The 144,179-nt window shown below is 38.3% G+C and overlaps 4 protein-coding genes and 1 long non-coding RNA gene across 8 annotated transcripts in view; 2 read left to right on the forward strand and 3 right to left on the reverse strand.

The window, feature by feature from the left end:
* Positions 1 to 239: 239 nt before the first annotated feature.
* Positions 240 to 71,355, reverse strand: LOC100696415 (inactive phospholipase D5). 2 transcript variants are annotated; one of them, XM_003438443.5, is made up of 11 exons: positions 70,989 to 71,355; positions 70,473 to 70,690; positions 26,263 to 26,399; positions 15,258 to 15,444; positions 11,513 to 11,612; positions 11,140 to 11,267; positions 9,120 to 9,317; positions 8,321 to 8,457; positions 8,006 to 8,171; positions 7,821 to 7,911; positions 240 to 3,960 (listed from the first exon to the last, which is right to left on the reverse strand). In XM_003438443.5, exons 2-11 carry the CDS (start codon positions 70,641 to 70,643, stop codon positions 3,413 to 3,415), a joined length of 1,863 nt encoding a protein of 620 aa, XP_003438491.1. In that variant the 5' UTR covers positions 70,644 to 70,690; positions 70,989 to 71,355; the 3' UTR covers positions 240 to 3,412. The 2 variants fall into 2 exon arrangements, with proteins under 2 accessions (XP_003438491.1, XP_005474408.1); XM_005474351.4 differs by lacking the exons at positions 70,473 to 70,690; positions 70,989 to 71,355 and adding an exon at positions 56,952 to 58,544.
* An 8,254-nt stretch (positions 71,356 to 79,609) lies between these two features.
* On the forward strand, positions 79,610 to 83,870 carry LOC109204839 (SLC35A4 upstream open reading frame protein). Its single transcript, XM_019366899.2, has 3 exons — positions 79,610 to 79,764; positions 81,128 to 81,226; positions 81,407 to 83,870. The coding sequence occupies exons 1-3, from the start codon at positions 79,750 to 79,752 to the stop codon at positions 81,602 to 81,604; spliced, it is 312 nt and encodes a 103-aa protein (XP_019222444.1). The 5' UTR covers positions 79,610 to 79,749; the 3' UTR covers positions 81,605 to 83,870.
* On the reverse strand, positions 83,677 to 87,870 carry cd74b (CD74 molecule, major histocompatibility complex, class II invariant chain b). 2 transcript variants are annotated; one of them, XM_005474350.3, is made up of 8 exons: positions 87,727 to 87,870; positions 87,429 to 87,532; positions 86,074 to 86,243; positions 85,717 to 85,781; positions 85,397 to 85,427; positions 84,965 to 85,174; positions 84,523 to 84,573; positions 83,677 to 84,284 (listed from the first exon to the last, which is right to left on the reverse strand). In XM_005474350.3, exons 1-7 carry the CDS (start codon positions 87,856 to 87,858, stop codon positions 84,530 to 84,532), a joined length of 756 nt encoding a protein of 251 aa, XP_005474407.2. In that variant the 5' UTR covers positions 87,859 to 87,870; the 3' UTR covers positions 83,677 to 84,284; positions 84,523 to 84,529. The 2 variants fall into 2 exon arrangements, with proteins under 2 accessions (XP_005474407.2, XP_003438357.1); XM_003438309.5 differs by having other exon boundaries at positions 83,827 to 84,284; positions 87,663 to 87,797.
* Positions 87,871 to 95,321: 7,451 nt separating this feature from the next.
* LOC112841959 (uncharacterized) lies at positions 95,322 to 96,658 on the reverse strand. Its single transcript, XR_003213468.1, has 3 exons — positions 96,534 to 96,658; positions 95,746 to 95,907; positions 95,322 to 95,424 (listed from the first exon to the last, which is right to left on the reverse strand). It is a non-coding gene; the product is annotated as an uncharacterized LOC112841959 (long non-coding RNA).
* Positions 96,659 to 103,619: 6,961 nt separating this feature from the next.
* srbd1 (S1 RNA binding domain 1) overlaps positions 103,620 to 144,179 on the forward strand; it is a 53,268-nt gene continuing 12,708 nt past the window's right edge. For both annotated transcript variants that reach the window (XR_002064392.2, XM_005474349.4), the window contains exons 1-16: positions 103,620 to 103,778; positions 104,133 to 104,197; positions 105,236 to 105,638; positions 105,910 to 106,149; positions 106,693 to 106,859; positions 107,575 to 107,692; positions 107,832 to 107,970; positions 108,164 to 108,260; positions 108,355 to 108,544; positions 116,544 to 116,647; positions 117,568 to 117,675; positions 117,837 to 117,994; positions 119,279 to 119,369; positions 119,572 to 119,679; positions 133,483 to 133,574; positions 135,889 to 135,971. Coding sequence is in view for 1 of the 2 variants with exons in the window: in XM_005474349.4 (XP_005474406.2) it covers positions 103,635 to 103,778; positions 104,133 to 104,197; positions 105,236 to 105,638; positions 105,910 to 106,149; positions 106,693 to 106,859; positions 107,575 to 107,692; positions 107,832 to 107,970; positions 108,164 to 108,260; positions 108,355 to 108,544; positions 116,544 to 116,647; positions 117,568 to 117,675; positions 117,837 to 117,994; positions 119,279 to 119,369; positions 119,572 to 119,679; positions 133,483 to 133,574; positions 135,889 to 135,971 (2,307 nt within the window). In the remaining variant the exon portion in view is untranslated. The remainder of the gene's footprint in view (positions 103,779 to 104,132; positions 104,198 to 105,235; positions 105,639 to 105,909; positions 106,150 to 106,692; positions 106,860 to 107,574; positions 107,693 to 107,831; positions 107,971 to 108,163; positions 108,261 to 108,354; positions 108,545 to 116,543; positions 116,648 to 117,567; positions 117,676 to 117,836; positions 117,995 to 119,278; positions 119,370 to 119,571; positions 119,680 to 133,482; positions 133,575 to 135,888; positions 135,972 to 144,179) is intronic.

The raw sequence follows: 144,179 nt of genomic DNA on the forward strand, positions 1-144,179 counted from the left end.
GGTAAATATGATAGTAATTATTAAATATGATTATGATGATTATTGTTATTAGCCATCCTGTAGTAAGGCTTCTTTGATTGTCATTCAGGTTACACAGGGCCTTGTATCGCTGCACATTCATGTAACCTGAATGTGCAGCGATGTACTAAGGATTAACTTCTGAGGTAAGCCATCTTACTTAAGGAAAACCAGATCACTAAACAGACACACATACACACACAAACACACAGAGAAACATAAGATGCTTATTTTTTATTAATAGTAAAAATCAAGTGATCACATAATTTAGTAGTGTGCATTGACAAGGATATTCAATAAATATACATTCCTTCTGTATCTTTAAAGGTACAAGATTTCATTATTAGCATCATCTCAAGAAAGGCTCATAGCTACTGTGCACAGTTCATAAAGGCAAGGCATGCAAGCAGCAGTCATGCCGAAAAAACATACTAAAGGTAGGCAACATTAAAAAGCTTTACAGGGAGTATTTGAAATGTATCTCTCGGTAATAGTGCTTTGTTTTGCTAAAATAAGCAGTTTTGCCCTTCTGTGTGCAAGAAAAATATGATCTGTTACAGAGTTTTCACTGAAAAATGAAACTTTTGCTGGAGCAATGGACAGGCAGACAACACATAATTCAGAAACATTCCAGTTTTTGTTTTTTTTTTCCATTTTGCTCTGACTCTGTAAGTTGCACGTAGCATATTGTAAACCACTTAAATCTTGGCATCTGTGTACTCTGTACTGTGTACAGAGCTGAAATAATCCCCACTGTAACTGGAAAAAGATTTGTTTTCCAAGAACAGAATAGTTAAAAACCACAAAAACCATAAAAACCTGGGCAGAATGCAGTATCAGCGTTCCCGCCCTCCCCATATGACAATCATAGATAATAGCAGCGTATAGTAGTGAATCTGACTCCAGGTCAGCTGGCAGATAAGCATTACAGTGTGGTGACACAGTGCTTTACATATAGATATTATTATTGTCATATTCTCAAAGTCTACTCACTTGATATGGAGAAGTTATGCTACAAATGAAAAACGACTGCGTTTGTCATTTAAGGATACTTTTATGAAGTAACTATTATAGATAGACAAGTGGCTGTGTCTTGCACGGGAAGGTATAAGTTCTTAGGGTACACGTAAGTAGTAAAAAAAGTTTTTTGCTTTTCAGAATAAAATAATTTTTTAAATGATATTATTCTTGTTTATAGTTTATACATTCTGGTGTGAAAGAATAGCTCTCAGGATAGTGTCAGTTAAGTGTTATCTGATAAAACACACATTCTCATGGAATTGCCTGTTGTGCATGTTACACATGCATAAAATCAGCAGATGTGAACCAACATGTTGCCTGATCAAGGCAGAATTTTTCATTTAACATTTAATAGCAACTTTTAAGTGAAAGCAAGTAACTTGCCTCGTGACATCCACTAGATGGCAGCAGCTACCCAAGTTTCAACTGACTCGATGTTGGCCAACAAACATTTGAAATCCTAAGCACTTGAAATGAAGACAACTGGACTTCCTTTTGATCCATGTGCCAATTTCAAAAAAGGTCCAGCTGCCTTCACGTAACATGCTTAGGACTACCACGGCGTGGATGACTGAGAACCTCGACAGACATTAGTTTTTCAAATGGTACACAGCCTGAAAAATAACCAAACCCCAGATATTGTTTTAGGGAAGGAACTAATGTTTGGTTTTCATTACTGATTAAATTGATAATATCTTTATTAGTTGGTTCAAGAAACGTCACCTCATATATTAATGATAGAAAATAACTGTTTATAATCAATACATTATCAGAATACTTGTCAATTAATTCTCTCATGAAATCAGAAGTAACACTGATGACATGTGCGCGCTGTCATGTTAAAGCACCCCATACCAACATATATATACATTTTAGAGAAAGACATCCCTATGAGTTTCTCTCTGGTGTTGTTTTTGACTTTACTCAGTTAATGGCTTTGAAAGTTGGAAAAAAAACCCTTCTGTATTATTATAAATCCAACAAGAATCATTTCTAAAAACACTTGTAGCAAAGAGTGTGTAAACATGCAATCATTCGAAATGCAAATAAATGCTGCTTCAAGCTTTCAGTCAAGTATAAACTAAAGATGCTAGATTTGTAGCTCTATCTCCACAAGATAAAGGGAATATATATTCTGTCACAGGCATGACATTACAGGCCAACATGTCCTTGAGGTTAAAATACAGCAACTGCCTCTGTCAAGCTCTGTTAAAAATTCATTGTATTGATTTGGTTGACAGCAGAGACCCTCTGGCCCCTTTAGTCTTAATGCTACTTCAGTATTTGTTCAATAAGTCACAATGCTGGGTTTGAAAGGATACTATAGATATCCATGCAATCCACCTCCAATCCCAGGATTTGTTTATGGTTATCGATAATGATAATTATCTTTTAAGACCCTTCTGGATCATTAGCTCCCCCTCCTTCCTTCCACCATAAAAGACCATAGCTTGCTTTATTGAAAGTAGTGGCTGATGGAGGATGCTAAGCCATCAAATGCATCATCTAATTCAGTCATGCAGTAGAACAATGCACCCACATTTATACTTCTGGAAATGGAAATAAAACATGGTAGAGATGGTTTGAGCAAGCCCTTAAAAGGCCCACTTCATCAGCTTTTTTTTCTAAAACAACTAATGCTTACAATTAGAGATCAATACATTATTTGGCAGGGCCACATGAAGCTGTTTGTTTCTAGGAAGCCGATTAAACTTTTATTTTAGTCTCTGCTTAATTGTTGTTTTTAAGAATTTTGCAATTTAAATAATGTTCTGGTGTGAGTGAATACTATGGGAGAAGCACAAACCTGTTTACTTTAGGCTAACATATTCAGGACCGTTGAGAGTGCAGAGGCAATTAGAGATCCGCAACAGCTTAAGGTGTGTGGTAACCTGTGCGTGCTGAATACTGAATGCCAGATGTAGCTACTGTGGCTACATATGCTGATGTGCCTCCTGTCTGTTCACATGCAGCTGTTATCCCTCCTTTTAAAAGGTGATTAATTATGAATGTTAGCTTAAGTGACATACAATATTTAGGCAATCAGTGCAATTTATTTCCTTTCCTGGGAGATCTAAACAAGGACAAAAAAAGATTATATAAGTTGTAAGGTTGTAAAATATTATTAGCCTATTAATCAGTATTCTAAACCAAAATGATTTGGTTTCATTTGTAAAGAATCAGAAGTGCCAGCCTGCTGTGGACCATTTACTTTCCTTCCTGAGTTCTTGCTTTTATCAAGTCCTGCAAACCAGATACCTAAATTTGAAAAGTTTCTTTCTACAAAATCACAATAATAAACTGCTACAAAGACCCAGTGTTGGAAGTCCATTGCCACTGGAGGAAAGAAGTTCTTCAAACATGATTTTTGTGGTCACACAAATCCATTGGCGATCTCTCTGCCACCACTGCTCTCAGCGGACTGACCGGGTAGTTCCATTGGATTGTCGGCGTTACCTTTTATTTCTACCTGTTTTTGGTCAAAGCGACTCATTTTCATTTGGCCCCTCTCTTGGTAGTTGTCCATAACTGGCACTAACCCACTAGCAGTGCCTTGTCGAGTAAGTTTGCTCAGTCTGTCGTTACGGTGCCTTGTTTCGTCCGGTGTCTGTCCAGCAACTTTGTGATGATTTCTTGGTAGTGTAGATCCTTTATTATGCTGCCCTTTCCGAATAGGCAGTGGTCCATCGTGTAGCTGGCTGGGTTTGAGTAACACAATTGGTTTGATCTGGTGCTTGTTGCAAACCAGGAATTTATTAGCCTGCAGGGGGATGGTGTACTGTGAAAACCAGTCCCGCTCAAACGCTGCCTGTAACTGCTCCACGACGGTGAAGTTCCTGTCGTCGATATCTTCTAGCTTACTGATCACAAGGCCTGCTCCTGCATTAAAGGTAAACTCTTCCCCCTCCCAGTCAAGATTACCTGTCAGGAAATAGACCACAGTGAGAAACAGAAATGACATCACAGTTTTGGGTAACTTGTAGATGGAACTGAAGAACTGAAAAGCATCTGAGCTTATAGACTGAAGTATAGAAGTGGAAATTGTACCGTTGAACTCATTTGCAACCAAACAGTGATGATTAATATAACTTATGGGTTTTAGGTCTGTATATTCAACCTGCATTCTCTTCACTTTCCAGCAGGGGGAGTCTCCTTGAGTGGGGTGATATGTGACAGGATAGCAGCATGAGGGTAAGGTAAAGGAAGGTTTACATGGCAATAGTGAGAACTGCTATAGTTTGAAGAGAGTGGCACAAGCAAAAAGGCAGGAGGCAAAAGATTAGAAATGAGTACATCACCTAGACAAAAAAATTAGACACTTCCCTGAATACAGACGAACTGTACAAAAAGGGGCAAAGTCGCCTCTTTTTTGTTAAGAAAACTAAGATCTCTCTGCATCTTTAGTAAACTGCTGCAGATGTTCTCTGCCACCAGTCTGTGGTGGCAAGTGTGCTGTTCTGTGCTGCAGCCTGCTGGTGAGGCAGCATCAGGAACAAGGATGCAAGAAGGCAGGAAAGCTGGCTCTGTTATTGGAGCCAGACTGGACATGCTGAAGGAGGTGGAGGAAGGATACACGAAAGATGTTAGAAGCCATCCTGAACAACTCTGATCACCTACATTATAAAATCTTTATGGAGCAAAAAAATGTCCATCAGGCTTTTCAGTTCTTATACAAATAGCAGATGAGCTATGTCAGACATATGAATTTCCCTCCTGGATCAAAAAAGTTATTCTTATTTTTATATTTATCAGAGGGAAGTTAGGGAGGCAAGGTTGAGATGATTTGTATAGTGCAGAAGAGTGATAGTGAATATAGTAGAGAAAGGATGCTGAAGATGGAGCTGCCAGGCGGGAGGAAAAGAGGAAGACCACAAAGGAGGTTCATGGATCTGGTGAAGGAGGACATGCAGAGGGTTGGAGCGATAGAAGAGGATGGTAGGGATAGGGTGAGATGGCGGCAGATGATCTGCTGTGGTGACGCCTAAAGGGAGCAGCTCAAAGAAAAGGTTGTTCAAGTTGTAACGTGTGATCCGGTAGTAAGTAGAACAGGCAGCAAAGCAGGATAATCTTGGCTAAGTTTGGTTTCAAATAACCAGTATGGTGATGGCCAAAACACTCAAGTCGAGCGTTCAAAACAGGACTACCGAAATCAATATTGTTGATGATACAGTGGCTACATTAGGTTTTTATATTCAGTCGATGGGTGCCACAGACTTTCCTGACTTGGATGCTCACTGTCTGGTTATTGTTTTCCATATAAATGGATCAACATCCAGATTTTGGAGATGATTTAGCTGAATTTCAGAGACTGGACCACATGCCTCAAACACTGTTCATACATCTAATAATTAATAATAGCATACTTGCACCGTACGTACATTTGCTCTAGTATTGTGCAACACCCTCCCTCCTGCCTCTAGCAAAGGTATCAGGTGGATTTGCCAGGGCCAGGAGCTGCAGCTGATCCTCAGCGAGGCTTTTCCCAAATCACAGCCTCTGGCCTAGCTTGTTGCTTCATTATCACTTAATTATTCTAATTAGGGCCCGAGCACAAAAGTGCGAAGGCCCTATTGTATCTGCTCTGTTTCTTCTTCTTCTTCTTCTTCTTCTTCTTCTTCTTATTATTATTTCGGCAAATGAATCGGCCTTTTGAGGGCCTAAACATGCTCGAAAACTCATGAAATTTTGCACACGCGTCAGGTCTGGTGAAAATTTACGTATTTTAATGTCCGTAGACATGTCCAGGGAAAATTGGCTCAGTAGCGCCACCTAGAAAAATGAGAAACGCGAGCCCCCGAGATGGGTATGACCTACATGTATAAAACTCGGAACACATATCTAACGTTCGGAGACGCACATAAAAGTCTATTATGGCCATGTCCTAAACCCAACAGGAAGTCCGCCATTTGGAAGTGAAGGTGACATTTTGGCTCTAATTTTGCCATTTCCATGCCTCGAACTTTTGCGAACTCCTCATTGGAATTTCATCGTACAAGCTTCATATTTGGTCAGTGTCAACTACACACCTGGGCCATGTTAAATTGCGGAGCTTTTGAGTTTTCGGGTTACTGTGAGGCCGTGGCGCCACGGCGAATTTCGATGACTCGCCATGAAAATCTTATTGCCTCTCGTTCTGTCATACATTGTCCGACCTTGACCAAAGTGGACACATATGATAAGGCTCCACCCCTGAACATATTTCAACTGCCATATTTGACACCAGGGACAGCGCCACCTAGTGGGAACAGGAAATGTCATGTTTTACACTTTGGGGTACAGTATTGTAATGGGTGACATCTGCAGCCTCAAATTTCTCCAGGAAAGCCTTAAGGAGTTGGTCTTGGGTTACAGAGAAAACTGTGAGTTTTCGCTGAAGGGTGTGACCCCAGCAGCATGGCGAACATTGAGGTCTCGCCATGAAGAAACAAATTAGTGTAACTCAATGAAATCCAATGTGATCAGTACCAGATTTTACAGGGATGATGTCAGACCCGCCCTGAACAGATTGATATGCCCATTGTCAGGAATACGTAGAGCGCCACCTAGTGGCACCAGGAAATGTCATGTCTTTCATTTTGTTGTACTGATTTTCACAGGTTCATCGTGGCCACCTCAAAAGCGGTGAATATCACCATCAGTCCCTCTTGATGCTTCAGTGAGAAAATTGTGACTATAAACTGAACGGCGCACCCTGGTGGCAGCGCAGTTCACCATGAAAGATGAAGTGGCTTTTGAGGGGCTTGAAAAGTTTAAAAAGTCTTGAAATTTGGCGCACACCTCTAATGTGATGAGGGATTTCGTTTTATATGTTCATTTTCCTTGAAGAGCGCAAAATGGCTCCACAGCGCCCCCTACAAAATTTCAAAACAACAGCCCCTGCTCTGTGTTTTATGTATGAGTTTGAAACCTGGCAAGCTTATTGGAGATATCAAGATGTACAAAAAAGTCTCTTGGAGCAATATCCCAAATCCAACAGGAAGTCAGCCATTTTAAAATTAATGTGTAAATTTGGCGACATTTTCCCCTCTTTTCAGGCCTCATACTTTGACGAACTCCTCCAAGGGATTTCATTAGATTTACGCGATCTCCTGTGTGTGGAATCTAAAGACCTTTGTGATGTTAAATTGCGAAGCTTTTTACGTTCAGGGAAACGGGGTGGTCATGGCGGCATGTGGAGTTTCAATCACTCGCCAAAAAGCAGTAACCTGCTGTCGCTCAAAAACACAATGTCCAATCTCTCCCAAAGGTCGCAGGCGTGATGAGACTCGAGCTCGGAAATGTTTGTTATGCCATTTGTCAGTAATGGTTAGAGCGCCACCTAGTGGGACGACTATAATAATGGTTGAATGAGATGAAATTTTAGCTGGTGGTTAAATGCATGAATTCCATCAATGTGACATCAGATCGGAAGCGCTGGTTTTAGGTGTTGGGCTTGGCTCGACGCGCCGGGGGTGCGAGGGCCCTCATATCGCTGCTTGCAGCTTTAATTTGTATTTGGGGTTGTTATCCTGGCTAGTAATAAAGTTGATGAAGCAGACATATAATTAACCTCTGAACATCTGATTATAGTGTTTTTGACCTTAGTGTGCCAGTTCAGTCATTTCCCCTTGTATCTTTTGTTCATCTGTGTTAGGCAAATTTCCTCATCATATTGATCTTTTATTCTCACTGTGAGAAAGAAAACAAAAGAGGAAGTATTCCTCTAGGTCCACTAAAAATAATTCTACATAAAGTGAGCAGACATATAGGCCACAGTCATAAAGTCTAGTCGATGAGCTCACCTAAATAAATGGCTCTGTCTGTAACCATAAACCTGTTGTGGTTTATTCCTTCGAGACTGACGTCCCTCTGGCCCCTGGGGTTGAAGAATTTCTGCACACACGTACACACACATGCAATTATGCAGTGAGCTTTGATAAAGAGTATCTGTAGAGATGAAAATAGTGCATATTAGCCCTGAACTTACAGCTTCTAGTGAGCAGTTGGCCTGCTCCATGCACAGACTCCTCAGGGACCAGACGAAGTTGAAAGTTAGCGGATGAGTCTTTTCTGAGCAACTTATCAGCAGACGGACTCGTACATTCCTCAGGATCAGAGCCTCTCTTATAAGGCTGTCGATACGCGACCAGTACCTTGGCACAGATACAAATACACGCAGAATTGGGCATGCAGCAGGTCCGGCACATACGCAGTTTAAACACTTGAATCAAAGCAAGAAGCACTCAAGCCACTGGTGATAAATGCCTGCCAAGTCACTGTGCGGCAGCAAATTTGCTCTAACCTGCTGGTGTTTCTGCCCATGAGGGGCAGGTAATCAGTGATGGAGATATATATGAAATGGTTGGCGTCTTGGATGACCCTGGCAATAGCTTCCAGATCACTGCTGCGATGTTTGGGAATGAAAACATCCGGTGAGCTCTGTCAACAGAGAATTAGGGAATGTTGGTGTTGCATACTCCTCTTTAAAGATGCACACAACAGTGATCACAAGAGCATTGTGCAAACAGATAATTATTACCACAGGAATCTTAGTAAACTACAGAGTTACCACTGTGAACTGTTAGAATCATAATAACTGACTGAGCCTTCCTTGTTATTATCATTGTAAATAAGCATCATGGTTTCTCGTTGTGTGAATAAGTGAGGATTAGAGTTTCAGTTTTAACTTCTTGCTGACAGGCACTGTCCCCTATGAATGATTTACTCAGAGTGTGTGCTTGAGTGTGCTTTTTGTGTTCATTTTAATATTACTGAAATGGACAGCTTAGCCTAATCAACATTTTTTTTCTGCTGGATCACCATTACTCTTGTCCAAGAAGATAAGGACACTGAAAGACACAGCATCCTGCAGAGGACTCTATGAAAAATTTACCTTCCCTCTCCTAAGCTGTCGCCACCACTGCAGGTGGCTTTTACACTAATGTGCACTGCACGCACTTATATTTATGTCTAATTTTAGCAAATGTGTATAGTAATTTACCAAAAGTTGGGGTTTTGGACTCTAAAAACTGTGTGTTTGCTACATTAGCCAATGAATTGAATCATTTATAATGCAAACTAATACTTTAAATGTTACTTACAGAAACATAGGCCAACGCTTTTGTGCCATTGATTGTGAGATTCAGTGGCGTGTCTCTGTTGGATACAGCAAATAGGCGCTTGGACCAGAAGGAGGGAATAAAGTCTTTATACTGGAGACCCCAGTAGAGACTGAACACTTTGTGGAGGTCCAGAGCCAGACAGCTGCAGTTGTAAACCAACACACCCAGCTCCTTCCTCTAAAAAACAAACAAAAAATAAACAAACACATTTTGTAGAGCAAAACAAGAATTGAAGCCGGCAGCATTTACGTAATTAAAGATGTATATCTTCATTTTTGACTTTAGTTATTTGAATCAGCCTTTGCCGATCATCTCCATCAACATTTACCTGCCAACTAATATTAACCTGTTTTTACTGTTTTAACATTTTTATGCATTCATCTACCTACACACCCATATTTCTCTGAAATTTCCACGTTAGGCCATATTGTCCGCATGCCTAATTCAATTCCAAGCCTTAGTCTATCCTGACAAAAACAGCAGGGAATGTAAATATGCTGCAGTGAGCCTTTCTGTTCCTGATCTTCATTCTTTGCTCTCAGTACCATTTCAAAGTGGCACTCGTCATTTTTTTGATTCTCACCGTGCATTTCTTGGAATCACCTTTTCTTTCTGTCTTTCTACACAACCCAGCAGTGTTCACATGAGCAAAGCATTTCCAATAAATTCTTCTCTTGCAGCTCATGTAGTTACTAAAATCTTGCCATTCTCTTTTTAAAAAAACGCAAATATGTGCACTCCTCAACAGACTAAAAATCTAGTCCATAACCTGACTATTTTCATAGATATCTACAGAAATAAGGAAGGAAAAGAACAATGTCAGTCTGTTTGTTTTGTGGTCTAATTTAAATACAATGTAACATCAATATAAGCCTGGCTGAGGAAGCATAAAAACATGCTGAACTAACAAATACTTTTGAATAGTTACCTTGTGCTTCTTGCAGTTCATCTTCCTAAATTAAGGCCCTCACTAACAAACGGTCTCACACTTTAATGAGCTGTCTACCTTTGAACAAGAGATGAAAGATTCTGGATTCTCTATTTTTGGACGCCATCTCCTGCGCTCACAAAAACATGTACACAGATATAAACTGACTATGTGCTAACTATTGTTTAATATGAACACTAAATGAATATCAGAAAATCTTAGCATGTCACCTCACGTTAAAATTTACGCCTTATCCCCCCTGATGTACAACGAGCAGACACTCTGTTAGGTACACTTTGCTAGTAACACTTGGACCCACAGAAACATCTACACAGATATAGTTGAACCCCCTTTTGCCTTCAACAGTTGCTTTAGTTCTTTGTGGCACAGATTCAGCAAGACTGTGGAAGGATTCTTCATTCCTCTTATTCTATATCGACATCACAGAGCGGCTCGAACTTCAGCAGGTTGTCTTGATCTTATCTACATGCCTAAATGCACTGGGTAGCTGCCTTGTGATTGGCTGATTACATATTTGCGGTAACAAACATTTAAGAAAGTGTACATAATGAAATGCCTGGTGAGTGTATATACAGTACTTACAAAATGTTTTAGGTGTTTAAGTTCTAACCTAAGAGTTGTCACACTAAATATTGGTATGATTGAGTATTTCTTTCTAATTCCTGCATTGAGGCAACTGGTGGTGTGAGTCAATGCAATATAAATAAAATTGAACAGAATGAATTTGTGTAAACTATTTGTGTATTCATTAAAAAACATTCTAACTTCCCTCTTGGTGCCTATAATATTTGCACAGCACTGTACAAATACATTAAATATGAATATTCTTGTTTCACCAATAATGCTGTTTTTAAGCGATACTGGCTCATACCTTGCGAAGTGTAAAGTTCGATCCAGTAGATCATTATGAGAACCTTACATTAACAATACCAAATTTCGATAATTTGTGTTACCATCCTGCCTCAGAAATCACAGAGGTAAAATTTGGTTGATTTTCCTCCAAAGTCTCTGTAAGTATTTCTGTGTGTGGTGTATGTATGGTGGCAGTACGGTGGCCAGAGATCTCCAGTCCATGCTGGCACTGCCGATGTAGAAATGTTTCCTGTCGACCACCCAGAAGGAGGAGTGAAGGTTGCCTTTGGTCAGAGCTGCCATGTTAATATAGTGAACCTCAGCATCTAGAAATGGAGAGAAAAGGGAGTTACATGTGAGACATGGAGGAGGATAAAGACAAATCTGGCCAAATCTGGCAAAAAGCATACCAATAAACACAGGCGATTGGAAAGATGGTGAGAGACTGAAAGACTGAAAACATGACCAGGGGGAGCAAAGGGCTGAACAGTCAGATCGAAACACACCATAACATCTTATGTGTTATGTCATAACATATAAAGCAATGAAAGTAAGAGCTAGGTGTGATTACTGAGTTTGCTGAGCTCAGTTGAGTTAGCTATTCCAGATGAGATCTTCAGCTGAATTCCTCTTGCTTTCAGTCCCTGCAGGCTGGACAGCAGAGCCCTGCCCTAAGGGAAACAAACCAGCAAAGCAAGGCTGTTAGATGAAATCCATGCAGTATAATCAGATAGACAGAGTTCAGACTAAGTGCTTACATCTTTTACATTCAAGTACTATCATAAGTGATAAATGTGCTATTTTTGTCCCATTCGTTTTTTTCAAAGCACTCGTCTGCAGACAGCTACTGTAATCTCTATTTTTCTTTTGAAGTCTTATTTAGAAAAATATTTATATGTCTCTTATGGTTTTCCAGTGATGACTACCTCTGATCACTGTAACTATCCAAAAACACGTAACCCTCTGTGCATATTTAGAAGCACAAATTTTACAAACCCACAAACGATGTATACTAAGTTACTGCTGTAACACAAAATAAACAGCAACCTGTTTGACATAGTTTACATGCATTCATCTCATGTCATTTAGAAACAAGCAAACTAACAATGTCTTTCACTTGATATGAAGATTAATTTCCAGTTTCATTACGTTTTCCTTCATAAAACCGACCTGAAATCCACCCAGAGTACAAGATACTGTGATGACTCCTTTCATTAAGTGATACAAGGAAAATTACCCTTCATTAGTTTCTCTTTAGTGATCACTGAACACACATTACAGGACACAAATGAAGACAAGGAGGATTTTAAATAAGAGCTAAAAGCTACAGTTGAGATGCAAATTTGGTCAATTTGGCTCCATTTCAACACCCAGATCCTGACACTGGGGAAGTTGTTATTTCACGATGTACTAAAACTGTGTTTTACAATTTAAATGAGACATATTTGATTTTACACTTTAAGTCCTGTTAATGCATTACATCGAGTACTGCTCAGGCTTTAAAAACAACATTATAACACCTATGGCTTCAGAGGATTATTTTCTTTTCAAGTCTTTTCAATGGTGTCTTTATCAGTTTGAGTTTGGGAAGTTCACATTTTTACTAGAAAATGTATGTTCCACATCACACTATATGGACAAAATTATTGGGCCACACCTCTCAATCTTTGAATTCAGGTCTTCTCAGAAATGCAGTGTGCCTTAGAAACATTCTTAAAAATGGGTTTATTCTAAAGAGCTCACTGAATTCAAGTATGATACTGATAATGATAATAGGGTGCTACAATTGCAACAAATCAGTCTGTGAAATTTCTTCTCTGCCATATAATTTGCAATCAACTGTAAGTGATATTGTGGAGTATATAAGTGGAAGTATTTAGGAACAACACAGCAGAGCCATAAAATGGGACACTAAGTAAAGTTAAATCGGTGGTGTGTAGGGTTTAAAAGTCACCAGTGCTCTGCTGACTCAATAACTGCAGAGTTCCTAACCTACTTTGGCATTAACATCAGCACAAAAACTGTGCACCGGGAGCTTCATGGCATGGGCTCTGATGGCCGAGTAGCTCTTGTAATGGGTAAGCGATCTCGTACCACTATACTGATACAGAGATTTAAAGATGTATGCAAACCCCATGCAAATTTTTGGACTGTGTGAGTATTTGGAGAGAATATTCAAACTCCACACAGAAAGGCCTCTGCTGGCTGGTGGATTTGAAACCAGGACCTTTTTGCTGTTGTTAGCAACACTGCTAACCACCACCCCACAGGGTTGGAGAAATAAGTGATTCTATGGTTATCTGTGTCAGCCCTGCAACAGACATGTCCAAATGCAACCCCCAACCACAACCTCGAATTGGATAAGGGGAAGAAAATGAATGGATGGATCTTAAAAATCTATTTCTTTTGACTTAACTTTATTTCTGGGATTTAGTGGATTGTAGATAGACAGGAAATATGTACTAATATAATAAAATGGACCAGACAGACACGAGACAAACCAAGGATCCAGGTACAGAATGCTTTCTAGCTCAAAATCTATAAGCTATTGGGTCCCACTCTGTTTGTAGGACTGACAGATATTCTTTTCAGTGACGGTTCATCAATACCCACACTGTGTCTCCAGGATTATTAGCTTTATGTCTATTGTAGCCACACAGATGTTCACAATTTGAAGAAGAACAGAGCAAAGTGCAGAGCACTTCCACCTGCATGCAGTGAAGCGTTCCTTTTTACAGAACATTATATTTTAAATTTCATGTCAAATTTTTAATTTAACATGTTGTAAAATTTTTAGGTTGGTGCAGACTGAAAGAGCATTAGCTCCTCTCTGGCCTGAGGGGAATGAAAGGTGCAATTAGTTTCTGACCATCAGCCTCAGGGTTTCATTAATTCTGACATATTCAATTTTTTATAAACAGTGTGACCCATGAACCATGTATTTTGCCAGGCTGTACACACACACACACACACACACACACACACACACACACACACACACACACACACACTAACCAAATGCTCTGGGCAGTGGTCAATAACATTCATCCAGTCCAATATGAATGTGCAATTAGAGGTCTTACTCCACTTTTGTGGTAATTTATATCTACTTCACATTTCAGCAGGAAATACTGTACTTTTTCATGTTTTAATTTACTGTTTTACTTGTAAATGTTTATCAAACACACTTCCTGTAACAGTCCAAACACATGGCTGATGCTAGGTTAAGTGGTGATTCTAAATTAGATGTTTGCCTGTGTGTGTCAGCCCTGTGATGGACTGGTACTCCCACCTCTCACCCACTGTCAGTGGGGAGAAGTTCTAGCCTTCTGAAACATGGTTAGGAACATGGATGGATGGATATTGCATAAAGCTACACTTCCAGTTTAATAGGATGATTTACAGAACAGAGCATCAGAGCAGCTGAAATTTTTGTTTTTAGCACCGACTGCATAAACACAGAGTGACTCCAGGAGTAATGGGAGCTGGATAAAAAGCAAAATAACATCAGTAACATTTCTGAAAGATGCACAAACATAGATTAAAGCCCATAAATTTAAATAAATGTTGCACAGAGAACAAATACAATGTTTAATAATAAAGATATATTCTGTCATGACCCCTACAAAACAGAAGTTTCTTGGTTGACACCCTTTACGTGTTATGTTTAAGACATTTTGTTAATCTATCAGTAAGCACAATCTCTTTAATCAAAATGATTAATATATTTTTAATGCTAAAATATAATTATTGTTGTTATACTTGAATATCAAATTCACTGTTTTACAAAAAGCACAGAAAAATATTTAAAAACATTTTTTTGTAATCATCTTGTTTTCTGAACAGGATTTTTTTTCTGTAAATTTTTTTTCTGTAAATGTGTCCAGTAAATGTATTTAGCAATGCAAGTGTTTAAAGGGCTGAACAGTCAAATTATTCAGTAACCCACAAGATTCTAAACAGAGTCATCTGCTTAAATTTAAAAATGTAAAAAACGACTGAGTACATGTAATGTAGTTAAAATAAGCTCGCTGATCAACTCTTATAAGCATAAAATCTGATGTTATCACATTTTGGAAAACATATAATTTACAGTAACATTTTTCTCTGTGTAAATGTCCTTTTACTTATGAGGTTTAAATTCAGGATCTTGATTTTATTGAACCTTTAATGTTTTTAAGGAACCAACTTTGTCTTTCACCAGTTTATACAGACTAACACAGAGAAAAAGAGAGAGAGAGAGAAAATGTCACAGGCATAAAATGTAAATACTACTCTTGCAGAATTAAATCCCTGTTGACTTGCTCTATTTTTACCTGTCTTCCAGCAGGCTGGAAACTGGATTCATTATCAGAGGAGTTAAGGAGCCACTGCGGGGAAACTATCTCTACGACCCGGATAGCTTGGTTCAGTAGGTTGTACAGCCCTATGGAGAGGGGGAGGTGGGATGTGCTGTTGTTTAAGAAGGAAATGTCTTCTGGGATGTTCTCCACGAGCACGACTCTGTGAAATGGAAAGAAAAACATACATATTTAAGTAGGAACTGCTTAATAACAGATGCACAAAGTCACAAAAGCATCATTTGGATGGTCACAGAGCCCTGTTAATGGGGAAATGGAGGTGAAATTAATGTGGGGATTATGCTCTTTCACAAAGCAATTATGGGTGCACATCAATGGGAGATCTTGTGGTAGTGAAATAAGGTTATACTCGTTCTCCGTGACAAATTAGCTTACTTCAGCCTTCTTCCTCTCTCTGGATCGTTAGCTTAATGAGAGAAAGATTTTGAGACTACACAGGCCCCTTAGATTCTATTAAGCTTCATTAAATTGTGTACAGGTTGCCTCTGGCAGGGGTTGAGAATAATTGAAGGCTGATATGCAGAGTTGTCAGTTATGTAGATTCAATTACAGCTAGTCAGGGAAAAATGACATTTTTTGCTTTATTGTCAGTGGTTTCTATTACACACTACTCCCTATGTGGTCACATGGTGCATTTAATGTAAAGATCAGCAGTCTGGGGTTAGACTGCATACTATAGCTACAGCAAACAGAATATAATGATATCACGTACAGAGGCAATTCATCCTTTAAATGATCTGATTAAGTGGCGCCAGGTTATTTCCTTTTCTGGTAAACCCTTAGCACAAAGTTGAATGATGGGGAAAATGTTCTCTGTGGTTGTGTTTTTCTTTTGTATATATCATCCAGTGACTCAGCAGTTGTCATTTTCAGATATCCTGATAAAAATAATAAAGGCATTAGCACTGGAGTAAACAGACTGAATTAGCTGTGGCAGCCAGGCCTAGATCTGCAGCCACTCAGAACCAAGCCATTACCAAGCTCCACTACTTTCTCTCTGCGTTTCTGTAAAGGCAGACATCGATTTATGACAATTGGATTTCAAAAGAGGGAAATACAAAGAGGGGGAGCGGCTATTTTCCTCGAGGGTAAACAGCTTAGCTATCAATTCGGCTGCACCTAGGTTGATTAAGTCTATGAAATAAATGTTGTCCAGGAAGCTAGCAGAACCACTTCTGCACAGGACCTTTAGGCACTTAAGTGAGAAAATGGATTAAAGTAAGAATTTGTAAGGTAAATATACTGTTGATTACTTTGGTGGTTTATCCAGGGGGGTGATTAAATGCAGGAAATTACAGGAAGTCAATAACCGTAGAGGCCAGGACCAGGGTTCAAACTGCTGACACAGCAGCTGAGAAACAATTCCTCTACTGTCCAAGGCACCAATGCCAATAATGTTATTTTTATGAGTGCCTCCCTTCACTGTGCAAACAGAAAAGTGTAAAATAACATGATAAAAGCTCATATGACATATAGTGTATCCTGAAAAGTGCTCTGCACTTGTTTTAAAAACATTTAAAACAAGTGCAGAGCTTTATCTCTATTCCCTCATGAAAAGGTTGATGAAAGGAAAAGATTAACACTAATGCAACATTTATTGATTCATTTTATTTTGGGCAAGATAAGAAAAATTCTTCCTTTTTTTGTTTAACTGTTTTATTTTAGCCTAATTATTGCACTTCTATCCACTAATGCTGCAAAGCCAGTTTTGCTTTGCTGCCTTTTGACAAACAACCCACATTTTTGCAAGTTTTTAATACCAGTTGTTATGTAGTGTTACTATGTGGTGCATGTGCCAATCATTGGTAAATTTCTTATGGTAGCCTTTCCCAGAGCAACTGTGAGTGGTTGGGTCTGGCAGTTTTGTATCGCCTTGATGTTACAAGCTTTTCATCACAGCTACCAGTCTTTTTTGAGTGGAAATGCATGAAATCGGCTGTAGATTGGGTGCTGGCACTGGTGGAACAGAGTTATTAGAGCGGAGGAGAATGGTTTAAAATAGAATACAGTGACTTGAAAAGAATGTGTGATAATAAAGGTTGCTGTTTTTTTATTACACAAAAAAAACATTTGAATAAGCTTTACAATAAAGGTCAAACGGAATATTAAGTATAAATCAGCTTATCAATATTACTAAGATGATGTAAATAATATATTGTAATGATGTAATGATGCTGTTATATAGTACACGACTCTGCAGTGATTTCTCAGTATCTAAAACGTTGCATTTCATTAGAGTAACACTTTATTATTGACATGCAAAGTTTTTGTAGCATTGTTTGTATTGCATATTGTATAGAATTACAAAATGAAAAGCTATTCACTTTTTCAAATTATTTCTACTAACCAACAATTAGTGCAGAAAAACAAACTGATTAGTATACAGAGACCTACTTTGAGTACCTGAAGCTAAGTCGCCACTTTCACTCTTACCTGTATTTGTGTAAATGAATCAAATTCATGCCAAATACCTATTAAATGGTTAAAAAAAAGGAGGTGTGGGGTTTAGAGGTAGGCTATATTTAGAGATGGATATGTTTTAACTGTGGAAATATATATTTTTAAAATTAGTTCGTTTATAGGCTACACATTTTTAAAACTGTAGAATGTAAAGAATCACTAACAGCAATATTAAATAAGAGACAGCTATTGCTCTTTTCCATATTTATATTCATCTGGTTTTATTTTGGACTGTAGCAGATAAAGTTAATTATTGTTTCCCTGTCCATTCGAGATCGTATGTTCTGTTAAAGCCTAATTTAACCTTTTTGTTTTTCAAATGTCTGCCTGCATGTAGCGTAGTCAGAACACAGGGTTAGCAAAAAAGTGACAGCTTGGGAGCTGGACTCAAGGGCATGCTGGTGGGAGTATGAGCTGCAGGTGATAATGTAGTGGCATCACACCAAGAGGCCAGTTTGCAGTTCACAGCTTGAAAATGTATCTCTGGCTAAAATAAAGCAAAGTCAGGGTTTTGGAAAGTTGACAGTGGTCAAACTAGGATTTGTTCCCTCGACATGCTGATATCGCCACATGGAGAAAAACTGTTAATGTTTAATAAAGCGGAGCAATACCAGTGGCGCTTGATTTTCTTCTGAGGGACTTGATTCGATGTGTATTCTGTGCTCTGCCATTCACAGAGCTCGAGGACTCGACACTGAGAGTGAGTGAACTGGAAAAGGCACAAAGAAACAAATATAGGGAACTGTGATTAAATTATAGAGCGTTGCACCTCGCAGTGTATGTAGAGTATCCCTCTTTGTCCTAAACTGACAGCAAAAACTAGGACAGCTGCAGTAAACACCTCACAATGAGGAAAACAAAGATGGATGGAAAACAGATTGAAGAAGAACAGGGGTAATCTCATTCTGAAAGGAATCCTCTCAGTCCGCTTTAATGGCTGTGAGATATGATGAATAGTAACTCTGACCAGTTTAAACAACGAGACAGGATTTGGTATTAAAAGAGAGGGAAGCAGAGAGGCAGCGGTTGTGTCTTCCGGCAGAGGATTCATTGATTTATGCAGTCTGTGTTGTCCACGGCTGGTTCCCTCCTTTGTTACCCATCTGTGCACTTGTGAGTGTGATTCAGCTCAAGCAGCCAATACCTAAGTGGTGTAAACTTCACAGTGTGTGTGTGCATACACGAGGCAGTGACACAGAAAGAAGAACGAGGGTGTCTGAATGTATAATCTCACACTCTGAATGATAATGGATTTCCAGTTTCAGTGCTGTAAGCGAGAGCAGTTAGATCACTAAAACGTATTCTCTTAAAATTATGCTCTCCCTCCTGATGTTTTGCTCCACAAGGGCTGAACATAAGAACACATTTCACACCGTTACAGGGCTGCCAGAGCTGAGACTGGCATCTTTACATGTTAAAGATACAGCACAGTAAAAGTGGATAAATCGTACGTCGGCATAATCTATGTAATAAAATCTGTTACATGCAAATGCTTTTATCAGCGTGCGCCTGCTGATCCACACCTATAGTAAGAGCATGTTGATAAACCTCAGTGTGCCCGAGTCATTCCTGACATCCGATATAAATTATCTACCCTCTCACGAGCTGCCCTGAGCAGTGGGTGCACAGCAGCGAGGACATTAATATGGGCATCACAGAAGCTGCTGCTGCTGCTCTGCTCCCTGCATGATGTTCATTTTATTTTCACCAGGTACAACCAAAGCGCTCCTGTCACAGTAAACACAGCTAGGATGTTTATTTAAATTTACAGTGCTCCCTTCCTGATTTCTTAGTTTTTTTGTCACACTAACAAGTTTACATGTCAATGTTTTTCTAATATTATACAAGATAAGCCAAGTAAATACAAAATACCCTTTTGAAATGATGAATTACTTTATTAAAGGAAAAAAGTTATCCAAACCTGCTTCTACCCCCGTGTGATAAAGTAATTGTCCCCCTTGTTAAATCATGAATTAACTGTGATTAATCCCATTTTTTGGAAAACAGAGTTCAATTTCATTAACCACACACAGGCTGGATTACAGCCAGACCTGGGGACGCTTTGCTGCTTCAGGACCTGAATGATTTGTTTGACTGATGGATGAATTTTGTTCTCTACCAGAAAATCCTGAAGGACATTTTTGGGCCATTAGTTTGTGCCCTGAAGCTCAAGCTCACTTGGTTTATGCAGCAGGACAATGATCCAAAACATACCAGTAAATCCATCCCTGAATGGCTCAAAAAATTAAAAAAACAAAACAAAATGAAGATTTTGGAATGGCCTAGTCAAAGTCTGGGATGAAATCATATTGACTTGCTTTGGTGTGACCTTAAACAGACTATTCATACTCAAAAACCCTGCAGTGTGGATGAATTAAAACAATTCTGCAAAGAGGAGTGAGCTAAATGTTCTTGGCAGAGATGTGAAAGACTCTTTGCCAGTTATTGCAAAAACGTGGTGGCACAACCAGTTATTAGGTTCGGGGCAATTACTTTAATTTTTTACACAGGGCTAAAAAGGTTTGGATAGACTTTAAATGATAAATAATCATTTAAAAACTGCATTTTGAATTTATTTGTGGTATATTTGTCTAATATTAACATTTGTTTGATGACCTGAAACATATAAGTGTGATAAATATGCAAAAAATAAAAAGACAAACAAAGGAAATGCTTTTTCATACACAAAATGATCTGGACTGATTGCCAGTTTGCTCATAGTGATGAGTCTTATCAGTACTACCTACCTTTATTTTATACCTGTGTGTTTCAGATACTGGTTGCTGATTGGTTCTGGTAATTATTTAATTAGTCCAGCCTTTCATTTTTGGGGACGAGGGTCTATTTAAGGTTTTTGATGTCTGATAATCCATTTGTGCTGAGCGCTGCATTCAAAACGTAATCTGGTTTGAACTGAAAAAGGTTATCATTCAGTTTTCACTCAATTAAGCCACACAACACAAACTGCCTCTTATATTGTTATATACTAAATAGCAACACCAATTAAATACAAGTTGCCTGCTTGCTAGTGTTTAACTGATAAGACTATGCAATGATAAAGTGGACATGAAACTGGAAGCTCTTTATTCTGGTGTATAATTGAATTAAAATGGTATTTATAGGGATGCTAATGACTTTGGTAAATAGTATAGTATTTCTATCTTGCTGCTCTACGTCTCTTTTGCGTGGTTCACTCCATCCTCTTCCAGCTTTGCCCAGAGGGAAATCTGAAGTGTTTTAATGGTTTGGGTCATGTCAGGAATTGTCAGCAGGTAACAATAAATTGCTCCCCTATATTTTTTTACCTCAAACTAGTAAATCAGTGACCCACAAACCCTGAGTGTTCCTTTCTGTGCTGACTTGATAGCTACGTTTACCATCATGTTACGATCTGCTGGTTTTAATGTTATTTTGGGGAGCACTTTATGACAAGTCAAATCTGTGATTTGTAGACAACTCAACCTACTGCCTGAGACCCAGCTGCCAAGATGCCTCCAGTGAGTGTAACATGGTAGACTAATGTGCCTGTGTTAATTCAGCTCCATATTATTGTGTGAAGTTGCACTGGGTTGGGAGTGGTTGTGTGTGTGTGTCACATTTTTGGTGAGCCAATGGCTGGAATGGGGTTGGACTAATTAGAGGCAGGTGTACTTGATTGCACTGATACACTGGTCTACTTATAGCCCACACTACAAACATGGCTGTGTCATTTTGTCTCTCTGTGCAGGTATGTAATGTGATGAAATTGGATATGTTTGGGATGGATGGGTTTTGTGCTATGAATTCTATAGTGAATGTGTCATTTTGTCTCTCTGTGCAGGCCAGGGCCTATTATATGCCACAGCCTAAAGGCAGCAGAGTTGCAGAGGCTGGAGTGACCACTGGCTATCTACTTGCAGGGTGGTGGGTCTTAGAGGACAACTGCTAACCCTGTTGAAGTCAACATGTGGAGTGCAACTGACAGTGTGGCATAGCTGGCTCTGGCCTTGGGACTGTGTGTTTTTACTTGATTCATAAATGGGACACGGGACTGTTTTATCTTTTATCTTTTGATTATTTGTCAATAAATTATCTTTTAGAATTTTATTGACTGTCATCTTTTTGCCCACGGCTGAGACGGTTGGTCAGACCTAGAATCTTTTTTTTGGGGTGTGTTACATGAGCTTTCCTTTGTTTTCCTGACATAAACAATCACAGTAGCCAATCTGATCCAATCAAAAATGGATATATATATCCATATATAATGGCATGATACCTGCCATTGTTTCAAATTGTTACTCGCAGTTTTTCTGTGCACAGAAAGTACACACTATTTAACTTTCCCAAAATCCCAAATAACTTTTTGGACAGCGGCTACTTTAGAGGCAGTTGCATTGAGATATAGAAACTAGCAGACTTGAAAGACTTCATGCTAAAACCAAGACTTTGTGGACTTGATGTCGCTTGAGCTCTGTTAAATTTTAAGGGAGCATGCCAATTCTCAAATTCATTAAATCAGCTTATTTAAGAAGTTAGACATGGACTTTAAAAAGAAATTAAAACTGAGCGGACTCCATTTAGTAATAAATTTTAAATTTATTTTTTATTTATATTTATAAATTTTTAACTATTTACTAAAGCAGTTTGCAATATATGAACTTTAAACGTGGACTATATTATGTACGACTCCTTTACACACCATGATGCTCCATTTAATCTGTCTTCATGGTGACCCTTTTTAATCTTTGTCTGTTCAAGGCTTCATATTTCAGAGAGGTTTGAAATATGAAGCCAGTGTGGAAATGCCGAAAGTTACACTTATTCACATGGCTGCTTAAGGCTGATCTCAAAGTGAGTCAGTCCCCACAAAATGGCACGTTTTGAAAACTGTGTTTGTAGTAAGGTACAAAATGTTTTTGGCCTCTATGGGTAGTTTCTATCTTCATACCAACTTTAGTACAGATGATTTTGATTTTGTGCATTGCATTTATAGTACAGTTTATGGCTAACCAAGCCTGCGAGCCTTAGCTAAAAAAGTGTTAGTCCTCTCCTCAAACCAATGGGCGATGCCATGTTGTTAGATCCATCTATCATATTCAGATTATCTATGATATCTGAAACAGTCCGATTTTAGGGATGAGGCAAGCGTGCTTCTTCAAGCGTACTTTCTTCATTTCCACAGTAGCTGATGGATCGATACTAACCTCCTTATTAGCTGTCTTACATGAAGCAATTATAGATGTACACCAGGGATGGATCAGACCCGCATTTGGATGCGACGAGATGAGAGGAAAATTAATGCTCCCACTTTGTTCCAACAACCAAGCAACACACATGCACATTGTTGTATACCTAAGAGGCTTCAAGCTTCAGTGCAGTTGTAGATTACACTGTTTATCATCGGAAGAGGTAGTATAAATCAAATTAATTATGTGTTTGATTATACTGCTAGGAAAACATGAAGCAACTATCTGCGTCAGCGAGGACACAGAGTGGCAGCAACTCCCATCTCATCCCATCCTGTTCCTTGGATGCAAGAATTAGCATCATTCATTATGGAGGCCAAAGCAGATTAAAAGGAAATCTACATGACAAAACAAACAGCTGACAAGTCAAAATTACAACATCACAAATAAAAGCTGCTGACATGTTATTTGGAAGCTCAAAGGGGGTTTTTAGTTAAAGGAGAGTAATGGCTACACAGCATCGAGGTTGACTGGCTCTGTTCGATTGTTCAGTAGTTTCATTTTTTAAGTTAATCACTAGATCGTTTTCAGAGTGTGAACCTTCCATATAAGAAATGCCAGTATGAGCCGTAGATGCATTTGCTTTGATGAATTCGCTTTAGAAATGTAAAGGGCTTGCATGAGCAAGTCTCACCGCTACCCCATTACAAATGTGTCAATCTCACAGTAATTTATCACGTTTCAGACCTTGCATTGGGACTTGCTTTGGGCAAATCGCTTTATGAAATCATTAATTACATCTTGTAGTCCTTTAAAATGATGCATGTCACAGTCAAAACGTCATCGCTAAGCTCATGCAAAGTAAATAACAGTGCACGCGTAGAAGTCTGACAGCACACATTTCTGGAATTTGCCTGCCAAGCAAACAACATCTGTTCGTGTCTCACTGATTCAAACTCCAAGTCTACCCTGATAACTTTTTCTTTTTCTCCCTCCATCCGGATCACCGTCCCTCAATCATTGCCCTGGCCATGTTTTATCTCTCATTCTACCCACTAGCTTTAGGGGTCCTTCAGAGGAGAAGGGGAGTCCAATTTGTCTTTACAAGTTGGGACTACACTTTCAGCCTCGAGTGGAAGAGATAGATGCCCGATAGAGTTCTCTAAAGGCTTGTTAATAGCTGATTGGAGCAAGAGGAGGGAGAGAGTAAATGGACACAGACTTAACGAGAGAAGAAGGAAGTAATTCAAGGCTGAATGTTAAATTGAATAATAAGAGTCTAATGGAGAGGAACCAGTAGGAAGTGGCGAGCAGGAGAACAGGACTGCTGTATCAGCTGAATGCCTGCTGATCAGCCATTTTTACTCTGGACTACAAGGATGTGCTGCAGTGGCTTTTACACTTTTTTTTGGTCTGGGGATCTATAACCTTAAAACTTGGAACAGACTGTAGAAACTTGCTAAAGTCTGGTTTAAATTAACTTTAGGAACAGCCTGGTCATCATTTCACACCTGTGGGGGAGTGAATAGACATTTGTTATGTTCTAGTGCTTTAGGCAACAGTCAACTCACTTATAATGCAAACAATTCCAGACAGTTGGTTATTACAGTTGCCAAGGCCCAGACAAGCAAAAGAGAAGCCACTTAACTCACGTCAACCAAAGTCTCAAAAGATATTCATTTCTTTGTAAATGCTTCGCTCCTCCGTTGTACTTAACTGCTTCTTCTTATATCTCGCGTGTCTACTTGCATCTAAACATCTCATTGGTCTCTATTTTTGAATGACTTATATATTTGAGTCTGAGCTTCTGTTTGGGTTTTGATTTCCAGGTGTTTGGAGGTTTGATTTCTGTGGTTTTTGGGGTCCTGGTTTTGGTTTTTTCACATTTTATTCCATTTATTTATTAGTTTGATTTCCCGTGCCATCTTGGATGATTTCATTCCGGTTCTATTAGTAGCTGAAGTTCCTTCACTCATCCCCCCTCTGTTTCTTCTTTGGTCTTGTCTTTTTTGTCTTCATGAGTCTTCTTGAACCCATGTTCAGTAATTTTCCTTGTCTCCTACTTGTTAAGTGTCAGTTATTTCCATCTGCTGCTGGGCTGGTAATATCAGCCTAGAATGCCACAGGGATTTTTATTTTATGTATTCTTTTTGGGCAGCATGGTGGTTAGCACTGTTGCCTCACAGCACGAAGGTCCTGAGTTCAATTCCACCATCAGGCCGAGGTCTTTCTGTGTGGAGTTTGCATGTTCTCCCCGTGTTTGCGTGGGTTCTCCCCGGGTACTCCGGCTTCCTCCCACAGTCCAAAGACATGCAGTTAGTGGGGATAGGTTAACTGACATCAGAAAATAAGCTCAGTGAGAAATAAACAAAAATGCCACATTTACATTTTTTGATGATTATCATAAGTAGTTTTAATTGATTTAATTTGACCTCCACCACTAAACTTCTGTGTTTGGCACGATGCTTTGAATAGCCTGGATTAAGTCCTTGACTTCTGTTGTCTCGTTTAGTTACTTGTTACCAAATATCATAAAAACTTCAAAGTTTAGGAGAGCGGCATTTACTTTTGTGTTTTGTTGCAGATGCTTGTTTGGTTTTTTTTAATCTTTCTGAAGCTTGTGTAAATACAGAGCTCGTTTCAGGCGTCCAATCAAAAGCCCATAAGAACCCCAACCCCAAAAACCTGTTGACTTTGTGATGAGGGAATCACATGTGAAAAATGCTGCGTCATTTCAGGGCTGTAGGACTTGCTGCAGCAGCCCTGTTTTGCGAGCCTTTATTCCTGATTTGTGAGCTCACTGTAGATCCCGTGACCTTACAATGCTGTCAACAGTGCACATACTGAATTTTAAAACATAAATAAACTTCCCGACCATGATATCTACCCGTGCTGATGCAGCACAGGTAGATATCAGTGGAAACATTGGAAACTGATGTAACTTTTAAATTCTGTAAATCAATTTATTATCAATTTAAACCAATATTTCCAACGTATGTGACTAATGGGAAATGTAATACAATAGAACAAGCACAATGAGAAGTACAGGTGAAAGGAAAAAATGCTTGAAGGTCTTATGAAAAAAAGTCAAAAGGGTCAAAAATGTCATAATTATGAAAAACTACTGATATAATTAACAACATAAAATAATGCAGTGTTTCTCAGCCTGATTTTGTTTTAGTTTCTCCAACTTTTCAGACCTCTTGCAAATAATTTCCTTGCAATTCTAATAAAGAAAAAAAAAATCAGCTTTAGCTTTTAACTTGTGATGAGGCAGAAAGTTTGGAAGCCACTGGGTCTTCTACAGCTGTGTGTTTACAGTTCAGCAGTGTCACCTGCAATCCTTGCTACAGTTCTCCTCCGTGATCCCGTCCTCGTCTTCACCCCAGATGTCCACAGCAGAGAAAATCAGGGCCACCAATACAGCAAAGCAGCACACCAAGGCAAAGATCACAATGCACTTCTGCTGAGACTGCAAGAAAGAAAAAACACAACAACACTTACATTATAAAGGCGCATTTTCTGCTCTTCATCGCTACTGCAGAAACACAGCCAAAGTTCTTCAACCTTGGCTCCTGTTAGTCGTCTGGCTGACAGAAGTGATTTAATGCCCAGCTCAGCGGGTCACTGGATGATAGAGGAGAATTGAACACCAACATGTAGGAAGTATGACCTCGCAAGTTCTGACTTTCATATAATCCAGAAACAGGAATGAGAAGAAAAGAACAAAAAGTATAGAAAGAGGTGGTTTTGTTTCTCTCACTGTGTCTAATTTTTATTTATTTTTGGTAATATTTATGGTCTGATGAACTTCAACATCCCATATAGCTCAGAAGAAAATAAAGGTCATCTGAACTGTGCAACATGGAAATATGAAGTTTGACATCAAAGAATCTGTTTTGCTTGTTAATATTAATCAGCCCTTTGGAGAAATCACAAAGCCAAAATGTAATTTTGTCCCATGCATTGGTGACCAATTACAGTGTGAAAGGAAATGCAATATCTCTACCTCATCAGCCAAACAGCCCCTCTGGGTGCAAATCTACTCTGAAAAAAGAACACTATCCATTATTGTTGACAGGAGGAGGGAAAGTTTCTTACTAAGAATATTTCCTAGGGGATTTGTCGACCTTTGAAAGACCCGGCAGTAGCAAATAACTGCACAGTTTTCTGTTTAGCTCCTAAAGATAAACACACCAGAAATGGGATAAAATATATAAATAATTATAACCAGATTTGTTCCATTTGCTGTTGTTTAAACAAAAGATCTAAAATTGCATGACCCCCAGGAAGTAGAGGAAATTACATGGTACCAGCTCAGAGATCATGGTAAATGTATCTTGTATTTTGTGTCTTTATAAGCCACAAAGCATATGATTTTTGTTTAATTCAACACATTTTCACAGCATCATATTAAATACTATGCTACCTCTGCATTTAACATGCAGTGAAAGCCAAGACGACTTAGACGTGTGTGGTTCTGGTGATTATGATGGATCTATAGAAGAAAACTTTTTATGCCAACTATTGCACAAGCTTAAAAAATGATAATAGAAAAGACCTTTAACACCATTTCAGACCAGTGAAATGAAATTAAATATGATGGAGATGTAAAATACAATCGTTGTAATCAACATACTATATTCTATTTTCTATATTGGCTCAAAAGTTCCTACATCACGCTTCATTTCCTGTCTTCTTAAGCAACTTGCATATGCATAGTCATGTGAAAGATGTTTCCAGAGCAAGCTTGTGAAAAACTAAGTATATCCCATCATTCACTTTAGCAGTAATAACTTAAAGTAATTATTTTCTGTATGACTGTTTCATTCTCTCACATTGTTGTGGAGGAATTCTGGCCCATTCGTCTTTACAGCGCGGCTTTAGTTCATTTAAATATGCGGGCAATCCTTTAAACAGAACTCTCTCAAGGTCCCAACAGGACATTTGAATCCTATTGAGGTCATTGTCTGTTTTATAGCACGATTTTGGTCATTTAAAAAAAACTGCTAAAGGTGGTTCAAGTTTCTTTTTTCTCCTCAAAAAAAAAAAAAAAAACTAAACAAAAAAGCAAATGCATAACAACTGTGCTGTGGATTTTAGCCAAACGATGCTAGAGAGAAGAGGTCCCGGGAAACCCTCAAAACAAGCCATACTTGTTCATTCTTTTTCTAAATGTATTTTTATAAACGTTAACATTTAAGATGCCAATTGAGGCTTGTAGAGTCTGAGCTCTTGGCTTTCTGCAATTTCTCTGATCATTGCACGGTCTGAGCTTTGGGTGAATTTACTGGGATGTTCATCCCTGGGAAGATGGTGTTAACACACACCTGAATGGTTCAGACCAACAACCTGCCTAAACTTTTGCCTCTATAAGCAAACCTCCAGCAACGACCTGCGCTGCTGATAATCAGTTAATTAAGTGCAAATGATTAGCACCACCGCTGCTGTTTAGCCCCTTATTTCCTATAGAAATAACAGGGGTGCACTTATTTATATCTATGCTACTTACCCTGTATAGATTCCTATAAAAACTTGACTTGACTGTAGACATCTAGAGTTAAATATGTAATCATGTGGCTAGTGGGCATACTGTACATGTTTCCATATTCTTATAGTGTGTAAATCTGTAAAAGTTTTAGTGATATTGAAAAAAATAATTCACGATAGAAAAATGAAATATAGAACTGTATTGATTTTTGCTTGAAATCGTATTACACTGCTCTACTAGTCAGTGAAGAAAATTTATTCAAATATTTATATCAGTATGTTAAAGATTTTAATCAACTTTACAACCACCAAGCAGTAAATGAGAACATTATGTTTCTACTGTAGTCTCAAGGTGCCCTGATAATGGGCTGTTGATGTAGAGAAGATCTGACCCATTTACAGGGAACTGCCATAGTTATTTGTAAAATAATAATAAATGCATCCTGATTCCCAGAAACCAGCCAGAAGAGCCAAAACTAATTACCCTTGAACACTAGCACAGCAGATCAGTAGCACAGTCAGCTAAACTCTCTGTCTCCAAAGAGAAATGTCATATCACAGACCATCAACCTCTGCGAGCCACACAAACACATAGCTTTGGTTGCTGTAGTGTGTTTATTGTAGCTAGAGAGATGGATGCCCACAGGTCCTCAATGTGGGAATTAAATTAATCTTTGAGCCAGTCAATGGAGCATTCCCAGAGAAGCAAAGACACACTAGCTGGATATTCAGCTTCACACTCTCATGCTCACACAACTATCTGTCTGCGCTGATGTCTGGCATAGGAATGGCGTTTTCCACTGGTGGATGAGATATTACACTGTACATGTTCCATTTAAACCATAATGCAATCAGTTTACATCTTAGACTGACTGGACAAAGAAGATGAAGCAACAGCATACTCAGCACAGACCAACAGGGTAAGTGGAGATTAACTTAACTGCTGAACCTCCAATCACATGTGATTGGTTGTTTGTGCCTGATAGCAGTGATATGAAAAGGTCACGTTAGTGCACACTAGGGACCATGTTACCTGGCACTGCAGCACAGCTAGAAGTCAATGCTCCTTAAATCATAGGAAGTAGCAGCATTAGCTAGACAAATAAAGAAAACTTTAATGCAATCATCAAAAAATATGAACAAAATAATTGCTAGCTGCAGGTAGACGTTTTAACATAAGAGTATGAATACCTAACTTGGATTTTTGAAGGGTTATTAATTTGCATATAGCCTTTAATATTTTTAATATTTATGTCAAAAACTGGCCACAGCAAACAAGACCTCAGACCTCCTTCTCTCCAGCCATGTCCTCCAGCTTATCCAGGGCAATGCTGAGGGGTTCCCAGGCCACACAGTCGAGAGATATAATCTCTCCACTTATGTTGTGGGTCACTGGGGCCTCCTCTCAGTAGGACATGCCCAGAACATCCCACCCAGGAAGCATCCTAGTCAAAGTGCCGAGCAACTTCAACTGGCTCCTTTCAATGTAGAGAAGTAGTGGTTTTATTCTGGGTCATTCTCAAATGACTGGACTCTTCACCTTATCTCTAAGGAAGAAGTCAGCCACCCTTTGGAGAAAGCTCATTTCCACTGCTTATGTCCTTGGTCTTGTTCTTTCGGTTACTACCCAAAGCTTGTGACCATAGGTACATTGAGCGGTAATTCAACAGCTTTGCTTTTCAGACTGGTACAGCGTCCACATCACTGCAGCTGTGGCTGCAAACCAGCTATAAAGACATTAAAGACAGACTTGGCCCCAGGTGCTACACGTGCTGCTGATTGATACCCATCATAGATCTGCAACAAAATAGCAAGCTGAGAGGGAGGCAGGGTACAGACACTACTCAAGGTAGCAATGTCTGGTAATCCAATCCTGGTGGAATATGGAAAGATTTTTATGGTTCCCATTTAATCCCCAATTTTCCCTCCAAAATAAGTGCATGCATTTTACTCCTTAGACTTCCCCTACACATAATATGCTTAATTTCGTTAATGTAATAGGGGGCAACAATTGTTGCCGGTGGGATTACAGCTGATGATAAAAACACTGTTCTATACTTCCCACATTGCCGTTTCACTGAAAACTGAACGCTGACACTGCCAGTATCATCTCTAAAGCAATAACTCTAAACAGACAAATCCTACAAAAAAACATTTCCAGCTTAAATATACAGACTTTTTTTCTGTCATCACTTTCAAGAAGCTTTTTGGCTGTTTACAGTAATGGTTTTTGTGGCATAAAAATTCCAATCTTATACCAGAAGCAAAGATGGCCTTGAGTGACTGAGGGGAAAAAAAATCATAAATAAGATGATTTAATGAAATTGCTCGCTGGATGTTTTAAAAGGCTCCCCTGAGTCCATCTAAAAAAGCCTGTGCAAGGTGGATGGCGCGGTGCCAGACTACACACAAAAACAAACACACTACACCTCATACTGTCTCCTTGCCTGCTTTTTTGAATGCACAAACACACATGCAGACACAGAAGTAAAGGCCAGAGAAGGTGGATGTTTATAAGTGCAGATCAGAGGCAGATGTTTTAAACAAAACTGCCTGTCCCTTCCCCCTGCAACTATCTGCCAAAGCTCTTCTTAGTTGTTTAAAGTTTGCCCTTTTCCATCTTTTGAAAAACTGACTTATTCTAGTCATCTTATAACCTTTAAAAACTCTGCTGTAAAAAAAAGTTTTACTAAAGTGTGGGGGTTATCTAAAGTAGACACTATCTTTCTTAAGTCCTACTTTTTTTGTACTGCAATGTCACACTATAGTATGCTGAAGAAAAGCAGAAAGACGCTAGAAATATGCAGCAAGCTGACAGTTTGTGAAGGCATATGATCCCTGCAGCTTTGGAAGCACATTTAAGGAAATCTTAAAGTGCGCCTACAGAGAAGCAGAATGAGTTTCTCCACAGTACAGCCAGAGTAAAGTGTGAGGGGCCCAATTATCCTCTTAGGACTGTTTCCTTGTTGTCAAGGGAAGGGGACAGGAAGGAGCTATGTGGCTTAGAGGGGAAGATAAGTTTACATCATACAAACATTGCAACAGAAATATGGGAAAGCTATCAACAACAAATCCTGGTATAATTTGTCTAATGAGCGCTTGGAGTGCCGCAGATGTCGTGGGGATGTTAGGAGGGAGAAGTCAAAGCTCATCACAAGCCTGCAGACATGGTATTTCAAAGGATGTGCAGTTATGTTTTTATCCACTTCGATTCAGTTTTATTTATATGGCATCAGTTGACAAGGTGAAGACCCTGCAATCCTAGAGAGAGAACCCCGATGATCTGAGACATCTATGGTGACCAGCTGGGAGCAGCACAGAGAGAAAACAAAACAGGATCAAACACAAACTACTGGAAAAAAGTATGCAAAATGAATGACATGCAGTAGTGGCTTATAAGCACATGGGAAATGAAATGGGGAGAGAAGTGCTGCATGCATCATGAAAAATCCTGCAGCAGTCTGAGCCTATAGCAGCAGAACTAAGAGATGGATGGTTCTGGGCCACCTGATTCAGCCCCAACTATATACTTTACCCAAAAGGATAGTTTTAAGCGTAATTTTTAAAGTAGTGAAGGTGTCTTAACTGAAATTAGAGCTGCACAGGAGGAGGCCTGACAGCTGGGGGTCTGCATCTCATTCTACTTTCGGAAACTTTAAGACACGATGGGGCCTGTTATTCAAGACTTTCTGTCGCTTGGTAGGTGAATAAGAAAACCACTAGACTGTGGAGCCAATAATAAGTGACAAAATATAAAATTTAAAAATATGTAATTTTTTTGTGGAGCGAAATGATGACAAGTGTCCACTGCAGCCATTGTCTGTGCTTCTCGTGCAGTTCTTAGATTTTCTCTTTCCTCTTCAAGATAACTTTTAAAGCAATCCGCAGCTGATGCAGAGTGTGTCTTTGAGGCCTATGCATTGGTTAAATTCCCACAATCCTCTAAAGTGTCTGACTTTAAGTTCATGATGGAGGTCCTGATGAGAACCTCTGAGTCCAGTACATGTGAATGAGTCCACATATACTAGACTTTCAGTTTATTCAGCATAGCCATACATTTTAACATGCCAAGCCGCTTGAAATACAAATGTGAGAAAATACCATTTTAGTACTATTGCATATTCATAATGGTCGTCTAACTCCCCAAAACAATAAACAAACAAACAAACACTGACACTACAGTCTCTGTACCATCTAGACATATTTTTGGGTACTCTTCCATCACTCTAACACTGTTTTCTCCACATTACACCATAATGGATGAATCCAGTAATCACATTTGTGATGAAACAACTGTCTTAAGTGGGGAAAAAAGCTGTTGTGCTTCAGGCTCATGCCTCAGGCAAAAGCAGATGGTTCACACAGCTGCTGGAAATTTAATAACTTCACATGCTAACAGTATTCACGCAATATACAAACAACTCTCACTATTGTTTTTTTTTTTAACCTTTTTTTTTGTATTTTTTGCTGATAGAAAACAATTCATGAATTGTTAAAAACTGTTTATTATTTTGTGGCTTAACTGTGTTAGACGTCACAATGTGACCATTGTCATCGTGCTGTGATAGAGGAAGAAGGTCTGCATATATTTCCCTGTAGTATGAAATATTATTGCAAATTATTTGCATATATATGTTATACTTACAAACAAAAATCAATTATTTAATGTTCTAACATTTAAATTCGTTTGACTTCATGCTTAAAAAGCCAGCATTTTGTAACCTGTAAGCTAAACTTGTAGTTCAGTGTTTCAGAAGGGAGGCCTGAGATTTTGCAATTTTTTATTTACCTTATTTTCACTTTTTTTTCTCTCAAAATTTCATAAGTACAGGAGAAAGCCACTAAAAACTGCAACCAAATCAGTTTTACACCCACACACAGAGTCTTCAAAAATTGCATGTCTGATAGGCCACCAATCAAACAAGTTATGTCATATGAAAAGTCTAAGCTTTACCTACATTTTTATCAGGCTCACCTTCAGGCAGCGATTCCTTCTGTACCAAAATATTTTTTTTAATATAGTCATATTAATTTTTCTGCCAGCCCTTCAGACTTCATAAATATAGGTGAAAGCCATATGAAATTTCAGTGCTGAAAAACACATTTAAGCTTTTATATTCAATTATACAACCACTCTGCGAGTCAACATCTAAAACCAAAATCTTTTTTTTCTTCTGAAAGGGTTTTTTTTCTATAACCAATTTTGAGTATCAATCTAATGGGATATAACAGTATATATATATATATATATAGGGTTAGGGTGGGGGTCTAATAGATTTATTAATAACTGTATATGAAATGACCCTTTAAATAATTTCTTGTATCCTGTGTTTACCACTAGTCTGAAATCTACTTTAAATGTCTTTGTCTGTAATTATTTCTCTGTCTTGCAAAATGTTCAAATAAATAAAACAGTAGCAATAACAAAAAAAATAACCTGACTATCCCTGAAATGTGAATCCAGGATCAACATTTCTGCACACAAACACGTAGTCAGCAGCTTTATGTGTTTGTGTGACGATGTGTGTATTATGTACAGTGGCTTTTGAATGCCAGAGGTGCACAGGGACTGACTGTAAAGAAAAAATAATATCAGACGGTGTACCGCCATGCTCTCCAAGTAAGTGCTGAGAAGGCAACTTTTTATTATGAGTGTGTGTTTCTGTGTGTGTCTTGGAGCTTTGAGCAAAATGCTGGGAATGTAGTTCATTTCCAGTCACCTATGTGCTTCCTCTCTCTTTTACTTGACTTCTTTTTTTGGCTCTGTGTGTTGAGATAAGTCAGGTTATCACTCTAGTTGTGTAAAGTCTGACTTGGTATCTTTTTCTGTGCTGTCAGCTCTATTTTGGGCTCTGTTTCTCTTCCTTCTTTTCAGTGATTTCATCTATCTTTAACTTTATCTTTCCAATTATCAGGGGGGGGAAAAGAAGCAAGAGAAAAAACAGTGACATTTTCTTGTTGAGCTAAAAGAGAAAATTTGACAGATTTAAATGTGCTTTCTGATGGAGAGTTAGATGAGGAGGACAGCATCACCAGCGACGAAGGCTGGTTGGCACTCATTTATTCTACAGGCAACTAAAAGGGTATGGTCATAAAAATCTAATATCAAATTGCTTGCCTACTTGACCTTATCACACCCGTTTATGGAAAGCACACGAGTGCTGAGGCGAGGGTTTGAGCACACTCACTCACACATACAGACCACCCATACAAACTGTTATTTGGTCAAAATATCCATAAACCTGGATTAATGTGTATACATTCTCTGTTTCTGGTGTGAATGAAAAGCTTTTATTACTTACATTTGTTATTTCACTCTTAACATTTTACTCTATAACAGCTGTTTTGTAGGACTGCTGGCACAACACAAAACAACTTTACCTAAATCTTTCATTTGGCGCTGGTTGGAGTATTTTAAATTACTGCATGACAGAAAAGATAACACAAAAGAGAAGGTGTGCCAAACATCCCGGCTCTCCCCTACTCATGCTTATCTTTATTTAAATGCAACACTGTCATGGAGCTTGGTGTCTGTTGTATTTGTCTTATTTGTTTTTCTGTTAGCCTTCTCATGTCTCATTTATAGTCATTTCTTTCTTTATTTTAGTAATTGCTTTTCCTTGTGTACCTTCTGCCTCCTCATGTCTCTGAGTTTTATTCCTCTTGTGTTTTTGCTTTTTGGTTAAACTTAATTTCTGTACTTTTTTTTTTACACACTTAAAAGTTAAAGTAACTTATTAATTCAAACCAATTTTACTGAATAGCGCCGTATCACAACAACAGTTACCTCAAGGCACTTCATATTGTAGGGTAGCGCCTACAATAATACGTACAGAGAAAAATCTAACAATTATATGACCCCCTATGAGCCAGCGCTTTGGCGACAGTGGGGAGGAAAAACTCCCTTTTAATAGGAAGAAACCTCAGGCAGAACCAGGCTCAAGGAGGCTGGACTCTTACCAAGTAACTGTCTGTAACAGAATATACTAATACATGGCCATACTTATTTCTTTGTCAAATACCTATTTTTCTGGTGAGTCGGGGAGTGCTGGTGATTCTAACTGTACTCTCGACTCTTCCGCAAAGTGCTGCTTGCATTTATTAGCAGATAATCCATCTGTCTGTGCTGCAATTTGGTCAGTATATGAATGAATTCTGTTCAGAGGCAACGCTGGATGATTTTATGCTTCACTTTTAGGAAGCTGTCTGTCTTCATGAGTGCAATAAGTCTTTTTACTGGTCTGTGAGCAATCCATCGCTTTATGAGATGATGGAAATTTATCAAAGCTGAAAAAACACCTTCTGAAGCAATGCTCAAAGTCATTAACTTCGACAAGTAAGCTTTCTGTGTAAGAACAGTGGAAATATTTACACATTTAGAAAAATATTCAGGTTCAAATTGAATGACTGAGCAACAGACAGGAGATGTGCTGATGTTTTACTGATGTTGCTTTTGAAAGGCTGAGCATGAACATAGAAGACAGACATAGAAAGGAATGCAAACTGACAAGGCAGTGACAGCTGAAATGGACTTTGGTGCACAATATGATAAGCATTTCTGAAAGTCCGTATGCACACTCCTCTAACATGCATTCATAGAGTTCCTTAATAAACAAACAAATATAACGCGAGTGTGAGACAAGAAGCAATTTAACAGACTATTTGTGATGAGCAACGCAGCATAATGTAAGGAATAGTTTACTAAAAGCTACATTTCAAAACTAAAATGTGTATTCCCTCTAACAGGGATTGCAGCAGACACAGTTAAAAGGTTAGCTGAAAGGCATGTCTTAGGCAAGCCTTGTGGTAATTTCTTTAAACAGTTTTCAGGAAGAGTTCTGCGGGCTTCTTAGAGACATTCAAAGCTCTATTTTGGATGCTGGCTGCCTTTGTTCTGTTCTGTGTCAAGTTGATCCAACACTACTTCAGTGATGTTCGGTTTGGGCTCTGAGAGGCCAATCCATGACTGATAGTGCTCCATTGTGTGTTTTTTCTAATCAGGCATGCTTTTATTGCACTGGCAGTGTGTTTGGCATTATTATAATACTGAAAAATGAAGGTGTTGTCGGGGAAATTATTTCCAGATGGTGGATGAAAATCTGATACTGGTACTTTTCTGCATTCATAATTGCATCAGTTGTGACCAGATTCCCAACAACACTGATTTAAATACATCCCCAAACCATGACAGAACTAATGGCTGTAGACACTCACAGTTGTACCGCTCGCCTGATCTCATCTGTACAGACTGAAGATGATTTGAACAAATAATTTTAAATTTAGTTCATCACTCCACAAGTTCTGCTGCCAGTGACTTGACTTTCAGATACTGTTCATCTGCTGTAGCTGTTTTTAGGATTTTCTTTCGTTGTGCTCTACTTGTCCAGTTTCCTAAAAGAACACATTGCACAGGATGCCGAAAAATGACACGTTTTGGCTAATAGCTCTCTGGGAATCACCTTGTTGGTGCTTGAAATTTTTTTTATGTTATCTTTGGAATGTTTTTATAGATTCAAGAAATTGTAAGTGGCAAACTATGCCTTTGTAAAAGGCTGCTAGTAAAAAATGCCTTGTTACAACATAAAATAATTTTTTTGCAAATTCAAGTGTGGACAAAATACTGGTTTATCCTTTGAGTTAAGGGTCTTTTTATGCTTTTTACACTCAAAAAAACTTTCCTCTGAAAATAGTCTGGTACAAAGAGCGGATTGAAAATGAGTGTACAAAGCAGCCAATGTCCATAGAACATTTTTGATAGTTCTTCAGAAAACCTGGAGAATTTCTGCTCAAGACCATTTTAAAAATGGGAAGAAAGTCTGGCTCCTTGCAAGCAAAATATAAAGAAAGTTTGGGTGACTCAAGGCTATTGCAATGTACTAATAGAGATCTGTGATTAGCATGACTGCCCCAAGCTGTCAGTGAACTGAAAATGTGTCTATCTGGATAAAATCCACTGGCTTATACAGATCCATTCATGGTCAGTTTCTGTCTGTTGCGTGTGGTAAAAGGTGTTAAGGTAGACAACTAGCAGTTTTCTTGGTGAATTTAAACACCTTTTTGTTGTTACTTTATTGTGTGTAGTTAATACGTCCTTGGAGCTCTTTGTCAGCTAAGATTATTTAATATTAGACTGTACTTTATTGTATTTTTCCTTTAGCAAGACACTGAGGAAAAGGTCAGAGAAGCAACACAATTAATCAGATTTTCTGTCAAAAAAACGAGTGCTTTCCTTCAATCCTGCTGCCACAGTTTTTCACCTCTGAGCTGTTGCCTGTTCCTGCCTTATGGAAAGTGACATCAAGTGCTCCTCTCTTGGGAGACTTGAGTGCTGTTAGAGACTGTCTGCTCTGGTCCCTGGAGTGAACCAAGACCTCAAAGTGTTCGGCCAGCTGGATGGGTAGTGAAACAGTTCTGCCTTTAGTGAAGTACATCCACAGAAGCTTTCTAAAGATGTTATTTCATAACGATAGAGTTTATGAAGCTCTCTCGTTGTCTAGGTGTTTGAATAAGAGAAATGCACCAGGCCATGCTGTGCAAAGTTGGAAACAGTTTTAAAGAACTAACCATAAAGCCAGAGCAGGAAATATCTTCAAGAGCACAGAGTAAATTGAGTTAACTTTGAATTAAAGAGTGCAGTAGCCGGTTGGCTGAGAGCCTTTTTTCCATCTCTGTTCAATTTAAAAAAGGAGTGATCGCCTCAGCTTGACACCTTTAGTCAAATAAAAGAAAGCAATGGATGACCAGATTCTTGGCTCTTGTTCTGTAATGGCTGGAAGACCAGGGGCTACATGTCTTTGAAGATTTTCCACTATCACTCTGTTTGACTGCTCTGTCAAGTCTTGTGCATGTATGGATTTTCTCTCATTCGTGTTAATGTCTGTGGAGCAGGAACTCTTCTTAGAAACACTTCTAGCTTTAATGAATTTAACTGGTGAGACGTAAGCCATACATATGCAGTCATATGCAAAGGTTTTGGACACTTAAGATGTTTACATTTTTTTCCACACCACACAATAAAAGGAGGACATCATCGGCACTGAAGTCATTTTGCATTTTGACAGTGATCCCAAACAAACAGCCACTGTCTTAAAGAGTTATTATTTTACAAGAGTCCTGCAACAGATAATGTGCCCCACAGATGATGAAGCAGTAGAAGCCTTATATCAGATGATATTTGGACCGATCTGCCTACAAGAATCCTAAAAAAATACCTGTAAGCGCATCTGTGTTGTTTAAATGTGTGGCCATTAAATTCTTATTTGACTGTAAGATGTTATTTTGCCTGTAGACCGTTGTTTTTAAAAGAAGAGCCTATTCCAGCTGACAACAGGCAAAAAAGGTGGTGTAAATCCTGGACACACTGACGGTCCATTACAGGCCAAACACAGAGAGACAACCACACACTCTTACATCAACACCTTCAGCCGGTTTTGTGTCTTCAATTAATCTGGCAAGAAGATGCTTCTACTGTGAGAGAAAACTGGAGCACCTGGAGGAAATCCACATACTGTAGATGCACGAGAGGATACAACTCAACACAGTGAGGTCTCAGCCAACTAGAAGCCTGTACTATGAAGCAGGATTTGGTGCTTAAATAACAACTTTAAAACTTGCTTTTTTGACCCTATAGCTACAATGAATTTTATATTTTCTATGAGCCTTCATATAGCAATAATATCTTAAGCTTTGGGCTTATTGTAGTTACATAACATTTGCAAATAAGTTTACTTTTATTTTATTAGTTCACAGTTTTATTTATAAAAGCCTCTGTAAGCTGCCCTCTTAATCATAAGGGATTGCCACAGCAGATGGAACCACATATTTGATTTGGCATAGACCTTTTACACAAGTTCCTGAAAAAACCCACTCAGGGATTTGTGCCTCTTCCTGGTCTCAAACTAGACTTAGTAGAATTTATTGGGTTAGGCAAACATGTTAACCACTACACTATTTTTTTCCTTTACATTTAAACATCTCCTGCAGCTGTTAGGTGGTGCTATTTATTTTTGGTACAGCTTATCCATTTTTGTTGTTTATCATTGAAACAACTAAAATAATGCACAAAACTTTAATTCACATCCAAAATAAACCAAACATACAAAATCACAAGACATAACCAAACAAAAATGAAGAAAAAAAAGAGAAATATTGCTAAAATATATTTGTTTTTAAACTAAAATGGTGTAAGGTAAGGTACAAACATCACAGACTGATTCTGCAATTGGAGCAAAGGGGTTTTTGGTTCTGTTACACACTTTTGATGTTTTGTACCTGAAGCCTTAAGGAAGCAGTTAAAATTCTCTATGCCACGCGTGTTTCTAGCTCTCCACAATAGCTCGGGCCTTTCCCAAAACTTGCTGCTCATATACAGCAAGTTACAGTGACTGTGGGAGACCTATTACATTGTTGGCTACCCTCACAACATGTTCAAGTTTATACAGTCCCTGTTTTAACATTGCCAAACCAGGCAATAGTGGAAAATGTTAAAACTGATTCAAGAACAGACTTCTAAAAAACAAAACAAGACATCATTCTATTATAACTTGCTCTATTTTGTTCTTTCTCTGTGCTGCTCTGCTGCTAGTACATCTGTCTATGTTTGTGATGGGATATGTGCTGTCACTGCTCCACTTTCAACTGAACATCATCATAATTAAATGGGAATCTCTGAGTTGATAACCATTTACATGCGACTACTTAGCCAAGTAAGAAGAAGATCATGAATGATTATGAAACTTATGCATTCAGTTCAGAGGGGAAGATCACTCATTTGCCTGCTGTCCATTGCTCTAGTCCAATCATTTTCACACCTGCATTCTCTGAGCCAATCGGCCTCCATTCTGTGTTCTTTAAAGCAGAAACCCATCCAAGCCTCCATCTTCATCTTCAGTGTCTAAACTACGGTGGACTGGTCCTAATTCCTATCACCACTGGGATTCCGTTCTGTCATGCTGGGTCATCAGTCTAATAGCTTCATTGAATTCTGTGTCTCAGTTCTTCCACACGATCTCTCCTTATTGAAATGTTGCAGTTGCTTCTTAGTACTGGCAGTACAGGTTCAAACCCCAAACCGTCTTGTTGTAAGATGATAGTGGTAACCGCTATACCACTGTACCCCATTTTAGTACATAAATCTTTTGTGTAATCTTATTAAAGTTATTTCATGTCAACAAGAAAGAAAAAAAGCTGCTGAACCTCTGAGGTACTGTAATAAGAAAAACACACATAATTTACTGTTACACTGGAAATGCCATTGCTCTTTTGAAGTCTTGTTTTTGGCTACCCTGAGTTGCAAACATGATGCATTCATAATGTTCATCCAAACAGCTTGACATTTTGGGAAGTATGCTTAGTTGCTTTCCTGCTGAGAGTTACATGTGATGATCAATATCACTCTGTGTCTGTGCACTCAGGACCATTAGTTTTGGTTAGGGGAAGGAGAAAAGTGAGATGAAACTGCTAGGCTGGCTCTGTCAAACTCACAGTAACGGGAACAACAATAATAACAGAGCTGTGGGGATTGTAAAGACCACAACATATGAGTCACGCATCAAATGCTCTGCATTTGTTATGATAATCACTCGATGTCGCATCATTGTGCCTCTGTTACTGCGCTGCCTTGCTATATGGTAATTACAAACTGTGTCATGCTATGTTGCCGCTTTATGATCCTGCCAGCTCAGATGTGACTAAAAATCACTGTGGTGCACCCAAGAGTCCAGATGGCCTTATGCACATAAAAATGGATGATGGGATTTTTATTTCTTTTACTCTTACAGGTTTTTGGCAGGAGATGCATGTTTTGGTCAATGGCCTATGGTGTCTTTTAAATACATCTTTAGTAAATAAATACTAGAATAAACATATCATTGCACCATTATTTTCCTTTATCTGTCTTTCTGCCTCCGTACAGGTGCACATATTCATTTTTGTTTTTGGTTGTGATAACAGTAAGAGCGCCTGGCTTAATGCCAACTTATGTCTCTTTCACTTTCAGCCTGAATCCATCATTGGGGCCAATCAATAGAAGAGGAACATCATCCATCTTTAAGGCAGGTACACGCACAGGACAAGAGTATGATCTGGAATACAAAGTGGGCAGAGCAACAGTTAAATTTCACCTTAATACTTCAGCTAAAGCAACAGGGTCACAATTCTCAAATCTAATTTTCTACTCTAACGGAATGAAGAACTGCTTGAAGAATTTATAATGTGAAGAATAGCTGTGATTTGTAGCAACAGTATTTAAAGGCTAAGCAATAGAGGCATATTTGGCCCATTTCTGGCAGAAAAATGGCCATGTTGTTCCTTTCTTCCATTTGGTTTGCAGTTGCATTTGTTTCATTAAAGCACAAAAAATATTTTAATGAAACATAAAGTAGTTTAATGAAACAAATGCATTAAAGTACACCCATTAAAGTACAGTTATAAATCTATGAGGGCAATTATACTTCAGTAATGTATTTCCTCTTTGTTCTGAATAAGAAGTCGTAATGAAACCACTGTTGTACACTCAGCTGCTGCTCAGTGCTACCATGAACCACATAAATGAACTCATTATGCATTTTACATGCACTGAAAGCTGGACCCATATGGAAAAGATATATATAAATCTTATAAAGTTTGTATCTGTTCAAATACTGTTTTTGAAATCTGTTCAGAAATCTGTTTAAAATACATTTCTTGCACGCAGCAATGAATTTTGTTCGCTCAAATTAATTTTCTCCTCAAAATGCAACACTTGTACTTATTATTTACATGCGTTCAGAATAGAGGCACAAAAAAAACACCATATAACAACAGTCTTTAAATGGGAACTGAGGAGACCAGCTGCTGGAGTTTGGTCTTCTTTGTCATATTTTTCATGATGTGCCAAATGTTTTCAGGTAGTGGAAGGTAAATTTGTTTGCCAGGAGTTTGTTCCTTCTGCCTAAAAATACCCATGTACGCATATAGGAGTGTCTATGCTTTAAAAGTGTCCAAGTAAAGGGATTTTGACAGTAGTATGAGTCTCATCTAGTTCATCTATGACCATTTTTATGTACCATTTTTAGTTACTTTTTACTTTGTTTTTGTTCAGTGTTTTTTGTCACATAAACTAGCTAACCCAAACCTTCTTTAGGAAAAGCTTATGTTTGGGGTTTAATGGAATCACTTCACGTATTATATTTTTTTAGGTTAACTGAGTGTATTTCATTTAATCTAAAATTGAAAACGTCAGACACACTTTACATGCACTTCACACAGCAGCTAGAGGTTGTTTAACTACCATATATAAATATAGACTGTAGTAATTAGAGTTTCATTTATTTTTATTCCTCACTCTGTAGAAGAGACTGGGAATCATGCTTTAATGCATAAGATAACATCTGACTTAAATTCTGCTGAACAAAATGCATGAATTACTGAATTAACATTTAGTAGTTAAATAATAATCTTTTTTCAGCTTCAACTTTTCCTGCTGTTATCTTTGGTTACACCAGTTTCTCCTTTCTTTATAACTTCTCTCACATAGAGCAGAGCAGACACGATGCTCCTCATTAACGAGTTGTGGTTAACACGATGTCATTCATCACATGTTATTCTGAGAGCAATAAAAATGTACAAACAAGTGTCAAATCTGATATAAAACACAGGGAATTAGGGAACATAGGGAAACTTGGTAACACTTTTTAACACGACCCACGAATAATGCGCAAATACCCTGTACTTATGTGCATTTTGCAGGCAGCTTATCACGTTTTTGCAAGGAACGATGGAACAATTACACTGTAAGCACCCTGTACTTTATGAAATGCGAACCATATTATGGCGTCACCAGCAAGACCCACGAAACAATGAAACATTTACACTGTAGCACAAGTAGGGTAGGACAAGTACCCTGCAATTACATGTAATTTTGTGTAACAAGTTTCATACGGGAAACAATAAAATAATAACATCAAATTAAATTAAGCAATTTTAAGAACTGGATTATTTCATGGTAAATACTGGAAAACAAACAATATTTCCTCATCTTACATCTTATGTATCCTGTACTTTCACCTTAGTCACTCCAATGACACAACCCGCGCCCCAAAAAGTACAGTGTACTTACAATATACTTGTTTCATTGTTTTTTGCAAAAACCTGACTTGTTACCTGCAAATTGCACGTAAGTACAGGGTAATTGCATCTTAGTCACTCCATAATATGACCCGTGCCCCAGAAAGTACAGGGTATTTGTGCCTTATTCACCGGTCGTGTTACAAAGTGTTACCAGAAACCTAAATGGAAAGTTTTGTTTTTGTCAACTCACTGAAGAACAGTTAAGTGAAAAACTATTGGAAACATACAAAGAAACGCTGTTAGCTCAATCTTTCTGGCCCTTTGCTGTTACAGTAGCTTCCTCTGTTCTATGTTTGCACTTCTTCTAGAAACTGGTATACAGATGGTGAGACATGGTGTGGTAACATTGGAGAGAGAATTATCCTGAAGCCACGCAGGTCAGTCTCGGATCACTATCTGAATGGGATTGGTTCAAAAAGCAGCTTGCATTGATAGCAACTTGTTTATTTTCTGATGGATGAAAATTACTAGTTTTCTGTGTGATTCTTTTAGCAGAACCTTTCAAAAGATCCCTTAAACTACAATAACGTATTAAATGTGTAATTTTCTGAACATATTGCACAAATTGCACAGAGAAAAAACTAACAAAAAAAATTCTGTAGCCTGTATACACTGATTCAATTTCTGTGGGGTGACAATAAAAAAGGCAGATGCTTGCAAAGCTCCTGAGACACATGAAGTGTCTTATCCCATTTTTTCATGTCACTTTGTGTTCCCTGATTTAATTTCTATGACAAACGACTTTATAAGTACACAAAACTATTCATCAGTCGCTCTAAATTGAATTGCTTCTGTTTCAGTTTGCAACACTGGAGCAAGGCCATCCATCACTTCTAAAGAAAGTCTGGGAATGAAAGGAGCTAGAGGTAGACAGTCCCAGCAGCTCCATTCTTCCCCAGATTTACTCTGACAGTCTTGAACCTTCATACCTACACTCGGTAAAAAATCTCATCAATTCCCGCTCAGCTGGGAACTGTGGTGCTATTTCTCAATTTGCTTGTTCTATCTCTCTATTTCAACCTTCATTCCTGGATCTAGTCCTTGATTCCTTGTTAAGGTTGAAGGTTAGCACATTTTGTTGTTCCGATCCATCATCCAGTTTAATCCTCAGTGTCACGTCTTCAGATGCTGTGCACTTTGTATAAAAAAAGGTTTTTTTGAAGAAAAACATCTTTTATGGTTTCATTTGGAGCACACAGATTGCAGAATGTATCCATGCTGACAGTTTGAACCTGAGAGTACATGTTGTGTGAGGGGATGAAATACAACAGCAACTGTGACTGATGCAGCTTTCTGTCCTTAAAACACTAAAACGGACTGGTTTCTGCACCTTCTGCTACTGGTTGGATCTGTCTAAGCCTTGGGAATGGTGGATGGTAAACCCTTCACCAGTCCTGAGTGGTGGGTAGGTTTTAAACTCTTTGTTGGCCTAGTTATAACTTACATTTATCTACATTCATCTGTTTGTGCCAAATTTACAAAAGTCGTCATGGAAAATGCAAATAAATTCTTTTTGGTCTTCAGAGTCCTACACTGCAGAGAAAAGTTTAAGACCAAACTATGTCTTGAATATGCATCTATATGCATCATCTTTTAAAGGTCAGGCAGGTGAGGCAACGCAGTCTGTCTCTCTCTGAGCAAAGCTTTCAGGGGACCTCTTCCTTGACCTTTTCTTAACAGACAGAGGTCATTCTCAATCTCTGATAACAAAAGTCAGCATTGGCCTTGAAGCTGACCTGCAAATGATGATGTACACTTCTAAACTTCTGTCTTTGTGCATCTTTGTATAAGCTGTAGAAGACAGAGAAATCATTTTGATTCACAGAGAAGAAGAAACATGGCAAGGAAGGACTTGAAGATGCAAAGTGTTATATACTGTTACAATTCATATAGTCTGTTTGCAGTATTTGTTTTTGCCTGGACTAATAAGAGGTTATCACATTTAAAGATTTCGCATCTGCCACAATCATGCACTCAATCTACTTTCACTCACACTTTCCCTTCATGCCTCCTTTTCTTGCAAAGTGCCTGTGTCCACTCATCCCACCTGTGTTATCAAAATCAATAAGTCATTCACAGTCCTGTTAAAATGACATAAGAACCCTGCTGACCATGATGAGACTTGAGTCCACTGTTAACCCACCCACTCAGTGCTCTATCTGTTCATTTAATCAGCTGTTATCCAGTCAGCTGGGAGCACTTGGTTGTTTAGCACAGACTGTAAGGACTGTATGCTTTTGCTGGTTCAGCAGAAAGTGCTGGGACTTTATCATCTTTGTTTCTTCTTACTGTTCACTGTACAACTTAATTATATTGAAAGAGCGTGCACTTTTGTTCATCTCTTTGTATTTCAAATAGATGGGAAGAAATGTGCTAAATCTGGTAAACCAAAAACATACATAGTAGCATAATTTCATCCTTGTTTCATTATATTTCTTGTTCTAGTCTGATTGTTGATATCAGGAATTTTCTTAATTTCTTAATTTCTCTGGTTTTGTTTTGAAGTGTGTGTGGTGGGGGTGTGTGTGGTGGGGGTGGCGGTCATGATGGGAGGAGGGGTGATTTAAGGCAGAAACAAGTCGTGAACGAAACAATGGCTATTCTTTCTAATGTGATGTGGCAATTTGTGGCAAACTCATTAGTAAACAGATGTTCATTTTAGACTCCCAGCAGTCACAAAGCAACATTAAATCCAGTAATCACTGTCTTCTTTCATTTGAACCTTTTCTAACCTGAACTTAAACACATTATGAATCTCTGCAAAGCCAAAAGAAGCTGCAGTCAGACAATAATTCTCAGTTCTGAATCTTCTGTATGACTTGTTTTCATCTGGACTTCTTGTGTTGTCTGTAAATCTGGTGATGCCTTGATATTTGATATTTAATGATTTATACATATGGTAATTGTTGAAGGTGTAACTGTCGAATTCATAGTTTTTTGAATTTATAAATAACCACAACGTTGCTTTCTAAGTCATTTTTGCAAATGTGCAGTTCAATGGATTCAGTCCAACCCAATGCAAGACAGTTTCCACTCAGCGCCTGAATGTGAATCAAACTGCATTGTGTTATACCATATTTATAAGTTGTACTATTAGCTTTCTGCAGAGTAGACTCTCCAGCATAGCTGCTCCACCATACTCTCTTACAGTGTTTAATAAGAAAACCCCTTTGAATAATTGATATTCTATTTACTTTTAACACCATTTTATTACCCACATGTCTTATTATTCCTCTTACATTTGCATTACAATTACTGTCCAGAAAGAAAGACACTGCCCTCATTGCCTCCTTCTCACACACAGACACACACAAGAACTTCTAAACATAAGCAATCCACATAATCACACTTGCAATAAGCTGCTGCTGCTGTAGCAATACAAGCGATATACTGTACGTTTTTATTGACTATAGTACTAAAGCTACCACGATGGTGCTCTCATCTTACTAAAAAGCAGATGTTTTGCATACCACTGCATTTTTCTCCACATTTCCGACCATCCGACCGGCATTTCCTGACTGTGCTATCCCCTGCATATCTTTAATAGCAAATGTATCCTATTGCCACTGGTCATACCACCGCACTTCACTGTTTGTGCGAGTGTTTGTGACTCCATGTGTCTGTGGTGGAATCAGCAGGATGTTAAATTACACTGGCTCAGCTGGTGTATACAGACACAGAGAATGGTTTATGACTGCCCATACACACACATATCCACTGAAGCACTCACATGCTTTGTGCACCAAAGTGTTTCATTAAAGCTCTGCCAGTAGAGCTGCTTGGGCACGATCCCCTGACAAGTCACAGGCCTAGGCTAAATTACAACGATGGCAGGGAACAAAGAGGGAGCACTGAAAGAGTGAGTTTCTTGAATTGATTCACAATAAGGGCTCATCTCTCTGTGCACTCTTTCAAAAAAAAAAAATCATCTGGACCTTTGAGCTTTAGAAATGGGATAGCAGCCAAACAATGAGCAAAGTAATATCATGTTTGAACTTTTAGGAAATGATAAGATTATTAAAGCTGAAGACAAACCTTTTTTTCTGTGATAACATAAACTTTTCATGCAAAGTTATCCACAAATTACACATGGATCAAATTAGCCATTAAACTCTGTTGATTGAACTCAATTCAGGGCTGCAACTTTTTTTTTCTTCCTAGCTTGAGTAAGGTGATCACCTTGGGAACAGAGAGATGATCTGCCCCACAAAAGGGGCTTGGGTGCAATATCTGCAGTGCACCATGACCTTTTTCAGAGATTTGTAACGACCACAACTTTTCTCAGTGCACAAAACCTTAGAGTGTGGCACTATTTGCATTTGGGCTCTGAGTGCTTGTGTCAGTGTATTTGTAATTATAATAAATGAATAAGTAGCAGCTCTGTGACAAAGTGTCATTTAACAGGAACAACACGTGTGAGCGTTTATTGGTCTCTGGTGTGAGTGGATTATATGTCTGAGTGTCCGTGCTATGCTGTCAGACCATCAGTTCTGTGAGTGTGACTGTCCATAGCATTTAATTTAGATATAAATAGCTTAGCTCAGGGTTTGACAAGTAGAGGCAGTGTAAATCTTCGGGAAATTAAGCTAAGTAAATATGATGTGAAGAGTTTGTGTGGGTGTGTTAAAGGACAGAGATGTTTGGCTCCTTAGTTAATTAGTCTTTAATTACTTTTAATAACAGAAATGTTTTATTTATCAAGTCATCATCGCTGTTTAGTTCTACAGATGACTTGGTATTGAACCTTCTCTCCACACTTACAGGATGTCTGCAGGAATCACAATTTAGCGTAATTTTTTAGTCCATAAAGAAATATCTCAGCAAAAAAAAGAATTTTTATTTCTAGTTAAAGCTGGCTCCAAATCAACTTTAATGATTTAATGTCTCCTACAAGGTGTCCTACAGGAAAAATACCAAATTTAACAGCAGACATAATCAGGTTTTTGACTTTGTAGTTAATTTATCTCTTCATAACAACTTTTAAAGGGGAAGAGGTATTTCAGTAAGGCGGTTGATGACACAGGTGGCTAGGCTAGGTGGCTAGGCACCATATATGCTAATTCAAGTCATTAATAGGATCTCTTGACCATAATTGTGTTGCAACATTTTTAATGTAATTATGTCTTGCTTTGAGGTTAATTATACTGCTAACATATCCAAGAAGTCTGTAATCTAGTTTTAGAATCATCCATACACTTTATAGATGCACTAAGCTAGCTCACGAGCATTAGCAGAAATAATTCTCCACCTTAATGTCTAAATATGTCTGATGCCCAAAATGATTCACTCATGGAGAACATAGTTAATTCCTATTACCAAAACGAAACAAAAAAGGTATTTGGACACTACTCAGGTGAGGGTTTTTGGTGCATTATCTCACAATTACGTGGTGACAAATTTTGTTGAAATAAATTAATCGTGACAAAAATCTTTAGGATAAAAAATGTAGAAGAACCTACTTTCAGCTGCTTTCCATATCAATAAATGGACCCATAAATGCTATCTTGATAAGATGCTATGTTTTTCCTTTTGTTGCCTTACTTTGGTAGTAGCCATCCATCATATGGGATATAATATTACAAATAATATAGCAATAATAGCAAAAAGATTAATTAACAGTTGTAGTCCTCTGTTTATCAATTAATTTCAGACACAGTCATGGTCACTTCTTGCTTTAAAAAAACAAGATGGTGATGGCCATGAAGCTAAAGTTGAGAGTAGTACACAGATCAACACGTGAAACCACTGTGGCTACATGTATCTCTTTTATGAGTCTATTATTAAATTACAAGGACAATTTTTTCCAACTGTTCCTGATTTCCAGAGAATGAATTCTGATAACTTGTGTGATCACCCGCCTTCTTGTATAGTATCACACTTCTTATCACACAGGATTGGCTAAACCATCATTAGATCTTATAGTCCTTGTCCTTACACAAACATATTAGTTTGTTAACTTTTTGGCTTCTTAAATATGTTTGGGTACTCCAGTGAGAAACATGGATAAAATTGCCATTGCTGCCTGTCTATCTTATGATGTAGATGACTCTGTGGTGTTTGACACTAATTCTTTTGCCTGCCAGTATTTTACTTGGAGCAAAGTTTGTGACAGCAATTTTATTATACGTATGGCCTTGACAGTCTCCCAGCCTTCTCCGCCTCCGGCCTTCGATCCCTCTTGCAAGCCCCAGGGATGCTGATGCTCACAGTAATGAGCCAACACACCAAGAAGTTTAGTGGCAGATTTAACTCCAGAACAGGGAGCTAACTTTAAAATCACTGAGTCTACACTTTTTTTTTTCACTGTTAATAACACTGTCACAATAAACCGTACCTACTGTACATCATCTGCACTCCTGCTGTGGCCTATTCAGATCTGGCCATTTGATCATGTTGAGTTAAACCGCTCTTATCTCTTGCACATGAAGGTAATGGTTATGATTCTGATCATTTTCTTTTTTACATCAGGTGAGCAAGATGATTGAAACTAGAGCTAGATGGTGCTAAATGATGAACACTAGTTGACTGGAGGTGGTGGTAAGTCACTTTTTTCCTACCTGTATATTTCTGTCTATATATGGATACTATACGTTCAATGACTACTTTATTTCGTACACTTCATTCTACACCTATTGAACAACACAAGACTGGAAAATGTTGATTTATGCTGCAATATTTGAATAATAGGGTCTTCCAGGAGAGAGACTGACAGCTACACTCACAGCTTCAGCCAATTTAGAATAACCATTTAACCCTCCATGCCTGTCTTTGGACTGTGGGAGGATTATTTTGAGAAAACTCCAGTACATGGAGAAAAATGGAAATTATACACAGAAAAGCCCCTGCTAGTCAGTACATTTGAACCCAGCAATAATACTTAGGGACACTGAAAGGTGTGATTAGCAATTTTTTGAGATTAGAATATAATATAAAGAATATTTTACTTATGAATATACATTGAATAGTGTGTATTTAAATATTTCGGCAAACTAATGAATTATTTCTTAATGAATTCATTCACTTAGGGCACCGGTTTGTGGAAGCTCCCATGTTTCCCCGCCACCTCGAACATGGTGCTTTTTGTCTAATTGCATTTTATGTGTGTGGCTAGAGACTGGCCGCATACTTTGTATGCCAAAGGTTGAGGAGAAGGGAACTCTTAGGCATTTGCCTGCTGTGCAAGCAAATTTTCATCTGTTTCTAAACTTTCTGACCCAAGATATGAAGGCTCATACCTGTGTAGTATCATCTGACAAGGGGTCCCTTTTAACAAAGAAGCGAATAAGCAACGCAAAGAGACCAAAACAACCAGCATCTTGATAAACAGTCATCCTTTTCCTCTTCACCTCAAGCCTCATCTCCTGAACTGAAGTCAGGGCTCTAACACATGAAATTGTGCATTGACATGCTTATTTATTCCTGATATTATCGCAGTTACTTATTGCAAGCAGAGTAGACATGAAGACCTCCAATCTCCGAACAGCTGACAAACAGCTGGCTAAACAACAACATGTGGTTTTAAGCTAACATTATGCAACTACTGTCAGGTTCAAGTATCCTAAAAATAATACTTTCCCTCATATAAACAGTTTAGGTTAGGGGTTAGGGGTCTTGAATCTGGAATTTATATGCTTATGCTTCTTCCTGCTCCTTTTTGAACATGAAAGTTATTTGTAGTTTTGGTTGCTCATTTTCCTTTTGTTTTGCAACATGTCAACATGTTCAAAATAAAGATTCAATCAATCAATCAATCAGTCAATCAATCAATCAATCAATTTTGAATTTCATTCTAAAATCATATGAGAGTTTATTCACTATGCATCAATCCAACAGTGTTATATCAACTTCAACTAAAGTTTCACTAGCTCTGGGTAGCAGTAGCTAAGAGGGGCTAATATAAGTTTTAATAGTAGCTTACAGACAGGTTCATAGCAACTAACAGAGGCAATGGCAGAAAACAAAGGCTAGCAGTAGCTAACAGAGGCTAACAGTGGCTAGCATCAGCTAATAGCAGCTAAAAGAGGCTAAGAGCAACAAAAAATAGCAGCACAGAATGCACAGAAAGCAGAATAACGGCACTGAAAAGAGACTTCCTCAAACACTCACTTGACTGTAACTTTAACTTCATCATGCTAATGCCACATTCATTTTTCTCTTTTTATCATTTGAGGAAAAAAGCAAGTTAGACCCATTAAAGACTTAAAAAACTCCAGATGCTTAGCTAGGTGCACGAAAAGAATACATCTTCTGTAACATATTGATCGTCCCTCTGCAGGCTGTGTCACCCTTAGTTGACTGAAGTGAAGTAGTGACAGGAACTTAATGAGAACTAATGCAGACTGACTGTGTCACCTGTGAAATAGATGAGCTTCCACAACGGGACTGTTTTAGACAAATCAAGGACAAAGTGCAGGTAGTGACTGCATGTAGGAGCAGTGAATAAACACACAAAATGCTGTTGTATTATTACTTTAGTGAAAATTAATCTGGATTACACTTGCCTCTAAGCTATGTAACGAATTAATACTGTAACAATGTACCAATTTATAAAAACAGCAGGGCGCAGAAATGTAAATATATGAAACAAAGAGTCAGCATCCTCTCCTCTCCTCCAGGTTCATTCATTATTAATGGTTTGTTAAATCTCATTTTCTCTTTCTCTCTGACAAGATCTTGTAATGTTCTAAGAGGTGTTATATGATTTGCCTTGTTAAACCCTTGTTAGTGCAGTGTTAGTGATGAATGATGTGTCAATCGGAATCAGTGGAGGGCAGAAGTGAGGGGACCTGATGTTGTCAACCCACAAGGCCAAGACCATGAATTTGGTCATTCTCCTCTGATTACCACACATACCACCAACCCTTCAGAACAACCTTGAATCTGAAATAAATTAAAGTGGGTGCAACACTGTAAACTTGTGCAGAGCCAGCTGTAGTTTTAAAGGGGATTCAGTAGGTAGAGCTACACAGGCCATCTCCTCAATAATGTGGTCTAGTGTAGATCATGCTTTATATCAGTGCATTACTGTTAGATAGCAATCCACCGTTTCATACACAACTAAATAAAAGTCTTTCAACTCCTAGGGGAAATGACTGACACAAAACAGAGGATTAAAATCTTCTTACAGATAAGTCACAGACAGCTTTCAACTCTATACAACTAAAATCCATCTTTCTGTACCAGAGATGGTGCAAACAAGGTTACTGAATATATCAATATGATATTTCAAAATGTAGCTTTTAAAACAGATTTTAAAAAACCCTTTGAAATGGCAAAGGCTAAAAAATTGTTTGAATAATGCAACCCTCCCAAAAAACATAACAAAAACAAATAAATAATCAAATCAAATCTCATTTGATTTGAAATAAATTAGATCTTATGCAGAAAAAAGAAATATAATATTTAAAATCAGAACGAGATCGTGGATAGAGAAGCAGAAATGGGCTGGCCTCTCCCTTAGAGATAGGGTGAGAATTTCGGCCATCCGGGAGGGGCTTAGAGTAGAGTCGCTGCTCCTCCACATCGAAAGGAGCCAGTTGAGGTGGTTTGGCCATCTGACAAGGATGCCTCCTGGGTGCCCCCTGGGTGAGGTGTCCCGGGCATGTCCCACGGGGGGGAGGCCCTGGGGCAGACCCAGGACACGCTCGAGAGATTATATCTCTCGGCTGGCCTAGGAACACCTTGGTGTTCCCCTGGACAAGCTGGAGGAGGTGGCTGGGGAGAATTAGGTCTGGGCTTCTCTGCTTAGGCTGCTGCCCCCATGACCCGGACCCAAATAAGCAAAAGAAGATGGATGGATATTTAAAATGACTAAAAGCACAGTTTAGCCTAAAAGGAAAAAAAATAAACCCAACCACAAAAAGATTTTTTGTCAAATATGAACAATGTCAACACAAAAATGGCATACTTTAGACAAAACTGACCACAGAAAAAAAAAAAAAGAAAAATCTTTATACTTTATACTTTATCTTTATACTTCAATACACTAGTATTGAAGTATAAAAATAAGTCATGCAGGTCTGGCTACTGAAGAAACTGACGCTAAATTACACTTAAAAAATGCTTAAGAATGAACAATGAAGACACCGCAAACTGTAGCTCTAAAGGCATCTCCTGCAGTTTTATTTCTCAGCTTTTTATTCTTTTTCTTCCATCCGCGATTATATAATCAACTAAGCGTACTCAGTATGCAGGTAGCAACCTCAGGGCTGTCCTAAGGTGACATCTGCAGAAGAGACATTATATTAGAACGAGATTCATTAATCTATTCACGCGTGTTCTCCACACTTACTCCTCTACAATACTAAACGTGTTCATTATCCCAATTAACTGTAACAGAATAACCACTCTGAGAGTGCATAGTGCTAAATATGTGACATTAATTCAGTAACAGAAAATGCTTGAAGCATTATGAGAGCCTGACCAGATGATATAATATTTTCTAACAAAGAAACATTTACAGTACGAACTGCTTTATTCTATCTTTTTAACAATTAGAACAAAATAACTAAGAAAAGATCATTTTCCAATTTCTTATCTTTTTTCTTTCTTGAGGTAACCATGGTTTTGAACTGAACTCACTGACACCGAGGATACTGCAGCATGAGGACAGAGAAGCAAGGCTACAACAGTCCAAATAAGGATGCTCGTCATATATTGACTATGACAGAAATTACAGATAGATGTACTAAATGCATAAATAGCATAACTATGTTGTTTCGTTATCCCAATAATGCATACAGCATTTCTAGACTGAAGCCTACCCCACTTTCTTTTACACAGTTCTTCCAGAAAAACCCTTCTTTATGTAGAGTGAGTATTAATCTGACTTTTTAGTATTAATGTGCACCTTGTTAGCTAGATCTACCACTGACTGCTTCTCACTGACAATCGCAACATGTATTGCCAGAGAGGGGAAGACTCCACGCAGGCAAAATGCAGTAAATCAGACCGCTTTAATCCTGAAGTGCGACTAATCAAACCTCTAAACTTTAATGGACACATTCTTCTTCACAAAAAGAGATCAGGCCAGACTGACCTGTCTTCGTAGAGATATCACTCACAGATAAATCACTGGCTGTTCTGTTTTGGCTAAAATTCAGAAGCTAGTAGTTCGGTTGCCATGGATACCAGTTCAGGTGTTTTGGGGCTCTACTGTCTGTTGGTGCTTTGTACACCATGATCTGATGGCTTCTGGGTCTGTTTGTATGAGTCCTTGTGATTGTGTGTCTGTGTATCCAGCATATTGATGCTGTCTGTGAGCAGAATTAATTTTTTTTTCTTTTCATGGCGCATTTATTCCTGTAATCATATTTTCCTCTTCTCTTCTCTTCTCTTCTCTTCTCTTCTCTTCTCTTCTCTTCTCTTCTCTTCTCATTTCCAGCCCTCACATACTTTTTCCCCCCCGCCTGACTGACGAACTCCCTCCTTTGCCATCACCACCTCCCTTCTTCTTCTTCTTCCTATTCCCCATAGATATACAGAGTGTAGTAGGCCAGACTTGGCCAGTCCAATTTGGCCCAGCAGCCCACTTGTCAGCCTGTGCTATGTGTACCCAGGCTGAAAGACTGATGGTACCAGGAGACAAAGAGAAACAGAGATTGAGAGGAAGGATCAGGGACATAGAGTGCTGGTATAGAACATTCCTATAAAGATCCTGGGAGAATTTATAGTTGTCAAAGGTTCACACACACTATATAAAATTTCAGTAAACCACAAAAAGAGGACAGCCTGATATCTGTATGGGTCTGAGTCATGCTCTGTGCGCTAATCAGTGAATCATGGCCAGTGAGAGCTGGCCAGCAGTTCACGGTGAGGTAAGCCTGGACAAGATTAGTCTGGCTGTCCTCCTCCAGCATTCTTTGATTTTATTTGCACCGTGACGAAATCTGCTTTGTAATTCAAACTTGTGTATTCAGTAAACAGGATATCTTGATGTTTACGGAACAGTGTTATTATGTATCAGAGTTTCTATTGGATGCTTTACCTGCTGACTTTTGTTGGAGAGTCATTGATTACTTTAATGGCTACCCATAACTGAGGTCTGAGACATAATAAAAGATAACTTTATTGTACACTAAATGCTAACAATCTAAAAAAAAAAATTAAAAAACAAACATTAACAAACATTTTTATGTTAATGCATGTTAAAAAAGGAAATATTCAGAAGAACAACTGTCTGCCAGCATTTACTGTAAGCCTGTTAATAATAAATTAAGTATGCCCCGCAATATTGACTTCCCATAAAAAATAATTGTAAATCGCTACATTTGTAGCCAGTATTTTAATCTGAATTCATAAACATTCCATTAGCAATATTTTCTAATACATAGATGTCATGAGTCATAATGAGTCATAATGAGTCATAATTCATACGAAATTAATATGCAGATCAAAAAACATTCATCGGCACTGAGTAATGTTGTTGTGTGTGTGTTTATTATTAGTTTATGTGCCAAGCAATACAATTGTGAATGTAGTCCTGTAGCTTTGTAACTGTAGCTAAATGAGGGCTAATCTTATCCCCAAAAAAAGACATCAATTACTTTCTGTGATTCTGATTAGGCATAAGAGAAAAAATATACAGGATTAAACCTTTTTTCCCCCCACATTTTATTGTTTTTACTGCATCGTCACCATTCACTCAGTATGAATGCACCTACTAAAGCCCACCTTGTTACCTCAAAATCTCAAGTGTTTGAAAAGAAGGCAACAGGACTTCTTTATATTTCTGAACCCAAAGACTACCGTAACATGGATGACTGGGAACGTACACAGACTTGCCTCAAAATATAATAAGATTCGTATAAAGAGAAATGCAGAAAAAAACATTGAGTTTATGGATAAAGTAATGAAGGGCACTTATAAACCCATTTTCCACTGATTGCCAAAAACAGCAATGAATAAAATAGTCACAAGACCAAGTCAATACAGCACCTTGTATCTAGGTCTAAGTGTGAATGAGTATGCACAGTGCCAAAGCATGGATGACTTCACATTACATGCAATATTTCAAGATATTTTTTGACCTACTTCCTATAAACAAAGATCAGAGAAGAGTATAAAGTAAAGGCAAAGTACAATATCCCACAGCACCACTATCCTTGAGGGCTACACACTATATTCAAGACTTGATCTTCACACTCTGAGTAAAAAAAAAACAAAACACAGAAAAAAACCCCCAACACTTGAAGCCAAAGAACAGTCAGAACACTTGACAGTAACAAAGAGACATATGACTTTCTCATACAGCACACAGGTTGCACCAGATAGATAGATAGATAGATAGATAGACAGATAGATAGATAGATAGATAGATAGATAGATAGATAGATAGATAGATAGATAGATAGATAGATAGATAGATAGATCCACTCACTCACTCACTCCTGCTTAGATTAAACAAATTTTATAGTAGAGAGCCCACCTTCATGATGCATCCCTCTGTTTGTTAGTCCACTCTGAAACACATGTGTTCTTCCGGATGTGCGAGATGAAAGAGACAGAAGGAATATGTGTCCGTGTGTGAGCTGCAAAGTCCGCTGCCTTCTCTGGTCCCCGGGAGTCACAGGGGAGGAGAGTCCATCCCTCTCGGCAGAGAAAATGTATGTGTTGGTGTTTGTAAGTGCACGTGCATATGTGTGTGAAAGAGAGTGAAAGAGAGGGAAAGAGAGGGAAAGCGCTGCTCCTCCTATCCTCTCCTACAACTGCATGAATGAAAACATAAAAGGACACACCTCTATCTGTCTATCTATATATAGATCTATCTATCTGTTGAACTATCTGTCTTCTAGCTTCCTTCTTCACTTTTCTTTCTCTATCCTTTCCTCCTCTCATCTCACCATATCGCATGTTCGCTCACCTCCTTCTCACTCTCCCTCTCCCTCCCCTGTGCTGTCTCACCACCCTCTCTCTCTCTAATAGAAAGCTCAAATTTCTCCACTCTCCCATACAGACCCACAAAACAGGGAGGGAATAGAGAATAAATAGATGTTCAGACTCTCCTCTCTTTTCACTGTACATCCACTTGCCTCTCCTGCTTATATCGTCTCACCTTACCCTGCATTATTGCGATAGTGAGCTCCTCCACTCTTTCTTTGCCGTAATTAATCAGATTTTTCAGGTCTATTGGTTTTAATACTAATCCAGTTTGTTCAGATGTTAAAACAGAAATGCAATACATGATGGAATTGCAGAGGCACAGCATGAAACAAAGTGCAGGCAGTGAGCCTAGTGAAACACAGCCAATGCTACTGAATTGCATTGATTCAAGACATCTCAGTGCAGTTTAGTTCACTGACAGCAAGCAGAGATATGACAAAGTAATGCTATTTTACACTTCTTAGTATGCAACAGCAATACATCGGCAGCGCATTGAAATGCAGAGCAGATCCTGTTCGGATGCAGGGTATAGATAGTAAATCTTTTAAAGTCTGTCTGCCCTGCAGCTGTGTGCTGACAGAGAAGAACCAACAGGGGGTACTAGTACGCTTCTTAAGTTGGCGATCATCGCAGTGCAGTAGGCATAGGAAAATAAGAGACAAAGAGAAACAGGGCTTCGTGATTAGAACTAAATAGTAGATCAACTATCAGACAATTTCTGTCTCCCCATATAGATGGAGGATTAGACAATAAATAGATGATCAGGCTCTCCTCCTCTCCTTCCTTTCCTGCTTATCCCCTTTTAGTAACAGCTCACATTTCTGGGATTTCCTGCGATAGATGGGAGTATATATTTTAAGGTCTAGAATCTATCAGGCATCAATTGTTAAACTTACCATAGACTGAAATTTTGAAAAACAAGCAAACGGCCAAACAGTCAGAAGATCTGTGAAACCATTTTTAAAACAATGAGAACAGACTAGCAGAGAATGCAGCAGAAAACACTAAAGTCAATGGACCATTTTTCTTTGTTAAAGCCCTTACAAATACATTACCTTTATGTCTTTTATGGTCCACCTGCAGCTAGCTATCCGATAGAACAGCTTTACTGCCCATAAACAAACACTGTTACAGTATCCTGTAACACTGTTACAGTATCCAGGCAATTTTCACCAGTCTTATGCAAGGCTACAATGATGATCGTTAGCTGAAACTCACAAAAGCTTAAAATCCCTATTATTAGACATATTCTTGATTATTTAAATAGAAGATGACAAGACTTAAGAGTCATATAAAGAAGTAAATACAACCCAAATCCCAACAGTATCTTAAGCAGCAGAGAGTATGCAGAGATTAAAATTTGTTGGAGTTACTATGTCCAACCATCTGACATGGACCTTCAGACCTTTGACGGACAAGCAATATTTATTCCTTTTTGATCAAGTGCCTACAAGGGTGATAAAAACCATATCATTCACTACAGTCATTCAAGACTCTTTCTGTTCAAGTGTAGTATTTCAAGCACATCTCCCCCAGGGACTGGTGCTGAATTTCTACAGAACCATCCTCACAAACATGATCATGACGCGGTACTAAAGCTGCTGAAGCAGCCAAGCGGAAGGACCTACACCGTGTGGTGAAGACTGCATACTAAAGGAGCTCCCACAACTGGAAGATGTCTACACCAATCTTCTGAGGAAGAAGACCAGCAGCATCATTTCAGACACGTCACACCCCTGTTACCCTCTGTTTCAACTTTTGCCATCAGGCTGATGATACAGATTAATACAATACTCACGCAAACAGACTAAAGAACAGCTTTTCCCCCCACACAACCACCCATATGTTATAATAACTTGCACTGACAATAGCTCTTCAACACTACAATTGCACCCCATATAATCACTCATTCAGGAGCATCCATCCATCAATCCATTCTCTTCTGCTTCTACCCCAGCTGCCACAGGGTTGAAGCAGGGTATAGGAAAGGCTGCCAGTCTGCTGCAGGGCTAACGCAGACAATGATTCGCATTCACATTCACATCTGTGGGCATTTTAGTAATACCAGTTAACCTAAGCCCACGAACTACATACCTTTGGACTGTAGGAGCAATCCAGATTACCCAGAGGGAACCCACTCAGTCACAGTCCACACAGAGAGACACCCACTCACACTCATGTTCACACCATGTTCAATATTCATGTTGCCTCAAAAGGTATTTGCATAATAAAGTCACTTTTATAAGATTCCTTGCCTTAAGTATAAAAACAGTACAATGACCCGAATGACAGCAAGTGTAACATCACTCCAGATGAATGTCTTTTTTAAAATTATTTTTACCAGGAGAAAATCAATTAAGTACTTGCTTGTGACTAGTCAGCCTACAGTGTAACTGTAGCACATATAAAGAGGTAGAAGCTTTATTTGCACAAGCCTTGAACTCTTTTAAAAACACTAAAGGAGGTGCTGTTAGTTTCCTGCTTCCTGTCCTCTGTATCCAGGCAGCCCTCTTGACTAAACCAAAAATAAGTGTTTCTCGGAGGAAATGACTGAAAACTTGTTTGACGTAAACGCTCAGTTTGAACCACTTATGAAAGAGTGAGAATGTGCAATTATAGTTGGTAAATTATTGTTTAATTTAGGATAATTGCTGTTTAAATTCCTTAAATAGCTTGTTTAAATACAGAGAAACCACTGAAGTGCAACCGATCTCAGATATAAAGCATTGACCTCATCTGTCCTTCTGCAGGATAAAGGATGCATGTGCTGGTTGGAAGCTCTAAGAGATAATCTGTAGTTGATCAGTTTTTCAAATGTTTCAATAGTACTGTATAACAGTAGCTTTACTTGCCTCTAAAATGTCTCTTTGTGTCTTTGTGTTCCACAGCAGGAACATATTAGGGGGCCATCACAGCAGCAAAGCACACCTGAAACAATATTCTAACAACACAATATTTATAGAAATGCTGATCCGTGTTCCATTAAATACATTCTGATAGTTTCAGGATCTGTCAGTTTTTCTTCACGCGCAAAAATAATTGGAGCATCTGTCACAAGCATCACTGATGCAGTATCAGCACTCAGCGGTGCCATCCATCAGCTGAAGTTGGTGTGTTTTCGTGTTTTGGATGCACTGCAGAACTGTGAGTTTCAAGCTGACTTGGCACTGCGCACAACAAAAAAAACAAGGGAGACTTTGTTTGGCCTTGTCTTAGATTGACAGTTTTATGTCGGATTCAGGTCATTTCACATCCAGCCTTCCGGTATCAGCTCCAGATTTCCTTTGCCACACTTCATGAAGAGGTCAAGCTGCGTCTCTCTTGTTAGTGTCAGCTGGCGCAACGTGTACTAGCTGACAACATGATGCCGCCTGCGTGTGCAGCAAATAATGCAAGAGGAAGATGCTGCATTGGTTTTATCACTCACTACTCTCCTATATATTGCTGGTATATCACAGCTGCACACTGATATGAAATTCCATGTAAACATAATACTCAAGTAGTGCAATTAGATCTGGCACTGTCCCACAAATTAGGAACACATGACAGAAATTCCAGCAGGGGGCAGTCAGTTTACAGCAAATCAGAAATAAGGATCAACACGAATTTCATCAACAAAAGAACATGAATTGCCACGACTACACGACTTTAATGCAACTTCAATGCACAGTTTCATTCATCATCATTAATAAAGCACATCTAACAGCTTTGCTTACGCTAGTCATTTTTTTCTTTATACTTTGTTTAATAAAACTTGAAACTACTGAGGCAATAAATGTACCTGAAAAGAAATACTTAATGCATGGATCTTTCTATGCATCTTTGCAAGCTATTAGAAGCTGCTTCCATCATTTATATGCAGTCTGTGTTTTTAAAAGTTATAGATGTGGCCATAGACAGTTCATCTCTCTTATGCACATTAATGTGTGGTTGTATTATTTTGATTGATTAATTATTAAAAAGTGTGTAAAGCCCTAAAAACACCAACTTTTTAAAAGATTTGTTACATTAATATAAACAGTAGCTTACTGTATTTGTTGCAGGTAACATAACAATTTAAATAACACACAGCTCCAAGTGGGACTGGATTTTAAAAAATGAAGATATATAGCCTGAGGAGGTTTGAAAACTCAAAGAATTATCAAGAAGGTAAATAACGCACAGACCTAATGCACTCCATACATTCATGTATATGTTTTGAACAAATTTGCAGGGTTGCAGATATATATTTACCATAGTTTTGATGAGAAGAAAAGTTCTAAAGCTGGAATATAACATGAGCAGCAGTTCTGTTACTCCAACACTAAGAGTCTCTTTATTATCAGTGTAGTCAAAGCAAGCATCCAATAAACTAATCCCTTCTAGCATATACAAAGATATTGCACTTGAGTAGTTTCATGAGCTGTAACCACTCTTATCTCTGCTCTGCTGTATTGAAATTTCCCGAAGCGTGAGAGTTTACTGAGCCTCCGGCATTTGAACTATAAGAGCTATGAAGTGTTTGCCAGTGAAATTAAACAGAAAACATTTCTAGAAATCAGTGGAGTCGAGAGGGATAAAAAGAGCATCAAATTAGATTATGAAATGTCAACATGAAAGCTTTCTTTTTAATCTCCATTGTGAGCTACAACAGACCAGCAGAGCTTCTCTCTTAAGAGATCTAGAGATGATAGCACAAAGGTTTCATAGAAGGCTTAAATCCTTCTGGACGTTTAAGATAATGTGGATTTCACAATTCAGTGAGGGCTCTGTACTCATGTAACACTTTCACAGCTGAAATAATTTAGCTTCGTGGTACAGAAACAGAGTCTAATGAGTTTCAGCTAATTGCCTAATTAGTTCAATTCATGAAAAAGCATGATTATGGCTTCCAGTGGATTTTCCCCATTACTCTGTCTCGGCAGGTGGTTTGTGAGGGGGTAGTAGAGATTCTTTCCATCTTTAAAAATCTGGGGAAAAAAATCAATTATACAGCCTTTTTTTTCCAATGATAAGGAATGCTATTGATTTACTTATTTACTCATTTAGTCAGTCACTTCCCCTTCAAAGATATGCACTTCATTGTCTGTGCCAAGGGCAGTTTGTCAAACAAAGAATAACAACAGGCAAAGACCTCAAAAGACCTCTTCTGACTTTGAAGACAGCAAAATCTTTTTTTATGATGTCCCTGACTGCACTATCACATTATTCAAGGCTTGAATTGACTTGACAGTAAATCCTAAATATATAACATAAATCAGTATAAATACTGAAGGGCTTTTTGCAGTATTACAAAGTTGGGAAAAAAATATCATGTATTAAAAATTTTGATGTAATGTGTATTTATTAACTGATTATATTTTAAAGCAATCTGAGCCAATTTTGTGATTAAAGAGAAAGAGGAAACACGCTCCCCCTGAGATGTCATAAAACAAAGAGAAAAAAAGGAAAGAAAATAAAAAGCCAGTTAAACTAAAGGAGATTTAAAGCTCACATGTAGAAAACTGACAGCCAGCATGCCTCAAACTGTCAGGTCCTGAAGAGACGTTCAACTAATTAGAATTGAAACAGATGGTATTCATTATCATGGTGCAGTATATAGATCACACACCTGGAAACTGACAGTCTGATGCGTGCTGTGGGCCAAAACGTTATAGCTCCAATCCTCTGAATTAAAAATCTACATCAATTTACACAATGAAGTTTTCATATTAGGTGATAGCTCCCCCTACTGTTCCTGTAGTCTACAAACTGTGCAAGCACTCGCAGCATCACTAAGGATCAAACATCACTAAGGTTTGGAAAAGAAATCAACAGCAAATACAGAAGTCATGTGATTCAAAGAGAAAAGCAAATAAGCATCCAACCAAAAAGCAGTCAAAGTAAACTAAATAAACAAGGCAGGACTATACAACAGAATAGTGAATTAAGGGTATACGTGTGTGAGTGTATAAATGTGTGTGTGTATGTGTACCAAGCCAGATTTGTGTTAATTCAACCACCTATGAAAGAGTGAGAATGAGCAATTATTGGTAGTAAATTATTGTTTTAATTTGGTTTACATACCTTAAATAGCTTGTTTAAATACAGAGAAACCACTGAAATACAACCAGCCATCAACACAACCAAAGTAAACAAGGAATGCTACCCATTTAGGAAAATAAATATCTAGCTCCCAGAAACACCTACTTTATAATGTAGAAGTGATTAACATGCATGTTATCTGACAAATCAAACATGTGGATCTACCCACTGTGGTGACCTCTTGTGCATATAGGAGCAGCTGAAAGTAGCTTTAATTGAAGTTCTTTCAAGGTTTGTTATGGTAGCGAGTTTAATTATGGACTATATAGAACTATGTTTGTGTAGATTATGTTTATACAGTAGTTGCAGCCTTGTACAGTTTAGCTGTAAACAGGCAAGAGGTAAACTTTAATTAAGCATGAAGCCTCCACACAAGGTCAAGTTGATGCTGAAGTGAAATCAGGATGAACTCGTGCCAAGCTGTTAAAAAGGAGCCAAGAACCCCGAGCATCAATTTTAATTGGTACTGGGTATTGAACACAGTGAAGAGTGTTGGTGATTGATGATAGTAAGCTTCTGGCCAAAGGTATCTACACACTGACTATAAAGTTTGAATACACTTACAACAACAACTCTCACAGATATAAAGGCATCTGTCTTCTTGCCCTCATTTCTGATGATCTTTAGGTAGGAAAATAATCCCAATGTAAATCTTCCTTAACTTTGATCAGCGCTTGCAGCAGTTTAAATGTGTTGTCTTTTATTTCACTGTCTTCTCTTTGCTGTTTATCTTCCATCCACTACAGTATTCTGCCTGTAATCAAACACCTTTAATCAACTGGTCAACATTTTTACTTACAATGTAATGTGGCTGCTTGACAGGGGAAAGTGGATTGGTGAATTTCTTTTTTTTTTGTTTAAGAGTAAACAATTAGACTAGAACATCTTACAGAAAGATCAAAGCCTTCGAGCAGCATTATGAAGAGGCTGCTTTGTGGCTGAATTTAACCGCAAAGAAACAGTTTCAGCACAAACTTCAAGATGAGTCTTTTCCCCTGCTGTCAGATAAAACTCACCAATTAAAAATAAAAGGAATCCAGAATTCTGAAAACATGTCCATCTCTAACTGAAAAACTAAGGTCTTGCTGCTTTGAAGGCAGAGACAATTGCCCGAGGTCATCACCAAGTAATGGGGATGAACGCATGAGACAACAGCATTAACGAGGCTGCACTTTCTCCACGGAGAGCAACCTTTTATCTGAGGGTGGTTAAGGATTGAAAGTGATGACAAGAAATCTTTTAGGATCGCCTAAAGGAAGCAGATGTGCTCCTGAGTCCTAATGATTCAATACTGTGTTTTTGTGAATGTATTTATGTCTGTTACATAAATTGCTGACAGTTTCTAAAGCACGCTTTTTGTTTAAAAAGAAGGTGCTGTAGAATTTTGAAAGATCTGGAGTCCCATTCACCTCCATTAGGGTTGGATGATATGGTGCCACAGAATATAACACAAGGAGATATTTGTCAGCTATTAGACCACATGCCATTTTCTCTACATCAGTGTCTTCCAGAGTTTTAATGTCAGGCCTTCCTTTTAAGCACTTAACTTGACTGATTGTAAACAAAGGGAAAAAAGGACTCAAGGCTTTCCTGCATCACTAATAAAGATAGTAAAGAGTAAGACAGGCATCATCATATTTCTCTTAGGACACCTGCATGTGAAACAGGATTGTTATTACAATTTTAATCATTGCTATTTGGCAGTATGGCCCTGTTGTGGGACCTCGATGCCCTGTGTGGAATACCTAAAGACAGCAACGCACCATTACTGAACAGTAGAAAATGACAACAGACATTGATTGGGTCAGAAATAGCATGAAACAGAAGAGCTGGCGTGGAGGGTGGGTTGCAAAGCAGCTTGCAGAAGCAGCAGCATAAATATAAGAGGTTTCCCAACAGGACGCAGGGACTTCCAGGTGAGCTTGATTCTGTGGCCTGCTTGAACTAACATTATGCTCAGTTTTATGCACCAAGATTATTATTTCTTTCAAATTAATCACATTTTTTAAAAAGTTAATTATCCTCATTTGATGACCACAGGTTTAGTGTCTCTGCATTTAGTATCTGAAATGTATATAAACAGTTCCACCTTGCAAGGCAATGGAAATAATAGGTTTTACTCTGGTTTCCTTCAAGTGCTTAAAATAAATGTATTAGAACACCTTTCTTAAGAACAAGAAAATACAAATGTTTTAAAAATGAGTCAAAACATCTTTAACTAAAAGACTAAACTTAAAATTACATTTTAAAATAACAAAATTACATAAATTAAAAATTACTGAATTCTCATTTTTATACTCAAATTTGAGCCTGGACTCTCAAAGAAGTCAGATCAAGCATGAGTTTTAACTATTAAAACTATTTTTTTTCTGTTAGTGACATGCAAGTAAGTGTAATTTGGCATCTTAATAAACAAATGAAATAAAAATGTAAAAGTGATTTTTGGTAATTAAAAATATTGCTGATTTAGAACAGCTGTGGCAGATCCTTACACTGAGTGGTGGTCTAATAAATTAGTTAAGCAGTATAAATGTTTCACATATATAACTTTATTTATTATGTATTAAATCCGGAGGTTTATCATAAATAATCATAAGTTGTTATTCACTTCATAGACAGCTTCTCAAATTGATTTCCACAAATTTTCACACGGCTAAAAATATTTCTACTTTGTCACTACATCTACATTTCCCACTCCAGGGTGAACTTGTGTTATAGATGGACGTGTCAAAACCTGAGTGTAATCTTCCTACCCCTCATTCTTCAGCCGATTCACAGCATCATTCATCACTTCCAGATAAAAAAGTTCATCATAAGATATAATGTCTAATAATATTTCATACTTTGACTAATGTGCACTGAGAAATCAATCCGACTTTCTTATTCATTTGAGGCAAATAAATATTTTCCCTGAGTTTCATCATCTTCACTCGCCCAGCCCACAAAAATAGCAGATGAGAGGGATAGGAAAAAAAGAAAGAAAGAAACATAATAATGTCACAATCTGCAGGCAGCAGACCGTGTGGACCCAAATGCAGACAACGGCAGGAATGAACTTTAACAAAAGGCGAGCCATTTATTCAGGCTGATTGTCAAAACAGAACGAAATAAGAAAACCAAAATGAATGAGGAACTAATCATGAAAACCTAAACTGGGAAAACACAAGGAAGCCTGGAAAACTAGGAACATGGAAACACAGGGGTAGGTGGAGGAGGCAAAGGACGGAGGAAAACTGAGACAATATAGACACTGAGGGATGATCAGGGAAGTGGAAACACATGGGAACACAGCAGGAACAAATTTCCACATAACGAGACGAGGAAAGCAAAACTGAACACAATGCACATGAGACAAGTAGCACCCATACCAAGACTCAGACAAGGACATGTAAGCTTGACACCAGGATGGGGATAAACAAACATGAGAGCACATGACAGACAGGGGAGACAAGGAGGAAACACAAAGAAGAACATGGGAACGAATAGCTAAGGGAGACAGAACACAGAGACATGACTGGGATACGAAAGAGAAGGCGAGAGACACAGAGAGTAACAAACATGGAAACATGGCAGACCTAACGTGGACAACGCTAAGGACAAAACATAAAGGTGAGTGTAAGAACACAGGAGAACACTAAAGAACGAAACCCAGAGACTAGACTAAGAGAAGAGAAAAATAAACTGATGACCCTACACTGACTAAACAAGAAAACCCAACATAATAACATCCAGAAATCAGCTTAATACTCAAACTCAAAATGAATTTAACAAGATTCAAAAGTCCAAAACACAGAACACTGGGTCACTGATTAAGAATCATGACAAATAAACTTACATAAGAGGCTAGAAGTCCCCGAGGCCCCATATAGTTTGACCAATAATACCACAGATATGGGTCTATACATCAGCGCTGCCACTATGAAATTGAAAATGCAATCAGCGTGTGGAGCCAGCTGTACTTTCAGCTGCCAGTTCTTAAAATTCCTCCGGGAGGTTTGGCTATCTTTCATTCACAGTTAGCCTCCTGCCCTGGCTCTCAGCTGCTGATTCATCTTCTTTAAGACTGTCTTATGAGCACACAGTGAACACAGAAGATCCAGTAACTGCCTTAAGAGAAACTTTAAATGGCATTTCACCTCCCTAGGTGCAGTGATGTGCACCTGAAACCAGATAGATGAATGAGTGTGACTACAAGATGCAGAACAGCCACACCTGTTTACTACAACAAGAAACAAAAAAGATATTTTTCAACCACTTAGTCTATGATTCTGACCTCTTGTATGAAATTCTTTGTACTCATGTAAAAATGCATGTAGGCAATAAACAAACAATAGAGGATCCACAAAGCAGAAGGCTGGATACAGCACCAACATGCACCTTCTTCAGCTGATCATCATTCAGATTATTTGCTGGATGATTTGTTTATTTGCATGATTTTATGTTGGAAATTAAACTACATCAGGATAGGAAGCAAAAGTATCTCCACTGTGTACTATATCAAGACCCCATCTTTAGTAATGTACTCTTTAAACTTGCATAATTTAATGAAAGCAACCACAGTAAACTCATCTGTTACAAAATCAATGACTCAGCACAGATAAGAGGAAAAGAGAAGTGTAAGAGAAAACACATATGCATAGCTACCGAGTAATAACTAAGAGCAAGCTGATACGCTTGGATGAGCAGCAAAATATGTTCAATGAATTGCATGAGATTGGTCAAATAAGGACAGAAGATGATGTTTAATCCAAATGCAGCACTATCATGCTTTCAAAACGTAGCAAGGAATGAAATTTCACCATACATACTGAACTGATCCATCTCTCTGTTAGCTGCTCTAATAGTAATCCTTCCCCTTGTGATCAAAATGAATTTTCTTGGTTGTTCTTTATTGATTCAAGCATCATGATCAATTTTTAATGAATCAATGAGGAATGATAAACAGTCTTGTTATTCACTGGTACTGTTTTGAGGACAGGGTTGTGCCAAAATGTTCACAGATTTCACAGTATTTGCATATGTTTTAAGTGGATTTTTGGACAAGTTCCAAGTTACAAAGTGACCAGGTGAAAACATGAGGCTGTAATCAGTCTCCGATTTCTTAGATTGATGACTTCACTTGGAATGAGTAAAAAACCTTCTTGGAGTTTGAAAATATGCTGAAGATGTGACTTGAATCACATCGCTGTGACTGGCACTCCGTGTCCCTAAGGCTCTCAGTATCCAACTTCTTATCTCTCCTTGAACTTACACCACATTTGTCATTGCTGTCAGCAGGAAAACTCTTGCTCTTAAATGTATAGTCAAGCTCCATCAGTTAAACAAAATCTCATTATAAAACAATAATGGGTTTGTTCTCGACTCGAATGAGAAATCATATCTGTCAAATGTTGCCAACACATCGTGTACATTAGATGTAGCTAGAAAGACACAGACTTAATGTTATGCAATTACAGAAAAAAAAATCACTGTACACTGTAAAGTTTGCTTTTGTCCTTCAAGCTATAATTTGCTTTGAATAATGCATAGAGTGAATGAGTGTGTGTTTATCTGCATGTCTGCTCGGTAGTGTATTAAAATGCAAAATGTCTTTTCTGTTTTCAGGCTTGACGGCCAACTTGCTGGCCTCTGAGTGCTTTTGTGTGTGCTCTGCCGGCCTGTAAAAACAGACTTACAGTATGCATGTGCATGTATCTGTGTGATTCAGTGCCTCTGTAGATGTGTGTGGGTGTGCAGAAAGGGGACAGGCTGCTTCATCATTCTAGTTAGTTATGCAGACAGACTTAGCAGCAGTTCTCTGGACGTGGCACTGTTCCCCTGCAGCATCAAATATTCAGCTCACACACCTCTTCCATTCCTTTCCTTGACGCTAAATCTCTACACCTGGAAGGCCTTCACAGAATGTTGATTCAGTTTACGTCGGAGCAGCGAGTCTCCTGAGGATGTTTCTAATAGAAACTCAATTCTAATAGAAAACAAAAGTAACTGTTGAACATCACAAAGGTATAAAAGAAAAGCGTTGCTGGATATAAAGCAAAATTCAACTTATTCCTTCACTTACAACACAAAATCTCCCTCAGCATGCAAAATTTAGAAACGTAAGTTGATGTGTTATACAAGCAGTAGTTTACAGTTGAGGTTGCTCAGCAGATTCATTAATGTTAGACCTTTTTCTGTACTCATTTTTACAAGCATATGTGGGCTATAAGGATACATTTTAGATGTAGATCATTGTAACCTACAGTACTGAAAGAGGGCATGGTTAACAAAAAAAGAAGTTACTCAACACAGTTTAAATGTGACATGACAAATATTTTATGAACATACAGCAGCTCTATATGTGTTTTCATTATGAACATTTCCTTATAATAAACAATCAATTTTCCCTCTGCTTATTGTGCTTAACTTAAATTCCTTTTGTTGCTAATAACAAAAAACAAAGTAATTAATTTAATTTAGATTTCTATTAATCAGACATAAGCAGCTGCACTTATCAAAATAATTAAATTTCCATCAATAAATTAATTATTTAGATTTTCAGCTTTGCATTGTATCCTGAATTTTGTCTCTGCATTATGGCTACCAAACAGTCCACTGTCTCAACATTTTATTTTAAATTTATATAAATGTATATTTTTCTGTCCAGTCCTTCCACAGAAGCCTCTTCTTGTTAACACTCCAGGCCACACCCTGTAATCTGGGTGTGCATTCATAGGAAACAGTCAAACATTATCATAATTTAGTGACACCACCCTCATTTTATCAGTCTGTAATAGTTGAACACCAAAAGACATTCATGTGGTAACACATTTCTTCTCCATTTTATCCCATTTTTGAAATTACATGTTCTGAAAAGCTTAACCAAGGGTCAGAGGGTGAGAACATGTCCCAGTGGATATGAAAAATACAACATGTTTTTAACTATTTAACTATTAAATTCTACTTAAGACTTCACTCTTCTTTCAGCTATGTCTAATACCTTATCTCCAGTATCAGAACTTACATGCTCCAGTTTATCCCTCCTGCGAAGCCAGACGCTGGCTGAGTAGTCCTGCTGCTGCACGGCTGTTATTATGGAGCTGGCTGGAATCCCGGTGACTGGATAGCCAAAACCTAACCCCTGACCCTTTGTGTCCTGGCCACCTACTATCCCGCGTGTCCCTCGTAACTCCATGGCTGGTTGGTTGGTTGGGCAACTGGTTCAGTGGTCTTCCACTCCTGCTAAAAAAAAATCAATTAGCTTGTTGATCCTCAGCCAATAGGTTAAAACAACTCTTCATCCAGCTGCATCCTGTACACTCAAATTTTAACTCAATTTGCACATGCTGAAAAATAAATACACTTATTTATCTGCAATTATAAAAATGTGTTTTTTTTTCTTCCAAAGTGATTTGCTATAAATATTCAGCTCTGGTGGATCCTCTTCTGTCAATGTCTGTAATGACTTAAACACAAAATCCCAATTTGAAGCTTTGCATTCCTCAAAATAATCAACAAACAGCTTTCATTCTCACCATACCTCTCTGGTTATAAAATGAGAGTGTCCCTGTCTTCAACACTTTTTGCAAATGTCCACAGGCTGCAAGAAATCCTCTTTCCAGTGCTTCTCCTTCTCATGATAATGCAGAGATCTTCAATATTTGCTGAGCTGGGTTAGACTGGGTTTAGGCTCTGCCCTCAGCAGACGAGGGACTCTGACAACACTGATCAGGACTTCCACCGATTCAGGCATCCCCCGCGTGAGAGCGTGAGTGTGAGGAACAGAGAAGGGAGGGGAAGAGGAGGGGTTGAAAAGCACACAGAAAGAGGTAGAAAGAGAGGGGATGGACAGAGTTGAGGTGAGGCTGATTCATAGTCATAGAGGGAGGAAAGACCCCTCTGTAAAGCATACGCTGTTATCAATAGACTCTGACAACAGGAGGAACAGACACATCTGTGTTTATCCAATAAACATTATTCAGCCTTTTTCTTAATCTTAAACCTCTTTTTATCCCTTCAATCCTTTCTCTTTCCACTTCTTTGGGTAATTCCCTCACACTATGAAATATCAGTGTTTTCTTCTTTTAACCTGTCAGCTCTCTCCCCTTGTGTCACACTCTTTTGCTGCCTAAACCTCCAGTTCTGCATTGTCTTTCTTCATTTTCTTCCCACCGCACACACTTGAGTATTGACAGGTTTTTATCAGTTGTTTATCTTTCCCCTGATTCATGACACATGTACCTGTGACTGCACTCAAACATGCAGACATATGCACACACATCCCCCTTGGTGCATCACAGCAGAGTGGTGCAGTGAGGCTGCAGTAACTCTCTTTCCTTACCTTTGGTTGTGTCATTGTGCCAGAGAAGCAACAGAGCTTAAAAACTTTAATTGGCATCTGGGAAAACTCATGCATACTGTACTGACACACACACAGACACACACAATCGGTTCTACTTCCAGTTGGAGAATATTGCACTCACTTGTATTAATTTCCTTTCAGTTATTCCTACGTGCTAGTATTGAACCCCTAAATCTATACTATATTCATATAATTTATAGATGTCTTCACCCTAAAATTTAATGAGCTGCAATACAGAAACTTGCTTTCTTGTTCCAAAAAAGGGGAGGCAGGTCCCCATAATATAAGCAATGCAAGTTCTGTCTCACACACCATCTACACATTGAAGTGATTAGTGGTGGATAGCCAGAGCGCTTTGCTTCACTGAAATGAAAACAGTTCATTTTAATTGCATGCACTGACTTCCATTACTGTGGTTAGAGTTAATGCTGGGAGTCTGCCAAAGAATGACAACGCATGCATTCTGTGCTTATTATACGAAAATATGATTGGGGTGCCACTTAAAAATAAATAATAAAATAGGGAGAAATATATGAGGCTGTGAGGGTATTCAGATTTTTTTTATTTTGTGCATGGGAGGAATTCAGGGTGCTGTCAAAGAAAATGTTTACTGGTTTAGTCTAGATTTAATACTATTTCTTAGTCAGAGCCAGAGATTGTATAAAAGATGGATTCTGCCACCATGAAGTCACCCATTAGGTTTTTGACTCCATATTTTTTTAAACCTTTGGGCCCTATTATGTTGGTTATTTGTAAGAGGGCGGAGTGCTAAGTTATCAACTAACTACCAATTCTGCTAAAAAGTGCTAACTCACAGACTAAAACACTAGAATTTCACACACTAAAACAATTAGTTCATGCTAATACATTTTTGTTTATATAGCACCAAATCACAACAACAGCTCCAAAAATTTTTTATAGTAAGCTAAAGTGTAAGAGAGACAACCCCAACAAACAGAGGCTTTTCATGAGCGAGCACTTGGCAACAGTGGAAAGGAAGAACTCCCTTTCAACAGGAAAAAACTTCCTGCACAAACAGGCTCAGGGAAGGACAGCCATCTGCCTTGACTGGTGGAGGGTGAAAGGAAAGAGAAAAAAGAAAAGGAAAGCTTAGAAAGAAAGGTCAAAAAACAAACTCTAGGATGGAGAAGACAAAATTTAATGTCATGCATTTGTGATTTTTAATATATACACATGGAGGGGAAAGATGGGAGTGGAGCAAAAAATGCTCAGTGTATCATGGTATGTTCCCCAGCAGCCTAATACTATTGCAGAACAACTAGTAGATGATTCAGGGTCTCCTGGATCCAGCTCTAATTTTAATCTTTCTCAGAAATGAAAGTTTTAAGCCTAGTCTTAAAAAAGAAGATTTCTGTCTCATGAATCCAAACTAGGAGCTGGTTCCACAGGAGATGGACCTGATAGCTGCAGCCTGGCTCTCATTCAACTTTTAGAAACTCTAGGAACCACAAGTAAGCCTGCAGTCTGAGAGTTAAGTGTTCTATTGGGACAATATGGTATAACGATAAGATGTGCTTTCAAGACATCGTATGTGATGAGAAGAAATTTAAATTCTTGATTTAACAGGGAGCCAATTCAGAGAAGCTAATAATGAATTGCAATACTCCAGCCTCAACATAAAGAAATGCAGGACAGGAAGTTTCTAATTTTCTTTCTAGGATATTTATAAATATTGTGCAGATGGCAGAGAGCAGTCCTACATATGTGTTTAATGTGTCCATTGAAGCACATATGTGCTGATCGACAGCTCAAAGTGTACCAGATTAAACACTACATTTTTTAAATTTTTAGCACAGAGTACAATAACTTGAGGTTTGTCCAAATTTAGGAGAAGAAAGTTATAGGCCAGGCCTGTTTTGAAGACATGCCTGTATGTACTGTCGTCTGGCTTAATAGACAAATGTAGCCGAGTACTATCTGAATATCAGTTCATTTTTTTGCGATGTCTTCTAATAATATTGGATAAGAAAAGAAAGTATTGGTCACAGCACAGAGCCATTTGGATGAATAAACTGGAATCTATTAAATCTAAAGTGTGTGAATGTGTGTGTGAATGGGTGGATGACTGGATGTGTAAAGCGCTTTGGGGTCCTTAGGGACTAGTAAAGGCGCTATACAAATACAGGCCATTTATTAAATCTATCAGACAGATACGACTCAAACCAGCGCAGAGCATTTAATTTAATACAAGCAGTGCATTGTTATTTCAGTTTTATGTTATGAGCAGTGGTATTGAATGCTGGACGGAGGCCTAGCAGAGCAAGTATAGAAACACATCCCCTGTTAGATGCCGTAAGAAGATCATTAGTAACCATCACATGTGCTGTTTTGTTGCAAACGTCTTGGACGGTCTGTATCACACAACAGGTCATAATATTTGTTGGATACTTCCATTAAAAAGCTCCAAACACAGTGGAGGTTTGGTGACTCCCCAAATTCCATTGTCCAGATGGATGTTATGAGTTTCATTCATTTTTCAGTCCTGGTTAGAACTAATGTTACTGTTAACTGCTGATCTGGTGGGAAAGCACTTCCACACCTTTCATGAATAAAAAAAATAACGACATCACTGCATCATCTGTTATTTAGAAATCCTTAAACCACAAGATGCACTGCATGATGTTCCTTAGACACTTTATATTTTAGTCCATAGAAATATAATTAAAGAGTAAAATTAAGATTGAGTGTTTTTTGGAAAAAGAACTTACAGCAAGCCATATGTCAGAGCTGTACAGTTGGGTTAGTAAGTGTATTATAAAATTTGCTTTTGAAGAATACTCAGTTTTCTACATTGCTGTATAGAAAGTTATCAGGCTAATTTCATATAACTGATGTATCGTTAAAGGACTGCAATACATGGATTACTTTATACAGCCAATCCAATCATCAAGATTATCCTTTATCCAGAAATGGTGTGAACGCTTCAACCTATACTGGCCTCCTTATAAAGGATCCAGTCCATTTCAGGATCCAGTCTAAAATTTCATTAGTTGTTTTTAGGAGTCTCGGTGGTTTGGTACCCCTTTCTTAATGGAACCTTTAAAACCCTACAATCCTAAGAGAGTACCGAGTTCTACAAAACAGCTCCTCTGAGACATTCCTAGATCCAGGCTTAAAAGCAGAGGCGATAGTGATTTGAGTGGTGGCTCTTAATCTTTGGAACAACTTACCTCTTTACATAAGAGCTGTTGACTATGTCAATCATTTTAAGCACTTTAGAAAACCCTATTTGGTCTCCCTTGCTTTTTTGTCTAGTTGAGCAGAGTATTCTGGCTTTTATTATGCAAACACAGTCTTATTTACTTGTTTTATTTGACTTTTAGTGTATCTTTATTATTTGATTTGGTGACTCTTTCACATGTAATTGTATATTTTGTAAAACTTTACAGCACTTTGGTCAACTGAGGTTGTTTAAAATTTGCTATAAAATAAACTTTGACTTGACTTATACCTCATGCTGGTGGTTGCTACAGCAGGGAGCCTGGGCTGTCCACACAAATGTTGACATGCAGCCTAAAAAAAATCGGTGTATATTAAATCACGCAGCCTCACAGTCAATAAAGTTTGACCTTCTCTTCTGTTATGTCAGAGGTTTAGAAAACTCTCCCTTACTACACATGAAAGGCTAATACTACCTAGCTTCCATTCATTTCTGTGTTATATTTGAATTCATTCTGTGTTATTTTCAAGTGGCTGATAATTTTTTTGTGACACCTCATTGCATTAAAACAATGCTGAGTCATAAATATTTGTGAAGCAGTCTCAGTCCCTCTGCAGCTCTGTTTTCTTCACTCACATTTTTCTCGGCTAGGGGCCATCGGTGGAGACGCGGGCTGAATACTGAGCACCGAGGTTAATGAGGGAACTCAGATGAAGAGGGGCCAAGTCAGCCCACAAAACCACTGCACCTTGCTGAAAGGCTTTTAGGTTTTAGCCTTGGGGAAAAGCATCACATTAGCTGGTACACTACAAAGGTGTCTGACTGACGAAACACTTTATTTCTATTAAAGTGGATCAAAAGTGATCCCAGGCTGCGACTGGGTTGAAAAATAAGACAGTAAGGCACAAAGCATTAACCGAAAAACTTTGCTTGTTAAGTACATTATTTCTGTCTTTTGTATAGTGCTGTGCAGCACAATAGAAAGAACCAATTTATGCACGGTGATCCTTGATAACATCCAACACGGTGTAGTGCAAAAGCAGCATCGAGTCAGTACCACGCTGCTTTAGCCATAACACTCTTGAAGCAGAGCTCAGGTTATAAAACCATAAGTCAGTGCTCTTCACACAAGAGGCAGCAGGAGATGAGTTTTATACACTCTGTGATAAAACTTTCAATGTTTCAAGCGCATTTCTTCTAAGAAACAATTCCATATATTGCCACATTCACACTGAGTACCTGTTTCATAACAACACAACAACTTACAAGATATGAAGGAGCAAATAAAAACATAAATCATAAAGGGTATGCTGCTGGCAAGTTATCCCAAAGAGATGCTTTTAGAAGCTCGTACAGTATTTCATACCCTGATTATCAGAAGAGCATGTCATCCCATTTGAGGAACATATGAACATATTATTTGCTGTGAAGAAGCTTCTGAAATTAGAGAATTTATGTGCCCTTCAGAGAAACTCATATTTACTCAAGATTGCTTATAAAAAACATTTGCTTCATTAAGTTTCAGCAAATCATGGAGTAAACATTTCTTGGGGTTTTCCTGCTTTATTCCCAATGAAGAAAATAACTAACAGACAGTAACACATACAGTGCTTTGACTATAAAATACATTTTAAATGAGTTCTTTAATCACATGTGAAAAAAGATGACTGCCTCGACATCTCAAAGCCAGTGTATGCAGGGCTTACTTCTCCATCCTTTAAATTATAATAGCTACATCTGCTCAAACAACCCATGCTATTGCTGTTTGGAGTATTAACACAAACCACATTCATTATGCAAGAGAAAATGTTCCGCTGGGCTTGTTGAATAATAGATGAAGCTTTAGTCACAAAGCTATAAAAGTCCAAATTATTTATTGTTTTTTTCTAGTCAGAAAATAGGCAAATTTATTACTGTTTCAAAGGTTATTTTGGGCGAGCTGCATCTCATGACATTGCAATGACAACCTAAACTAAAAATGATAACTCAAACATAAATCTACGATCTGTCCCTGATATTCGTGGTACAGTATGTGAATACACATTTCCCTGAAGCTCATCTCTGTAATGATTGCACCATAAGCTTCCGTGACCTTTCCAGTACAGAGGCGTCCAAAGATTAGTCAGCCAAACATCCCTCAGCCAAAATCAATACGCCCCCTGAACCATCAACAGCACTGAAGATCACAGACGCCTTACCTCCATCGCTCCTTCCAAGTCTTAAACACCTGCAGTCCAGGGGAGTGTGAGGCCAGTCTTTCATTTCATGCAAAACTATGCAGACTGTGTTACGTCCAGCTTGAACCAACCATTAAATACTGTGGTCCATATCAGGTTGGTCCTGCGATAACCCCAAACAAGGAAAGGTTAATGGACTCTCTGTCCTGCCTGAGCATGAGGATTAAATACCTCTATAAGGCCCTTCGGAGAAACAAAAAGTAGAAATTTATGTTTTGGCAAGCTTCATCTTTTTAAATGAATAGAAGATGAAGACCTTTACATATTTTTCATTTTGCAGTTTCACTCTTTTTGTCTCTTTTGCCTCTACATCAGATGGGAATAACTCAAGTTCTCTAGTAGGTCTTAAAAGCTTTCTCTTGCCATCTTTCTCAATCTCTTTCTCATCTCCTGTGACTTGGGGCTCTGCCATTCACTCTCACTTCCACAGTCTCTGGAAAGACACACTTGTGGGGAGTCATGGTCTCGGCAAGTAAAAAAAAGGTTTTAAATCCAATTCACTTGATGTAATGACTTAGACTTTGTTGTTATACATCTATGGGAAAATACTTATCTTACATTAATCCCTACAATGTTTATTCCCTGCTTCTACTGTGGGATGCACTGATGATTACAAAAGAGAGATAATGAGCATCTCTCTGTTTCTGTTTCTCTGATCCTCTATCCCTTTGCCTCGCTAATTATTTATCTGAACTCTTGTTCTTTTTTTCACTTTCATTTTCCCATCATTTAGATCTGTTCTATTATATCAGTATATTATATTAGTATTTCAGCATCATAATGTTAAAATGTGTGTGGGGGGGTGGAAACTGCTCTGCATTGCAAAAGCCAAACTGGAACTTGGAATTAAAGAGGTTTCAGAGTGAGAGATGAAAGAGGAAGAGACAATTAAAGTAATGAGCCCATTGTGACCATCTGAGTTATGTTTTGGTTAAATTGTTTTTGAAGTCTCCCCAATTATCACAGCCCTCAAACAGTGTTCAAACATAGCATATCATTTTTTTTACAATGATCAGAAATGGCAGGGTAATTAATTGCTTCATTTATTCATATTTCACCTTAATGAAATTTACCAGGCTGTCACAAATTCTGAACAAAGTGGTTTCTGGTATTTGCCAAAAAAATGATTGCCAGTATTTAAACTGCTGTAATTGACTTATTGGCCTATGATCTGCCAAAGATATCTCAATCATATCTTTCATGGATGATATCAAGTCATTTTGAGCCAGAAATAACATTCCTGTCAAAAGGTAGAAGTTACCTTCATGTTCTGGCAAAGTGACTGTTATAAATGCTTTTTAAAAATCCAGGTAAAAAGTCTCATTGAAATTAAAAACTTTGTTGTCAAAAGAGATCTGCCCAAGATGGCAGCACAAATTAAAAAAAATATATAACATAACAATTCAATAAAGACATTTAAGTGAATTCACTATAATGTGGAAGACAGACTAAGGACAGGGACATTTGAGGTGGATACAAACTGTTCTGCATGTTTAAATACCTGAGGTCAACTATCCAAAGAAACAGACAGTGCAGAAGAGAGGTGAAGAAGAGAGTGCAGACAGGGTGAAGTGGGCGGAGTGTCAGGAGTGATTGGTGAGAAAAGGATAGCAGCAAGAGTGAAAAGAAAGGTTTGCAAGATGTTAGTAGGTAAGACCTGCTATGTATGCATGGTTTGGAGACAGTGGCACTAACAAAAAAGCAGATGGTCTAGCTGGAGGTGGCGGGGTCATAGATGCTCAGATTTTCTCTGGCAGTGACCAGAGTGGACAGGATTAGAAATAATTCTGTCAGAGGGACAGCTCAGGTCGAGGGCTTTGGAGATCAAGTTAGAGGGGAAACAATGAGATGGGTTGGACATGTACAGAGGAGAGATAGTGGATATATTGAATAAAGGGTGTTGAATATGGAGCTGTCAGGCAGAAGGAAAAGAGGAAGACCAGAGAGAAGATTTATGATATTGTGATGTGCAACAGGTTTGGTGTGATAGAGGAAAATGTGAAAGCATTAAGTACAATAAGGCAGAGTCATTAGGATACTTGCAAAACATGCCATTTCTTCACATCATATATATCCTTGTCATAAATCCTGTTGACTACAGCCTATTTATCAATATAAACAAAAATATTAGACATTAAAAAACCCACAAATAAACATCAACAATCGCCTTTTTGGCATGACACTGGTAAAGAAAGACCTGCCTGACTGATGAAGACAAGGAAGGAGAATATGTTGTGCCTGCAGGAGACCAGGTGGATGGGAACCAAAGCCAGGAGCACTGGAGCTGAGTATGGAGCTGCCAGGCAGGAGTAAAAAATGAAAACCACAGGTTAGATTAATAGATGCAGTAAAGGAGAAAGCTGGTTTGATAGGGTGAGATGGATCTTCTGCCTCCTAAAGGGAGCAGCCGAAAGAAGAAGAACAGTGGTCCGTGAATACACCAGTGGAGGGCAGTAGACTTCATTTTTAAGCAAATCCACGAGAACAAGAAGAAGAGGTGCTGCATCAACGGACTGGAAGGATGGCTAATGACAAGGTGCGTCTCCAAGTTTTTAATGTTAAGCCAACTTTGAATAGTGGATAGGCGTTAATTTTAACTTGACCTGTCATTTAGCATTGGCCGTCAGCTTCAGCTTGGGGTGTCATTACGTAAAACAAAGTGTAGCGTCCTAGAGGTAGCTAGCTAAACCGTTAGCTTACTTTCCGTTTAACCGAATGAAATTAGCAAACAGGAAATACATTTATTGTGCATTCAACCAAATCCATAGCACTGTCAATGAGCTGAAAATGAAAAGACTGTTAATTTAATAACAGCAAACGTTTTGCTAGCTGCTAAAATAACGTTGACGGGAAGGACTAGATTTGGAAGGTCTGTTCACCTTGACTGTGTCAGTTAGCAAACAACAAAAACACAGCGCTTAAAATGAAATATTTCTACAATTAAAGAAGCTAAAAGAAAACACAGTTAGCTTAGTAACCTGTCGAAAACAATGTTACGGTTCTGTAAAAGGTGTCATGCCCGCTTAGGGCAACGGATATATAGGAATGGTTTTAAGAGACAAGTACCTGTTCCAACATGTTCTCTATGCTTTTTGTTTATTTTACTACCATCGGCATAGGGTCACTGTTGTGTAAGTTACCCGTTTTACCTGGTTTGTGGAATGCAGTGTGCTTTTACACAGAGCTCGGGGAAACACGAGGAAACTTAATAAGGGGTAATAAGATACAACCACTTTAATATTTAGTTCCAAATGTGAAAATTGCATGTTCACAATTGCAAGGATTGGCTTTGGGGACTGAGAGGAGGAGAGCCACCTTTGTCCCCAAAGCCACTCTGCTTTTCAGCTCCAGCCGATAAGAACATTTCCCACACCCATAAACATAAACTACACTCTTCCTACACTACTGACACTTTATTCACTTTTAGTCACTTGCAGTTATTTATTCACCTTCAGTCACTTTAATTTTAAAACTGTATATACTGTATATTCTGTGTATTTATTATTTCACTCCTATTGCCTGTTCTTATTGTCCTTATCTTCAACGTATGCTGCTCGGTTGTTTGTTAATTGCCCCTTGGGGATAAATAAAGTCTTCTGATTCTGATTCTGAAAAACCATCTTAGTATGTGTTTTCTTTTTAATTTATGTGTTAAGATAAAACAAAACTAAAACTAAGACCACTGAGTCTCTGAAAGAACATTCATCATATAGCCAGATGATTTTAGAACAGTTATTTTCAATTGATTTTCAAGTTCATTGTCAGAGTGTTTGCTGTGCTTGGTCATAATACAGGAAGTTCTAATGTTTTATTATTTTTAGATACACTCCATGTTTTAGAAAACCCTGGTTGCCTCCACTAACCTGTTTGCTTGTCTCTCTGCCTACATGTTTGTGTAGAATCCACTGGGCCAACTCAAGGATCTCGTGGAGTTAAAAGACCAGTTGGAGGACATTCAGAAACGGGTAGAAGATGAGATACAGGCTGGAGTTCCTCCAGTAAGGCTCACAAAACCAATATTATTATTATTTTTATTAGTAGTAGTAGTAGTATATATATATGTACAGAGAGCATAGATTACTTCGCCTTGAATTTTGTTGAGAGTTAAGTTATAAAATTATAGGTCGAGGTATATATCAAAACACCAGACCAGGTCTCATTTCTCTTCCTCTCTCTAGGGGGGCAGTCTGCTGGCTTCTCCTTTCTTGAAGGGTTTTCTTGCTGGGTACGTTGTCGCTAGACTTCGCTCTTCAGCGCTGCTAGGCGTTGCCATAGGCACGTGTACAGGGATGTATGCAGCTCAAAATTATGCTGTTCCCAACATCGAAGAAACCATTAAAGACTACATACGCAACCTGAAAGGAGGACGCAAGTAAAAAGGAGGAAAATTGGAGGCAAACAACGGAGCAAAGCGAGCGTCAGACATGTTCAGGAAGAGTGTGCCAGTACAGCTCCACATGGGATCAGAAACATATAGAAAAAGTTTAAAACTTATCAGACTTTAATGTGGTATTTTTTTACTTTCAATATACTCAAATAATATATAAAAAAATTTATAATTACACTATTGAATTTGGTATAGAGTGAAAAAAAAACTGCTTTTCATATATATTTTTTTTAATTAAGTTGACCCCCCTGCAGATGACAGTTCATATTAATATGAATGCAGAAAAATGTCTGGTTGAAATTTAGACAAACTGCTACTATTGTAAATCCTCACAGCTGCTATGATTGACTTCTGAAGCCAACCTTTTCATTCATTACAGCACATGCTTTCTAAAAGTTAATTGAAAGACCAACAAATATGTAGCTGTAAACTCTGGTTCTGTTGCCCTCTCTAGCACAAGCTTGTTGTAAGAAAACACGTTGCATTTTTATGAAAATTCAAACAGGACTTGAATTCTGTGTGTTTTGGTATCTTCTGCCCTCTAGTGGTCAGAAATCAACAATAGCAGCCTTAACGAATTAGCACTTTTTTTCCCTTTTTTGCTCAGGGTGTAAAATTGCCTCACTTTACATCACACAGTTCATCTCTGCAAAACCTGTCAAATCTTGTGGTTTTTGTTAGTTTTCACATTGTTTACAGTTATCAGAACAGTGTCTGTAATGTGGAGTGATGTCAGTCTACAGGTACAGAACCCTTCCCCTTTCCTTCTAGATTGTATTTCCTAATCTCTGTATAAGTTAACACTTTTCAGAGACCTGTCTCTTTTTTTATTTTGACAAGTTGTTCCATGATTGACTCAGAAAAAAACTCAATTTGCCGGAAATTATGTTGCTTTTTCTGTGTCCTGCACACTGCTGAAAAAATTCTAAGAGCAAGAAAACAGCCAAATGCCAAAGCAATTCTTTTTCTTTATTAAGATTTAATTTGCTCTTTGAACTTTTAGAAAAACTGGGGAATGTGTGTTAAAGCATTTCATGTAAAGTATACATTAATAGTGCCTACTGTGGTCCGGAGTTGACAGTATCATCTCAAAAGCCTTGTAAGAGTTGGCTGCCTGTTTTTTTTTTTTTGTTTTGTTTTTTTTATATGCTGGAAACTGACCATTTGCACATGTATCAATTTTACTAATCTAAAGCCGTTAGTAATTTGTATTTTTTTGGAATCTGTCGAACGAAAAGTGATAGCAGTTTCACTTTCTTAGAATGTGCTGATTGCATCATGCACCTATGAGTTGTACTTTTTTAGTATTAGAGGTTTAAGCTGTAAAATTGAGTGTTTTATCCATAGACTATGCTGCTTCTGCTGCAAGAGACACATCTCTAATAGTCCAGCGTGTAAAGTTGTACAAAACAGTGGTGCCACTTGGCAAAACTAGCATACATTTCAGTGTGAATTTTCATTTTGCACAGCGGATATTTCACTATGGATGGATATCCACATCCAAAAATGTGCACAGTCCGCTTTTTCAAAAATAAATCAGGAAACACTACAGTATTCAGTGATTCTACAAAATATATTGTTGTTTTTGCAGCTTTAGTGTAATATTAAAAATGTATTCATGTCTATGGAAAGCACTGTAAAACTGCACTGTGATGTTTTTAACATGGTGGCAACATCGAAATGAACATTTCACACCATTGCGTAATTAGATCTCTAACAGAAATTAGATAAACAAGCCATAAAGGAGAAAGACGTTGTTTCAGCTTGTTAGTTTTCAGGCAAACGTGTGTACTGTATGTTTGGTGACTGGAATCCAGAAAAACATGTGCCTATTGACAATCATTGTGTTCCTGTCTCCATATTGTATGCTTTTAGTGTCTCTTTTTTGTCCTCTGTCTTTGCATGTTTTTAAGTAATAATCTTTGTGGGATATTGATTTAACTTGAAAGAGCATAATGGTTTAGCGGTTTTGGTTTTTGTGTGTTTATGCTCCTACACATCGAAAACAGAATTGTTTATAATTCCCACTGTGCTGGTGTCATAAAAGAAAACCATCAAAACTGTTTTTAACAGGTTTTATTTGGGTTGTTCAAATAAATCTACTCATGTATCCCGAATGTGTCCAAATTATGCTTCAAAACTTGTAATAACAGCTTTATTATTATTATATTTTACCTTATGCCAAACATTACAAAATTTAAAGACCAAGCCTTTAATGTCAGGGAGGACTGCATTTACATTTTGTCAGAAATCCATTCTTAAAAGTATTTTTTTTAAAGTACTTTGGCTTAGCTTCTGCTTATTTTTTCCTCTTTATTTATTGTGCGTCTCCCAACACACAATCCACATTCTTGTCCAATCATCCACATTAAAATAAAGCATTTAAGGCTGCACACTAAACACTATTTGATAATTATTCATCTTTAATAGCCATTAAAAATCTGCAATCATGGTCAAAAGGCTCTGCTGTCAGTAGAATATTGGTTGCAATAAAATAGGAACGATAGCAAGCAGGTAATTGGTTACTCTTTGGTAATTTATCAGCGATATATAAAACCCCATTAGCTTATTAAGTGCAGCTGTGGTGATTGATTCGGCAAAGTTGTAACACGATATTAGGAGATGAGCCGAAACTGGTTTCTGGAAAAGACTGCAGCGGCTTCTGTTGCCTAAAACAACAACAACAACAAAAAAAGCATGATTAATAAATGATTAATGGTTTTAAATTTGCTATTCAAGATAATTGTACTTTTCCAAAATTATTAGTTCAATTCAATTTTATTTATATAGCACCAAGGCACATTACATTGTAGGGAAATACCCTACGATAGTGAAATTTTAATTGTAGAAACTGTAGCTTATAGCGATCATATAAAGTAAGGCAGAAGAATATGATTGTTTACTCACCACAGTTTTAATTGTCCTCACTGGGAAGACTCAGCATTTTCATCATGCTGCCTGGAAAGACAGATGTTGGACTGTAAGTGACACTGTAGCTTAAATCAGATGAATCCAGATTTGTATATGCATATTGGAATTACATTGCAATCCTCTTATGAAAGATCAATATTTTTAAAACAAAAAACCTTAGATCTGAGTTCTCTGAAAGTATATTCAATATCATGCTAAAACCTAATACACAAATTCATTAATCATGCACAACTCTACAAATAGTCAGCAAAAAGGTTCACTGAAATCTCTGACGTGTGGGTTGTAGATTTAAATAACTACATAAAATAAACCATAAATGCAACAATAAAATTCTGATATGAAACTGAACATGGCATTTTCATGAATATTTTCTTTTCTAATTTGAACTTAATACTCAAAATCTGTTATCTTGTCTCACCAGCACGGACGGACACATTGCAATTGGCTTGTCCTTCGCGCTCGCTTCCATCGATCTGTTCCCCGGTGGCTGTGTTCACACACCAGCAAAGGGACCCGAAGCACTGCTGGGCCTTGTAGAGGCCATTCTTTTCACAGGCAGGTTTGAAACCTGGCACCTGAACAGGCTTCACGCCAGAAGCCTCCAGCTGGCACTTGGTGGTAGGAGGGGCTGCGAGAGCAGGGGAGAGGGGATGAGTTGATCCACATTTTATAAATTTGTTAAAGACAAACTTTAACAGTCTAATCTTTCTGACTATTGAACTTTGAGGTCACATATGAGGAAAGAAAAAAGAGCATTTTTGTTAAAATAAAGCATTCTCTAGGCCATAAACAGATGAGAAGATAATTAACACATATACAGAATACATAAACACAAATATTTAATACATACATGAATCATCTGGGGTTCCAGTTGAAGAGTCCTGCAACACAATAAGTTAAAAAAACACAAATGAGAAAAATACTGGACTTTAGAAGTGTATCACGATTCAGTAAAGTTGTACTTATTTAACTTGAAAAACAGTAACTAGACTGAAAAGGATGAAATTTCATCACTGAAAGTAAGTAAATAAATATATAAGTAAGTCAAAATTTTGCGTGATTATCTTCAAAATTTGACAAAATTAGGTTTAGGGTTAGATTTGGTCTGAGACTTACTAACTTGAAAATCAAAAGCCCAGTTTCAGACATTTTTTTTTTTTCTTTTTTTACCGTGTCCACAAAGTCCGACATCACCATGGAGTTCAAGGGCAGATGCATCTTCATGGGTGCAGGAGCTATGGACAGGGAGAGAAAGGTGTATGTGAGACGGAGGTAAAACAAAAAGCAAAATACAGGAAAAAGAGTAGCACTAAAAATAAATTGTACAACAACAGAGAGCCGTAATTCGGTTTCAATAAAATCCTAGGAACTGATTCATTATCAGTCTAAGTTGTTTTACAGGTAACAGGGCAGTTTCATGACATTTTGTCTTCTTTTTCATCTTTTTTAATGTTTAGCGGTTAAGCAGTTTGTTTTAAATAAAGCTTTTTTGCTGGATCCTACTAATTCCCAGCAGAGCATTCTCACCAGAGTTGCCTCGTGACACCTGTGTCTGAAGTTTGTTGTTCTGATCCTCCAGAGATTTGATGTCATTCTTCTGGCTCAGGACGAAATAGGCGGTCATCACCTGGCCCGCAATCAGCACACAGGCCAGAAGGGTCAATCCTGCCACCTTATAAGCCTGGGTAGAGCGGCCACTGGAAAAAAAAGAAAAAAGAAATCAATATTTCTTTATTAATGCTTTTAGGATTAAAAGAATATTATTTGCCACTAGAAGGTCTTCAAGATGAAAACCTTCAGTCAGAGAAAGATGATGAGTAGGTAGGCAGAAAGGTTTATGGACATAAAAGAATATGAAGAATGAAGAACCTGATTGGTAACTTAGACTTTTTGTTGGCTCAGAACTGGGGAAAAAATTGATATAACAGGAACTATGTCCATGGTGCTCATGTGTATACGTAACTAAGTAATGACATCAGCTGTTGTCAAGCAGACACCTGAGTGAACATCTAAGATGAGTTCTGTTTTCACCAGGGCATGTTTTGGACAATCCTTAATTTTGACGTGTGCTCAGTGAGAAGTTTTTTGACTTCTGATTTACTGATTCTAGAAAAAAAATATCCCCAAATCATTAAATACAGTTTTGTTTTTAAACAAATGCTGTATATATTTCATTTATATTTTTATTTAATTCTAAAATAACATTAATTTCTACATCAGTAGCAGTCTCAGCAAAATAACCCACAAATCCACTTCACATTGCAGTTTTGGAGTCTATTTTTGTTTCATTCTTTTCTTTTTGCAGTGTGTAAATCAATTAGCAAACTAAAAACTTTTATAAATATAATATAAATGAGGTTGTTTTGTTTGGGATTTTTTTTTTTTGAAGTGCTGTTATTCATCTGTACTACAGTAATATAGTATCAGTGTGGTAGTAATTTACAATTACAATATGATCAACCACAGCTACCGCTATGCAAAATCTATAGAAAAAACACAATCAGGAAATAACGGTAAAATCCTTCTCTCTGACACACAAATGTGTTTCTTTGACAGTGATTTCGTTTTTTATTACATAGCCACGACTTTCTATGACATTATAGGACTTTCTTATCCCCCAAAAAGGAACAGGATCCCCAAACTGTGACACTGTAAACAGACTGGCAGGCGTGCACACACACACACACACACACACACACACACAAACAAAAGTAAAACATATATAAACATATATATAAAACATATAGTATCCTATTATAACAAAACGACACGACAGTTTCAAAACCTAAATTAACGTTTAGGACACCCACATTTTGGTTTTCGCATCGTGATCCCTCACCTGATATTTGTGACACACACAAAAGTACATCTTTAACACTTACTTCTGTCCTGGCACTCCAACATTGACGGTTGTTTCATGGCTGCGAGCGCCGATTAGAGGTTGGGTTGGAGTCTCGGGGTCGGACATCTTCACGCAAACACAAACCTGGAGCAAACATACATATATTTAAAAAACGCTAATTACAAAAATAAAACAGAAAGAATAATAACATGCTTTCATAAACACAAACAGACACACATACACACACACAAGAACACGGAAACGGATTGTTTACCTTCTCTTAGGTCAGACTGAAAAGTGATTCACAGTATTAGTGACCGAATTCAGCCAAATTTTACCTTTATGACTGATGAAAGACAGAAGGAACTGAAAGCTGAAGGCAGGGGAATCCCGCACTGCCAATCTCTACTCTGGTTGGCGTTTTTTTCACAAACTGAATTTGTGATTGGCTGTTTGTGATAGTTCATCATCTGTAACTAGGGGCAGAGAATACAGACGTTTAGTCGTGGTAAAAACAATTGAGCTCTTTATATGGCGAAATAAATGGGGTATATCTTTGAATTTTATTAAATATCTGTAAATAATTTGACTTTGTTAACAACATGAACAACATACTGTGTTTTCAAAATACCTGCACTACCGATTATGTCTTTAATAAAATATTGCTATCTTTATTTCTAAATTTAAATATAATATTAACAAAATTACTACTAATAACTATAGATTGAGGAACAATTATGCTTCCAACCCAGTCCTGTAATTTCTTTACATCCTTGAATTGAACTTAACTCTTGAAAAACACAGTTTTTCATCCACAATTCAGAAACCAGACCCCAGTAAACACTCATTTATAAAATTGTTATTATATTAAATATATATCATTAGCATGTATTTAACATGGGAGATTTCTTTTTTTAAAAGAAAGAGTAATATTGATACATATTTCAGATGAATATCCACACATCCAGCTTAGAGACTTCCTTTTTCCTTTCTTTATATTGGTTGTAAATGTCCACCACTTAATGACATCTGAAGTGTGGACACTGCTTAGTTTCTTGCAAAATAGAGATATGCAGCATTGTAAAATTATTGAGGTATTTCTTGATTTAGATTTGCTGTGACGTCAGAGTAATAAAACAAAGACCCAATTGAACTGACTGAAGGAAGTGAAAGTACGTTGGACATCTGATTTGGCAAGACAATACTGCAAGTCAAATAATTTAAAATCAGACGAGATTGCAAAATCACAGTTGTGAGTGGTTTGGTTGAAGTTCTAATGATGAGTCCCTGTGCTCTTGTTTTAATTCTTCTGGTAGCCTAAGAAGTTCTGAAATTACAAACATTACACAAAATGAAACTGATTTTCTGAGTATGTGGGCGATGGGGATAACCTTCTTTCAAGAGTAAGGAAAAGGGAAAGGCTTCTGAAGTATCATTGCTTTCGGTCTTTAAAATCACTATACTATATTTAATGGGGGAAACCCTATCAAATCATTTTCAGTAGATTTTTATGTACACCATGTACATTTACACCATGTAGACCCCATTTCCATGAAGTGGTGTACATGGGTGTATTTGGGTGCCATAACACGCACCATGTTTGGACATAAAAGGAGACTGGATTTCACCCAACAAACACTATACCAGCTTCAGTGATGGGAACATCATGGTGTGGGCTGTTTTTCAGCATACGACACTGGCCCACTTTATGATTGAAGGAAGGAGGAATGGAAAAATGTACCAAGACATTCTTGATAAAAATGCTAGTGTCATCTACCAGGTTTATGACGATGAAATGAGGGTGGCCATTTCAGGAAGACAATGAAAAAAGCCTCTTCAACCTGTCATCACCAACAAAGGCTTTTGTACGAAGTATTAAATAAATTTCAGTAAGCGTGTTCAATACTTTTTCCCTGTCATTTTTTTATTATTACACATATTGTACACTGTATTGGAGCACTGTATTGGAGCACCTTTGTCTGGTGACTGTGGAGGCCATTTGAATACACTAAATTCACTGTCATGTCCAAGAAACCAGTTTGAGATGATTTGAGCTTTGGGACATGGGAGTTACCAACAAGCAACCATCAGGAGCCACACGGGGCGATCGTGGCTCAAGAGTTGGGAGTTCGCCTTGTAATCGGAAGGTTGCCGGTTCGAGCCCCGGCTTGGACAGTCTCGGTCGTTGTGTCCTCGGTCGTTGCCTACTGGTGGTCAGAGGGCCCGGTGGTGCCAGTGTCCGGCAGCCTCGCCTCTGTCAGTGCGCCCCAGGGTGGCTGTGGCTACAATGTAGCTTGCCATCACCAGTGTGTGAATGGGTGGATGACTGGTTGTGTAAAGCGCTTTGGGGTCCTTAGGGACTAGTAAAGTGCTATACAAATACAGGCCATTTACTGTGTTCATCAAGGGATGGACATGATCAGCAACAATACTAAAGTAGGATGAAATGAAAGCAAAATTTGAGTCAGACCAACTATACCGACATTAGTTCCACAACAACAATTTGTAAACTTAGAGGAGCCTGGTCAGATGGACATTTATCAGGAAATCAAGTCTGCCCAATGAAGAGGAATCGAGTACTTTTCAGCAACAAAGGGAACAAAAAAGATCATCATAAGAAGCAGAAGACTACAGAGTATAGATTTTACTGTATCAGAAGAAAAATGTACCAGAGGAAAAATGTAAATGAGAAATTGATAAAAATCTGATGTTGAACAGAGCAACAGGAAGTGATACTGGGGATTTTTTTAAAAACAGTTTTTCTTGATTGCTTTGACACAGTTCTCAGATCAGAAATGTCACTCTAACCACTCTTTATGTAGTTCACAAATGAGGAAGACATTTCCTTACATTGGTCTTTTATCATTATGTTTCATATACTTCACATACTTCACTACAAAAAACATTTTGTGTTTATGCATTTCTCATCTGTACGTATTATAACTTATATACCGCATATCTTTTACTTTGCGTTAGTGTTTTCTGTCAAATCACTTCCAACTTTTTTTCAGTGGTTATAGTAACACATGCTCTCATTCTCGTATCACAGCTGTATGTTGTGACTAATTACATAAGCATATATACTGTAACCATATATAGTGGGAATTTACTGTAATATACAGTAGTATAGCAGTAGTATATAAGTTTTTTATATAATTGTACTTGTTTATTTTTTTGATGCACTTTTGGCAAGGCTGAATGGACACATAGTGAATATACTGCGCAAAGGATGTTGAAGATGATGGTGCAAGGCAGCAGAAAAGTAGGAAAACCAGATAGAAGATATATGGAATGAAGGAGGGTTGTTGTGACAGAGGACATATTAGGAACAGGACAACCACTAAAGAGAGCAGCCAAAAGAAGAAGAAGAAGATAGTTTCACGTGTATCATCTTGCTTGGGGCCTTCCCGACCTGTGCAATGCATAGAGGAACACAAAAGGTTATTTACACTCAGATCACGAGGTGTCCCTGTTACCATGTTATTGTGCCAAATGTGTATATGTACGCAATCTATCACCCTAAGACATAATATAATATAATATGATATAATATAATATAATAGTATTATATATAATATAATATAACAATAGCTTAATTTCAATTTTCAGTTCACAGACATTTCACTATAATTCAAAACAGACTGTAGCTCAGAAGGTAGAGCAGGTCATCTACTAAGCAGAAGGTAGGTGCTTTGATCCCTGACTGCTCCAGTCTTCATGGCAAAAATCCTTGGGCAAGATACTAAACAAGTTACAGATTGCTCTCCAATACATCGAGTGTGAATGTTATACATGAAGTGGTGAAGGAAGCATGTTGTATGAAGTGCTTTGAGTGTTCAAGTAGTGTTTAGAAGTGCTATAAAAGAACTAGTCCATTTACCAAATTGCTTGCTGTGTGCACAATGCCGAGAAAAAGGAAAGTTCAGTTCAATTAATTTCTGCTCTGTTTAATAAAAATCTCAGTATTATTTAGACTCAGTAAGTGGGGCTGGCCTCTAAACTCTCAAATTGCGCACTGAGTGAAGAGTTTCAGGGCAGAGTTTTGACAGTGTGCTCATAACTTTGAGTCATCCACATAAAGTACTGATTACACACTCGTTCTGATGACATCTACCCCTTTCAAAAACAAGAAGTACTAGTAGCAGCTATCACAACCATAAGCCTACAGTTGTTCTCAATAATTTTGGAACAATTTTCACCAGTCTTAATGCAGTTCTCAAAACGGTTAAGGCATTTTTCATAACACAGACTAACCTGTTCAAAAGACACAACAATCAAAACCTTTTTCACATTTGTCAAAACATGAAAGTCAGTCAATCACTTCAACCCTCCGAGGAATGACTACAAAGCCTCCCCACTATTTTAAGACATCAAATTGTTTTGTTGTTTTACTTACTTTCGAAAGAGTACAGCAAAAATGTAGGCCTAATATTAAGTGTTCCAAAACACAATGAAATGAGAAGGATTTATTTAAAACTTTACAAAAGTCGCGGTATAAATAAAATTGAATTGAACTGAATTGAGCTCTTGCGCAGCGGCACTGACAACACACTGTTAAGCCAGTTAATTTTACACGATGTGATATGATTTTACCAATGAATTTTGATGTAATGTTTTCTACCAAAATACCTTCTCTAACAGATGATCCGAAGACCCCGAGCGACTACTGTAATTAGTTTAAAAAAAAACTCAAAAAAACTATGCAAACTCGTTGCCTCAAAAAAATAATCTTAAGCTTACTTACGATGACTCTTAGGACAACTTATTCATTGCAAGTATACAGTACCAAGAATAACTTGATGTTTCTGACTTTGCAACACTAAGGCTACCTTCACACTGCAGGCGAAAGCGCATCAAATCTGACTTTTTTGACCCTATGCGACCCATATCCTATCATGCTATGACAGCGTGAACGGCATCCGATATTTTCAAATCCGACCTGGGTCACTCTTGTATGTGGTACTGAATTCGATACATATCTGATGGTTTAGAAAGCGACTGCTGTTTGAATGGTCATGTCGCATTAAATCCGTCTTTTACGTCACTGACACAAGACAGACGCCAATTATCAGCGCCGGAGAAGCGCCCGAAAAGACATCGTGAACGCTTCCTGGCCATCCAGTGTAGATGTTAGTGAAACTGTTGGGAAGACAACGTTGGAGAAACGTGAACATTTTATTTGTACTGTATAATCTGGAGATTCTGACAGAAATCCGCAACTATCCTTTGAAGCACCGCTCCTCTCTAAAACAGCAATAAGAATAATTATTAGGCCATATGTAAATAATAAAATAACTTTATAACTTAAAGCAAAATTGGGAAATGTAAAGTCCGAAACAAGTCTTTATATTAACGGCCGTCAGTCAAACAATATTTGCTCTGGGTCTAAACAGAGCGTGACGTCTTCTTTTGCGCATGCGGGCCGCTTTGAGCGTTCACACTAGAGCGCGTTTGCTGTCACATTTTATTTGTAGTGTGAACAAGCAGACAAAAAAAAATCGGATTTGATCAAAAAATCGGAATTGAGCTTTAAGACCTGGAGTGTGAACGTATAGCCTAATTGTTTACCTACTGACACACAAAAATTCACATTATGTTTTATCATCCTTGAAATTTCTAGTACAACACTTATATTAATAGAACACTGTATGCAAGTATGATTAAAAAAAACATTAACAACAATTCTTGTAATGGCAACTTTTATTTTCAAATGCAAAAAAGTATAACAGCCAACATACTGGACCCTGTTCTGCTGAACAACAAACAATTATATTGCCATCATTGTTATAATCTTACAATGAAACAAAGTCTCAGATTTAATTGTTGTAAAACTAAGTTTAGGCTTTCCACAACTTTGTTTAGCAAGTTACATTACTTACATAATCAAAATAAAATGTATTTATTGTTCAGTCACAAGTGCAGGCTCTAAATCAAACAGCACATTTGTTTTGCATTCAAACACAGAAGCTTGGTATGTTGTAACATTTTAAGGATGTTTGTTTCCAGTCCAGCCATTACTGCCTGAATGACTGTCATAGATTTAGGTGATCCAAATGTGAGTGCAGAATAAAGTCTTTAACATTGTCCCAACTTCCCTTAAGTACAGTGGCAGTGGGATGGAGATGCAATGAGCTTGAACCTGCAGGTGACCATCTTCACTGACCACACCATCTGTGACGGAGGACTCATCTCTCCTAGTGTGTACTGCAAGCAAACAATCATATTTTGTAGAACACCAACCTATTTGCTTTCTTAAAACATTTTTTTCTGCATTTGCTATAGAACAAACCCCATTTTAGACAATCTCAGGCTCCCTCCCAACCAGAGAGGTGACATTCAATCTCCTGCTTGTCAGTCTGGATAGCCCTGACCACCACCCAACACACAATAATAAAAGCATATTTTTAAAAAGGGCTATGCAAACAAGGCCACTAACGTTTGATTCTGATGATCTGCAGAATAATTTGGGCAAAAAACAAATTTCACTGTTCAAAAACTTGCAGAGTTCACTATATAGGTTTTTGGGATATGATCTTGCAAGAAATGCAGACCAAACTGTCATCGTTTTTACTTACACAGCATGTCAGCAACAGCATAGAGCAGTCACATCTCAAGTCTAAACAGAAGACAGGAAAAGATCAGTAAAGACACAACTTTCCCAAACCAAAGCATAAGTAAAACAGGTTGATCTAAAGTATGATTAAAGTTCAGCCTGATTAATATAAATGTCACTGACAATTAATAATATATTGGAAAACCAAAATACTTACCACTCAGTTGATGTCTTTCTGTTCACAGCTCCTTTTCTGGACTTGTAAGAGTTTGATGTAATGTGGGGAGTGTTGGAGAAAAACCATAAAATTATTTAGAAGCTGATTTGATCCTTGATGGCTGTGTAACTGTTATAACTTACAACACAGAAGGTCAATGTACACCTCATACAACCAAATTAGACTAGAGTACACATTATAAAAGTGTTATTGTGCCATCTCAAATAGAAACTTTATAGATTGGAAGTTAGCTTTTAACAAGCATGTAATGATTACATTTAAATTAGGTGTTCTTTTTTTAAAAACACATATCTCTTTAGGCCTAAACTGACAGTGGCAATACCTCACATTCAGACACAGTAATAGATGGTGTTAGTACTGTATGTGCGAGTGCACATCAGGACTTTTTCACTTTTTCCTAATAGACAACTCTTTGACAGAGGCAGAGAGAATTCTTAACAGAATCATTGAGGGAGATTCAGACTAGGGCAGGGCGACATGACCAAAAATATTTATCATGATATAAATTTGAAAATTTGCGATTGCCAAAAAGCTCCGCCGTTGCCAATTGGTTTTGGGGACATGTCTTCTCCTGTTGGTGCTGCTTGACCCTGCAGGGAAAGTTACTTTATTGATTAAAACAATTATTTTTCAAAATATTTTATAGACATTAAAATGTGGCAATAACTTTGAACAAATACATTATCATTAAAAAATGAAAAATATATAATTTCAAAATAATTATTTTCTTTACTTGTTCAGTGCCAAGACTTCTCACAATCTCAGTGGTGAGATCACGGTATGTCCTCAGGTGTAGGGCAAGGTCTAGGTGAGACAGGGACTTGAACCTTGGATCAAGTGCAGTAGATCTGTGAAGGTACTCCCGTAGGGTTGGTGGTGAAGTGTATATGGGCTTCAGGTCCTTTCTAATGGCAGTCTTGACATCTCTTGTGATGGTGCTGTCTTCCTAACTTGGGGCCATGGATTGTAGGATCCCTGTTTTCAGATTCAGGATCATGGATGGCACAGTGTTCGCACCATGAATGGCACAGTTTTCTCCTCACGAAGCAGCATAATGATGTTTGCACATACCCATCGCTCCACACACGTCAAGTGGGACAGCACCTTGGGGGGATGGGGGGCTTGGTACCTGGGGTATGTCTCAGTGCAGTTCATCAGCTGACCGGCAGCTCCTCAGCTTTTGATTTTAATACCCCATCTTTCTTCAGGGTCTGAACCACAGACTTAGTCCTCTTCGCCAAAGAGCTGAGGAACAAATATACATAAAGAAGAAAGACAGATTATCAACTGTGTAGGACAAACACCCGAAAATCAGACAAATTAAAAAAAATAAATAAAAAAATCAGCCACATGCAACTATTTTTAGGCTTTAAAGTTTGACATATAGCACCATCTGCCTGCCAGACTCAGTACAGTCAGCTCATGTGGTTTTACAAATATAATTCTAATATTCTAAAATGGTCTTTACATGCTTTTAACATATCGAGGGCATGAGTATTGAAAGTAGTATAAGATTCATATATATTTTTTTGTTTTTGTTTCATTTATCATCTCACATTCACTTACCATAACTCCTCATATACCATCTGGACATCACAAACAGCATCAGGATCCATGTGGTTAATCATGTCTGTCCTGTAGCGCACCATCAACGGTGTTCTACTCACGAAGCAGCACAATGATGTTTGCATATACCCATCGCTCTACACATGTGAGATGGGACAGCACCTGGGGGGGAAACACACACGCAGGCATTGGAACTCTGCATCTACTCTACAAGCAGGAAGGCAGAAAGACACAATTTACCTTTTCAACAGAGAGCATTTGTTCATATTTGATATGCAGAATTCTGGATCTTTGTGTGTATTAACTGATCACTGATTTTTAAATATGTGAGTGTGCATTAAGACTGGCTACTTGTATACTTTTGATTTTCAAACATTAGCATTTGATTATATTTGATATGCAGCCTCCCTGTCTGGTTCTTGTATCATATTTCTCTTTTTGTCTTAGTTGCTCTCATCACCAATTCTTTATCTCTGAAGCTCAGAAATCTCATTATCAGCATACAGGGTGCAGGATTGTTGTGGGCTCTTGGCCAATTCTGTGAGCCCTCTCCAAAGTTGGTTTTGTACACCCCAGCGGCAGCTCCAGTGCATCCAGCAGCCAACTCTCCATAAAGGCACAGGCAAAGTCCAGAAATATGCTTTTTGGCCAGCAGCTGGTGGGGGTCACCTTCAAACTGTTCGTTTAGAGCATTTATTTTATGTCTGAAACTAAGTGAGGTGTCTTTTTACCACCTGGCAAAAATTAAACAAAAAAAGAAACAATTCCCACATAATATATAAAAATACCTCTATCAAATCCCAGTTCATATTGAGTTCATTCCTCAAAGACTGCGCTTCAGATGATGGTAAGTTAGCCGGCTGTCCCATGCAGGCAACGTGTGTCTTCAGACAGGGCTCATCAAAAGTAAAATCCTCCCCATCTACTTCGTCTTTCTTCACTCCAAGCCCAAGGACAAGATCAAAGAAAACATAAAAATGCAAACACGAAATATTCAAAACAGACATTTTCTGCAGACATCAACTCAGAATGTAAATATTGATGTAGTACATTGTCCAGTTTTATAAGTTTTTAATATTATAAATACAGCCACAGTTTTGTGTAATTAATGCTTCAACAAAAAAAACAACAACTTATAAATACATCCTAATATGTTCCATTTGGCTGTGATTATAAACACTGAAAATTTGCCTTACCTCTTCCTTCGTTCTGACACTTGTCCCGCTCTCTTCAGCCCCTGTTTCCTCTGGACAGTCAGTTTGAATTCCTCCTGTTTTCTCTCTATAATCGTTATCCAATTTTTTCCTCTCCATTCCAGCCAACACTGAGGCTTCAGAATTCTTTAGACTTTTAGCAGCCTGTGTTTTTCGTCCTGAAATGTAAATAAAAATTGTACATTTTGAAAACTTATGCACAAATTTTGTAAACCATAAAGTTTTATACAACTATGTATCTAAAAATGCAGCCTATGCATCTGACTTTTTTTTGTACACTCAAAATTTAAAATACTACTATAACTAAAATAAGAACGATCAGATGTCACAATAAGATGCCCCAGAAATTGTGCCAGTAAAAAAAATTGTTTGTCCGCCGCAAGACAGAGGAGAACGCCACAGGCCTAAACCCTGCAGGCCTGTGGTGCTGCTACTGCTCACAGCATATTCCATAAATGACCATGCCATAACTAACAGCTATAATAGTTACAGTTTCAAGCAGTTTTAAGCACCACATACAAAATTCAAGCACTTTTCAAACCTTGAAAAGACAAAATTAAAATCCAAGCGTTTTCAAGGATTTCAAGCAACCCTGTAATCCGTGAGCAAACAGGAAAGGCAAATGGATTTTAAAATGAGGAGTGGAATCGCCATTTTAAATTGCATTTTAAAAAACGTTTTTGAAAATCAGTTTTTTAATTTGTAATTCGAAATGGTTTTTGAAATGAGGTTTTTATTGAGACTTTAATCCTTTTTTGTGCAATTCATTTTTGATTTGAAGTATTTATTGATGGATTAATAATTCATTTTGAAAAATGTATTTAGAAAATTGTGTTTAAATAAAATTATGTTAAAAAATGAATTCAGAAATGAATTTACAAATACAAAATTTATTCTACAATTCATTAGGTAAGCACAGAATTCTTAATTTTGATGAGTGTGGCTCTTCTGGTCCTCCATACTCAGTTGTACAGAGTATTGCACATGTAACTGTGAACAATACCTCATTAAGAATCATCCAGACTGCTTTTTTAATCTGAATATTTGAAACAAACTTTAAAAACCTGATTTAAAAAAACAAGTCAGTGCTAAATTCGTCATCAGTGGAAAAATTAAAGATAAATTTTAAACGTAAGCTGCCAAACGGTAGTTGACTTCAGTGCATAAATATTGGTCTTTGCTATCTTAATCCATAGTTAATGATTAATGAGGGGTTACTTAAGTGCAAGCTTTAAAAAAAAAATTGGTGTTACTGTCTTTACAGATGTGGCAAGGGAAACATCTGTAAAGAGTCCAGCCTGTTGCTCTTACAGTATATTACTAATAATAAAAGTACAGTAACGGTAGTTAGTTAGTGACTGAGAAGCCCGGTGCTTTTCTCTGGGGTTTTTATGTTTTTTTGTTTTAGTCTGGGTGAATTCATTCACCTGCACGGATTAGCAAAACGAACTTTACAAAACAAGTTTCCACGACAGCCGAGTGCTCATCTTAGCTAACTAGGTCTCAAGACCTAGCTACGGATTAGCTTATAAACACATTTAACTTACTGAAAAAGGACACATCCCACCCCCCACATCACCTGTTCCAGCTGTTACCCTAAGGAAGGCGGTACAGGACAATAACAGCCAAAACAAAAAGACTGAGATATAGAACATGCATCAGGGCTGTTGTATTAATAAATATCTTCAGGGGATAAATCACTGCAAAATACAAAAAACTTGTAACTGTGCAATATTTTTGGGGACTGAATCACTGTGACACCAAAATCTTTTTAATCTTCTACTACCGTGTTATACTCTGTAATCACTGAGTATACAAAAAAACAAAAACAAAAAAAACCCTTTTTACTTTCATGGTCAACTATTACTGAGGGTAACCGTATTTTACTTGTTCATTTATATACAGTAGTTTCTCTTGTCTTGTCCACACTGTATACTATATTTATTTGATTTATTTTTCTTTTAAAAATGTGCTCTTTTTACTTGCACTGAACGGGTTTGCACACAATTTCGTTTTTCTGAAAGCATAATGACAATAAAGATTCTGATAGAAGTATTGTGGCATCAAATTTTGACTTAACATTAGCAGTAACACCACCACCTTTCTTAAGCCTATGATGATAGATATTGTATCAGGCCATGCTAATACGTTCATCACATATATTTAGACAACCAAGTTTCAGAAATTAAAATAGTATCCACATCTGTTGATTGAATCCATATCTTGGCCATGTCCATCTTGGGTAACAAACTGTGCACATTAAGATGAACAATCTTCAGCCCAGGTGAGGATTTAAATTCAGATGGTGTCTGAGCACATTGCAGCTCAGGTCCAGGGTGAGGTTGCAAATTACCAGATAGATACTAATGTAAATGTTAAATAGAAAGGGACCTAATATAGAGCCCTGTGGCACTCCCTTGTGCACTGTAACAAATTCAGAACACAGAACATCAGATTTAATGCATTGAGACCTATTACTGAGGTAATTTGCTAACCATTGTGATATACAGTGATATACAATGTCCAATGCTTTTGACAAATCAATAAAAATGGATGCACAGTTTTGTTTCTTATCAAGTGCAACAGTAATATCATTTACCACTTTCACTGTAGCTGTGATGATAGTAAAGCCTGATTGATATTCAGATCAAATAGCATTGGTGTGTAAAACTTCCTTTAACTGCTCACACACAAGAGCTTTAAGAACGTTGGCCAACACAGATATATTAGATATTGGTCTATAATTAGTTAAAACTGCTGGGTCACCCCTTTTTAATAGAGGGACAACAAAACCTGATTTCCATACTGAGCAAATTTCATTCATATCCAGTGTGAGGTTGAAAAGAGTTGCAACAGGCTCTGCCACAAAATCAGCTGCCAGTTTCAAGAAGTAAGCATCTATTAAGTCAGGTCCTGAAGATTTTCTATGATCTAATACTTTAAGAGCTTTATGGACTTCCTGCACAGAGAAAGGACCAAAGTTAAATGGCTGACTAATGACTGTATAAAAGATGCAAATCGCAACACCACTTCCTCCCATTGTGCACAAATGAAGCCAGCAGGAGCTGCCATGTTGCACTTTTGGAGCTAGAGTCTGCACAGTAGTGACTTGAGGTGGAGTGTGTGCGTCGCTATTATGAAAAAGACACACAGCTTAACATCTTATAGTTCTACAACATCTAAAATCACTCTGTTCATTCGTTTGCTAGATTAGCCGCTAGCATATACACTAGCTGTGTCCTAATTCCTAGGCCACATCCTTCGGAGGACCCGGCCTTCGCGGTCTACGTGGGCCGGGTCATAAACATTTCATTATTATGAACGTTTCTGTTGTTATTACATGGTTATTTACAGCTGTGGTTCAACTCTTGTGCAAGCCATTGATTTCTTGCAGAAAGCCTTTTTTTGTTGTCCAGCACTCATTACTTCAGCTTAAATATGTTCTCAATGCAGACAAAACAAAGCTCATGTTGTTTTCCAGATTAAACCACCTTCAAACCACATGTAGAGAAACTGAGTTTTTAAATTTCAAAATAAGTTGTGTTTTTCTTTTTATACAAAGAAGCGCCTTGTTGCTGCAACATTTTTACCTGTGCTGGATTATGTAGATATTATGTATATGAATGCTTCTGCTCAGTGTCTTCAAATGGTTGATACTGTGTATCATGCTTCTCTGAGGTTCATCATTAACCGTAAATTTCAGACTCACCAGAGTTATACTCTCAGATAGTATAACTAGTACTTTAGTCTCAGTTCTCAAAGAACAAGTTTTGAATGATGAGGAACTCCAAACAGTCTTCTGTGAAGTTGAAGATATATTGAACAACAGGCACATTACCAGTTTTAGATGACTCAAATGATCCTGAAGCACTAACACCCAGTCATTTGTTGTTGCTGAAAAACAAACCAGTTTTGCCACCAGGACTGTTTGGTCAAAGTGATCTTCTTGTCAGGAAATGGTTGAAACAGATACAGTACATGGCAGAGCTGTTCTGGAAAAGATGGCTTTCTGAGTACCTACCTCTGATGCAAGAAAGACAAAAATGGACGAGGACTAAAAGATGTCTTATGCCTGGAGATTTTGTCTTGATTGCAGACGCTACAGCTCCTAGAGGATCATAGATGATTGTGAAAGTCTGAAGTGTACACCAGGACGCAAAAGGCTTGGTGCATTCTGTGAGACTAAAAACAAAGACCAGTGTTTTGGAAAGGCCAGTGGCAAAACTTCTTTTGCTACTGGAAGCACCATCTTGACGAAATAACATCTTCAACGAAGTTTAAGGACCTGACCGAGGGAATAGCTCCTTTTTTGGGAACTTTAATGTAATTGTGATTGGATGCACAAATTGGGGGCTGGAGTGTTGGACCTATTTATTCTTTATTTTTATTATTTTGAAATTTGTTAAAGTTTGTTGTTAGTTTATTTATATTTTTGGTTTATTTACAAGTTTTATTTGTAGGTTAATAATTGCTTCATTTTTTTTGTTTTGTTTTGTTGTTTATCTTAAGTCAGCCAGGAAGAACTATAGAGCCATTTTCTAAGAGTAAAGGGACTGGTATAGGACCAGCATGCACTGGGGTGGGCCTATGGTTTTTTTTTTTTTTTACCAGAGCAGGAGAAGCAGCAGGAAGCAACAAAAATGGATCTTTGTTTATTGCTTGCCAAACTAGATAAATAAACCGTAAAACACAACTTTTGGACATTGGACTTCTTTTGGCTGCATACAAAATATTACCACAGTGCAGCAGTGGCTTGTTGATTTTAGATTGTTGGATGTTCAGTTGGACAAACAAAGGAATTGCCACCGCAAGCATTTTCCCTTTCCAGTTCAGAATCAATTCTACCCCCAGGTCAAAAATATGTATAAGAAAATTGGCCTAATTATTTATAAACATACCTGTCAAGTGATTAAAGTACCTCACAGCAGAAGCATACTGCATACTAATGTTGTACATTATAATATTTTTTTTCATCTATTGTATTTACCAACATCAAGAAGTCACAAGCAAAGAAAGACCACACCATGGCACACGTTTATATAAGGAAAGTTTATTTATTAAACAAATACACATAATTTTTTCACCCCCAAAAATACATGTTCAAAACAACACAAGGGTGCCCCAATACCAGACAGAAATGTGAACTCCACTCTGTAGAGTAGACAGTCATAATGAAGCAGCTCATTTTAATTTGTAGATTCAAGCTGTTCTGCATATTTTTGCCCACCAGATGTCACCAGAGAGGACTGTTGAAAAGCTATGAGCAATGAACTTTTTCAAAACAAGCTTTGGTGCTTCAGAAAGCTTCGTTTGGCCATCACTACTTTTCAGCATCTCTTTATTTCACGGTTGCTGTAACTGAACACATTCAGTTGGCTGGAGCTCATGGCCCGACTTACACTCATGAAAGTCAGTCAATACCTTCAACTCTCCAAGGAATGACTACAAAGCTTTCGTCACTATTTTAGACTTAGACATCAAATTATTTTTGTTTTTTTCACTTTGATGGAAACCTTATTGCCTTTCAAAAGAGTACAGCAAAATTATAGGCCTAATATAGAGTAAAGTGTTCAGACACATAATGAAATGTGAAGAACTTTACAAAATTACAGAAATGGAGAAAAGCAAAATGATAAAACTTTATGCAGAGGTCAGAAAAAAATGGCCAGACTAATTCGAGCTTTTAGAAAGACAACAGTGATGTTACAAGCAAGATATGCAAAAGAGCATCTCTGAAAGCAAACACATCTGACCTTGAAGCAGATGGGCTACAGCAACAGATGACCAAACTGGAGGCCAGTCCTGTCAGCTAAGAACAGGAAACTGAGGCTATAGTTTGCACAGACTCACAAAAATCGGACAATAGAAGACTGGAAAAACATCGTAGTCATATGGCCTCCACATTTCCCAAATGTCAGTTCAAATCCATGTCAAGTATGCATTTCTATTGGTTGCAAGTAAACCTCTGACATAGTGTTAGTGTATTTGCTCTTTCATACATTTTCATACATACAGAGGATTGAGACAGAATTCAGAAAAGTGAGTAGTGAGAAATGCATCAACACAGAAACAAATATCTATAGTAGTGAGGTATATGAGGTATATGTAGAAACAATAGTAGAAACAATGTAGACACAATAGCAGTGTGTGTAAAAACAATGAGAATGTCTTATATGAGTGAGAATATGAGTCACAGATTTGAGTTCTGCATTAAGAGTAACGAGAATGACATTTCTGCTGTGAGAACTGAGCCAAAGCGACGGAGAAAAACTGTAAAAAAAAAAAAAGAAAAAAAAGAAAAAGAAAAGAAACAAAAGGAAATGACTACATAAATAGATAAAAGACAAAGGTAAACACAAACAAGAGGATAGCGATACAGAGAATTTATTAAGCTAATTTTGGAAAAGTGAACAGTTTTGGCGCAACAGTAAATTCAGATGATAATTCAGATTGCAAAAGCTGCCCGACAGGACAGGTTAAAAAGGACAAACGAATCTCCTTCTAAAAGGGAAACTTACAATTACATATGCCATAAAGCCAGCTGCAAACATACTCTCGTTTACAATTCACAATTGTGAAACTGAGACTGTGCTGTACTTGGCCACTCAGCTAAAATGAGTTTGACCACTCCTCTGCAGTATGTGGCAGTGTGCACCTTCCACAACAAATACAAGGATGAAGAGTCTCTGGCCCTTTAAGACTTTTGGTTGCTGTGATTGGCTCAGTCCATTTTGTTGCAGGAAGCAGTCACTGTACTGCACAAAGTGCGATTCCAGCGCAATAACCACAAATAGTTTGAGTATTATCAGCAGTATAAAGGTATAGTAGGTAGTCACCCTTTATGTCGTGCGGAAAAATTGTGTCATGAATTAAAATGCTTCGTTATGCCAGTAACGTTGCTTGCTTCATCATGTAGCGGCAAATTTGAAACAGCTAACCAACATAACGCCGATTATGTTGTTAGCTAGCAGACACGTACAATTCAAGTTCAGCAAAAATAAATGGTCTTATGGTTGAATACAATGGGCTGAGTATTGTTTAGCGACTTAACTCTCGCCCAGCGGCACTGACAGCGCACTGTTATTGTTAAGCCAGTTAATTTTACACGATGTGATATGATTTTAACGATGAATTTTGATGTAATGTTTCTTACCAAAATACCTTCTCTAACAGATGATGCGAAGACCCCGAGCGACTACTGTCAACGCTGTAAAGTACAAAGATGTGGACTCCGACCTGTAAGTGGTTTTTACTTATTCATTTCACCCACTCAGTAGGTCCGTACAGTATCTGTGGTCAGGAGCAGAAAAATAATGTTTCATTGTTTTCATAACAGGTTGCTTAAAACATTTGTTAAATCCTGTATTTTAAAAGATTTCTCTATTCAATGAAAAAACCCTTGAGAGTTATAAATTAGTGTTCAGTAAGTGAATTACATCATAACTTCACAAACTGAAGCTTAAAAAATGCATTATGTGGTTTAAATCGAAGCTGTTTACGTGATGGTCAATAATACAAAGTGGTGGATTTCTGTATATTCTGCTTTTCAGGATCTTGTGGATAAGATGGCATGCAGACAACAAACAAGTTTCACCAAGTCTAGAGCTAGTCCTTTATGATAATCTAAGTCATAGTCAAATTTATTTATATAGCACATTTAAAACAACAACTGTTGACCAAAGTGCTGTACATTTAAAATAATCAAAACTGATGAAAACATAGGAAGACATGACAGGCACAGGCTAGGGTCACTTAAACCCTAATGTCTTCAAAATTGCTAACTGACATCTACAGATATAAACTTACAATAGCTTTTTTGCAACAGCCATCATCTGTAATAGTATTAGTTCTATTAACAAGATAAATACTTAACATGTATTAATCTATTTTTTAATAGTTACTGTGTGTAATGTGTTTTAAACTTTAATGGACCAATCAGGAAACGGATTCCTAGACAATGACATTAAGGGAAATAAAATAAATTATAAAATGAAGCACTTTTAAAAGTTATATTTGTTCTATTTTAGTTATAGTGACAAAACAGGTGTTGTATTTTGGATCATTTTAAGTTTAAGGCTTTCTTTGTGAGGCCTTAGAAAGGGGTATTACGTGTTAAATGTTAAATATGTCACTAATTGTTCGAGTTGCTTGCATGTTACTAACTATTAATCCATTAAACACCTGTGAAAAACATTATAAAGTTATTAGAAAGGGTCAAGTTTGGTTCTGGTGTTATAATTGACAGATTTTGTTCTTTTTCTTTACTCCACCATCAGATCTTTTTCCCAAACGGCGAGTAGCGATGAGGATGCTGAGGAATGGAGGCCACCGAAGCCAAAGTCAAAAGCCCCCAACAAAACTGCCAGAGGTACTGCAACTGGTGAAAAGAAAACAACTGCCAAGAAAACTGCAAAACCAAAAGAGGCAAAAGCACCCAAAGAATCTAAAGCTCCCAAAGTGCCTAAAGAACCTAAGCCAAGGGCACCACGTAAACCTGCAGCAGGACGAAAAACACAGGCTGCTAAAAGTCTAAAGGATTCTGAAGCCTCAGTGTTGGCTGGAATGGAGAGGAAAAAACTGGATAACGATTATAGAGCAAAAATAGGAGGAATTCAAACTGACTGTCCAGAGGAAACGGGGGCTGAAGAGAGTGGGACAAGTGTCAGAACGAAGGAAGAGGTAAGGCAAATTTTCAGTGTTTATAATTGCAGCCAAATGAAACATATTAGAATGTAATTATAAGTTAACTTTTGTGACCCATTAATTACACAAAACTGTGGCTGTATTTAAAATATTAAAAACTTATAAAACTAGACAATGTACTTCATCAATATTTACATTCTGAGTTGATGTCTGCAGAAAATGTCAATGTTCTAAATGTCTCGTGTTTGCATTTCAGTTTTCTTTCATTTTGTCCTTGTTTTCCTTTCTTTCACTTCTTTTCTTGTAGAGGGTGTCATTTATTGTGTCAGAATCCTATCAGAGAGACAGATGGGCAGATGAGGGGTCTTCACAAGCTGGGCTTGGAGTAAAGAAAGAGGAAGTAGATGCGGAGGATTTTACTTTTGATGAGCCCTGTCTAAAGAAACAAAAGACCAGTGCTGCCTGCATGGGAAAGCCGACTAACTTACCATCATCTGAAGCGCAGTCTTTGAGGAATGAACTCAATATGAACTGGGACTTGATAGAGGTATTTTTATATATTATGCGGGAATTGTTTCTTTTTTTGTTTGTTTTTTGTCAGGTGGTAAAAAGACACCTCACTTAGTTTCAGACATAAAATAAATGCTCTAATAAACGAACAGTTTGAAGGTGACCACCACCACCTGGCCAAAAAGCATATTTCTACGTTCATTTGCATAAAGTTATGACTCAAGAATTAAATTAGGCTATGTGACAGTGATTCGCATATGCAGTTTTGGTGATAAGCTACTGGAGAGAAATGCCACTTCAAAAAAGTCACAACTGCTTTTTTAAATTTAGTGTATTGCATTACTGATGTTTGAAAATCATAAGTATACAAGTAGCCATTCTTCATGCACACTGACATATTTAAAAAACAGTGATCAGTTAATACACACAAACATCCAGAATTCTGCATATCAAATATAATCAAATGCTCTCTGCTGAAGGTTAATTTGTGTCTTTCTGCCTACCTGCTTAACTGTGTGTGTATATATGCATGTAGAGTAGATGCAGAGTTGCAATTCCTGTGTGTGTGATTCCCCCCCAGGTGCTGTCCCACTTGACATGTGTGGAGCGATGGGTATGTGCAAACATCATTATGCTGCTTCGTGAGGAGAACACTGTGCCGTTCATGGTGCGCTACAGGAAAGACATGATTAACCACATGGATGCTGATGCTGTTCGAGATGTCCAGATGGTTTATGAGGAGTTATGGTAAGTGAATGTAAGATGTTAAATGAAAAAACAAAAAAAGAATCTTATACTTTCATAAGATTCCGATTCACCCCATCTCTAAGGGAGATGGCCTCTCCCATAGAGATGGTGTGACAAATTAGGCCATTCGGGAGGGGCACAGAGTAGAGCCGCAGCTCCTCCACATTGAAAGGGGCCAGTTGAGGTGGTTTGGGCATCAGGAGGCATCAAGGATGCCTCCTGGGTGAGATGTTCCGGGCATGTCCCACCGGGAGAAGGCCACTGGGCCGACCCAGGACATGCTGGAGAGATTATATCTCTGGCTGGCCTGGGAACGCCTGGGTGTTCCCCCGGACAAGCTGGAGGAGGTGGCTGGGGAGAGGGAGGTCTGGGCTTCTCTGCTTGGGCTGATGCTCCCGCGACCCGGCCCTGGATATGCGGAAGAAAATGGATGGATGGATGGATGGATGGATGGATGGATGGATCTTATACTACTTGCACTACTCATACCCTCAATATGTTAAAAGCATGGAAAGACCATTTTAGAATACTGGAATTATATTTGTGAAACCACGTGAGCTGACTGTACTGAGTCCTGCAGCTAGATGGTGCTATATGTCAAGCTTTAAAGCCTGAAATAGTTGCATGTGGCTGATTTGTATTTGTCTGATTTCTGTGTGTTTGTCCTGCACAATTGATAATCTGTCTTTCTTTTATGTGTATATTTGGTCTTCAGTTCTTTGGCGAAGAGGACTCAGTCTGTGGTTCAGACCCTGAAGAAAGATGGGGTGTTAACAGCTGAACTGGAACAAAACCTGAGGAGCTGCCGTTCAGCTGATGAACTGGATCATGTGGTCAGAATCAAATTTGTATTCCAAAGTGTTATCCATCAATTAACTGTAATAAGATTAGTTCATTCTTGACTCTCCACACATGAAAAGGGCTCTCACACTAATAACTAGCTCAGTCCAGTGTTTGTGTTTTTGCCTGCAGTACTCCCCCTATAAGAAAGGCAGCAAGCTGACAAAAGCTCGCAGGGCAAAAGCACTTGGCCTTGAGGACGCTGCTTCTGCATTGATGAACACACCACACACTCTAGATTTAAGGGCATGGATAAAACCTGGTACTGAAGGTAACTGATAAACATGTGCACACTCTTGTCATGGTCTGCGCTGTTTTGTGTATTGCTTGAATCAGCCAATGATTACCCAATGATTTAAATGGTTATGCAATGCAGATGAAGACACACACAATCACATTGTAAATTCTTAAAGATTTATAGACTAATTTAAAGTACATTATTGATGTGTGTATATGTGTGACAGGTCTGTCATCAGTGGAAGAAGTGGCTACAGGTGTGGAGCACATATTGGCTGATATGATGGCCAAAGATCCTGAAACACTCACCTATGTGAAGACATTGTAGGAATCTGTCTACATACACATAAAATCGAATTCATTTTTCCTGTATCTTCATGAATTATTAATATTGTATGTCTTTCTTTTTTTGTGCCAGATGTGAGAAAAGTTTTGTAAGCATACAGTCTTCTGTGTCTAAGTCGGCATTAAAGGAAAAGGAACAGGCGAAACCTGTCCAAGGCCACAAAACAAAAGCAGGTCCCGAGCAAAATAAAAACAAGGACATTGACAAGTTCCAACTCTACTTTGACTTCACCTGTAACATCCAACGTATCCAACCCCATCAGGTAGGAAGTTTAATTATCCTTTTGAGAATTGTCTGCAATCTACCTTAAAAGTTTTGTGCAAATACATTTGATAGCAGAAGCATAAAGGTTTTGGAGTGTGGTTACTAGCTTAAGATTTAGCTCGAGTGCTTTTGTAATAAACATTTCTCTTTACATTTTAGCTATAACTGCCTGCCAAGCCACCAAAAAAACAAACAATCAGTTAAAGTCCTTTGAATATTTTAGTGTTTGGGATATTTTTATTTCTGCTTTGATACAGTGCATATATAGTGCTGTGAAAACTATTTTCCATTAAAAAAAACATTTTAATATTAGATACATTTCACAAGAGTAAATACAAAATAGAGTTTTTAAAGGATGATTTTATTTATTAAGGGAAAAAAATGCCATCTAAACCTATGTGAAAAAGTAATTGGCCCCATTATAAAATCGTGAATTAACTGTGATTAAACCCATTTTTAGGAAAGCTGATTTTAATTCTTCTAGCCACACACAGGCCTGATTACTGTCAAAACTTTTGAATCAGCAAAACTCTTACAAAGAACCTGTTTGACAAAGTGAAGTAGGCTAAAAGATCTCAGAAGCCATCATTTAAAGTCATTGACATCTATCAGCCTGCAAAGGGATTACAAAGCCATTTCTCAGGCTTTGGGTCTCCAGCAAACAACAGTAACAACCACTGTCAACAAACAGTGGAACAGTGGTGAACCCTCTCAGTGTACCCAAGAGTACGACTCATCCAAGAGGTCACAAAAGGACCCAGAAGATCATGGGGCTCTTGAGAGGTTTCAGTCTGGTTTTAAAGCTATTCACAACACTGAAACTGAACTTTTAAAAGTTCTTAACAATCTTTTATTAGCCCCTGACTCAGGAGACTCAGCTGTGCTTTTGCTTTTGGATCTGACAGCTGCCTTTGATACTGTTGACCACGGCATCTTGATCTCATGATTGGAGCATTGCGGCATCAAGGGCATTCCATTAGAGTGGTTCAGGTCATACCGATTTGACAGGACTTTCTCTGTGAGCTTTGGAGCTTTTATCTCTTCCTCAGCTCCCCTTACTTGTGGTGTTCCCCAGGGATCTATACTGGGGCCAATTTTATTCTCTATTTATATGCTGCCCATAGGTCTAATTTTTTGAAAATATAACATTTGTTTCCATTCATACGCCAATGACACTCAGATCTATCTTCAACTGAAGAGAAGCTGTCCTGCTCCACTGGAACCCTTACTTCAGTGTCTTGGTGAAATTAAAGCCTGGATGGCCTCTAACTTCCTTAACTTTAATGACAACAAAACCGAAGTGATAATTTTTGGACCAAGTGGCAATCCCAGCACCTCTCATTTTAACCTGCGCAGTCTTGAGTCTTTTGTTAAGCTGCATGCCAAAAATTTGGGGGTTATATTTGACAGCAATTTCACCTTTAAAAAACAGATTAGCTCAGTTGTACAGCGGTCTTTTTTCAAACTGAGGCTTTTAAGGTGCAATCATTTTTATCTTTTAAAAACTTTGAATGGGCAATCCATCCCAGCTGGAATATTCTAACTCCTTATATGTTGGAGTTGGCCAGACCTGCCTTGCAAGACTGCAGTTGGTCCAAAATGCTGCAGCTCGTCTTCTGACATGAACTAAAACACGTGAACATATTTCCCCGGTGCTTGCCTCTCTTCACTGGCTCCCTGTTCACTTCAGAATTAACTTTAAAATTTTATTGTTGACTTACAAAGCCCCTGAATGGATAGGCTCCCGGGCAATTGTCTGACCTCTTGCAGCGATATGCGCCCTCTAGATCTCTTAGATCAAATGAGCTTTTGCTTTTAGCCATACCAAGGTCAAGGCTAGTTCACAGAGGCGATCAAGCATTTGGGGTCGTAGCGCCTAAACTGTGGAATAATCTACCCCTACACATCAGACAGGCAACTACTGTCAATCTTTTTTAATCTCATCTTAAAACGCATTTGTATTCACTGGCTTTTAATACAGTATGAGAGGTATTTGGTGTTTGGTACTAATATTATAAGTTATATAATATTAGTACCAAGCCGGGGCGATCGTGGCTCAAAAGTTGGGAGTTCGCCTTGTAATCGGAAGATTGCCGGTTCGAGCCCCGGCTTGGACAGTCTCGGTCGTTGTGTCCTTGGGCAAGACACTTCACCCGTTGCCTGCTGGTAGTGGCCAGAGGGCCCGGTGGCGCCAGTGTCCGGCAGCCTCGCCTCTGTCAGTGCGCCCCAGGGTGGCTGTGGCTACATGTAGCTTGCCATCACCAGTGTGTGAATGTGTGCGTGAATGGGTGGATGACTGGATGTGTAAAGCGCTTTGGTGTCCTTAGGGACTAGTAAAGCGCTATACAAATACAGGCCATTTACCATTTATTTGGTATTATTTTTTATTGTATTTTTGTACAGCACGTTGGTTAACGTTGCTCTTGTAATTAAATGTGCTATATAAATAAATAAACAAACGATAATCTCACAGACATTTGGGAAAATATTCTGTAGACTGACAAAACAAAAATGTAACTTTTTGGGAGTTTTGACTCCTTTTACATCTGACATAAAACTAACACTGCATTTCATAAAAAGAATATTGTGCCAATAGGCATACACGGTGGTAGAAATGTGGTGGCCTGGGACTGCTTTCCTGCTTGAGGACCTGGGTGACTTGCTGTATTTGATGAAACCATGAATTCTGAATCCTGAATATCTGGCCATCAGTTTGTGCCCTGAAATTCAAGTAAACTTGTGTTACAAAGTGGGACAGTTATCCGAAACATACCTGAAAGTCCACCTCTGAATGGCTTAAACAAAAAAACAAATTAAAGGTTTTGAATGGCCTAGTCAAAGTCCAAGCTTAAGTCCAATTGAAATGCTTTAGCATGACCTTAAATACCCTTCAGTGTAGCTCAATTTGAACAATTCTGCAGAAAAGGGTGGGCTAAAATTGCTCCACAGTGAAAAACAAACAAAAAGCATGACAGTTTGCTTTATTTGTAAGATACATTTACTCTGCTCACACTTTTTCTTGTGCCTATTTTTTTTACCTTGACTGGAATTACTCCTTCTAACACCTTAACTTTTATGATATAACTAATGAGACAAGTAATAACACAGCCATAAGAGAAAATGCATACAAAACAAATAAACTTGAAAAGCAACAAATAAGTCAAGTCTTCTTGATGATCATAAAGGTCATTTACAGCTGTGGAGTGTGTTTTGACTACCCTAGTTCTCAAATACACACACATGCACATAAACATGAACAAATGCACACCATCTGCTTGTGTCATTTCTGTCTTCTTAATGCATGCCACTTCTGAATGCTAGCCATGTCAGTCACAGTTAGCCTTGTCTGTGCCTTCATATTTAGCCCTCCTGCATCTTGCACCACATCCTCTGCTCCCCCTCTGTCCCTCTAGTGACTGGTGGGTTACTCAGAGTTGGGCCCGGGCCTCATGTGTCACCACAGCTTCCATCATCTGCTGTCTCTGCCACACCACACTCTCTGGCAACCGCTCTCTGCCCTACAGTCATTTAATCGCATACGCACATGCATACACACACTTGCTCACACACAAGCACACCCTGTGAGTCCCCTCATTTTCTCTTCTTAACATATGTGACATGTCCCCTGCCGACATGCCATTGGATTAGGGAGCTTTGATTGACAGGCGCTCTCCTGTAGTGACAGTTACTGCTGCTGGGCCCACAGGCGGACAAAAGGACGGGGAGAAGGAGTGGGGGGCAGTAAGGGAAGGCAGAGCATGAACAGATGAGTGGTGCTGAGGTGCTTCCGTCACTTATCTCTCCTGCTTCGCTCTACTCTGCCTCCCTCTTTATCTGACTAAACGTCAGCCCTCCAATCCACTCATCACCTCTGCTTTGCGCCTCTCCTCCCCTTTCTATGCAAGGCCTTTAATTCGATGACTCGCCTTTGTCACGGAGCGTTAATCCACAGGCTGCTGTGACCCTGCAAGCTGTCAGATTCCGGCTAATATGAACCTTTTCTAGCCGTCAAGTTGGCAGTTAGGGGGAGCAGGTGGGAGATGTGTTTTGACAGGAGGCATGTGTGTGAGCACACACTTGCCCGTTTGCTTTAGCACATTTTTATTAAGCCCCAGCTCTGGTGGTTTGTTAAAAATAAAGGGCAAGGCATTGCATTAAGTGTGTGTGGAAGTTCCACTCTAGATCTCCTGTGGTGGAAAACAAAATTAGGTAGCATGGAAAGTACATCTTCAGAATTTTAATTTATTTAATGAAGTAACACATAAAAGGCATTCTAAGTTTTGGTGTTGGTACATTTTAATTCAACATCAAAGTTAAATACATTAAGGAAAAGAATTAAGCAAGAAGGTAACATCTGAACATTAGGTGTTCACCTTGATTCAAAAGTACAGGCTTGAAATGACATCTAAGTTTAATTCTAAATCCATAATACCAGATATGGTGGATGATTTTTCTCGTGCTGTCTTTTAAAATCCACGTCACTGATTTTTATGACCACATGAAGTGAAGGAAAAGAACTTTAGAATTTGAAACCTTGGTTTGGCATTTTTCATCTTTTCTTGGGAAAAGGTCTGAAAATATAAACAAACTATAGGAATAATTGAGTAATTCAGTACTTTTTGTTGTCTGGTTAATCAGCTAATGATTTCAGGCACAAAAAAATCCAACTTTTCTTATGATTTCTTATGAGTGAAAATGGGGGGGTGGGGGGGAGTACAGTGATTTATTGTAGAGTATATAGACAAAAGCAGAATTTGTACAGTTTCAACAAGCTCGAAAGTCGGTATCATTTTATCCTTCAACACAGCCTGAACTCTCTAAGGCAAACTTTTGTAGCCTTCAGGAATAGTTCTCCAAGCTTCATAAAGGACATTCAAAATCTCTTGTTACTGTTTCCTAATGATATGACTTTCGGTTACTGTTCATCTGCTGATAGTTTTTTGCGCCTGCCACTTCTTCTTTTGTCCTTCACTTGTCCAACTTCCTCAGTTTTGTAAGAGCACACCACATACCAGGCTAAGCTGTGTCCTCTTTAGCTCAGATTTAATTCCGACTAACATGATTTGAGGCCTTCTTTGAAGGGTACACGTTTACCTTATAGCTATTAGCAGCTGCTATGCTCTCGAGTATGCCAGGGAAGATTTGTTAAACATGCAGAGGGCTGTTTTTAATGCGATTTGCGCTATGATCAAATGGTAGTTCAGCGCTCCAGTCTGGGGCTTGCCTGCAGAGAAGCTTGGGTAAATGGAACTGTTTTATCAATTAAACACTTGTTTTTGATGGACAGGCAGAGAATAACAAACTTATTTGTATGTTCACATTTTGTACTGCAAAATTGTTTGTGTGTGTGTGTGTGTGTGTGTGTGTGTGTGTGTGTGTGTACTGTACATGTGGTATATTTGAGTTTATGTAACAGTTTTAATGCCCAAGATGCTCTGAGGATTTTATAACTTTGTACAACTTGCGGTATATTGAATCAGATTCATCAGTCAAATATAAAATATGTTATTTTGCCACCTGGGTAGTACAAAGTCTGCGTAATCAGTGATTACGAGTGGACGTCAGGTGTCCTGTCTCCTTCCTCCCTCACGCTCTGTACCTAATGTATTTATTCGCTACCTTTACCTAAACCAAGCGACATATCACCAGTAGTGAGAACATGTCACTGTGCGACAGTGAGAATGGGAAAATTTCATCCATGTGTTCCTTACAAAGCTTATTTTTTAAATGAAATCAAACTGTGTAAAGATACTTTTGTTTAATTATTCCATACACTTTACTGGTTGTTTATCCAGACCATTATATGCCCAGTTTTGTATTTCTAATCCAACTGGCCTTCACTTGTATAGGAATATTGAGCATTCTACTGACAGCTTTGTTCAGCTGTTATACAACCACATTCATCACTCATATACAACGTGTCCTGTGTGTGTCAACAAAGTCAAAAAGTCTGCAAGTTGGCTCCGAATATGTGTGTCTGTTTGTTTATCCTTGATATGTCGGATGGATAGATGTGTTGATGACAGTATTCCTCTAAAGAAAGGGTGAGAGAGAGAAGGAGACAGACAGAGTATAGTTGTTGGCTGACTGCCCTCCCTTCAGGGCTGGTGGGAGGAATAAGGGGCATCTAGAAGAGACGGTCTGTCTGGTCTTGTCAGGGTTTGGCCAGTACTTGGTTACCTGTCACTCTGGGCCCATCTAAAACACAAACACAATTCTCACTCTGTCTCACATCACCCTTCCTTCCAGATCACCCTGTGTGTCCCATCAGTGACCCAACTCAGATAGAAACTGAGAGAAAGTGAGTGAAGCACCAGACACTGGTGTTTATCATCATTGAGGACCGTCATCTGCTATAGAAAAAACCTGAGCATGAACAAAAATTGCTGTTGGATGAACTTAGATCTTTTACTTTTGTTGGCACCATAGCTGAATTTGGAATACATACCAACAACAAGGAAGATGAATTTAGTGTTTGTTTGTTTTCCAGAAAGCTGCTTTCAGCTGCTCCCTTATTCACCAAGGCTTGCCACAGCACGTATCTCTGCATATTTGATTTGGAAGGGTTTGATGATGCAACACCAAAGGAATTTGTGTCTTCTCCTGGAATTGAACTGGTGATTTGTTGAATGTGTAAACCACTACACTATGGAGAGATTTCTTTTTTCTCCCTTTAGGTAGTGATATCAATAAAACCTTAGAAGCAGCAGCTAAAAGTCTGGTACAGTTGAGCATTTTTGCAGTTATTTATGAGAAATACATATTTGAATTATATCTTTATCATACATTATAGTGTTGTGTATAAAGATAGAGTGTTATGTTTATCTGTGCAGCTTCTATTTACCTAAAGTGTTATGAATTCTTGAATTTCTGAAAACTTAATTAATCTTTTCTTGTTTCTAGTTGATGATACACATGTTGATCCTAGACAGTATCTTATGAATAAGCCTCAAGTACATGGCAACACTATAAAAGTATATGTCATTCTTAATTACCCAAAATAATTAAAGCCCAAGAGCGCAGATTTAACAAGGCTTTGTTTTGTATTTACTGCTTTAATTTCACTCATGGGCTTTCCTAAATTCCAAGATAAAGAAGTGTTTTGCCTGCTTTTTTTTTTAGACTACCTCTTAAACTTTAGTTCTTTGATAAAGATTCTTTGAGAAATCTCTTCATAGTCAGTGAGGCAGCCCTGGGGAGAAACATGTCAACACAGGAGAAATCTTAACTTTCATCATTATTTAAGCAAACTTGCTGCATTAATCCGTGTCTCTGCCATGCCATTAGCTGTGTTTTATATTTTTATGTGTGTGTGTGTGTGTGTGTGTGTGTGTGTGTGTGTGTGTTGAATATGGGCGCATCCCTTCCGAGGGTGCTGCTGAGTGGTAATGGTTGTGGCACCGTGTGGGTGCGGGTGGGGGGAAGGCCTTGCGGTCTCAGTGCTGATGGTGGCATGGTGGTGGCATTTGTCAGCTTGCTTCTTCCGCTTGGGCTCCAGATTGACGTCTTGTTTCTTGGCCCTGTTCTATGGCAGGCTAAAGGTTCCCCACTGAAAAGGTCAGACACTTACTACTGTTTGCTTAACAGCATGTAACAGTTCCTCTGAGGGGGGAACGAGCGCACAGCAAAACAGGCCTGGCCACGGGATATACTCCTAGGCTCATCACTTTTAACGCACGTGTGTGGAGATTTCAAAGATTTTTTCTCTTTTTTGTGTGTTTGTGTGAGTAAAGCGTGTTCATGCACTAAAGCAACAGATCCTTATGTGTTTTAAAACAAAATATACACATAAAATATACATTTTCTAAAATATTTCTACTAGCCGTTGCTATTTATCATACTTCAAATGAAGTATATCACATATAGAAACATAAATTAATCTGAATATTTATGATTTCAGTGGATGCTGGTTTTAGGGACAACAGCGAGTCTTGTTTAACTGTCTGTTTAACTGGTGGAAATATATGTATTTCATTCATGCGTGCATATATGTGCAGACGCTGGCTATTAACCGAGGGGAGAGTCTCAAGATTTTGACAGTGAAGGTGAACATCCCCGACAGGGTGAAGAGTGACTTCACTAGGTGGTGCATCAACAACAGGTCAGACACACAGTAATACACAAACACTGTTACACTCACTGATAATTATGTCTGCCATGATCATATGATGTTTTGTTAAAATTTTTAATATAAAACTGGAACTGTAGAAGGCAGAAAGTGTGGCATCTGTTGTTGACTTTAAGATTTTTGTACAAAAGGCACAAAACTGAACATATAGATACCAGTGCTATATGTATTGTGGCTGTTTTTGCCTGTGGCTGAAGTCAATAATAGAAATACTAAGAAATGGCTGGAGAGTCATTATTGCTTTTCAAGAGGACAAAAATGAAAATTTAATATTTTTTTAATACTCCAAATTTAATACAATCCATTCATTATTTTTGACTTATGCTTCAGGTATCTTTAAATTAGATTTTACATTAGAAATTATTGTAAAAAGTAAAGCAACAATTCTCATAATTTTGAATATTTTCTTAGTATTCTTTTTTAATATTAGTTTTGGGAAGCATGAGTAGCCCAGCACTTTTCTAGGTAACAGCAACTTTTGCTAATTCTGCTTTTGTCACTCTGAAATAGCCATTTAAATAATCAGTAAAAAAGAAAAAGAAGCGAATAGCAGTTGTTTGTAAGTACTAATTGTAAAGTACGCTATCCATTTTTAAAAATATATTCTCAGGCATCTTGTAAACTAGGAAACAAAATGTTACTTTAATCATAAGACATATTTCTCATGATTAAAGGAGTAGTTTCCTTATGTGCCACCAAATATGACAAGCAGAACACTCCACCTGGTTTAAACTATAATAAAAGGTTCTGTACAGATTGGGTTTTTGATGACGTTTGGAAACCATCTCTTGGGAGCACAAGAGTCAGTTTGCAAAGTCACATTTTGCTTTGACAAAATACGTTAAGCAGTAAAAACGCCTTGCAGAAGAACACACTGTACTGCTTTAATGCAGGTGGAGGCCGAAGACATTTGCAAAAGAAGAACTTCATGCAATCATTAGGAATGCAGTGGAGGATTCATATAAAAGGCTTATTCTTCCTTTCCTCACCAGGAGTTACAGGTAAGTGGATTTTGGATTTTAAAGTGTTTTTTCATTCAATATCAGTTTTTCCATTTACACCATGTCCTATTTTGATCCTTTCTCAGTTTCTTTTTTGTTGATATTGTCATTCTCTTCTTTAACCTATCTATTTGTCTCTATCTTGCATTTTCTCTCTTTAGGACTAAGCTGACGAGTGCAGCGGAGAAGGAGTCAATCGCCATGTTTGTGCGCAACCTCCGCCAGCGCCTGTTGGTGTGTCCAGTGAGAGGCTGTGTCATCATGGGGGTGGACCCTGGCTTCAGACATGGCTGCAAGCTGGCAATCCTCTCACCTACTAGTAAGTAAAGACAAAAATGTACAAAAGTGGACTCACTGTCAGCTATCACTTGGTTTTGCAGTCAGTGTAGTTTCATCTATAAAAAGCATACTCGTGTACACACACATAATACTAAAAATGAATTTTATTGCTAAAATGTGATGAAATCAATTTGATGCTGAAGAAAGATGGAAATATAAAGACAATTTAGAATCGCCAGTTAATAACCCCACTAACTCATTAACTGCATGTCCTGAACTGTGGGAGGAAGCTGGAGTACCTGGAGAGAACCCACGGGGAGAATCCCACAGATTTACTAAGGGATTCAAGTCAGGCCTTTGTCTTGGACTTCGGTCTTCTGGATGTAGTTCTTCATCAGGAGCGACAAATGTTTTTGAGTCGTTATCTGACTGGGAGACAAAGCCAAAGTTTGTCCATTAACTATAAAGTGAAATGTATTTTTGGCCTTTTACCCTAAACCTTTTGAAAGTTTTGAGCATTGCAGTGCATTGTATCTCAGGAGGACAGCTGTGCCAAGGGGGTTTGTTTTTAGTTAATGCAATTCATTGTCATATTTTAATACAATAACTAAGTATAAATTCAAGTCATTGTTTTTGCCAATTGTATTTTATCACACTTTTTAAGTGTCCTTTCAAATTTATGACTAGTGAATTTTTATTTCCCTCGTTTGTATCTTATAATTTCTTACACTTGCGCTTAATTTCCTTTGCTATTGATAATACAGACCTGGATATACATAGAAATAGCACACATTTCCAATTGTTACTGGGCCAATTATGAAGCCAAAGATTTTGTCTGAAAGGTTGCCGTGTAACCAGGCACCACTAGATTTGATAGAGTTGACATGAACCTGGTGGGTTTATTTTGTGTGTGCACACAACTATGTGTATGTGCTGTGTCCATTTTACTGTTTTTTTGACATGTCACTCAGTGGGTGTGCTCTCAAACTGGCAAGGGATTGCCCCACCCTCTGGGTTACCAGTTGTGTGGCCAAAAGTCATGCTGGCACGCTTAAATAGTATCAAATACTGTGTGTTGTGGTCACAGGTTTGTGTCTCCTGGCTCACGTCATGTCACAGCTTCAGATCTAAACTTCTCTTTTAATGAAGCAGTGAAGTGACTGACTTTCTGGGGCAGCTTGGATGGATTATAGGTTGTGTACTCAACTTACAGGGAAGAGACATGACCTGATAGCATACATCTTTGTTAAACTCCTCTGTCATCATAGTTCCTTATCAGCAATACTGTAATTTCTCTCTCTCTTGCTACTTTTATCTGTCCAAGGTCAGATTCTCCATACTGATGTTGTGTACCTGCATAATTCAAACCAACAAAGGGAAGCAGAGAAATTACGCCACCTTATGACCAAATACAGGTATTACAACTAAAGAGTCACTGTTAATCATAGTGTTTCTGTGCAGATTGTGTATTTGTCTGCTTGCTCAATGTTGGAAAGTCCACTAAACTGTATATTATTAAAATCTGGAGGAAACTCAAAGCCTAGTTGCAGTTTTTCAGAGGTTGATATTTTTTTTCCTTAATCCTCGGTTTTCTCCTCTTCATCTTGTCCATATTAGCTGTAACAGGGTTGTTATTGGCAATGGGACAGCATGTCGGGAAACAGAGTCCTTCTTCGCTGACCTCATCTCCCGGCGGTATTTTCACCCGCTGGATGTGTCCTATTGGTAAGGTCCAGTATATTTTGGAATAGTTCGTAATTTATTTATTATCCTGAGTAGAAATAAATGCTTATAAAAGATGGCTGATAGATGACTCTCCAGAGGGCTGACTTCTTTTGCACAGTTTAATGTTTATTGGGTTTGCAAGATTTGCATCTTAAACAGTAACAGAAGGCTGTAAACTGTGGACCTTTAGATATTTTTGGATGGTTTGCAAGATATCCGCCTTTTTCTGAAAGGAAAATTACATACAGTAGTAGTAAGTGAAGCTCAAGCTTTATGAATCTGTGTAACACCAGAAACAAATTGAAGTTTAATACATATTTGCAACCAAATAACTGCAACTGTATTTGTTCTGTCTATTTAGTTAACTTTGTCTGTTGTCTTTCCTCTCTACCTGCGTGCTGCACACTATGGTGTTTGCAAAGAAATACCACACTGCTTGGCTAAGCCAAGGCTAACTGCAGTCATGGTTCCTACTCTTAGAAAACACCCAAGGATTTTTTAGGACCAAAATATTAAAAAACCTTTAAGTAAGTCATTCATTGAAATATCCTTGATTTGTTTATACAACTTCACTGCCAATATGTATTCTCTTTCATTATGAAAGAGGAGGAAGAGGGGAGGTATCAGCAAGATCTGGAATTGTTATGATGATTAATAAGTTATTATGATCTTGGTACAGAATAAGGTTAACAGTGGGGGGATGACAATGTGGGAGAACAGTGATGAGGAATGTAGAAGAATAAAAAAACAAAAACTGAGGAGCATTATATGTGTGAGCGAGAAAGCAGGACACAGATGCAGAGTAAGACTAAGAGGAATGTGTCCTCCAGTGAATATTGTCCATTAAAGCCATCTGGACTTTGTTACGCTTTGGTCCAATTAAAGAGACGCTTTGTGGTTGAAGTTGTGTCTGTAACCAGGCCCAGTCCAAACTTAAGAATATAACAGCACAGAACCTGTGTCCAAGCATAATAACCACTGGCCTCTCCCCGCTCCATCTCGCTCGCTCTCTACTGAGTTCCATGTGTGTTTGTTGACTTGGGGTTAGAAGTGGGACCACAGCCTAAAGTGACTTTAAGTGATATGTGAATGTCTATGTATAATGTTGTTTTTTTTTTCTGAGCACCTTGGAGTTCATACACACACACTTCAAAGGTTGTGCTTTTGGTATAATAGCCCATATTTTTTCTATCATGTTACATTTTCTGTCGTCTTTTTAGAACAGAAACAGTGAAAGCGAAGCGTTTAGTAAGTTAATGTCCACTTGATTATTTTCCTGACAGACGGTTTTTCTTTTGAGCACCTCCAGAGCAGCTAAATTTTACATCTTGATATAATGTCTTTCTTGTTCATTCTTTTGCTGCAGCTGTTTGGCATTCACACTTTTCACAACACAGAAGAACCTTTGGATGTCTGTTTGATGTGGTGATAGCTGAATGTCCTGTATTACCCAATGTGATTAATCACATTTGAGTACGCAGCACATGTGTAAAGAGTCTGCCTTAAGTTGGTATGGTTTGAGGAATAAAGGCATTTGCAAGTGTGTGAACTATAGAAGACCAGAAAGCTGTTGTTTTGACATTAATTACTGAAAAATGGTTGTTGTCTTCCAGAGATAACATCTCTCCAGAATCATCTGGTCCTATATCTCACTCTGGTTTCTTTGGACAGTTGATGAATAAGACATGGAAAAAAAAAAGATAGAACAGATGTTAAAATACAGTCAGACTTTAAATTTACATTCTGCTCTTGCTGCTCTTCGCTCCCTTCTCTCTCAATCTTGGGTCTGATTCTCCTTGGTTCTTGTTTTACATTGTGTATCCCTTTCCTGACTTTCCCTTCTTAACTTCAGTTAAAGATTCTTTGGCCCTGCAGAGTCCTTTTGCTAGATTTTCAAAAGCTGCCCATACTTAAATGGCTGTTTGTTTCAATGTGTTAAAACTCTAGGATACATTTTGGTTCAATATCAGTATTACATGTACTTTGGGATTTAGAGTTGTGGTCATAAGTTTGCATACACACATCATGTCCATAATTGTCATGGTAATTTTGGACTTTTAATTATTTTTTGAGCTGTTCTTTTCCCAGCGTGAGGTGATTGGATAACATACATTTTTAGTGACTTTAAAAAACAGGAATTGGGTGCTCAAGTTAGAATTTATTTTTGATATTTTCTAATCCACACAGAGTCAAATGTATACTTACATCCCCACTAATATTTGGTTAATTGTCCCTTAGTACGGTGCCTCTTGATCAGATGCTTTTGGTAGCCATCAGCAACCAAAAGACATAACTGTGGCTGGATAATTTGCCACTCATCTTAGCAGAATAGGTAGAGTTGATTTAAATTAGTTAGTTGTAATTTTTCAATTGGGTTTTTAACCCAATTGACTGTAACTGAGATACTTCACATTTATGTTACAGCAGTTTTATATCGGTAGACTTATTTCTGCATTTTTTTTATTCTGTCATTCCTGCTGCATGGAAAATCATTCTATGCAGGATGGAGTCATTCTCCTGGTACAAATGGAAAAAAGTTGTAGAGGTGGGGAAATGGTATAGCTAGCCTTTTGGTTAATATATTAGTTGTCAACATTTATTGATCTAAAATGGATTAACATCCCTAATACCTGCTGTATTAGTAATATGTGTTTTTCCTTAAGACTCCTTTAAGATATCTGGTTAATTGTGTAAAATTTAAAAGAAGCATCTCTTGAAGAATGACAATGATTGCATGGCTGATTAAAGAATAACTGGCCTCAAGGAGTGATGGTTGTTTACTGTGAGGGTCTCACTCCCCTGCTGATTGACCCACAGCTGACCCTGACTTGCTACTAAGACATACTCATTACTGTGACCACAAGGATGATGACAATGATGTAGAATAGCTGTGTAGCATCAGAAACAGTAGGGGTCTTAGTGCTTGCTTTGTATGACCCCAAAGTAATTAATTGACCTATTTTCTTGTATACTTGGCGTGTTTGCATGAGCTTTTGTAGGCTGACGTGATACCAAATTGGTATTACGTCAGCCTAAAAAGTATTGACTTTTTGCTTGACAGATGTAGGAAAGCTTTTAGGAATCCGTAGCTAGTCAAATCACAGTGGTGGAAAACAACCAGGAAGACAAAATAGTGGTTTCAGGGTATTTACAAAGTGAGTGACTCTCCCTGTGTTACCATTGCTATACCTTTGGTGGCCCTTGTTTTTCACCCCGCTTTTTTTGTCATCTGCTGCTAGTTATGATGCCATTACTATTTTAAATAGAATCAGACAGTAAAAGTTTGGCATTACCAGTATTTTAATATTTTTACTAGAATACCGTTAGAGGTATTAGGTTGGGCTGGCTTGTTTGGCTCTGTGTGTAGCTCTGCAAACACATGTGTTGGTAATTAGACCTCCCCTCTCTTCTCTTTTCCTCCACTTTTTCTGCCAGCTTTGACTGTGCCGTAGTTCATTAAAGTCCCCGGCCTCATTTGCACCGTCTGCTTCCTGTCTCCCTGTGAGCCTTCATTGTGTCACCACCCCCACCCTTCACCACCCTGTCTTCTCTACTCGCCTGTCTCTCTTTCGCTCTCTGTCCTTCTGCCTCAGTGCTCAGATGGAATGACAGCCAGAAATGGCAGCCTGCAGGACATCCCTACTTGTATTTTGACTGTGTGTGTGTGCGTGTGTGTGTGTGTGTGTGTGTGTGTGTGTGCGCGCGTGCATGCATGCAGTTTTCCTTGCCTTAGTCCTGTTTAAGTCTAACTTTCGTCTTCTGCATCACCATAATGCTTTAGAAGTGTGGCCTTTTCCAAAGACGGTGAAACAAGTGCACATATTTGAGTCTTTGTCTGTAAGACTATGTCATTTTATGTCATTTTGGAGCTAAAGATGTGAAAGCTTGTTTTATTTTGTGCAGCTGTAGTAGTCATCCCTATTTGCTTCCCTGTTAGTGCAGAAATGATGTACAATGGAGTGCACAGAGTAATTTCATTAGACCACAAAAAGTACACAATACCATTATTAACATATATGTAGTTCTTTCTGTTTCTTAAAGGTACAGTGTGTAAATCTCACCAGTGTGTAAATCTCACCATATTGGTAAATTTCAGATTGCAGTCAATTGAATTCTGTTTTCTTACCTCTCCCAATTCAAGTGTATAAACCTAGCTACCTTGGCTGATGTGGGACAAACAACTCTAGCTGGCACTGCAGCCTGTCACTTCGCTGTCTACCTCAGCTGTCAGTATGCCACTTTCCCATGTCTATTTGTTTCTGGAACAGGCTGCAAAACTTTGTGAAAGGAGTCCAATAAGAGTTGATGAGTCAGTGAAGCTCGTGTCCAGCGTTTTCTGTTCGTAATCATAGTAATCGCAATCATGATGTTCTTGCCACTGTTCGCTGAACTTAGTGAAACAATGGATTAAACATCGTTTGGACACTTGGTGAATAACTATGTGAGAATGTTATCAAGCGGTTTATCAGAGGGAGAGTGTAATTTTTAAGACACTTGAGCCTTACATTAGCTGGAATAATGTTAGCTTATAACCAGCTGCTGCTGTTTAGCCTGCCTACTGTTAGTTTTTTTAAGAGATGGGAGTGTCGAATGTGTTATCTTAAGTGAATAAGTGACTGCAACAATATCCAAAATAGATAAGTGTGGCTATTCACATTTTCTAACTTTAGTACCGGAGATGAGGCTTAAGGTGAGGAGGGGGAAATGAGGGAGGAAAGAGCATGTGTGGAGGGGAAGAAAGACAGAATGAAAAATTGATGATGTAAATATAGATGTCCAAAAGTTAAATGCTTATATATAATTTGAATGAGCTATTTGTGATCTTTAAATATAAAGTAACTTGTAAGGTGTACAACATATGTGACCGGTATCCAGCCACATACATAAAATGTGATTACGCAGAACCGCAATGTCCGCCTTGTCCACATCAGTTTGTTAGAAGATGTGATTACACACTAATCATTGTATTTTTATGAATACAGCATTCTTTTTTTCTGATAAATAACCCCAGAAAGCTACTTACTGTACCTTTTATATGAAGGTGATATGAACATATGCACATTGCACTACTCAGTTCTGCACTTACTGAAAGTCTGTAAGTAAAAAATGTAACTCATTTGTATATACTGCCTATTTAACAAAACGTTTCTGTTTTTGCAAATTTCCTTGATTGTGTGCACAAACTTGGGCAAATAAAAATGATTCTGATTCTTTAATAATCACAACTTTAGAAAATGCAAAATGGAGAAATACTATCACAGCAATTAATCTTTTCATTGTTTTATGCTTTCAGCTGTTTAATATTCTGTAATTCAATAGAGAAAAGCAACAAATCTTCACATTTGAGAGGCTGGAACGTGAAATTAACCAGTAGTGATTATTAAAATTGTTGCTGAATAAATATTTTGTTGATCGGTTAATTAATTTTTTCAGCACTGATTTGCTTTCAGGATTTTTTTTCACAACAAGCATATGACATCATAAATATTTTGGTGGGTTGATGCTATCATTGTGGCTGTACAAGGCTTTTTTAACAGAGGTACATTGAACAAAGTGGCTATGATGTGCATACTTGTGTCTGATTTCAACACACTCGCCGTAATAATTCAGGCCTAGTTCTCTTAATTTTTTTTATTTTTTTTTTAATGAAAAAGATGGTGAGCGAACTTGGCTTCCAGTTGACCAGTTAAGCGAATAATCTCTGTTATGTTAATTAATATTTTATTCAAATTATATAAAACCTTTTATATTCAAGAGAAGATTGTGAGTTTTGACATAGTACAAAGACATTTAAGGAGTATATACTAGCATAAAACTCAAGGTTATTGAAACAGGATTATCATAAGAAAAAAAATAAATTTAGATATTAGTAGTGGAGGATTAAGTATGACAGCTTTTAAGGACTTTAGTGTTGCTTCCTGTGTTTTTCTTTTCTTGTCTTTGCCACTTGAGAATTATATCACACAATCTGGTTCATTCATAGTCCTATAAGATTCACCACACAGTAACCTTGCATGATTAAGCTTGAACAATGCCTCTATGGATGACCAGTATCCTGCAGGACATTATACAGCATGAGGTAATATTAAGCTGACAAGGTTTGTCTGTGGCGATGGTGGCCCTCACTGAATGCACATTAGGTTACTTGCCATACAGCTGTGCCCCAATAATGTTAAGACCTCCTGCTGGACATCATTCTGGGACACATTAGAAGGAAGCTCCACATTTCTGACTTGAGTAAACTATTTTCTAGGTTGTAGGTGACCTAAAGGTCTGTATAGATGTGAGTTTAGGTGTGTAGTATGTGCCAGAGTGCATCTGCTTTGATTGGCTGGGTATTGTCATTAACACCTGCTCTTTGCTAGCTCACTGCTCAGTATGTGTGCGCGTGTCTTTCTTTCTCCTACTTGCCTGGCTAGAGCAGCTTGACCTCAGCTGTCATTGTGCTTTAACACTGATAGAGCATGCAGGCTTTGTCAAAGCTCATAAGGGTGCACAGCACGGGTCAGACAGATGCTCGAGTGGGAATGTTTGTGTGTTGGTGTGGTGTAGCGTTGTGCTGGTGATATGACACGACAGTGGTCTCTGTCACTTTCGTCAGGTGGTTTCCAGATTTTTGTGAGGGAATCTTATTGGTAGGAAAGACACGCACACACACACACACTTATACAGACACTGAGTACTGCTCTAGTGACATGCAAGATATAAGTCTTTTACTTTTGAAAAGATACTACCAATTGAAACAACACACAGTCAACCTGGACAGATTTCTTTTTTCTTTTCAGTTAATGCTACTTGAATGGGTTGGCTTAATGTCAAAGCTCGTGGAGATGATGTGTTTTTGTTTTTCGCAATGTTATTTCACAATGAAATGAACAAACTATAATGTAGCTTGTTGATTATCTCTTTTAACTACTGCACAGTGGGTCTTTGGTGGAAGTAGCCTATGTTGAATTGGCCTGAGGTTTACAAATGATAAAAGCTGAGAGGGTTCAGTGCAAAAATATTGTGCTTAAATATGAACCACGGGTCAGTTTTAAACACTACCTGTTTTCACAGTGTTACGACTGAACTGTGATACATTTATCATTGCATTTCACTATTTTGGATGTTTTGAGCTTTGAGCATGAAGGCTGACAAGTTGACAGTGTTTGGCTGTAATAGGTTGATGTTATTATATCAGAGGGCAAGAATATGTGGGGTAAGGTTAGGGAGATCTTTGGGCAACTGTGATGATACACACGCACTCTGACCACTGCTAAAGGCAAACAGAAACGACATCCAATTTCTTGACCACTTTCTCTGTCGCTCCTCAAGGCAATAGGATGACTGACCCTCTTATCCTTTTTCATAAACACACAATCAGATCCTGCGGGCTTACATGTCACAACTCCAACCACCAGTCCTGTTGCGTTGAATAAATGACCTGATAAATTGCAGTGTGTTAAAATGAAATAGTTTTTTGTGTTGCTCTGTCATAATAAAACTACTTAGGCCATTTGGTGACTTTTGCTACAGTTTATTTTAATTGAATCTCTTCTTTCGTCCCTTTCTTACTTGTCGTTGAGCTGTGGGTTTTGTCAAAGTTATACTTTTAGTTGATAAAAGTATTATGCCATTTCTCTTTCTCGTGCTAGTCATTACTTTTCCTTAAATGGTTCATACTGTAGATGAGATCGACACAAGCAGCAGAAGAAAAACTCAAATAGCAGTGTCTAATAACAGCCCCTGTTTGCCCTGGCACACAGGCGCGCTTACAATAAGTCCTTGACTGTCTTGCCCTCTGGCTCGCTCCTGTTGGGATGAGATCATTATTACTTGCTACTGATGGACCTGGAGGAGAGTGGTGGAGACTGTATTTATGACTGTATGTGGGTGCGGGTATGTGTATCCCCTGTCATGTCCTGTGTCCAGGCATGCTCCCAGGGCCAAGCTGAGAGAGTGATGAACATACAGTGGCAGGACAAGCGATGACTGAGTGACATCCAGGCACTCAGGCCCCATTGAAGGTTGGATAGGAGGTGGTGCAGAGGGACAGATGGATTTAGAGGCATGGAAAGGCCTCAGCTTGGCTTTGGGGTGCATCTTCATATTAGAAGAGGAAAATAAACCCACGGGTAAACAAAGAGGTTATGTCTTTGCCTTAAAATTCATAATGAATCGAGTCTGATGCAGAAAATGGTGGAAGTATTGAGTAAACATTTCAGACAGAAGAAAATATAACAGAACAAAATCTCTTTTAATACTTTGAGGACAGGTTGTGGCTCGTGGGGTTGAGATGTGGTTGTTTTAGCTAAATGTTTTTGAACAAAACCCAAGTTGTGTGTTAGTGGAAAACTTACAGGTCAGAAGAAACATTATCATTTGCATTTATCATGATTATTTAAGGAAAGTCCTCACCTTCAGAGTTTCAACTTAATAAATATATAGAAAATGTATTTATTTGTTTAACCTTAAAAGGATGGGTTAAATAAATAGTTTAGTTAGTTGCAAAATGAATGTGTATTGTCTGTTATTATGTATAAAGTAAAAATCCATTCATGTATTGCAGATAGTAGACATTTCTTCTAATCAGTCACAGTGTTACCATGCTTTTTTTTTAATGAAACAAAAAAAGATTGAGATCTGAAAGAAGAATTAATTGAATTTGAATTGAACTATGATGGCATGACTTATGTGTTAATAATAGTGGGATAGCTACTTTCTACTTTTTCCTTGAAACCTTTTGCCCATCAAAGTGTGAAAGTCTAAAGGGCATGAAAAGCACTGTGACATCTGTGCCCACCTTCTGTGCTCTTCACAGCTTTTTCATTTGATCTCGTTTGCCCTTTCTTTTTGGCACAAAGCAGGAAGCTTTTTGTTGCGCTCTTTCCTTTCATCCTCACGGAGCTTTTGGAGGTATTTTGCTTTTTCCATTACTGAACTAAACGGCTTGTAAAAAAACAAATAATTCAAGCAGTATTGTTTTTTGAAGAAGGTATATTTGGACTTTTTTAGCTTAACATAGTCACAGATGGTTTGGGTTGGGTTGAGGACTTGGCATTTGCAGGTGGTGGACAGTAAATGTCTGCCACTTTCATTCTGAGGAGCCACAGGCCTGTCGCTCCTCCCACCGTGCTCACTGGTGGCCAGCCTCTGTCCCTTCTTCCCCACGTTTCACCCTAGGGTTACACTGTTCCCTACAATAGTCTTGTGTGACAAAAATGTGTGATGAATGTGTGTGACATGCCATGTGTGTATTGCGTGTTTGCATGTGGTTGTGTATGGTTTTGTGTATGACACAAGTGCAGGCCTTTCCTGCTACCAGATTGACATGAGTGTCTGTGAGGCTTTGCTCTTTTCAGACATGCCTCACACTGGCAGTTGGAGTTTATGTGTGTGTGCGTTCGGCTGCCTGCCTTCTAGCGCCTCGAAAGAGACTGACGGCCTCTGACACCTGCCATTTGGACGCTTTTCTCTGTGAAAAATGTCATTGTCTTCAGAACCGACGTGTGTGTGTGTGTGTGTGTGTGTGTGTGTGTGTGTGTGTGTGTGTGTGTGTGTGCGCGCGTGTGCGAGAGAGAGGGAGAGAGAGAGCGCGATATGGCGCATCCCTCAATTTGTCTCCCTCAGGTCAAGCTTTGCAGCTGACTGAACAATGGAACGAAGCTGTTTGAGCAGCCGGGACAGAGAAACTTACTGTGTGTGTTTTTGTGTGTGTGTGTGTGTGTGTGTGTGTGTGTGTGTGCACGTGCAAATTTATTTTTGGGTGACAACATCTGATGTTACAGCTCATTCTGAGGCAATAAAATGAGGCCAATCCAAGTATCTTGAACACAAACACAGTTGCTGGAGTATAAAACATGGTCCAGGTTAGATATATTTGGGCAACAAAGTTTGTGTTCTCAAACTCTTTTCCTTACCATATTTAAGTAAAGCAATAAATAAGAAGGTTCTACTTCAGTTTGGCTGGGTATCATTAACACAGAAAGAAAGGTATTGGAGATCAATACCCTTTGCTGGTTTCTTTTGCATATTAAGCAGCAGATTGCAGCCACCTACTCTCGCCTTCTATATGGTATCTCTTTTAAGCAAGTGAAATGCATGCTAGTCTTGCTGAATTCAAGTGACTGACTTTTGGCAATTATATCCCTCATCTTCATTCTAAAAAATATCTCTTGTTTTATGATGTAGGTTTAGGTTAGTTGTCCAGCTGAATTACAAAATCAGTGATTTCAAAGTTCTTAATCTTTCCAGCACACAGAATGCTTTTTTAAATTCATAATTTCTCCCACTGAAAACGCTACATCCAGATAAACAGAATCAATTTTGGGGGATTTATTCATCAGCATTTAGTCATATTTTGTATTTTACACATATATATTATATATATTCTTTACTAGGCATGTTTTACTTGATTTACTCTCTCAAGTTACTGCACCTGCTGGTAATTGACTGTGCACGGACTGTGGATGCTACAGCTGTCTACTGAATTTTTTTATTGATTTCTTTTATGAAAAAAAGGCATAAAATCTGTATAAAAAGTTCCAAAATTGGCAACAATTATGTGAACTGAAGCATCTCAAGTGTAAGGGTATACATTTCCAAATTAAAAAGAGAAATATCAGACTAGTGAAATATAAAACCATAGGGCCTAAACAACAAACATTTAAATAGACAGATATTCAGTTACAGCATCCCTTTCTTCAAGTTGTTGAGTTAGGGCTTTGTGGCTAATAACAGTTCTGTTTTCTTGAGGAGTAGCAGGATGCCAGTCAGAGTGTGTGTGTGTGTGTGTGTGTGTGTGTGTGTGTGTGTGTGTGTGGACCATCGAGTTTGTGACTTTCCCCCAGGAAAGGGCATGGCTAGAGGCAAGTCTATATTTATGTGTGTGTACAATTAAGAGAGCAAATGAACATGCGAGTGAAAGATATCCCTACAGGGCCAGAAATCATTGCTTCACACCAAGAGGCAACCACTGACTTTGTATACAAAAGAGAGAGAGAGTGTGTGTGTGTGTGTGTGTGTGTGTGTGTGTGTGTGTGTGTGTGTGTGTGTTATCTGTCCATTCATCCACCATCCAACCACAGATGACCTTCTGCTGGCTGCCAGGGCGATCCCCTCACTATGGCTGCAGTCATAGATGCTATGGCGATGAGGGCTCAGAGCTGTATCCATGACAGTGGTTACCCAGATGCCCCAGCAGCAGCCTTAATTAAGTCAGACGTGATAGGGGCTGGTGGCCTTGCTTACTTCTCTCACCCTATTCTCAACTTTCATATGTCCTGTGTATGCTTCATGGTTCCATCTCTCTATTTTTTTTACTCTGTCTATAGCATCTCTCTCTCTCTTGTTGTAATTTTTCTTGAAAAACATAAACGTTGTAGGTGCTACACCTCGATGACCTGCCCACTCTGCGAGATCAGGGTTGGGAAATACACACTGATTTGTATATAAATACATATATAATTATTTGGCCCTTTGCATTTGCTGTTGGAAAATTGAGATTTAGGTATAGTGAATGATTTTGTTTATATAAGCTAAATCTTCAGTCTTAATCTGCATTACCTACCATGTACATTTATGTCTCTGGAAGCCTGCATGTTTCTGCGCGAGCCCATGTGTGTCAGGTTAATGACCAGCTTTGCTTTGACCTCCTTGAAGGTCATGTGCCATTGCTCGTTAGTAGTGTCACCATGGCGATATGTCAGCTGTCAGCGCGATGGATGGGAGGCTAACAAAAAGAACAGTGTAGTGGAGAAAGGGCTGAATAAAGATATTGGGAAGGAGAAAGAAAAAGGGAGGGTGGACAGACAAGTTAATTTATATGCGATTCTCATCAGACGGCCTCTGCCACTCCTCATTAATGAGATACTTATAATTGGCAAGGTTGTTGTAGCAAGGTCCAGACCTCTGGGATAGTATATGTGCACGCGTGTGTGTTTGTGTGTGTGAGCGCACTATGGAAGACCTTAGTTTTGGACATAGGGGAGGGGTTGACCCTCTTGTCATATTGGTTAGCCCTGAGGGAACTCCCCCTTTCTTTCTTTCTCCAAGTCCCCCTCAAGAGAATAGGAGGACTAAACAATTTGGCAGTTTCATTTGTGTGTCACCAACATTAACACGGGTATCAGTGGCTTTGTTGTACCACCATCTTGCATGTGTGGTGATGGATGATAAGCAGCCTACTTTAGACTAAATGCATTAACAGGGAAATTGTATAATTCGTAGCATGTTAATCTTATGTTGCCAGTAATTTAATTATAAGATATATATGAAATACAACAAGAATACTGAAATTGTCAAAGAGCTCGACTTCAGTTGAGTCGTTAAAAGTTTATTTAATGGTTAATTATGTAAAATATTAAGGCAGACTGTTGGTGTTATTTTCTAACCTTATATATCCTACGCATCAATCTAATGATTTTCTTTCTGCAGCAACATGTAAATTGATTTTTTTAATGTTACTTAAACTTATAGATAACTGGGCAGAAAGAAGAATTATATTACTTAGGAATTAGTTGAAACTTGGTATGACTGACATCATGACTCAGTCCTGACATGGCTTTGGAAAATGTGAATGAATGCAGCATTTTGAACTTTTAATTGTATTTTAATTACATTAACAGCTTTTCCTTTTGTTCCCTAGTGATATAGACCTACCCTTTGACACTTATAATGCACCATGTATTACTTACAAGTAGTTAAGTAATACATAAACTAATAAATGACAGAAAAGTTCATGTTTGTCACTTCCTGTTATATAAATTTCACATTTTTTGTGAATTAGCAGAAACTTTTAGATTTATAAATAAAGGATAGTCTGTAAAATTATTTCTTTTTCTGTAATTTCACACATTTATCATGTAGAAAAACTGAAGCGTGCTGTTGAAATTGCACTTCTTTTTGTTATTGTGAGACATCTCAGGGATTTAATGTTTACTTATGTTTCTCTACACTGACAGAAAGAGAAGTTGCACTTATATGCCTCACTTAAGATTAAAATAGGCTGTGTGTGCCCCACGAGGTTAAGTGAGTTTGACATCCCTGGTCTATAGTAATACTCTATAGAAGCTGGCAAACAGTGCACCAAAACTACCACTAGATGGCAGAAGTGCCACATGATTTGCTGTAAAGAGGTTCTGTATCTTACCACTGAGTCACACTTTATTTTGTGAGAGTTCAGTGTGGAAAAGTGACCATACTCTGAATCATATATGCAGAAAAATGTATGATTGTGAATATATAGTTGCCTAAAGTGCATACCATACAGTGGGCAAATTAACTCAATCACTTAACTGACTCACTAACTTCTTCTGAACATGTTAAGTATTCATAGGTACATGAGGCAGTGACTCATACATGCATTTGGAGTGCAAGTTGTTCTTTACACCTGCTGCCAAGTGTCAGAATACTTAAAGGCATTTGAAAGACTGTAACTGAGATCTTAATGTTAAGGGTGCAGGACTACTAGTCATGATGCTATTTTGGCCTGTCATGGCTACAAAGGGGGTAACTAGAGTCAAATAAAGTAACTGTTTTAAGGAGTTTTCAAGTGGGTTATTAAAGATGTAAGGCATGTTTGATTATGATGATGTCTCTCAAGTAGTAATAGCTGCTTTAATTAGTTTCCTCTTCCCTCTCCTTAACTCACAATTTTCTCCCTGTGCAAACCCATCTTTCTCACCTCTTTTTCACCTTTCCCCCCACTGTCCAACCTGTATGTTTTCCCTTTTTCCTTTATACATCTCTGTCAGTATCTTCCCAAAGCCATCCTTTACTTTTCTAACTCTTACTTTTCTTTCTTTCCCATATCTTCCCTAGTATAACCAATGAGGCAGGAGCATCCATCTACAGTGTGAGTCCCGAGGCAGTCCAAGAGATGCCAGACTTGGACCCTAACCTTAGGAGTGCAGGTACACCAAGCTGCAAAGCTTGATTGTTGTCAAGTAGCAATTAGATTTTTCCTGGTTTAATGTTTTGTTTTTGTGGATAGTAATATGAATAAGGTTGGAAATTTGGTAAGTCAGGAACAGCTGTATATCCACTGATTTCAGCTTCAATTTTAGTTTCCACCTTTTTTTTTTTTTTTGCAAAATGCTTTCACACATCAGTGAATTTCTGGCATTGCTTTTTGGTTCTCCTCTGTCGCCTAGCTTTGCTTTACCTCTCTGCCTCCCTTGGCAATTCTTCCTAACTCTCTGCACATACTACATCATTGAAAACACAGTAGAATATAAAGGAATCACACTGAGTTTTGGAGAATAAATGTTTCCAGCAGACTTCCTCTATAAAAACCATAAATCAGCCGAGGCTGGATTATTCCTCACTAGTATCCTGTGGTCAGCAGCACAGAGCACTTGCAGAGAGCCATATTTATACCCATAACGAAAACCTCAAGAAATCTACTGAATTTATATTTGGATGCTAAGCCTCGACACCATGAATAACAGTGTGTGTCTGTTTTGCCTTTTGGGGGTATCTTTGCTATTGCCTTAGTCTAAATGAATGGCTGTGTAACACTGTATGCAGGGGGTTTTGACTTATTACACTGATCATTGTGAGATTAGGGACACCTAGTGGTAATAGGTAATATTTTACCCATTCCCAGGGATTACTGTTTTTGTTCCACTTATTTCTGCTCTCCCGTCTCCCCTCTGATCAGAGGACTGCTGTCACTAACTGGTTTTCAGCCACTCATTGTAGACATGCTGCATCTCTTTAAAAGTTGGCCTGTTGTAATCAAGTTTTTTCAGCTCGTGATGTGATGGAGAGTAATGACACTTGACGTGTCACTTTTTTGTGGTGCAATAAATAAGTGAATACTGGGGAGTGCGAGCAGTTCATTTTCTTTCTCAGTTCATGCTCTGCAACAAAAACTGTGCAGCCACATCATCAGTGTCTCACCAGAAGGCTGGATGTCTCCGTTTTCTCCTGAGTAATGTGTCTGGCCAGGGCCTTCGTCAGTTGTTGTGCTCTTCATTGCTTCCCAATTTTGTAGTACTGTATTTGGCTCATAAACTTTCAATAAGTGCTGGAGAGTTCTGCTGGACTCCATTTACAAATAACCTCCCTTCAGAGTGTGTGTGTGTGTGTGTGTGTGTGTGTGTGTGTGTGAAGGGGGGGGGTTAGAGACAGGATAAATGGAAAGAGTATAGGAGAGTTTTGGTGGTGTACTGAGCAAGGCTAGGGTTGAAACTCCATCCCTGTCTAAATATTATCTCAGGCAGCAGGCTCCTGCCGCAGCCAGAGGAGAGAGAGGAGAACCATTGATTCCAGACATACTCCCTCTCTTACATCCTATTCTTCCCTTTGTCTGCCTTTTCCACCTCAAAGATCAGAATCTGATGCATCCCATGTAGCATACTACATACACAAAACGGTGGAAAGGGCAGGAAAGGAAGAACAAATGAAGGGACAAACTGTTCCCTGAAATTGATTAATGAATGAGCAAATCATTGGTCATAATTGCGTTGTGAAGCCAAAGTTTGGGGAGTATAGCAGTTTTTTTTAAGGTCTATTTTTTAGGAAAGCTCAAAATACTAAAAATATTTATGTATATATTGCTTTTTCTCTTTTTAAAAAATACATAAATGGAAAAGACATAACAGTGTACGGTAACGCCCAGAGCTGGCATCCCCTTTGTCTTGCCCATGGTTATGTAAGTACACAATTGATTGGTTGTGTTATTCTTCTCGGTGTGTGCTCGTGGGGAAATGCTGTGTGTATGTGAATAAGATTATTGTAATTTTTCTCTTTGTCATTCAGAAAATCAGAAAAGACATGTGACCAAAGCCTTAAAGACTCAAACCCAATGTTGGTTGAGGAGTATTGTGTATTTGTTTGTGTGCTACGTTTCACTGTTTCTGCCAGAGGTGCACAGAACTGGATAAATTGTTGTTTTTAAAGGTTCATGGCTCAAATGTCTATCAGCAAGCTAAATGACAGGTGCAGCAACTCCAGCTGAATGCCAGCTTTAATTATTATTAGTGGGGGTGGAGGAATGACAATTAGGTTTGGCCTGCCCTCAGGCCAACACAGTAATATGCAGACAATTAGCATATCGAGTAATTACGCATACTACTGTGGATTTGCATATTCAATAACTGTGAGTCAAATACCAAGTTCATGAAAAACACAAACCATGGATTCCCATGAGACGTAGAGGTATCTTATGTTTGTGTGTGTGTGTGTGTGTGTGTGTGTGTGTGTGTGTGTGTGTGATGGCAGTGTCGATTGGAAGACGTGTCCAAGATCCGCTGGCTGAGCTTGTGAAGATTGATCCCAAACACATAGGCATTGGAACATATCAGGTAAGTGAGCTTTTAGCTTTTTGTCTGTCTGCTGTTGTCATTGTAGAGAAATATTCCAAGTGTACAATAACAATAAGGCAGCTATGTTTGTTTTTATTTTTCTGTTTCATATTTACTTTTGTCATCAAAGATGGTCTTTTTAAGAGAGTCCAGATCAAATATTTCATACCAACAATAATTTGATTATGCATTTGCATCTTTTAAACTCCAAAGCACAAGTTATTTGTCACTAGAGTTTGGGTGCGACATTTATCTTTTAGGCAAAACCAAGCGAGCAGAAATGTAACTGAAGTCCTAAAAAGAAAAAGCGATGAGAGGGATGAGGAAAAAAGGCAAAACAGGCAAGCAGGGACAAAGAAGATAAACTTGGCTGAGAGCTGTGTCAACAGATGATGCTAAGGATGACTAATTCAATTAATGGAGATCAGGCATGACGTATGTTTGGACATTTGTTTTTGCTTGTCTAATTGCTGTTCTCAGTCCGTTTGTGTGCACTGCCAAGTCTTTTATACTCTTTCCAGGGTCTGTCTGTGTGTGTGTGTGTGTGCGTGCGTGTGTGCATGCATGTGTATGAAGCAGGAGTTGGCTCAGTGTTGGTTTTCTGCATTGCGAGTGGGTATGTAATTGTGCGAGAAAGGCAATCTGAGCATTTGGTCAGTGAGCTTACTGTTAGCATCAGCTATGAATGCAGTATTGTTCTCCATGTGGTCTTGGAAGAAAAGGCTATGAGGAGATGGAAATAAGTAGAAAACGGAAAGGAATGAGGATGACACAGGCAAATACAATAAGGTCACATTAAACGACTGTCAGCTGTACATGATGGATCCAGTATTAGATGCTATATACTACAAAAAAAGTAATAATAAATTTCTTTTTAAGGCTTTATTGAATATAGTTAAAGCAGGTAGAAGAGAGGGTGTAAACTGCAGAACATGTAGTGCTTTTTTGCAGCAGTAGTTTTTCAGTTATATTGTTAAATTGGTAGAATTCCTGTTCCTGATAAAGATGTGAGGACCATTTAATTATTGGGCAGTGATGAGAGAGAAGAGCTGATGTACTGTAAGGCTGAGTGAGTTTTCAGGTCTAGTGTTAAATTGGTGGAATTCCTCTTTGTAATAGAAATGTGAAGCACATTTAATCACTGGGAAATGATGAGAGAGAAGAGTTGATGCACTGTAGGACTCAGTTTATTTTGATTAACTTTTAATTAATTGCTAAAAAAGCAGATATTTTGTCATTGATAAAAGAGAATGTTTTGCTTTTGGCTTAGTAAAAAGGAGACTAAAGTTGTTATCAGTTGGTTTTTCATTCATCAACTAATAAATGAGGTGCTGTTTATCTGCTGGGAGAAGGTTTCTGCTCACTAAGTCAGTATTGTACAGGGTAAATTGTAACTAAGTAATACACTGATATCTTTTATCAAGGTTAATTTTAAGAGCTGTCATTCAAGGAGCGTAAGAAGCATTTTCATGTGTTGCGTTGGCTAATATTTCAATGTTAAGAAAAAGAATTCACCAGTGGAAGAAGAGAAGGAAGGGGGGGTTAAAAAGAACAGCAGAGGGTGACAAAAGTCAAAGTAGAGGAATGATGGGAAAAATTTAACATTTGAAAGTAAAAGGAGGAGGTCATATTGTTCAAATGATTGTGTGCATGGCTGTGTGTGTTAGGTCACAGGCCCGTGTCTCTCATCACATCCTGATCTTGACTCTCTAGGGTGCTCAGGGTTCTGCACCTCCCGCTCTCAGATCATGTGACTAGGTCAACAAATGCTAATCTTACCGAGTAAATAAACTCTGTATGCTGACAGATATGAGATGGGACATCATCTTGACCTGTGTATGAGCTCACGCAAAGCATACACACTTTCCTCCCCATCCTTTTTCAGAGTCAATATGTAATGTGTGTGCATACATTTGCATTAGTGTATATGTGAATGTATATGTGTGAGAATAGGGCAGTCATGCATGCGTTTGTTTTCTAGCAAGTTCTTTTATATGGCCTTTTGAGCTTTCGGAAAGTTTATTGCCATTAGACCCAAAAAGCATAAGGGTAGATGTAACTCTAGACAGCTGGCACAGCATGCGCTCTCTTTCTCTCTCCCTGCTGACCCAGTGAGTGACAGCTCTGAGGGAAAGGCGGAAATGAGCTGAGGGCTAAAGAAGTGAGGCCCATTAAAATCAGATTGGACGCAAGTATTGGGGTGGGAACGGTGTTTTCACTGTGGATCCGCTGGCTGACAGTTTTTCTTTTTTTTTGAATGCTGAAAAACCAGAAACATGTCAGAATGAGGAGCCAGTGTCATTAGCTTTAACAGGACACTGACATTTAAAAGACTACTTACACATCGGCGCAGTACAGAAAACGAAGTGTGTAAACATTGCTGGAGTCTTGTGTTCTTTAATAATTAGACACTAACTAGGTGTGGCCTTTGAACCAGAGCTCCATCTGTCAGTCACCTTTTTATGTAGCTATGGTCTGTTGACAGCTGGGAAATCCCCAGGGATGTGAAATGAACTACTGGAAAATACACACACAAAGACGCACACTGCTGTGTAAGAAAACATTACCCGCCAGCCGGATATTAAAGAAACTGTCATTCTTCCCCTCACCTTTGTTGATTGTTTTTCTCTTCCAACTCTAACTTTTTGTAAAACTCTTCACACTTCTGAACTAATGCCCTTCATCTGCCTTCCTTTAATTTCATGTTTTCTTTCAAATAGTACAACATGTTAGGAGTGGGTAATACGACCTCTAAATTATAGTGCAATATTTCAAGGAAATCTGAAATAATGATATTTTTAAGGACGTGGAAAAAAAAAATACTGATCGCAGCTTCTAGGCAGCGTTTTATAAGTGTGAACAAACTCAAGGGCATTTTCTGTACGTCTTTTCTATTGAGCCACTGTCATTGATGCCATCGAAAGTGTGAATCTGTTGCCACAAGGTGCCGCCAGCAGCATTATAGTGCAATACTAGTGACACAGCATTGTATACAGTGACACAGCACAAGTCAAATGTAAGCACAAAAGTAACCTAGGAAGTGTTTTCCCTGGAAATTTTAACAGTAACTTAACTGTTTAATACTTTTGTACAACAATAAGTAAAGTGACTTAATCCTGTATGTCTTCATGAGCCTGCACAATATTGTCACATATTAAAACTGAAACTGAAAAATATTTTCTACCTGTTTATGTTGTATCTTGGGTCGACTTTTTTCGTAAGTTGCCTCCTTTTCCACCATGTAACCATACCATAATTTACAATTCAATTCAGTTATTGTAAGGTAAAGACACTACAATAATGCAAAGAAAACAGAGAAAATCCCAACAATCATATGACCCCTTGTGAGCAAGTGCTTTAGTGACAGTGGGAAAGAAGAACTTCCTTTTAACAGGAAGAAACCTCCAGCAGAACCAGGCTCACGGAGGAGCAGGCATCTGCCGCGACCAGTTGGGGGTGAGTGGCAGATGGCTTGGATTACCATCAGTTTGCTGATTCTGCCAGATTATGGAGTGCAGCTAGCAAGTGCTCCAGCAATGCTTGGATGAGCAACTTGTTTAACTCTGGGTCACACACCACAAGTATGAGTACGGTCTTCATAGTCTGGTTGTACTCAATGCTCCCTTTTTAGGTCCAAAATCGTCATTGAAGGCTAACAGGCAGCTCGTGCTCTCAGACATGTTTGAGTGGCTTCGGCTGAGGGGGTTGAGCAGGTTGTGAATGGGTGAAGGGCTTAAAAGTACTCAAAGACAGTTTGTGTGTACAGGGAGTGCAGAATTATTAGGCAAGTTGTATTTTTGAGGAATAATTTTATTATTGAACAACAACCATGTTCTCAATGAACCCAAAAAACTCATTAATATCAAAGCTGAATGTTTTTGGAAGTAGTTTTTAGTTTGTTTTTAGTTTTAGCTATTTTAGGGGGATATCTGTGTGTGCAGGTGACTATTACTGTGCATAATTATTAGGCAACTTAACAAAAAACAAATATATACCCATTTCAGTTATTTATTTTTACCAGTGAAACCAATATAACATCTCCACATTCACAAATATACATTTCTGACATTCAAAAACAAAACAAAAACAAATCAGCGACCAATATAGCCACCTTTCTTTGCAAGGACACTCAAAAGCCTGCCATCCATGGATTCTGTCAGTGTTTTGATCTGTTCACCATCAACATTGCGTGCAGCAGCAACCACAGCCTCCCAGACACTGTTCAGAGAGGTGTACTGTTTTCCCTCCTTGTAAATCTCACATTTGATGATGGACCACAGGTTCTCAATGGGGTTCAGATCAGGTGAACAAGGAGGCCATGTCATTAGTTTTTCTTCTTTTATACCCTTTCTTGCCAGCCACGCTGTGGAGTACTTGGACGCGTGTGATGGAGCATTGTCCTGCATGAAAATCATGTTTTTCTTGAAGGATGCAGACTTCTTCCTGTACCACTGCTTGAAGAAGGTGTCTTCCAGAAACTGGCAGTAGGACTGGGAGTTGAGCTTGACTCCATCCTCAACCCGAAAAGGCCCCACAAGCTCATCTTTGATGATACCAGCCCAAACCAGTACTCCACCTCCACCTTGCTGGCGTCTGAGTCGGACTGGAGCTCTCTGCCCTTTACCAATCCAGCCACGGGCCCATCCATCTAGCCCATCAAGACTCACTCTCATTTCATCAGTCCAGATATTTCTTGGCCCAGTCTTGACGTGTCAGCTTGTGTGTCTTGTTCAGTGGTGGTCGTCTTTCAGCCTTTCTTACCTTGGCCATGTCTCTGAGTATTGCACACCTTGTGCTTTTGGCACTCCAGTGATGTTGCAGCTCTGAAATATGGCCAAACTGGTGGCAAGTGGCATCTTGGCAGCTGCACGCTTGACTTTTCTCAGTTCATGGGCAGCTATTTTGCGCCTTGGTTTTTCCACATGCTTCTTGCGACCCTGTTGACTATTTTGAATGAAACGCTTGATTGTTTGATGATCACGCTTCAGAAGCTTTGCAATTTTAAGACTGCTGCATCCCTCTGCAAGATATCTCACTATTTTTGACTTTTCTGAGCCTGTCAAGTCCTTCTTTTGACCCATTTTGCCAAAGGAAAGGAAGTTGCCTAATAATTATGCACACCTGATATAGGGTGTTGATGTCATTAGACCACACCCCTTCTCATTACAGAGATGCACATCACCTAATATGCTTAATTGGTAGTAGGCTTTTGAGCCTATACAGCTTGGAGTAAGACAACATGCATGAAGAGGATGATGTGGACAAAATACTCATTTGCCTAATAATTCTGCACTCCCTGTATTCCATCACATAAAACTGGCATTATCATGGATGGTATGATATGCCACTGCCATATAACATGTACTGAGTAAAGACTGTAAATGGCAGAGAATAACATCTCATGTAGCTGAAGGAATCTAAAGTTTGTGTTCTTTTAGGAACATTTGCACTGACTTTAAGATTTGCTTGACTGAATATGAGGTTTTAGCCTGCATGCTGTGCTAGTGATGTCACTCTCACACCAAAGCCTGTTTGCCCATAGTGATATGTGTGTATGTGGAAAGAAAGTGTCTGTGACTCCTTCGGCATGCTATTTTTCACTCTTGAATGGTAGTGCCTATGGGGCAGACAGGAGCAGGCAGAGCACAGGGAAAGAAGAAGAGTAAGAAATGAAGGCTTGACAGTGATTGATAGTTCCTGCCCTAGTCGTTTCGGAGCGTGGGAAAAAAAAGCAAGCTCTTTAAGACTTGGCAGAAGGTGCCAAAAACATTAGTAGATACTATTTTAATGATTTCCTTTAGTTTTGTTCAAGCATGTTTTTGAGTGTCTGTGCATTTAAGCAGGCTGTTAAATGAATAAACCTTGCATCTTTGTTTGTATAATGGATTTACGGAGGCCTGTGCCAAATATCTTCTTATTCTGCAATAAATAATACATATCTGGCTGCCAGGCTACTTATTTTAAGGTTGTACAATTTACTTTCCCTTGTTTAAATTTCTTGGTAAGTGCTTTCTAATTGCTACCTTTTTATATCAAGGTTAGTATATAGTAGGATATTCAAGGGAAAAAAGCACACAAACCTCATAGTTAACAAGTGCAAACAGCAGAATTGTCAAATAAGAAATGAAATATTTGAAAGAGAGGAGGAAAGGTGCATTTTTTGGTTCTTAAAATGATGATTTAAATCAACTGTGTCCTTAATTTTTCATCTATATTAAACAAAATACAAACATCGGTTCCAATCTTTTTCTTAATGGAACATTTGAATAGAGTATTTTGTCAAAATTCTCAAACAAAACCTAAATAGATGAGACTTCCTGTGCCTCTCTTGAAGCGCTTTCTGTTCTAGTTTTCTCATGTTCTGTTTTGCACTCCCTCGGGTAATGTGTGACCGTGCATGTGTTTGTGCACACTAGTATGTGCTTGGTTAGGTCGTTAAATGCCAGTCATTAATCAGCACCCGAAAGTGATATGACAGCAAGGAGATGTTTTTATGATTTTCTGTCACCTTTCACAAATACCTCATAGCTATTACTTAACTTCCTGAGCTTCCATAATGATCACTCTTGTGTGTGCATGCACACTCCCACGCTTGAACTACTTTAACTGTATGCACTACTCACCTAACCTGTAACCTAACCTTAAAATTCATCTTAAAATGGTGATTAAAATGTATTTTTATATTGAAGACTTGCTTTTTTGTCCCTTCAAGGAAGACAAGTTTGATAATATGCCTGTAGAGAAGAGTCACTGATTAGTCTGCATATTGTCTTAGACCTTCATAGAGTAATTGTTGTGACCACATTTAGGGCCCTAAAACATTAGTAATGCAGGCATCCACAAACACAAGCATACTCAGCCAAGGCTCCATATCTAAAATACATATACAGGTTTCAGAGGCCTTAAAAAGGGCTGTCAGTCAAGATCATGACCTTCAGATAACCTTGTTTATTTGTACATAGTTCACTTATTATGTGAAACTGAATGACGTAACTCAGCAGTTTCACTTCATTGTCTATCTGTCTGTCTTCAAAATTGGTTTTCCCAGCTTCACTTTGGTGCCAAGTACATTGTGGATTGTTGACAACTGGGAGGAGATCTGTGAAGGGGTGGGGGTTGAGTTTGGTGATGCAGAATATAGAATCATGGCTGCTGCTGATGCAGCATACCTTAGTTGTTGCTCTGGTGAATTTAAATAAACAGTTTTAACTAATCAACCTCCAGCTGGTAGATGTGACGATATTCACTGACTTGTGGCTTCCCACATTATAAGAATTAATACATGAGTATAAGCCTTTGTGTCTCAGTTTGAATACAACACTGAGAACCCAACAGACATTTGATCTTAATTATCTCACAGTTAACCTTCTGTCATTTACATCCCTCAGGCTCTTCTTCATTCATATAAACGATCTCAGCCTGCTGTCCAAAGACATTCATTCATTACTGTCAGCCTCTTTGCCCTCTCTAGTTTACTCACCTTCTGGTTCACTGCGATTTTGTAAATGTCGAAATGACAAGGTATTCTAGGTTTTTATCAGTAAAGTACCTCTCAAAAAAAACCTTTTTTTGTCTCTTTTGTAGTTTTCACCACTGTGCTTCTCTCACTGTCTCTGATTGACATGTGGTAACTCAACAGCGTTTAAGTACTCGAGGTGCAGACAGAAGCACTTTGTTCCTTTGTATTGGTTGGCTGGCTTTGGCTGGTTTCAGACCAATCCAAACATAACCTTCGCACACAGGGATCCACTCCATTGGTTCTGTATGAATTTGAGGTTTGGGTGCTGGGAGTTGGGACGAAGGTATGAGGGAGTGGAGGTGATTTTCAAACAGATAGTAGCATGTATAGCTTTGTCTGGCAAACCATCTCTATCTCTGTGCTTCCACATCACCTTACAGCTCTAATCTAAATACCAAGAAGAACATTTAGCGATGATCTAGATGGCTTAGACGGAAAATCTGCATTAAGTTGCGTATGTGATTTCTAATGTTCTTTAGTTAGTGTGTACCCCGAGGTGAGTTGAATATAAAATGAAAATAGAAGAACACTAGGTCAGTCCATCCCTCTAAAACTAGAATTTGCAGCTTAAAAATAATGATTCTGCCATTTTATTTGACTTGTCTGTTGCATAATCAGACAGAAAACATACCTCACAAAGTATGACACATGGATTGATAGATAAAAAGATACAGCATGACATGCTTCAC

The sequence above is a fragment of the Oreochromis niloticus genome, linkage group LG13 (assembly GCF_001858045.2).
Source record: "Oreochromis niloticus isolate F11D_XX linkage group LG13, O_niloticus_UMD_NMBU, whole genome shotgun sequence".
Taxonomy (NCBI): domain Eukaryota; kingdom Metazoa; phylum Chordata; class Actinopteri; order Cichliformes; family Cichlidae; genus Oreochromis; species Oreochromis niloticus.

Bases quoted from the DNA above. Each gene is read 5' to 3' on its own strand.
- LOC109204839 (XM_019366899.2), top strand. The intron at 81,227-81,406 runs GTAAGGCTCACA...TCCTCTCTCTAG, and splicing joins TACAGGCTGGAGTTCCTCCA to GGGGGCAGTCTGCTGGCTTC.
- cd74b (XM_005474350.3), bottom strand. From the start codon at position 87,858: ATGATGAACTATCACAAACAGCCAATCACAAATTCAGTTTGTGAAAAA. The intron at 86,244-87,428 runs GTAAGTGTTAAA...TTTTTTTTCCAG, and splicing joins GTTGGAGTGCCAGGACAGAA to TGGCCGCTCTACCCAGGCTT. The intron at 85,175-85,396 runs GTATGTATTAAA...CTGCTCTCGCAG, and splicing joins TGGAACCCCAGATGATTCAT to CCCCTCCTACCACCAAGTGC.
- LOC100696415 (XM_003438443.5), bottom strand. From the start codon at position 70,643: ATGGAGTTACGAGGGACACGCGGGATAGTAGGTGGCCAGGACACAAAG. The intron at 11,613-15,257 runs GTAAAAATAGAG...TGTTTCCCTTAG, and splicing joins TCCAGCCTGCTGGAAGACAG to GGCAGGGCTCTGCTGTCCAG. The intron at 8,172-8,320 runs GTTAGAGCAAAT...ATCTGTGCCAAG, and splicing joins ATGGGCAGAAACACCAGCAG to GTACTGGTCGCGTATCGACA.